This window comes from Caloenas nicobarica, chromosome Z (genome assembly GCF_036013445.1).
Source record: "Caloenas nicobarica isolate bCalNic1 chromosome Z, bCalNic1.hap1, whole genome shotgun sequence".
NCBI classification, from domain to species: domain Eukaryota; kingdom Metazoa; phylum Chordata; class Aves; order Columbiformes; family Columbidae; genus Caloenas; species Caloenas nicobarica.
Window position 1 is genome coordinate 66040436 of NC_088284.1, and position 144179 is coordinate 66184614.

General features: G+C 41.8%; 3 protein-coding genes across 3 annotated transcripts in view; 1 reads left to right on the forward strand and 2 right to left on the reverse strand.

The window, feature by feature from the left end:
- Positions 1-8457: 8457 nt before the first annotated feature.
- SH3GL2 (SH3 domain containing GRB2 like 2, endophilin A1) lies at positions 8458-112337 on the forward strand. The gene is made up of 9 exons (XM_065656599.1): positions 8458-8526; positions 91391-91459; positions 95849-95921; positions 100651-100794; positions 102615-102748; positions 104040-104198; positions 105712-105815; positions 109051-109181; positions 111196-112337. The coding sequence occupies exons 1-9, from the start codon at positions 8482-8484 to the stop codon at positions 111393-111395; spliced, it is 1059 nt and encodes a 352-aa protein (XP_065512671.1). The 5' UTR covers positions 8458-8481; the 3' UTR covers positions 111396-112337.
- Positions 112338-133993: 21656 nt separating this feature from the next.
- LOC136002099 (sperm-associated antigen 4 protein-like) lies at positions 133994-138390 on the reverse strand. Its single transcript, XM_065656929.1, has 10 exons — positions 138200-138390; positions 137533-137645; positions 137162-137223; positions 136921-136961; positions 136658-136754; positions 136384-136453; positions 135742-135842; positions 134957-135124; positions 134727-134816; positions 133994-134173 (listed from the first exon to the last, which is right to left on the reverse strand). The coding sequence occupies exons 1-10, from the start codon at positions 138388-138390 to the stop codon at positions 134018-134020; spliced, it is 1089 nt and encodes a 362-aa protein (XP_065513001.1). The 3' UTR covers positions 133994-134017.
- Positions 138391-142344: 3954 nt separating this feature from the next.
- The window catches only part of LOC136002282 (sperm-associated antigen 4 protein-like), a 2589-nt gene continuing 754 nt past the window's right edge, over positions 142345-144179 (reverse strand). The window contains exons 4-7 of the mRNA XM_065657185.1: positions 144116-144179; positions 143474-143574; positions 142684-142851; positions 142345-142543 (exon numbers count right to left, since the gene is read on the reverse strand). The exon at positions 144116-144179 is cut by the window's right edge and continues 6 nt beyond it. Coding sequence (XP_065513257.1) covers positions 142445-142543; positions 142684-142851; positions 143474-143574; positions 144116-144179 — 432 coding nt within the window. The 3' untranslated portion in view covers positions 142345-142444. The remainder of the gene's footprint in view (positions 142544-142683; positions 142852-143473; positions 143575-144115) is intronic.

The window sequence follows — 144179 nt, forward strand, 5'->3', positions numbered from 1 at the left end:
GATCTCTTATATGGTACAGTACATTGCATTCCTAGGTGATAATTACTGCAAAGTTTTTACTGGAGCTGGTAATCCTTACCTATCTAGTGGAAAGAAAAAAAAAAAAAAAGACTCAGAAAGCAGGGAGAAGGATCTGGGTGTTTCACTCACACTGTTAAATATCGAAAGCAGCGTGTCAAAATCAAGATATTACAGGACCATCTTATTTCAGTTGGAGACTTTGAGCACACCAATTGCTCTTTCTTTGCTTCTGTTGTCCCTTGTCTGGCCTATTTGATCCAGGCAAAAGCCTCAGAAACATTCTTTCTGCAATTAGACCAAACTAATGGTAATTTTCAAGCTTGTGGAGCCATATGCTTGCATAAATGTCTTAATATCATTCTTGCATTAAGGACCACTGGGAGTAGGTCATAACATCTGTGAACCTCATTACTAATCTATGTCAAGGGTGGCAGATAATTCTTAGCAGTACATCCAATAGGTACAGATGGAATAGCCTCTGAACCTGTGGACATCAATATGGACAATTGGACAAAGTATGATTTTAATGCTGTCTGATTACAGTTATTATTGGGCATTCACAGTACAGAAGGACGAGTCTGTGCCCAAAAACTCACACAGATTTGTAGTAATACTGTGAAACACAGATATGTGGGCAATAAATCGTGTGTTTTGTTCTGACAGAGGTTAAGAGCTAATGGCACATCACTGAATCTGAATCCACTGCTTTGGCTACTGCTGCAGACCTGGAAGAGCTAGCTGTTCTTTAAAGCCCATTACTTCATTGGAAGTGGAAAGTTGCTGCACGAAGTGCTACATGACGAGTTGCAGAAACCACTGAAAGACAAGGTGAATCAAGTCAGTTTGCAGAGGTGAGAGCCATCCATCTGGCTTTAGATACTGCTGAATGAGAAGAGTGGCCAGTATATCTGTACTGAGCCATGGATGGTGGCAAATGCCCTGTGGGGGTGGTTGCAGCAATGCAAGTGGAGCAACTGGCATTGTGGAGGCCAACCTGTCTAGGCTGCCATGTTATGGCAAGATATTACTGCTTGCTAGAGAACTTGACTGTAAAAGTACATCATGTGTATGCTCAAGAGCCTAAAAGTTAGGCCACTGGAGAACAGCAGGCAGATCAGGCTGCTAAGATTAAAGCAGCTCAGGTAGATTAAGACTGGCAACATAAAGGTGGACTATTTTTAGCTTACTGGATCCATGATACCTCAGGTCATCATGGAAGAGATGCAAAATGAGGATGGGCTCATGATTGAGGGGTGGACTTAACCATACACATCATTGCACAGGTTGTCCATGAGTATGAGACGTGTACTGCAATCGAACAAGCCAAATGGTTAAAGCCTGTATGGTATAGGGGGCGATGGCTAAAATATAAATATGGGTAGGCCTTGCAGGTTGACCATGTTACACTCTCAAAACCCTGCCAAGGCAAGCACTATGTGCTTACAATGGTGGAAGCAACCACCAGATGGCTGGAAACATACACCATTCCCCATGCCACTGCCTGGGACACTAACAACCTGGGCCTTGAAAAACAAGTCCTATGGCAACCTGGCATCTCAGAAAGAATTGAGTCAGACAATAGGACTAATTTCTGAAACAACCTCATAGACACCTGGGCCAAAGAGCATGTCATTGAGTGGGTATATCACATTCTCCATCATGCACCAGCTTCCAGGAAAATTGAATGATGCAATGGGCTGCTAAAAGTTACACTGAGAGCAATGGGTGGTGACACCTTTCAACATTGGGATACACATTTAGCAAAAGCCACCTGGTTAGTTAACACCAGGTGATCTACCTATTGAGCTGGCCCTGCTCAATCAAAACTTCCATGTACTGTAGAAGGGTAAAAAACCATGAAGAATATGTTAGGGAAGACAGTATGGGTTACTCCTGCCTCAGACAAAGGCAAATCCATCCCTGGGGGTGCTATTGCTCAAGGACCTTGGTGCACTTAGTGGGTAATACTGAAGGATGGAAAAGTCCAAGTTGTACCTCACGGGGATTTGATTCTGTGTGAGAATATGCAATGATTTGAAATGTGTGATGTTAATTGCTACTTAATACTATGTGTCATCATTAGTATGGTTACTATAAGGCATACTAATAGTATTCAGTAAGTACCTTTCAGATTAATGAAGAATGAACTTCAATAAAACTGAACAAAATGCAGTGGTGGTGGAACTAAAGCTGGCTTCAACAACTGGTGCCCAGCAACTTCCTCGAGATTGATGTCTTTAGCTCACAGATTGTGGGGACAATGTGCCAGATACACCAGCTACGAGTTCTGGATGCAGCATGCAACAATGCAACACTCCACCATCACACACCATCTTCCTTGACCTGGGAGACTGTTACGACAAATGGAACCCAAAGTCATGGACTAAATGAATTCCATGAACTTTTGAGAGGGATGGGATGATGCCATGGACTAATGGAATAGTATCTGTATGTATCTATGTATCTATGTGTATATATATACAGGAAAAGTGGTAGTAATTAACTGGAATATATTGGTAAGTGTGACATCTGAGCACAAAATAAATAGTATAGAATAAGGAGTGGAATGTGTTGGGTTGGCTGGGATAAGTTTGATTTTCACAGGAAACTGATAGTGTCCTGGGTTTGGGTAGGATAGAGTTGATTTTCACAGGAAGCTGGGAGGGGACACAGCCAGGACAGCTGACCCAAACTACCCAAAGGGGTATTTGATATCATATGCCATGCTCAGTATAAAACTGGAGGAAGCTGGCCGGGGGGAAGAACTCTGCTTGGGGAATCGGACTTTGCTCTCCAGGACGGGTGGTGCTCCACGAGCATGTTTAAGTGTGAGCTGTGGCCGGGTGTTTGCGACCGCTGCTTGAGGGATTGCTGCTCAGGAGTGGGCTGGGCATCAGTTTTCTGGGTTCGTGAGCAATCGCATTGTGTATCCTTTGCTTTCAATATTCTTTCATTGTTATTAGTTATTGTTTATCTTCTCCCTTTTGCTGTTCTGTAAAATTGTTTTTATCTCAATCCATGAGTTTTACCTTTTGTTTCTGGATTCTCCTCCCCACCCCACCAAGCAGGGGGAGGGGTGAGGAGTGGCATAAGGTCCTAGTTGCCTGTTGTTACTAAACCACGACAAGCACGTAAGTGCTAGGAACAACGCTGTTAATCCTGCTTTATGTTATTATTTTGTGTGAAGTGAAATTAAATGTCTCCTGTAATTCAAACAAGAGGATTTTCTGTCCCGTTTCTTTCTTTGATAGATGTTTCCTTCTTCCCTTGCTTCAAATTTATTGTCTATGTCTTGCGTACCTTCTTACCTTCAGAAGCTGCCAAGATATTTCCTAATCAATGGAGGAATTCTTTTTTAAGAGATAATGCAATAATGCTTTTTTTCATTTGTTTCCTTTATATCTCACACTTTCATGGCCAGCATGTTTCACCTGTTTTTAAATTAAGCATTGGTTTTATGTTCATGTGATTATTCAGTGCCTGCTAATTCACTCCTTGAACTCACCCATCTTCACTAGCTGACTTGCAGTAGAACAGATCTGAATAGGTTTGAAATGAGGAATCTGATACCTAAATTTTATTTTCTGGCTGAATTTCTGACTGAGCTACACAGTTCCTGAGCAACTGTGGGTAATTGACTAAACCTTCCCCAGAGCCTTGAATCCCCATTTGTAAGGTTGGTTTATGTTTTTCTGTCTTATACAAGCATTGTGAGGATAACATCAACAAAGATTTCATGTGAAGTCATTGACAGAGCACCATAAGTAACTTTAGAAATATCCCAATTCTTCCCCAGTGAAATGTGGCTAAACACTAACTACATTTCGGTATTTCTGTGTTCTTTTGAAAATCTTGTATTTGTAATGCTTGATGGTTTCTTTTTTGTTTGATTATATTGACCTTTGCTTTCTCAATGTGCTTTTATTACCTAAATGCTGACCAGAGTGATTTTCTTTCACTGCACATTCTGCAAGTATCTAGAATATGCGGCCACACCATATTGTCCTGCAATTAGTTTTTTGTATTCTCTGGGTCAAGTACTTTTTTCTAATGTTTGTATTGTATTTTTGGCATTTTATTTTATTTTATTTTGGTAGGCAACTTAGTGAGGGATTTTATTATGTCTTACATCTCATTTGCTGTTGAAATATCAGCTGAATTTTAAGAAAAAACAAAAAAACTTCTGAAAAGGAGCTTATATCAAAAACTATATGGATTATATTATTTGGGATCTACTGAAATGATTTTTTTCCGCTTATTTCACAAAATGAGTTTCATAATGAGAACAGCTGTACCGCCTTGCATAGTAGCAACACATAGTTTCTAAAAGAGATATTTGACTTGCTCAGAATTTGGATGTGAGGTTTACAAAGCAAACTCAGGAGACAATGTGCTGTTTTTCCTTTTGACGAAAGTTCTCCAGTATGAGTTAGTGAATGCTGCTGCAGATTCAGTTGCTATGGGCTTTAGAGGTCTGTTTTGTGCAGCAGAGTTGCTTCTCGAAACCATCTTATATATGAAAGGGGTTAAAACAGCATGGGGGCTATTTTGTCTCATACCACTGATAGAAATTTCCTAGAGTCCTACCTCTATCTCTGTTGCAAAGACCTCAGCAGGTACTGCATCTGTAGAAGCTGAAGTTGTCTGGAGCTCTGTGGTGCATCTTCATCTCCTGACAACGGAAAGCAGAACAACCCCCAAATCCCTACAGATGACCTAGTTGTGTTAGTTGTGTTGCGCCTTTACTGTGTCTCTGTAAAATAGGTTTAAGTTCCTGGGAGGAAAATATGAGAGAGAACTTCAGAATTAAAACATCACTGTAAAAGAATGAAATGAGGATTTTGAGAAACACTGGGCACTTTTAGTTTGTCTGTGCCCAAATGAAGTAACAGAAACATAAGACTGAAATCAAGGTACAAAGTGAATGGGAACAAGGCTCAGACTGTATATTAAAGAAAATCTTGATTACAGCCCTCATTCAAATGTTGCAAAAAAATAGTGGAACTGGAGTTCTGCCATTAGGCTTACCACTGTAGTGAGCTGCAAATTGGTACAATGACATTTGGAAGGAATTTATTTACTATCTAGATAGCTGTAAAAGATTTCTACACCATGTTTGCTGAACAACACAGTTTAGATGACTTACATTTTCAAAAATATTGTGGAACTTTGTGCATTCTGCTAGAGAAAGCCAAGGCACAGTTTTCAGAAATGTTCTGTCCCACTAACTCTGACAACGTTTACTTGTCAGAGGTTCTGAAAATCAGGCATCTTGAACCAGTAGCTTAAGATATGAGCTACTTCAAATTCATCGCTCTTCTCTTTTTTTTTTTTTTAATTTCTGTTTTCTTCATCTTCTTTAAAAGCCTGAGGAGATCGTAACTGGGAAACTGGCAGGACAGAGAAGAGTCTTGTTATTCTAAATTCTTTGGAATAATATTATGATGTTGGTTGATAAAAGCATTTCTTTTATGATCTTTACCACACTATCAGTACTTACAAGGTCACATTACAGCTCTTTGGTAATCAAAAATACCATTATTTCTGTGAGAAGTATTTCCTATGTATTAGTCCCTATTGTGCTGTCATGACAGGTTTAAGTTAGCGAAGATTTTTGCTCTTAAAGTGATCAGTTAATGCAAACAGACATTGCTAGAAGTAGCATGCAGTTCTAAATTTGCAGAATCAACTGTGTGTTATGCAAGAACAACAGTGATTAACAACCTAAAGACATAAGAATGTGCACAAAAGACAGTATTAGGTTTGCACCTACAAAAGCTTGGATATGCAAAAATGACATTTTCTTAATGTATTTTTTACTGTTAGAATTTAATTTTGCTGTATGGAATAAAAAGAAGTGCTTAGCCTATTACATTTATTAATGTATAAACGGAATTTGTAGTTGGAATATATATAGATACACACATATCCACACAGATCTCAAATATCCATATAAATATTTTTAAATGAGATATGATACATTGTAGTCAAACATAATTTGCTATTGTTAACTACAGTTTATTGAAAACAAAAGTCATCTCACTGAAGCTGATTTCAAAGCATTATTCACATAGACTGCTCCAGGAAACATCACAAATGACATGATACACTGAAGAGCAGACACTAAATGAAGTTCTTCTTGGCTGACAAATGTCACCATTCAATTTACTCAAAGTAGTTTTAAGTCCATTGACACTGACAAACATAAATTGTGTTTTAATAAAGATAATGCTTTCCAGTCTCAGAAATAAAGATGTTCCAGGAAAAAAAAGAAAAAGACATGTGAGCACAAGTAAAAGTGATGTATTCAGCCGTGAGAATATAAGTATGCAGAGCTGTGAGTCACAGCATTCAACTACTAGTTGGGGTGACTTATAGCCAGGCAGCATACCAGCAATTTCAGTCAACGGGGAGTGGGAGCTGCAGGGGCATAATACCCTTGAAAATGAGGGCTTATATCGCCAGCTAATCACCCAGAAACTGAATTTGGTGGACTTTTCTATGCCCACATTTTCTCTTATTTATTCTTTTATTTATAATTTTCACATAAAATTTGTAGCAGACAGGAATGTACTCTTTGAAATAGCCAGCAAATGCCAGATCGTGAAATGCAACCATTCAATTCCAGTTATTTAGTAACACAGAAATATATTCTTCATTTTATAGAAATAATTAAAATTATGACATTATTTTCTCAGGTCTACTTCGTATCTCTCACTGTGTTTGCAAACTATAGACCCCTTTCCCAAGTACTAGTTAAATGGGAGTTTTCTGACAAAAGCACAATGGTTAGCACAAGAAACTCCCACTCCTCGTCTGGAATCTCCATACGGTCTCATTTTTCATCCTTTAAAATAATACTAATACTAAAGTGAACCAAAGTGTTTCTGTGCAGACTTGCGACTAGGCCAGAAAGTGTTGTCCCCTACCATGCCCAGGACTGGGTTGTTATAATCTCCCACTCTACAGTGAGCAGAGGGATATTCTTGGTTTGCCATTCTTCTGGATGAGCAACTTTGGTAGTACTTTCAAAAGCAGTGACGTGACTCGCATTCAAGATCCTTTCCCTTATCGCGAGCCACTTCCATGAACTGCAGCAAGCCGGTAAAACGCAGTGATCTGCAATCATTTCTCTGCCTCTGGATGCCCAGGTATGTGGTATACTTGCTTCCCCCATAACTCCTAGAGCAGAGATGATATGTGGGTCTGGAGAGTGTGGAGAGTGCAGCTTGGCTGGGTGCACCAAGCCTGTGTGGTGCACCGTGGTGAGTCCACACGGAGTTTACAAACAGCTCTAGGTACTTCTGAAAATGCTGTCACCCCTCTAACCAGCTTGTGTTGAGTGCTTATTGTGATGGAATTACAAAGCCAACATAGCATGTGCGCTTTCAACCAGCTGATAAGAGCTTTGTGTGAATGTGCATCTTGCTCGTGCTAATTTGCAGCGCACATATGCAGTGACTAGTCCAGCCTGCAGAAAAGGATCATTATGTTTAGATCTTATTGCTCATGTTGTTTAGGGTTTTGTTGGCAGATTCTAATAATTGTTAATTACTGTTCTGCTTGTGTTTGTAACACTGAACTGCTAAAGTACATGGCTTTTTTTCTGAGTTCTAGGCTTTTACCGTCAAGCCAACAGCCACACCAGCAGGTTAGAATGGGCAGGCTTTAGATTTGCTTTTCTATACCTCACTGACATTGTGATGGAAGAAGAAAAAAGCACTTGTGGAGGGATCCCAAATTGCCACAGTTCGACTGCCATCTGCGGTCTGAGGCACATCAGACCCGAAGAAGCCACTATGGCTACAACTGTTTCTTCAGGCATCTGGACCAGGATGATCTTCCCTCTACTACTACTCTCCTGTTTCTCATGACCGCTCCGCCAATTTCTTCCCTTCGGGCTCATTTCTGCGGACGATGTCCTGTGGGCCAGGCGCACCCCTCTCTGCCAGGGATGCTGCGGAGGCGAGGCCGACGACGGGAGGGGAGTGCGGAGGAACCCCCGCCTGTGGCGCAGACCGGCGCGGGGGACCGCGGACGGCCGCCCCGGGGGACCCGCACAGGACGAGCGCGCACCCTGGTGCCGGCGGGACTCGCGGGTGCGGGGACAGACCGCCAGGACCGGCCGTCGGGACGCGCGTCTTGCGGCGCCACCCGCGACGTGAGGGGCCGGCGAGGGCGCAGGGCAGGGGTCTGCCGGCCCGGCCGTGCGGAGGCGGCGCTGCGGCAGCCCCCCTGCCCGCGGCGGGGCCGCTGCCGGGGCCAACGACACCGGGGGGCGGGGGGAGGCGGTGCGTCCCCCCCTGACGTCACAGCGCCCCCACTCCGCCGCCGCCGTCTGGCAGCCTCGGCGAGCGGCGCCGGTGCGGGCGGGCAGGCGGGCGCGCCGAACACCGCATCGCCCCTCGGCTCCGCTCGGCTCCGCTCCGCTCCGCTCGGCTGCAGCGCGCCGCCCTCGCCATGTCGGTGGCCGGGCTCAAAAAGCAGTTCCACAAAGCGACCCAGGTACTGTCCCCCCGCTACAAACCCCCCCCGCCCTGGCCGGCAAGAGCTGTGCGTGGGGCGCACGCGTGGGTGCGCGGTGCCCGGCTGCGCGCTGGGGTGCTCGGCGGTGCACTCAGCTGCGGGGTGCAGTCGGGTGCGCGGTGCAGGGCTGTGTCCGGCCGTGCGTCGTGCTCCCGTGCGCCTGGCCATGCACGAGTGGGTTTGCACGCACGGGCACGGGTGTGCACCCGTGTGCGCAGGTGTGTGTTGTGCATGAGCGCGCACGGGTTCTCACTCGTGCGCGCGGGTGTGCGAGGTGAGTGGCTTTGCGCGGGTGTTGTGCGTAAAATGTGAGTGTGCACGGAGGTGCGTGAGTGTGCACGGGTGTCCGTGATGCACGGGTGTGCGTGGTTCGTGAGCGGTTCACAGGTTTGCATGAACGCGCAGGAGTGTGCATGGTGCGTGAATGTGCGCGGGTGTGGGTGGGCCTGCACGGATGTCCACGGGTTTGTCAGCGTGCCTGGCTTTCCGTGGGTGTGTGGGCTGCACGGTGCATCGGGCCAGGGCTTTGCCGTCCGGCCGCATCTCTCCCCGGCCCCCCGGCTCCGGCCGCGCTGCGGGAGGCGGGCAGGGGCTCCCGGGGGGCGGGAGCGGGTCCTGGACAGCCCCCGCGGGGCCAGCACGGGCACAGAGAGGGCTTCGAGGCAGCGGGGGTGGCCCCTGGGGCTGATACCCGCCGTGCGTCTCGGTCCTTCTTTATAGAGGGCTGTGCCCTGTGTGTCCATCGGCGTTTCCTCAGCCTGACTTTTTACATCAGCAATAAACATGACCCTTTTTTTGGTTTCTGCCTCCTGAGTACAGCGGAAATCTGAATAATGAGGTTTGGTCCCGTTGCTTTAGGCATGGTGTGATGTTGAAGGAAGGTTAGGATTTACCAGGCTTCAACTTGCTTCACCAGGCTTCAACTTGTTTCATATCACAAAATCTCTGTTACAGTCCATGAGAGTACAATTTCTGAATCAGGTTCTAACTCAGCTTGCTTTGGGGATGAATCTAAAATGGTTTCATAGAAGTCTGGGGAATATATTTGTATTTAGAGATTTGAGATCAAGACCACTGTAATGTGCCTTTTGTTTTCTTTAATTTAATATAAAATCCCTGGTTATTTCCTGCTAATCAGCATTGCAGGCATCTTCAGGTAACAGTCTTGGTCACTGTAAGCAGTCTGTAGGTACTACCACGCAAGATGCAGCAGTGTTAATCTTTTCAACACCTGTGTTTTTCCCTTTCTCATCCATCTCATATCTTTCATCTCATCTCTTACTGCACTGTGGGGAAATATTATTGAAAGAATGATCCCTAATACAGGAATTTGTCCAAATTCTGATTCTCAACGCCTTGCAATTACACCAATACCTGTTATGAATGCAATGGGATATGTCAAGTCCTGCATGGGCCCATGCAAGCCTTGGGTGACATTGTGTCTCACCTTTCATACCACATTGTGCTGCATCACTGGTGAAAGAAGCTTCACAGAAACCTGCTGTACTCACGACAGATGTGGTAAGCAGCAGTTAAGGGTGACTGAGCCCATCCTACAGCGCCCATCTGCTGCTGCTAGTTTGTTATTTCTCCCCCTGCTACTTACATTGCTATCTGAAGCCCAGAAATCACCATTGCTGCACTGAGTTCTGGTACCGAAAATTATAATTACAGTGTCTGTGTCATCCACATTTAGGAAGTAGGCAAGACGAGGTTCACTTTTTAATAATAGAGGTCTCAGTTCTCTATTATTGTGAGTTAATGAGTATGCCTCCGTAGCAGCATAGGTAAACATCGTTTTTGGAGAGAGCATGGTGTGAAAGGTCTGTGTGTGCTGGTCTGTCCTTCAGATGACACTCTCACACTGATTGTCAGCAATACTGTAATTTAGAAGGAAGGGTTTTAGCTGGCTGGAACCAAAATATTAAGTTTCTGATGCCAGATTTAGCAGCCTGACATCAGATGACCCAGGGATTTTTGGGCCCAGCCTTGACTTCCGCAGATTGTATGTAGGCCATGAAGACACATTCATGCATGAGAATGACTCACAAATAGGTTGCAAGTCTGATCTGTTTATTGGCTTGTTTTCAGTATGAGTGAGAAATCCAGGATTTAGTCGTGCTGACCTTACTCTAGGGAGTAATCTGTTTGCCTAGGGATTAATCCCCAGGTGAAATATGGATTGACGTTGCCTGTGTGAATGAAGCTTCCCAGATAGGACCAAACAAATCAGAAGTTCTAACAATTCTGAATTTTTCCTTTGCTTCTTACTCACGTAGGAACTTGTGCATGATGCAGCGTCATAAGGGAGTCCTAAATGACACCAAGAACAATTTCAAGTTATTTCTCAGGTTATTGTGTCCTTTAACCCAGTTCAATATTGTAAAGTCTTGAAGTTTCTCATTTCATTTCTTTCTGTCTTTAATGCTGCTATTCTTGTTGTAACATAAGTACCCCTTATACACAGGGAGTTTATAATTATGAGCATACAATATTATTAATACAAAGTGCAGTTCCAGTTAGAAGTATAAAGATTTGTGGCACAATTTAAATGTTATAAAAAAGTTTCCTTTCATCTAGAAGTAGTCTGCTTTCCATAACACAACTTAAAATTACGCGACTTACATGTTTGGGTTGTTTTATACAATGTAAGCATTTTGTTTTCTTTCATCATTTTTTGACTTGTAAAGTATCAGACCAACCTGCGTGAAACAGTACCATTCTGTTTTTTACTAGAAGCCATGCTGAAGAACTTCATGCCTGTCAAATTTCATGCACCAACTGCAACAGTGGTGAGCCACTGGAAAGCAAGAGGAAGCTTTACTCATTTTAGAATTAATGCAGCATTCACTCTTTTACCTTTCAGAAGAACTTTAATGGTTTTACCTCTGTGCAGCTGAAGTTTAGAAGTAATATTCCTGAGTTTATAAAAGGAAGTTGTGACATTGGTGCAGAATTACAAGATGTTAGATTGACAAGTACAGAGCCAGTTAGATTATTCATTTACTCCTATTATCCCTAAGAAGGAGAAGTAGCCCCATTTGAATGTTAACTGTGCTGCTGCAAATCTGTCCAACGTCCTGGAGCTAAGCAGATTGCTCCAAAGAATGTTTTTCCAGAAATGAACAACTAAGTGTTGTGCCACCAAATGGTCCCTTTTTATTAAGGCATGCAGACTCCTCTGCCATTAGCGCTATGTCAGTGTGACCGAGAGACTATTGCTTCCTGCAGGTTTATGTACAGTTTTAAAACCACCAGAATAATTTTGGGTGATACAGATTTGACAGTCTGGGTTGTTTGAATGGTTGTTTTAAAATAGCACAAGCTTTTTTTCCACATGACTGCATTCATTCTGTAATATGAGTCTTGTGAGCCACAGTCAAAACTAAGCTTTCAGAAAGTAATAATTTCATAAGGAACGAAATGAACAAAAATGCTGGAAATGGCCACAGCTGAGGTTCCCCTGCGAACCGGTGAATACATGTGACTGCCCATAGCAGTCTGAATGTGGTGATTAGAACCAAAAGGCCTGTAAAACAATTTCTCTTCTACCACTATATTCTGCTTGTATGATACAACATGATTTAATTTGTCTTAGCACCAAGACAGAAGTCACCAGCTGATACAGTTTTATAGAGAAACACATTTATTACTGAAAGACTTCCACTCATAGTTGTCAGTAGCTTGTTACATGCCCTGACATTGAGGTGGAAAGTACCGTGCTTCTCTCACTAATAAAGCAGCCTTGTGAAGTGCACAGTAAGAGATTGACCCTCATGTTCAATGAGAAGCAAATGAGGTTCCTGCCTTGCTATTTTGTTACCCACATAGCACAAAATCCTGTGGGCTTCCCAGCGATTCTGCATTGATTGAAATCTGTCTATATATGTTCATTTGCAAAAAAGAGGACGTTATGGTTGAGGCAGAGTTTGAAAATGTTAATAATGTGTTTTGAAAGTGTCCTGGAAGAGTGTCTGCTTATTAGCATGGATCCAGCAAATGTTCTGAGTGTCTGAATCACCATAAACTTGTGACTGGTTCCATTGCAATGAGTGTGAATATGAGTATGGTGGAAATTCATCTCTTTGTCAAATGTTTTTATATTGTGATTCATCTAGCTGACTGTATTTTAAATTCCTTGGTCAGAAGCGTGTAAAATATTTTTCACTGGGATGGGGGAAGCAATCCTTTATGCACAATGTGTTTTCTACACTTGCTAAATTCTCAAACTGCAACTAGCCAATTGTTACCATTCCTTTCCTACTGATAGAGAATGTGGACAGTGATGTGTTGATATCAAAATTTTCCTAAATCCCCATCGAGCCCCCTATTAATAACGTGTTCCTGACTGTCCCACGGGGTTGAGTGTGACCTGTGTGTGCTTGCCACCTCGGCTTTTCCAGTGAAAGCACCTCATCTGTCTTCTCCAGCTGGCTGTGATTGAAGCCGGGATCACACTTGGGTCTGCCTGTCTCCTTCCATGTTTCCTCTAACCCTCACCCACCAAATTATGGTCAGTTCCCATGTATGTAAAGGTATGCATGTGAGCCGGTCTGGGAAGCTGGACAATTCTCTGTTTTTCTGAGTGTAGCTGCTGCGCTGTGTGTTGCTTATGTTGGACGTAAAGAGCTCCCTTCTTCTGTAGCGTGGAAACTTGTGAGCAGGTGGAGGATGGGAAGAAGAGCCATTTGCAGGGTGGTGTGGCTCTGAGGATTGTGTCCAACCGGCTGCTACAAACCTCTCTTCAAGAGCTGTGTACCTTCAGCAGCCTGTTGGTTTCCATCAGTGCACAGTGGTACATTTTGAGATCAAGGAAAGGGAGCAAATTTTTGATCTGGGAATAAAGACGATTTTTAGAAAAATTATTTACTTAGCTGTGGAGGGGATTATTTCCACAGCAGGTAGGAACATTTCTCCGGTTTGTGCACTTTGGCTTGATTGCCAGATACAGAATTCACATTTGGCACCATTCCCATGTGTCCTTTTATTGATATTACATAATTGAAAGGGTGAAAAATTGACCTTAATCTGAATTGCGGTTTAGTTGGATACTGCGTAACCCTTCTAAGTTGCTGATGACGTACCCACTCCGGTTTCTAACCCTGTTTCTAAATCTTATTGAAAGAGCTGCTGCTTTGTGTACAAAAAAGATAATGGTTTGCTTTTGGGGGAAGATTTCTCAGGCATCTGTTACTGCAGTATCCTTTCACCTGATATATCCAGTTCCCACTTTTATGTATGTAAGTATAAATAAAACCGGAGCACTGATTGACACTCATCTGCAGTTTTTCTCCCAGTGGTCTGTGGAGGCAAAGAATATGTGTGGATGCTATGCTCAAAACACACCCTGTGTCACATTTTTCTTTTATATCTCGACTTTCATCTTCACTGGAAGTATTACACAGCAAGGAAGAACTGGCTGTTCCTGGTCATTCATGCAAAACAGCGTTTTCGAGATTTAAATGTGCCCTTGTGACTAGCATACTAATTGACAGCATGCTTCATAAAAGTGCTGAAGCAGCATAAATCGGTTTAAGTGAAGCAGATTTTGCAGAGGTTACTGTGCAGAGGGTTCTGCAGTTCTACACAGCTGTCAAGTGCAAATGCAAGGAAGGTGCTGGGGTGGGCTTACTCATTTGTTGTGGAGGATGTGGGGTCGAGGAGCTTAAACAGTGACTGTCATGACCTAGTAGTGTGCCAGTGAAATCTTTGACTTTAAAAGCTCAAAAGGAAGGAAGGAAGGAGTTGAAAATCTGCTTTGCAGGCCGCAAGGCACTGTTGCAACTCTGTATGTACATCTGAAGTGAAATTGTGAATGGACAGTATGTGGTGGAAAGTGCCCTAATGAAACAGGCCAGTGGCTCTCAGTCAAAGTCTGGTACCTCAGCGGCAGCCAAAGCATCCTTCCAACACCCTTTTCTCCTGGAACTGAAAAGGCTTGCTTTGTGCTGCTTTCCAGCAAATTCTGTGACTCTGATCCTCATTTTCTTCTCAGTTAGTCGTCCCTGATGGACAATGGTGGTGCTGATCCTCTCTTAAATATAGGGAGGTATGCAGATGAAAGAAAACCGAGCTACAGCATGGTATTATTGTGATGATCTCTGCCACAACACAATTGCCTAGCCTTCAATGCTTATCTAATCTTGCACTTAATCTTGGAGACCAAATTGTAGCTTTTTTTTAAACTTGAGGTTATAGCACATGTCAACCTGCCACAGAATTGATAGGAATTAAAATAACGTTTTTGTTCCTCCCAAAGCAGAGAAAAAACATGGAAATTCATATTTACTGTGCATTAACATTATTCACAAGCTTTCTGTTTACGGGAAAGGAGAAAACAAACCAAACAAACCAACGAACCAACCAAAAAGAAGTAGCCGTTGGAGTTCAGCATAATTTCAATTTGTCTGTGGATGGAAACCAAACCACGGTGACAGACCTGGACAGAATGATTCATGGATATATAGTTGTAAATTATGTAATACTGATGATGCTCTTGTGCCCATGGTGGAAACCATATCTGTATAACTAAATAGCAGTTAAAAAAAAAAGTCCAATTTTGTAGACTGGAATTGGGCTGAAGTTGTTTTTGCAGCATCACATGGGTCACACTGACGGGCAGCAGTTTGCTCTCAGCTTCTTTCCTCATCACCATTCCCGCACCAAAGAGGGGGTGTTATTTGATCCCAGCAAAGGTGCTGCTGGGGCAGCAGCAGTGTAACCTTGCTCGTGGCAGCCTGTAAAGAAGACTTGGTGTGATGCCAGAGGGCCTCCTGAAATAACGAGACATTCAGCCACTGGTTCGGCTAACAGGCGTGTCACCAGGGAATAGCTGGTGAAGTGCATCCGCATCCGTTTCAGAATAGATAGGTGCCACTAGCTGGGTTCATTGTCGGTGAAACAGCAAGTGTCATATTGATGTAATTTCCATTGGGCTGTGTTTTGGTCATTTTTCGCTTGGGTTTGTTATCACTTTGTCAGACTGGGATGCTATACTGAATCCTTTGTAAGCAGAAGTTCTGAAATAGAGAAAAATGTTGGCTTCTCCCTTCCCTCACCTTTCCCCTTCTGTGATGGCAGAAAAGCACCTTACAGTGTTAAAATGTTTACATCCTCTTCTGCCTTCTTCATATTTTTGTGGATTTCCATTTGACTTTTTAATAATTTTTGTTATTTATTTTTTGATCAATTGTTATTTTTTTGATTGCCTAAATTCCAGCTATTACTGGCCGCAAAAGGTCTTAATATGTGAAAACAATTTATGTAAACATTTTGAAACAGGGCTTGTTTTTCACCTTTGTGTTAAGAAATTTGATTGGTTTTGTGCAGTTAACACTGAGATCACAATTTATTTTCCATTTTAAAGCATCCTTTAGCAGTGGACATCACTTCTGCTTCTATGGGGAAGAGTGGCACCACAACAAAATAGGGTGATAATAGAACATGTTCCAAAAGAATTGAAGTGTGTTTTATTTTTTTCCCCAGAAAAAAAATTCTCCTGAAAACTATTATTGATTTAATATTTTGTGACTTTCGGTAGACAAACAAGACTTGTTCTTTTAAGCCGCACTAGCCAATTATATATTTTTGCTGGCTTTTTTCAAGTGTTTACAATTTTCAACCTTCAAGGTATGTGCCAAAAATTCATTTTCATGCAAAATCATTTTGGATGCAGCAAACCAGTTAGTAATTCATAAGGTATAAATGTCAAAAATAGTGTTCGTCTTTCCAGATGAGTCACTTAGAGCTTGTCTGTCTTGGAAAGTTATGGCGCCATAGTCTAAGGACCGAATTTGAAGTGCTGCAATTTTACTCTACAATGGATGGATTTCTTTCTGCCAGTAGAAGAATAGCATTTCAATTTAATTGGCTTTGTTTGTAAAGGGATCTGAGGACAGCACACTTAACCCCTTCCTTCCATTGGAATGAGAGTGTTTGCATAGAACTGGCCAAGGCATTAGAGATGACCAGTTATTGTATTTTTCTCAACTAATGGAGATTTGTGTTTCTCTAGGAATGCTATCTTCAGTTAAACTTGGGTCTTGCTCCAGTTGAAGTGGAAGAAGGTTTCAGTGCTTAGGAGCTGGTCCTGGTTGAGTTTTCTGTTGGTCGCTTCATCCCATTTCTTGTGCTGGCCAGGGAGAGATGGAATTTCATTTTACTTTCTACTATTATGAAAAGAAATAAGAGCTTTTAGAACAGAGCTGAGGCATAAGGAAAATTCAACAATATGCAGACATTTTCAGGAGCCAAGACGTTTGAATGTGGAAGTGTGCCTTGACATGCAGAATAACCACACGTAAAAATGGTTTACTGATTAGATTCTCTCATCCAAGGAGCCTTCCACTAGCATTAACAAACGGAAGTTTTTCTCTCAGGAAGGATGGCTGGATCTTATGGTACCTCTGTTATTTGTGGTCTAAATCATTTTTCTCAAAATATGACCACATTACTCTGAGGCTGGTGAGGAAATCTTTTCCACAAAAGTGCTGAAAACCACCTTACCATATATGAGGCAAATCCACCACTGTTGGAAGTGGACATAACTGTTGCAGGCAGTAGGCGTAATATACCATATACATCTGGCCTGTCTTAAGTATAGGCAGGTAAAATGTGAGTTTCTGGATGAGACGAATACTTAACTGCCGACGGCAGAGGCAAGCTTACATAGTTCTGAAATGAATAATGTAGATCTTTAACTTTTTTATGCAGAAAAATATATTTTCCTCTGTTGGTTTTGTCTGGTTTGTTTCACCTGTGTAAGCTGCTTATGGTGGATTGACCTTGGCTGGATGCCTGGTGCCCATCAAAGCCGCTGTATCTCTCCCCTCCTCAACTGGGCGGGGGAGAGAAAATATAACAAAAGACTTGTGGGTCAAGATAAGGACAAGGACATCACTCAGGAATTACTGTTACCGGCAAACCACACTCAACTTGGGGAGATTGGTTGAATTTATTACAAATCAAATCAGAGTAGGGTAATGAGAAATAAAAATGAAATCTTAGAACACCTTCTCTCCACTCCTTCCTTCTTCCTCGGCTCGACTTCACTCCCGACTCTGCCCCCTGAGTGGTGCAAGTGGATGGGGAATGGGGCTTGGGGTCAGTTCATCACACGCTGTCTCTGCTTCTCCTTCCTCCTCACATTCCTCCCTGCTCCAGCATGGGGTCCCTCCCATGGGAGAGAGTCCTCCACAAACTTCACCCTTGTGGATCCTTCCCATGGGCTGAAGTTGTTCACGAACTGCTGCAGCGTGGGTCCTTTCCACAGGGTGTAGTCCTTCAGGAACAGACTGCTCCAGTATGACCCCATGAGGTCACAAGTCCTGCCAGAAAACGTGCTCCAGCGTGGGCTCCTCTCTCCACAGCTCCACAGGTCCTGCCAGGTGTCTGCTCCAGTGCAGGCTCTTCATGGGGCCACAGCCTTCTTTGGGAGCATCCACCTGCTCTGACATGGGGTCCTCCACAGGCTACAGGTGGGTCTCTGCTCCACCATGGACCTCCCTGGGCTGCAGGGGGCCAGCCGGCCCCACCATGGGCTGCACCGTGGGCTGCAGGGGAATTTCTGTTCCACCATCTGGAGCTCCTCCTGTCCCCCTTCTTCACTGACCTTGCAGTCTGCAGAGTTGTCTCTCTCACAGATTCTCACTCCTCTCTCTGGCTGCAGTTGCACCATTTTCCAACCTCCCTCCTTAAATATGTTATCCCAGAGGCGCTACCACCATCACTGAATGGCTCGGCCCTGGCCAGCAGTGGGTCCATCTTGGAGCCAGCTGCCACTGGCTCTGTCGGACACAGAGGAAACTTCTAGCAGCTTCTCACAGAAGCCACCCCTGTAGCCCTCCTGCTACCAAAACCTTGCCGCGCAAACCCAGTACACTGCTACAAAAAGGGCACATGGCAGCAAAACTTAAGCTTCGCGTGGTAGAAATGGGATTCTCTTACTAAAGTAAGAGCCACAAATACCTGATATCAAAAGATACGTATCTTGTTTTCCTTGCTTTGCAGTGTTGTAATTCAAAATAATTTAAGTCAGGGTGATTTGGGACCTGCCATTTTCACAGATGTCACATCCCTCCTGAAAGGTCTGTGTTGGCACATTTCAGAATGGCTGCATTTTGATGGCCAAGAACCTGTACTTCTTGAAATAGACTGTAGAGCTTTTGGTGTTCTCTGGAGAGTATTCTGGTTTTTATTTAACTGTAAAGATGGGTGGGAGTAAGATACCTGAAAGGAAGATGAATGAGTATGAAAGAGTGAGCATTCCTCAGCAGGAATCCTTGAAAACTGAGCAGAGGCAAGTTCTGTGTGCCAGTATGTACAGACAACTCTGACTAGAGGCAGAAAAATGTTTGGCATTAGTGAATGAAGCCAACGCTTGCTGTTTCCAGCTTGATAGCCTGCTGTAGCCAGGATCCTCAGTCCCTGATCTAGACACTGCGATACTGTGTATTGTTCCAGCCCAGGAGAAATGATGAGAACTGTTCCCAAAACACATACAGCCTAAATAATACCAGCGAGTCAAAGAGGTCAGCATGGATTTAATGGTGTCCGTCAGTGTATGTGGAATGAAATGTGATTAAGGAGGGGAAAGGATAACATTGTTTCTAAGATCAGGACTCCATCTGTTGCAGATTTCCTGTCTCACAGGGAGAAAGAATAAGGAAAAGGAAATACTTCCCTGCTGCTCTGGTTTGGGCATAGTCTTCTAACAAAAACTGCTGGACATTTGCTGGAAAATAAGCTGTCTATGACTCAGGTGCTTGTTCCTTCCCTAGGGAGAGTTTGCTGTCCCGAGCAGAGCGCTGGCTACCACAGCTGCTACTAGATTTTGGTCAGCAAGGTGCCCGTTTCAATCAAACCGTTCACTGAAGTGCAAAACTGTCCTGGGCAGAAGCTGAGCTCTGTGTTAGTGTATTCCTGGGGCTCCCACAACCTCGTGACGTCTGCGCTGGGGCCTGAAAGTGACTGAGAATACCTGGCTGGGTCACAAAGGCAAAACGCAGTAACAGATTTACTAGCTGTACAGATATGTGGCATTTCATGATTAAAGGCAAGATTGTTCCAGTTTGTCTTGCTTCTCCATAACCCTGATGCAGGGAGAAGACTTTGTTACCTTAATGAGAGAAAGCATTGCTGCAGACTCTAAGATAAGAATTTTAGTATATCTTTAGAAAAGGAGCTATCCTTTTGCTCTGTGCTGCTCAGTGCATAGCATAAGTGACTAAATTATATATCCTCCTTCCCCATATCACCGTTAATCTCTGGACACGTGTTTTTGTGACACAAAAGACCTAGAAAGCCTCAGCTCCGGTTTTATTCCTTGATGAACATTCCAGATGTAGTGACCAAGAAAGCAGCTGAGTATGCTTGGGTTGAGTTTCTGACTGGGGACTACTGGTACCACTGCAGAATCCAGTTTAATAATAAAATAAGTTCCTGAGATAACACCAAATTGGAATGTGGATGGACTTAAATTTGAACATAAAGGAGAAGATTCAATGATGTCCAAGGACTGGCCTTACTCTCATTTCTGTTGCTGTAATTTTGGCTCTATTAGGGTAATTGCTGATTTGCTCCTCTCATCTTAGGAACAAGACCACTTCCCAAGTCATACATTAAAATCAGCTATATGGGATTTCTAGCAACTTTTATGAAAAGCAGGCAGTCTTCCAGAGCAGATTTGGAAGGTTGTCTAGAGACATGCAGATATGATGCTGTTATATCTTGTTCACTTGCATTCCGTGAAGCACTTTTTCTCTCTCTTCTTACATAGCACATTGGAGCAAGGGAGATCTGAAAATTTAATGAAGCTGCAATAAACCAGACTATGTAGTTCCATATTTTTTTCATTTGTGTTTGCAGATTAGCTACACTTGTGTCCAGGGCAACTTCTTCAGCTACAAGAAGTCAAACAAATTATTCACTGCTGTAGACTTCTTTTTCCCGGATTTCCTCCTGATATTTCTTTCAAACCTTTGTAAAATATTATTACTGAGAACTGTATTTCCTTTAAATGCTATATTCATTTTCTTGCAATAAAAATAAATCTGGGAAGGTAAATCAAGTAGCTGGGAAAGAAGCCACACATACCAAACGAGCTTTTTGTTAAGGAATGAAGACTAAGTCAGGAGTATGTGTAACAACCCTGTGGTCAGCCAAGCTAGAGCCAGAACCTGCTTGACTCATAGGGCTTTTGAGAGCATGTGAAGGAGCAGGTAGCAGAGAGCCAGCAAGAGGGAAAAGTGGGACCAGGTGTTGACTTTGTATGCTGTGTTTTAGGAATTTTATTAGCACTACCCTGAGGACTGAACAGAAGAGCATGCGGGGAAGATTATAACTCTTTGTTTTTTCTTTGTGGGAATATAACGGAAGATTGTCAAGGAGAATTGTAAATACGCTCAAGCGACTGCAGCTGGGATGGAGAAAAACACATATATCACGCTAATTGTTGTTTAGCCTTGTGTGCTTGATGAAGTAGGATCTCTGTGTTTAGATAACACAGGCCTGTGGAAGACTTTGAGGCATTATTGAACATCCTTGAAATTCCTTTTCTACTGCAAGCAAAGATCAAAGCAGTGTGGTAAACTGTGCGTGTGTGAATCCCTGGTATACAGGTGAAACCAGCAGGCTCGGTGATCTCCTAGCAAGGACTGAGCTCTGCAGTGCCTGCATTCCCACTTGTGTATCTCTGCCTGGGTGCTTTTTTTGGGGATCCCCGAGTTAGCAAGGTGACAAAAATAAACTTACTCTTTGCATTTCATCCATGGGTTGTGATTGTTCCTGTGCCCTGCTTGTGTTGGCTCACACACTGCTCTGTAATGCAGCATCATGCGAGTGGTCATGGTAGGACGGCACATTGCAGACGTCGCTGTCAGAAGTCAGCAGCTGGTTGGGGTGTCTGTTTTCTGCCTTAAAATCTCCACTGTTGCCCTTGAGAGTGTCTGGGTTTGTGGTTATAGACTTAAGGTGTGCGATGTTGAAACTTAACAGTGTGAATAAGCTTGGATGAGCGAATGCCAACTTGCTCCTTAGCATTCCCAGGTGAGAGCTGAGAGTGCTTCGAAGTGTTGTTGCCCCATTTTTGCCTGCTTGGGCTTGCCTTGGAAGTTACCTTCTGTACACTGAGGAAGGAAGTAATAGCCATTTCTGGTTGCCCTATGCTAAGCTATGGGGAAGCCTCGAGGGAAAGGTATATTACAGAAACTCAGTCCTGTTGTATCATAGATAAACCTATCTCGCTGACAAAAATGCCCATGGATGAGTGAGAGGGCTGGGGGGGGAGGGGAAAAAAAAAGAGGAAAAAAACCAAATAAAAGCATAGTTACAACAACTTTGTTTCGTGCCACAACCCTTCCCAGCCTGTGCCAACAGGGAAATCTCTGCAGTGCATGGTTCTGCAACCACTTGTCTTCCCACATCTCTGCTGCAAAGTGACCTGAAGGGAGGAAAAAGTGACTTTTGTATCTTTTTTTCTGTGCCATCCTTTGACATCTGAGGAATTTCTGGCATGGTTGGGGGCCTAGTTTCCTCTGCATCATCTCAATGTCACCAAGGAGCTGGGACTTAATTAATTCATTGTGCCTGTAACAGTGACTCCTTGGCTTTACTGAAATAATGGGTTTCGTTTGCAGGCTGGAAAGGTTGGGGTTTGTCCTGATACTTTTTTTATCTTTAAACAACAAGGGTGCTGTCGTTAACGACTGCTGGAAATTATAAATCAGCAAACTATATCTCTTAATTCTTAAATATTTAAAAGGTAGATGAATAAGTTCACAAAAGCAGGAAGTGTTATTGTAATATCAAAGGTCTTTCAAGCAGGCAGTGCATAACTAAGACTTTCAAAATTATTCCCAGAATTTTGTCTCCTCTGGAGACTTGTTACAAGTGAACAATGGAGGTGACCTGGTTAGTAACAGGAGACATTCACTAATGTATGTGCTCTGTGCCTTTACTCAGCAGCAAAATAATGTTCTGCATAATAAATTCTGCTGTTTTGGAGTATTTTGCTTATTTATTTTATTTTAAGTGTTCAGAGGTCATTTTTAACACAGCCTTTTTTAAAGTATTTTTTAAGTCTGTAATCCTGAACATTAACAGCACATTACAGAATCAAGATGTTTTAAAAATTAATAATGCTGACTCCTTTTTCTTTTTTTTTTCTGAGTTGTCTTGACTTCAGGGTTTAAATTTTCAGTTCTTTTAAGTGTAAAAACTAATGTTTTCTTATAACCATATCATTAGAAGACTTAAGAGTTTTGAGGGGAAAACAACACGTAGCAGGAGAGAGATGACGGCCATTGCAAAGATCTGGCAATAGTTCTTCTGAACCATTTTGTCTCCTTACAACTTTCCTCCTTTGGGAGCTGTTCCAGTTTAAAATGTGTGCCAGATGTCTCACAGATGCATGGTTGTGCCCCTCCCTCGTGCCTTCTTTCAGATTGAGTGATGTAGCAGCTGACCTGAACTTCTGAGGCTATGTCTGTGTTGGACAGTCATACAGCACAAAAGACATGGGGCTGTAGGACAAAACAAGTGGTGCAGAGGACACAGCGGAGGTTTATGATTTCTTTTTAGTTTGATTTTGGACTAACTCTGGTCTGGTCCTATGGACTGTATGCCTGCTAGTGGTTGAAGCACATCAGGATTTCTGCTTCAGTTTCGTTCAAAAGGAATCCAGGTCACATGCTAGAACACTGCTGTGCAGTGTGGGTCAGATCTAGATCTAGATCATAGTGGAGTGTGGGGATGACCATGAGATTTATTTTAAAAAGTTAGCACCTAGTCTGTACTGAAATGCTAATGCACATGCAATCTGGAAAAGGTACTTGGTAGTTGCTAAGCATTTATCTTTTCAATTTATTTGCACTACTGAAAATACTTCCACAAGCCAAATGCATGGGAAAACTGCAGGAAACAATCCAAGTCCAGGAGGGCTTTTCTATGTCATGTGAATATTTAAAGTCTTGTTTTCACACAGCTGTGGAAAGCTCTCTGTTCAGCTCATGGGTTGACTTGAGTTTTAGATTTAGTATATTTCTCGGCTACTACAAACTTCCTTTGCAAACAAGCGTGTAGGTAGATAAAAGAAGAAAAGCAACATCATCCATGGGGAAAAGAAATCATGTAGATTTATGGACAGAGAGGGCTGTATTTTAAGAAATGGTGTAATAGTGAACAGATGTGGCAGAGCAGGTTTCTTTATCTTGAGTGCATTTTAAAGGACTATGTTGTATCTTCTGAGGCAGAGACCTTTATGGGGACTGTTACAGAGCTATGAAATACAAAGAGGCTATTGCCTTCTGAAAAGCAGTGTGTCTAACTGTGATCTCTGGTGCTTTGGGTAACGCTTGCCATCGATGAGTATCATCTTCAGCAGATCTGAGGGAATGGGTGCCACACTATACAACTGATTGTTCATGTCTCCAGGGTTTGGATCATGCAGACCTGGGAGGCTGGTGAGGCAGCTTCTCTGCTCTGTTGTGAGCTCTGATACCCAGCTTTAGTTGGCCTCAGAAGTAAAGGATCCTTCGCCACCCCTCTTCTGTGCACCCAGATAAAAGCAGGGCAATAGATATTCCTAGTGACTGAGGGATCCCCACTGGCAGTGGAAGCTTTGCTGTGAATTCCTCTCCCTGTTTTGCATCACTTTTATCTCACCAGTATGCCAAAGCTGTGACACTGAAAAAACAGCTGCAAACTAGAGAGGAGACTCTGTGAATTCTTGATGACTTGGTATGCCAAGAAGGGTGGCTATTGCAAATGTGGCCCTGAGGGCAAATGTCTATTTATCCTGGTTCTTATTTCTGTTACATATCTCTTTGTTTTCTCTGATGGGAGCCATTGCTCTTATGCAACCAGAGCCCAGTGAGTAGAGTGGAGCGTGATCCTGCTTTATGCTGGTCTTGCTGCAGAGGTATGCTGTGGAATTCCTGACTGGCTAAATGGCCTAAGTGTACAGTGCTGGTGAGTAATGGTACTGCATACCTGTCTCTTGTCAGTGACTTGAAATATGTTGTTTTTAAACTACACTTTTCAGCCAGAAATAGACTTACTATTTCTCCATGACATGCCAGCTGAGATTTTGCCATTGGTCAAGTATTCAGTGGGGCTGGAAGATTAATCTACACTCAAAAGGAAAAGCTCCTTATAGGAACTGGGACATCTTAGATGGGCATAGGAAGTCCCTGGACTCTGAAGAGTCAAGAGGATGATGTCTCCTAGCCTCTGGAGGCTTAATCTTTCTGGATACTTCCAGTCAAGCAATGCACTTCGCTAGAGACACATGGCGTGAATTTTAATTACCTTCCCATCTTTCATTTGCACTGCAGCTGATTTGTTGCCTGTAGTAGGAGAAAGATGGTGACATCCTGTACATTTATATTATTTTTAACTCCTTATATTTAGTTTCTTTGTAGAGTTGAAGGTTTAGATAAAGAGAGTTTATTTGGAGAGGTAGATTTTTAGCATTGAGAATGAGTTGATTGTAGTTCATAATATTTTTAAAATTTGGGCTACACTTCTCAAAGTTCTCACAAAGGCTTGACAAATTGTAATAAACACCACTTGTCATGAATACAACTTTAATCAAAGAATTTATAGTTTTGTTAATATACGTGGTGAGAACCTTTCTCTCTTTAAACAGATTGGGATACCTCCTATTTAATCATGGAGGTGAAGCTGTGGGAGGCCTATGGGATTTTTTTTTAATGTCTATGCTGGCCATAGCAGTCCAAGTGCAGAGGTCCTATTGCTAGTATGTAAGTGAAGCAGTGCCACTCTGCAATTTTAACCAGTGTACCTACCCACAAGTATATTGTTCTTGATCTCTGAACTGGAGTTGTGGACTTCAAAAGGTTTGAAAGACCACTGGTGAGAGAGCAGTTTGAACAAACTTAGTATTTTGTGTTTGACCGTGAAATTGTTGGGAGGCTTTTCTTTTTTCGTTATGAGTAGTGTTATGAATTTGAAGAAGATAAAATGATTTTTCATGTCAGAACTTCTAATGCATGCAAGGTCTGATTGGTGCGCTACAAATAATTTTGAGAACAAAAAGAAAAGCTGAAATTCAGGAGAAGAAACAATCATTACTTTTTCTTCTTTTTTAACACACCATCAGCATTGAACACTACAGAAGAAGTTACAGGAAGAAAAAAATTTAAAACCCAATAACAGTTTGCTACACCACCCTAAAAGGACTAAAAAGAGACACTTCTAGTGCCAATTCCCTGAATAGTGTTAGAGCCATGTTGTTTTGATCTATTATCTTTTATATCCGTGCTCCTTAGAGACAGATTTTATTAAGTTTTAATTGTGTGGCTTTCGTGCTTTAATTGAGGCGTGAGAATTGAATGGTATGGTCATGCCAATAAAATATGTAGGTAGCTAATACTTTCCTGTGGATCAGTTAGATATCTTGTGTTTGGTTTAGCTTGTATTTGCTGCTGATAATACTGACTCTCAGAGCTCAGCATACATTGAAACCTGAACATACTGATGGGTGAAGAAAGCATTAACAATGCTCTAATTCCTTTTCTTTATGTGATGGGACATTTGTACCCCAGCAATAAGATGATACCAGGTATAGAAGTAACTGCTGCAGATACGCTATTTTACTATGTATCTCATTATTTGTCTCTGCTTCTGTGGGGTCATTGTGGTCTCTGAAGTCTTGCTTGGTAGGGGCACGTGAATGTCAAAATTTTCAAGGCTGCATGGATCTTTGAAGTTTTCAGAAAGCTCTTTTTCATTACAGAGTGCATTCATGTAAAGTGGATAATTTTTTTTTTCTTTAAATCTTTTAAAATCGAATGTCAGCTCCGTTGTGTACTTTACCGGCATGCTGCAGAAAGGATACTTATCTGTACTTGTGCAAATAGCCTTCCTGAGAGCTCTGTTACTTCTGTTTACTTCTGTTTTCAAGGGCTATTACAGTTTTTTGCGCTTAAGACTTAGTGGCATCACTAAGCAGCATTACAAGTGATTTTGGTTCTTGAATATGAACTAAGCACTTGCAAGTAATTGTCAAAGCAGTGGACCTCAACCTGAATAATGTGTTGTATTTTTTCAGTGGAATTTTTGAGGGAGCTGCACACAGCAGAGGTGCAGGAGGTTGTTTTGCCCTCAGACTGCTATAGCTCATGCTGCAAATAACTGACGTATCCCAGTGACATCCTACATATACACCCAGTCCTCTGCCTGTGTCCTTGCTGCTGCGAGGACAAAACCAAACAAAAATAAGCATGTGACACATCGTCCTTTATAGACTTCCCCAGACACTTCCTTTATACAACATATGCACAGTTTTACAGCTCAGTTGCTTGAGTGACAGCATGAAAAGTAGCTGTGCCACTGAGGCTAACCGAGCTTTGGCTATTTTCAGATGCCTTGGCAGTTTTCTGCTTTTGGGAGGATGCTGTATGTGGCAATTACTCATCCTCTGTGCTGGTCCTGGTGCTCTCTCTGAAACTATGAAGCTCTTAGGAGCCCTATAAATACATTACTTGTACTTGCTTTTTCACGCTACAAATGTGTTTATTTTTATAGCAGTTCTTCTGCCCATAGAACCTTCATATTCCCTGCTAATTTCACCTCTGTATTCTCTGCAGAAAGGCCTGTGAGTCACTCTCTGCTTCTCTGCGTTTGGAGATGGATTTAAAATTCTTGAATCCAATTAGAGTCTCCCTGTAGACCTGCAAGCCTTTTTCGTTTCACGTTCCTCTACTTTACTTTTCCTTGTGGAACTAGCAGTGAAATTACTGCAGTGCATCCCCTATTCACAAACCTGTATACAATTGTGTATCAAGCACTCCCAGCCATGAGGTTGTGTACATTATACTTAGACAAAGGAGACAGGTGCTTTTGTGTATGTGTCCATTTTTTTCATGTGTCGGCATAGGAGATATTTAGATTTATACATTCTGTCTCTGGTAAGCCACAGTACCTCTTCAGGCAGAATTTAGAATGAAGTGGTAGGTCAGAAACAAGCTACTCCAACCATCTGACCAGTGCAAAATATCTCAAAAATGGTGCTTCCATTGTATACGTGTCTGCTGCAAACACAAACAAAAGGGCAAAATGTGGATACTAGCAGAAAATACTTCAGTAAGCTTTTTGGAGCAGACTTACGCAGAACATTATCCTGTTACAAATTGAAGGATGAAAGTGGCTTCTGAAGTGGTGATTAATATTTTATGTTGCAGATCCAAGTTGCAAATGATGGTAGTTTACTGAGACAAGCAGTGCTATTTTGATCTACAGCATAGTCAGCTGTGAACATTTAAAAATTATTATGTGGGCCATGATGATACTGAGAGGCTGGATTAAAAGCATGAGTTTAAAAACAATACATTTGGACTGGTTTTGTATTGTTCTTGATTTGAAGCTTTGGATGTTCATGTTTCCAAACCCTCCAACAAGTGCAGGGGCGAAATGCTTACTTTAAAACTCCATGAATCAGACATTTTCAAGTAGCCATTTTCCTCCAAGTTCTGGAGCTTTTAGGAAAATACTAAATAAGACTGCAAGATTTCAAAGTTATAAAAGCTCAGAACTTTCAAAATCAATAAAGTGAATTCCTCCATAGAGTAAGTACAGTATATGGCCTTTTCTTTGCATTGTTGGTGTTGGGATGATATTCTTCCCAGCAAGTGACCTCAGCCACTCCTCATAAATCTTGCCCTCGAGGCCTTTCGCGATCTTGGTTGCTCTCCTCTGGACACACTAATAGTTTGATGTCCTCCTTATACTGAGATGCCCAAAACTGCACGCAGTACTTGAGACGGGACTGCACCAGCGTAGAGCAGGACAATCACTTCCTTTACCGGTCAGTGATGCTGTCCTTGGTGCACCCCAGGATGCAGCTGGCCCTTTTGGCTGCCAGGGCACAGGGTTGACTCATGTTCAATTTGCTATCAACCCAAACCCCCAGATCTCTTTCTGCAGGGCTGCTCTCCAGCCTCTCATCCCGAAATTTATATGTATAACCAGGATTATCCTGTCCCAGGTGGAGAATCTGGTACGTGCCCATGTTAAAATTCATATGGCTGGTGATTGCGCAGCTCTCTAGTCTATCCAGATCTCTCTGTAAGGCCTCTCTGCCCTTGAGGGAGGCCACAGCTCCTCCTAATTTAGTATCGTCAGCAAACTTACTTAATGTATATTTGATTCCTGCATCCAGACCATTTGTGAAAACATTAAAGAGCACTGGCCATAAAACTGAGCCCTGAGGAACCACACTGGTGACTGGCTGCAGCCTGATGTAACCCCATTTGCTATAACTCTTTGAGCTTGACCCATCAGCGAATAGCTCACCCAGCGTATTATGGACCTGTGTAACTGTGCTGGACATTTTGTCCAGAGGATACTGTGAGAGATAATGTACGCTTTAATTAAGTACTGCACATCCTCTCCATTGCATAATATGTTTTTAACTATTTATGTTCACAACAGCAGACCGTGAAACTTCTTCAACCGATCTTTAAGACTGTAAGAAAATTATTCTTGAGTCCCCTATAAAGTTTGCTTTAAAACTCACCCCCTCCAGTTCTGCTTCATGGATTGTTTTCCCATACATAAAGCTGCAGAGGTGACTCACCTGTGCTGGGTGATATCTTGACCCTGGTGGAGTAGTTTTGTAAAAACAGCAGGACTGCAACTCAGTTCTTCTGCACTGAGCAGAGGGAGCCAGCTCCAGATAAATTTCACAAAATGAGCTCTGTGTGGTGCAGACTCTGCCTATAGGGTGGTGTTCCGTGGCAGTGGGAAAGGAAGTCTCTGCCTAAACAAGGATCACTGTACCAATATGGAAATATTAGTATACGACCCTGGCAAATTGCTGTGATTTCTTTATTAACAATGCCATTGTGATTAAAGCCACTATGAAGCCCCCATGCGTAAAACAAATCGTAGAAGAAAAAAGTGCTTTGCCACTCCTGTGCAAACGAGTTCTTTTGGCAGAGGTCTGGAGGTCAGGAGTAAAGTCAGTTCCCAGCCAACGCTTAGTTGTGTCAGGGCAAGTGTGCAGTGAAGATCTGCCGTAAGTGGTGGGTGTGAAGAAGGAAGGACAGGAGGATGGTCATGTAGTGTCACTCACGCTGGCCAAAGAGCCTGAAGCAGTGAGTTACACCAGGCTGCAGAAGGCTGCTCAGGGATACAGTGTCTGCGTGTATCTTGGGGATCAACTTAGATCTCCAGGTTCTTAGGGGATGCAGGGTCTGGTCTTCAGGCACTGTGCAGGTGATGAAAATGTCATGCTTCCTGAAACATTCAGTTGTGCTTTCAGACTTTTCATGTAGGCTCAAGTTTTTGATTTAAGGCTAGGAAGGCAGATTTTGATATGTTATAGTAAACAGGAGCTTGTGGGATATATATTTATACATAACATAAACATTTTTGTGTATGTATTTTCTGTAGCTTAATTCATTCCAACTACGGAAGATATATGGAATTTTTTAAACTCTTAAAATCCTAAAGTTTATTATTCCTCTATTGTAATATGTTGTAGACGTTTCATTCTGGATATTTTTGGAAGGAAAGTAAATTATTTTTCTACTTCAAATTCTGCACAGTGATTTTCTTTGAACTTGAATTCTCAAATAAGTTGTTGTTCTTTGAGCTACTTCTCACATGGTGAAGAATATTCAAAACACAAATACTTCAAAAGTTTGGTGAAGACATGAACAAGTATATCCAGTGATGAGGACAGCTACTGTCGTGGTAGTGGGAACAGCTGTCTTTGATTCTGAGCTAAGAGGTAAGTCAAACTGAGAGGGTTATGACATCGTCTTTCACTAGTAAATAATAACTGAACAATAGTTAAAGGCCAGTTAGGTTTGTGATATATTTAAAGAACAGATGTGTGCTTGGGAGTAAGCATTCTCTGTATGACTAAATGAAATATAAGTAGATATATGTGGATGTGTATCTTGCAAGACACTCCTCTCTTACTGATTTTTCTCCCTGATCTTCACTGCTAAGTTCCAAATCCAGCGTTTCTTCTTTTTGCTGGTTAGGCCACTGGCTCACTTGTCCTGCGGAAATGGTTCTTGGTAACAAGTAATCACGTGACGCAGGAGTAATGCTTTAGCACCCGCTATAAAATGGAGCAATTTTTGCTCAGAACTGCAAATTTTCACAAAATTTTTGTCAGGTGTTGATAGACTGCAACATTTATCCACGGGATGTAGAAATGCAGACAAGAAGTCCTTATAAGCATTTGGCTGCGGCACAGAAGTTTCAGTTGGCATTTGCAAGCATATTTTAAACCAGAATGTCATTGATTGTCTGCTATTCTTTCTTAAGCAGCTTCAGTTTCTTAGAGTAGGAGAAGTTATTTAGCAGGGAAAGGCACTGAAAGCAATAGAGACATCCAGTGACACTGCAAAGTGCAACCTACTTATGAGTAAGCAGGGTATAGCGTTACAAGAGCAAGGGAGTTTACCTGGTGAGAAATTCTGTCTCTTCTTTCACAACGGCAGAGAGGACCACATCCTCTGGGCCCTTCCCTGAAGCAGCCTCAGCCAGCAAAGTCACTTTTGATTGAGATGGCCAAGTGAGGGACCTCTCAGCATCACGGGTGCGAGTGCTAGCAGAATTACTGCTGGGGAAAAAAAGAGAAGGCGGCTCTGGTGGAGTATCACTCTGGAAAACACTGTGTTCAGGAGACAAAAACAGGTTGAAGACGAGCACAAAAGTGAGGATCACTGGGCAATACTGGTACATGCAGCCTCACTGGCATTTAAAACCAAGTAAGAGTATTTATTACCCTTTTTCTAAGGACCTCCAGTGTAAGCTCTCCAATTGTGCAAATATGAGAACTGGGAATTTAATTTTCCTGAAAAACGGATATTGAGTAAGTAATTTCCTATAAATAATGTCTTTTTTATAGGAACAGAAAGAAAGACCTCTTGAAAATTTAAGTTTTCATTGTAAGCTGTCTGAAAGGTGGAAACACAAACATTCAAAACACAAATGCTGGAGTTAAAACCCCCACATTTTTACACTTGGTCTAAACAAGGAAAAAGCTGATGCATTTTCAGGTGGGGATTCAGCCTTTATAGGAAAGACACACCACACACCACAAGTTAAACAAGTAACTTTAGGAAATGGCGGTAAACAAATAGTTAAGAAATGAGTCATGCATGGTAATGCACAAATCCTTTTCACTGTACAGTCCAAATTACACCAATGACAATTGGTCTTTCAGTCTTGTTTTTTTGTGACGAGAGTGTCTTTGTGACACTGAAGTTCTGACACTTGTGACACTGAAGTTCTGACACGTCCCAGGCTCTGACACAGTCAGTGCTGCTCTTTATCAAAGTACCACAGCACAGCTAAGCCATGGTAACTGTTGTATGGCATGCTTTTCGTCTGCAGCAAGCACAAATTCAACTTAATTTAGAAAGTAACTTTAAATTGCTTTTGAGCACAATACTCTGCAGAATCCAGCACTGTCAAAAGGATTATGCATTGTTCAGGGCTTTTAAGCTCATTGTCTTTTCTCTGCTTTTCTCCGTCCTGTACTATATGGAGGCCCACATAGGGAATCTGAAGAAAGTGGAAGATTCAAGATAACTATGTTTTGTAGGAACAGCGTCTCTGATTAAGACAGAAAGGGAAATGATTTGCAGGGTATTTTGGAAATTGAACAGCATAAATAAAATAATCACCTTGTAATTTAACTTTATATGGAAAAGTCCATGTGACATTTTTGTCATGTTCAAAATACATCTCAGCGTGTATGCATCAGATTTAGGTACTTGCTATGCCAAGGAGATGAATTATCAGTGATTTAAGGGTTAAATGAGTTCTAATTTATTGCAGTCCATAAGTAGAGGAAAAGAAAAAAAGGTTACTCCATTTGTCAAGGGAATTTTCAAATGAGACAGGAAAAATAAGTACATCAATTTATTTGCTTTATGGATCAGGCTACATAAATGTATTTATTTTGAGCTTTGGCAATTCGGGACTCACAGAAGAAAACATTCATCTGAAAAGCCAGTGGTGACCTGAAATTCACATCAGTATGTTAATGGTGCCGGTCTGTGGTACATTACAAGGTCACATTTCTTCTAGGCTTCCCCAGAACACTGCTGGTTTGAAAATTGAGTTTCCCACTGTTCTTTCCATTGTGCTTGCTTGGGGAGAGACCAGTGACATTGGAACAGTGCTCGGAGCACTTTCAGTCAGGTCTGTGGTTTGCAGTGTAGTGTGTGCTCTGTGTTGGTGCCCCAGAGCGTATTGCTCCCCCGTGACTGCTCCTTAAAGGGAAACCGCATTTACTCTCAGCTCTTGCTTTGGTTTTAATTCAGCATAAGAAAATGCTCTCTGTGGAGAAGCTTGACTGTAGTATACTTTTACCGTTCTTCCAGCAGAACACTATTTAGTTTACATCCCTTTCAATTCCAATATATCTTAAATGACCGCTACGAGAGAGACTGAAGGAAATTTTCTGTTGTATTTCACTGTTCCATTTTTCTTTTGAACATTCCTGATGCTGGCCTTGAATAGACATTGAAAAAATACTAATTTTCAGGAATTAACAATGCATGTTAAGAGAAGAAAAGAAGCTCAGACTTTTTGAGAAGTCCGTCTTTGCATAATCATATTGCAATAAGCAGGTGGAAGACAAATCTGATACTGTTCATGTATCTATCTGGCTTAGTGGCATGTAAAGACACAAGCACACAGTAAAATATGGAGCGTTCACAGAATTATCAGTATGGACTTTTCTCTAAAAATGTGTAATACTAACCTTGTTGAAATCCACTGGTCATGGTAATAGTATGTAATAGTAGTATTATAATTTAAGATTAGTTCTTGCCATGGTGGTGAAGTCCAATGGAATTTAACAGGAACTGCAATTCCTTCTATCAACATGGCATTCACTATTTGGTTCTTCAGTCTTTTTATAATACCTTCTGTAGAGCTAATTTTCATTTTTGATGGAATCATTAAATTTCTCATTAATGAGAACACAGAGGAATGGTTTGCTTATAACAACAAAACAGAACTTAGCAAATTTGTACTGTTCAACTAGTGGAAAATAGTCACCATTTTCAGCAGCAGATAAAAGGTTTATTTTTTTTTTCCCACTAAAATATTTTTTTAAAATAGTATCATCAGTTACCTACTAGATGAGCAAAATTATCTGTATTTCCAATGATGAGAAACACTTGTTTCAGTGGGGAAATCCAGAGCTTAAGCCAAGTACTTGTATTTTTTACTTTTGCAGACTAAAAGGGGAAAAATTGAAACAGAAATTTGCTTAATTGTTCATCCTCAGTTTTTTATTGTCTGGAACACAGCCCCAGGGAGATATGGCAGCTGGGAATAGCACTGCCGTAGCCAGACCAAAGGCCTGGCAGAGTTCTACTAACGGCAGTGTGGTTTAGCTTTTAGCAGCACCTCTCCCTAGGAAAGGGGTGAAACTGCTGAAATAGAAAAGGGGCTGTTCAGGGTACTGTGTTATACATACCATCCCTCTTCAATTGGTTGTCAGTGCAGACTGTTGCCAGTAGTTCAAAGGGAACTGAAGAGTTCACCACAGCCTGTTCTTTGCCTTGCCATGTTGTGGCAGCTGGCTTGTGGGTGAGCTGAAAGCAGTGGGGTGTTGGACGCATATCCCAGAGTTTCTTCGTTAAATGTCTACAGGGATGTTTAAGGCAAGTTGGCTCATCTCAGTGGTAAGAGTGCCCCTGTCATTCTAGATCCCACTAAACCTCTTCGATAGAGATATGTTGTCATTAGGGCTTAAAAAAATGCATAACCAAGGATGTTTTGCTGCCGAAATGAATTTTAAACTGCTGATGGGTTGCAGTGAAAAGAGACAGCAGTGAGAATTTCTCGTTTGTGGTAGTCATGTACTCATACACACTACACAAGGTACCAAATAGGTTTTTGTAGATGACACCTAGAAAAATGCTCACTTGGCTCAGCATGGTCACATATGGTATTTTAGGATAATTCAGGTTAAACCTTGGGCTGTGATTTTGAAAGACTTTGAGCTCTCAGTCATAAGGTCTTGATCAAAGTGTCAGCAGTATATCTGCTGTCTTTTCAGTATCTTCTTAGAACAAATCTGGGGTCATGAGCTGACTTCTTGCTTGTCACAAGAGCCAGAAAATGGAAAAGACTTTGTTACTGTCATCTAGGGCTGGATCCCTTCTTTAATTGAAGGCGGTAGGGAAAATTGCAGTTGTCTTCAGTGACAGGGAGGTCAGCATTAGACTGAGTGTGAGCTGGTTAGAAATGAAGGAATTTTTATTACATCACCAACCGGCCCAGGCATTTCATGCTATGGTTCGTGTCTGTTGTAACTTGAGAACCTGGTAGCATGGACACAGTGTGGGGAATCTCAATATCCACTGGTAGCTGGAAAATGGCTTACAGACAAAGTTATATAACTGGCATTTTATTACATTTAAAAATGTATCCTAATAGTCTGTGTTTTCTCTGTGTTGACTAGAAGAGTGTCTAGTGCTTTAAATAGTGATGTGAATTGAGACTGCCCAAGGGGAACAGCGATGTCGTCAATCTAAGTGTATTGTTCAATATTATTTTCCATTTAAACCTCAAACTCCTGTGAAGGAATAAAAAGCTAATAACACTTTGCTGTTTGGACATGGCATTTTCAGTGTAGAGAGAACACACACACAACTTCTTATGCTTGCTATTCCTTTACCTTCTCACTATTAATAGGTTGGGAATTTGCAGTCAGATAAATACTGGTTCCTGCAAGGATTCACCAAGGAAAAAGGAGATCTCTGCAATACTTTGCCTCTCATGCACTTCTGGCTATACATGAATGAACTTCACATTCAAGGCTAGATCTTGAAAGGAAAAGTTCACTTTATCAGTATAAAGTAATCAATTCATTTTTGTATGCACATGAACAGAGAAATAGTCGTTACAGTCTCAGACAGAGACCTTGGCTCCGACTCCTGGTTAAATAGTGATTGCTATTGTGGCTGACTGTTGGGTGCTAAATGAGGAACATCCATGACTAAAAGCACAAGGTAGGTCAGGTTAATCTTGGATCTGGAGGCTCCCTGGCTGGGGTTGTAGACAGTTTACATGCTGCAGAGATAGAGGATAGGAAGGAGCCATCAGTGGATCAGACCTGAATCCTTCTGTCCATCCTTCAAAAAAGTTGTACTCTTTTTAATCGGTGGTTGGCTCAAACAGGGATAAACCCTGGGACAGTGACAGTAGAAAAGATCTACTTTGTTTATCTAAGAGACACAAGTCATTCAATTCCTGATGAGCTGTACTTAGAATGTGTTTTTGCTCTAGAGGATTTGTCACTGTCCTCATCTCCAAGTAGTCAAATATGCTGTTGAGGCTGTGTCAGTAGCACTAATTAATACATTCCATCCTGCTGATACTTAAAGCAACTATCCTGAACTCTAATTTCTCCAAAGAACCACATTAGCTGTTTGCACGGGTCTGTTTTTAGGGAGTTTCAGCAGTTGTGAGCAAAATCTTGAAGACCACCTTTGATGCCTGTGCCTGTGTGCAGTTTCTCTCGTGTCTTGCAGCTGTGAGCATCGCCTCTGCCTGTGCTTGGTGTGATGTGGGATGGCTCGGGACAGGGGGCTGATGTTTGGGGAGCGGTGCCGCACGCCGTACCGGAGAACACTGCACCGCGGGAGCCGTCGCGGCCAGACCGCGAGCCCCAGGCGGGCGGCTGGGAGCTGCTGAGTGACCTCGGCACAGCGTTGGGTCAGGCCTTCGCTTAACGAATCTCAGTTACCATCAATTGTAAGTGCTGAGGGAGGCGGGGGGCAAGACAGCCACGCTTTACCCCGTGTCTGTCTGTTGCAGTGGATTTAAGAGCATTACGATGGTTACATAAGGCGGCGATGGCAGCGTCCCAGGAGGCGGGGGCAGAAGATCGGCTGCTGGAGGTCACCTGGTCGCAGAAATTATGGATTATGAGCCCTTGTTGGGCAGTCTTGCCCTCTGCACTCCTGAACTGATTTATTGGCAGCTCATAATGCAGTACAAGCTACTTTTTATTCTCTCGATTTGCCTGATAGGAATTAAGACTGTGTTGAGTCACGGGGTACGATAAGCTGTATGTGGCCCATGTGTCACTTATGTAACGTCCCACAGGCGGGGGCTCTGCTGGGCTGGGCTTGGCTGTGCCAGGCTTGAGCCCTAGCGCTGTTGTCATGGGCTATATTTATCCATTTGTTTAGAAACAGCTCTTCTGTTTTGTGTGGTCTTCTATAACAGATGTTAAGGACAACTCTTAAGAAGCCAAGACATCTAGAATAAAGTGCTTTTAAGAGTTGTCTTTTATTTACAGCGCTGCATACATGGAAAGTTTGCATTGCCTTGGATTTAGATATTGTGACTTTAGATGCCCTTAAATAATGGGCGTTGTCAATGCTTTACCATTTCTAAACTTTTATGTACCTTGGTGAGAACCGGATTTTTCCTGAAATATTCCGATTCTGTTTGCTTTAATACTAAATATTAATAATTTCTATTATAATTTTAAAATATTTAAGAGCATCGTTGTTCCCAAAAGGTGACATGATATTCCAATAATAAAGACTCTTGAGTTCTTGGGTGTTTGACTTGAAGGTCATCATTAAAATTTATCACTGAAAGGGTTTTTAAGCTACTTTCTTTTTGCCTTATTGGCACTGCTGTTTGATGTTTTAAAAGTTCCTTTAATAATAGTGAACTTAAACTGAGTAGTGCTGCAGGTATTTGTGAACTTCCTATCTCTTCTGCAGTTCCTGTCTCTTACTTCCTTTGTTAAGCACCATTTTTAAAGGCAACTTCAGTATATCTTTAAAGTACTCAAAGGCTGCTTACAAGACTTTTGCTTTTATTTAAAAAAAAAAAAAGAGAACAATAGGAATTGAAAGATTCTTACTGGGGGATATTATACTGCTTGGATGTTGTTTAAAGACAATTTTCCTGCAAGAAGCTTGATATGGAAACTTTTTATTCTATATATTTGGTTTTTCCAACTTGGTATACACTGGCTTATGATTGTAGACCTACTGGCAAAATACTGTGTTTCTGAAGTATGCTTCTTGCAACTACAGCATCTTATGACATAGCACTGCTGTAATGAAAATACAAACCAAGGAATTATGCTTATCGGCCTTGACAACGTCTCTTTAAATTTGTGGGCTCTTGCTGTTTCCTTGAGTCATTTCTCCTGGTTCCTAACCTACTAGAAAATGGTGCTTCATAGGCAGATCATAATACCAGTGTGAATACTGTGAAAGATCAAGGAATCAAGGAACCAATTAACCACTAGTCAGCAAGTTACCAGTGTACAGCAAACATTACTTTTTTCCAGGATTATTTCCATTGCAGTCATACACAAGGATAGAGCTGTGGCCATCCTGTAACTACTTATGGATGGTGAATAATGTTTCAAAAGCTTTCAGATCTTGAAGAAATTATTTTCATCATGTTTTGACAGGTGAACCTTTGATGGCTGTAAAACTAATGTGCATTGGGAAAGCACGACATTTAAATGGGTGTCGATTACTTACCTTGGAAGTCCTACGTGTGAGCTTTCACTGGTGTAAATTTAACTACTTATTTATATCATTAATATGCTCGCTTCTGTATGGAAGAGAATGTCCCTGTGTTGAAAAGCTTATTTTGTGCAGATGCTGTTCAACACATTGTGTTTCTAGGGAAATGCCACTAGAATTTAAACATTAAAAATAAGAACTTATGGTAAAAAATTATTATCATACTGTAATTTAACTGATTCTCAGATTCAGACCCAGAAATCAGTTAATGCTGGAAAGATTATTTGTTTGCATTTTTGAATATATGGAAACTTTGCAAGTCACAGGTGCACTGAAGTGATATTCTAGCTTCCTATATGTGGACTTACAGCACTTTGATTCTTAAGATATTGAGCTATCAGTTGATGCTTTGAATACAAGTCATCGGTGCACAAGCATGGCACTACGTGGTTTACAGATGAGATATTCCAGAAGTAACTATCATGAAAATATGAGTAAGTAACGAGGATGCAGAAACTGTTAGAGAAGCTCAAGTTGTCACAAAAAGTTCTGTGCGTATAGAGAAAGTAGCCATCCCTTAGGCTTTGATCCTGCAGGAAAATTTTACCAGGCGTGACTCAGGTTTCATTAAAAATATGTTAGGGTATAGATGTCCCATTTTTACGTGGAACTGGTTCTTTAGCCATAGAATAGTTTTAATCAGTGACTCAAAAATTGGTTAATATGTTCTACAAATAAATAAATCAAACTGCAATGAAGTAGTTGGATACTCTTGCAACAATATCAGTCATTTTCCTCTCTCTTCCTTGTCAGGAGTTTCTGAGGAGCCACCTTTGGTAGGGTGAAGCCTACATCCTAAAATAGATCCTTGATAAATTAAAGCCGTTAGTGAATTTATGTGTTAGTCATGTGGGAAATGCTTGGAGTCAAATGTGAGCAATCCATAAACAGATTTCAACATTATCTGTCTTTTATTTCAGCAGAATCTGGTATACCATATACTATATTCAGATGGAAAAACAAGCAAAAAAAAAATCACTGAAATCAGAAATTGGCAAGTGATTACTTTGTACTAAAAACTAGATGGAGATTTTGATTTTAAGCCTATATGGAATCATATCAAGCCCTAGGACTTGTAGTTTGAATAAAGACTTCTCTAAATATCCCATGGAAAATATGGCAGAGAATCTTTTAGTACCTTTTTGCAAGTTGATGTATAACCAATTGAGATTTCTGACAGGAGATGAGTAGATATAAATTGAAATTGAGACAGGTGGAGGATGAAAGTACACAGAATAAGATGCTACACTGACCCTCACATAACACTTCTATTTCCTACTGTAATTAATTTGTGAGCTAAATAAGAAAAAAAGTGTCCCTTCCCAAAGCCTTTCCTCCACATGCAAACATTTTAGGCAGAAAATGGCGAATCAGTTACAGAGTAAAATATAGGAGATGTGTGCAAAATGTTATCATGGAAGCTGAAAATATAAAATTCCTGTGCTTTTAATATCTTCGATTTTTTACTAATCTGGGTTTTAAGAATAGTAGTTATTGAGAAAGAATTGTCATTGTTTAGAAATTAATTTTGTGCCCTGTTTTGTTTTTCCTGGAAAATAGTAGTTTTTTTAGAAATATTTCCTTAATATCCTAAATAGAAAAAAGCTGGACATAGCAGCTGGGCTCAGTAACAGCAGCAGTACTGGCTCTCAGCAGCCTAACAGTGGTTATCTTTTTGAGTGAAGGAGTAATCCACAACCTAAATTGAACCCAGCTGTCTTAGCTTCTTATTTAACTGCTGCAGCTTCTGCAATAAGGATGTGTTCAGCAGAAGCTTCCTGGAGATTATCTGTGTCAGTGAATAGGAAATTGTAAAACTTTGATATGTTCCTAACAGTACTGGAAAAATTCATTTGCAATCTGATGATCTGGGCCAATATGACAAATTGATTCAACTGCCTTCTAATTTTCTTGTGTTTTAATTATGTTACCAATCTTGAGACTTTTGTTTACATGTCATCTTCATAGGCTTCATGACTCTGTATGGAGCAGATGGAAATTGGTAGAAATACTGGTCAGTATTTGTCAACCTTTAGCAAAGCAAATGCAAAGCTGTGCTTCAAAAATTGATGCTGATTTCTGAAAAAAAAGGAAGGATAAACTTTGAACTCTCTGTGGCAAGCTGAAAGCAGAATCACTGGAAAACTTCCATCTTAAAGATGCCACTACCTCTCTAGTTCTTTGTGTCAACTTGTATCAAAATGGAAAGACACTAATGTCTGATCCAAAGAATTTCTATGATTTGTTTTTAAATTGAAGAGTAGATTTTGAGGAACACAGGAAAGTGCATGTCTTTGGAATAATTTTACATGTTTTCTGGACTTAAAAAGGTATAAACACATTTTTTTTTTAATTTGTGGGTCTGTGAAACCTATTATATGTATACCCCAAACATTTCTACACCTATTGAAAGAAATATATGCAATTTTAAACAACTTTCATTTTGAATGGCTTTTGTAGTCTTCATGAGATCTTGAATGTTAATTTCCAGAAAGGATTATTCCCATTAGTCAATCTCCTTTCTAGATTTCTCAGTGTCTCTTCATATTGAAATTACGTTTTGTGGCAGAAACTGTGTGGATCTCATGTCAATGCCTTATCAGTTAGCGATGACTTAGCAATAAAGTCTTATTCTTGTATTCTCCTATTTACTTTCCAGCTTGCACATGAATCAGAGCCCCAAGAGGATGTTTCCTCTTCTTATTTTCTTGGGTTCTGAGTTGATTTTCATCTTAGTTAAAACCATAACCAAAGGAGAAGTTAGGAGAAGGAGAAGACCCATATGGGGTCGCTTCACACTAATAGTGTCCTCTGCTTTCTACTGTGATGGTAGTTGATATTGTTTACTTGATAAGAATACAAAATGATCATGGAGCTTGGTATGAGTCTCTTGTCCAGATAAAAACAACTCTATCCAAGAGAGATACATTAAACTTATTTTCAACCTTTGGGTAGGTGTTGTCGTTTGGGGTTTTTTTGGTGGGGTTGTGTTTTGTGGTTTTGTTGTTGTTGTTTGTTGTTGTTCCTAGTATGGGGTCAATGACTTTCACTGGAAATTAATTCACATCCATCTTCACTGGAGCTGGTACATGGGAGTAAACAAGCAGGGTTAAAATGTTTTCAATAAAGCTCTATTTCTGCTTATGTTTTTTATTTTTCGTAAAAATGAAACTTACAGGTAAACTTCACTTTCACGAGAACTGTCAACTCTTTAACTAAAATTTTAACTTCTTTTATTAAATTTTTAAAAATAAGACTAGGAAAATTTTCCTCTGTTTGTGAGATGTATTTCAGGTGTATTTTCCCCTTTATGGGCAAAACTCTCAAGCGGGACTACAGATGTGTGAAAAGAGATATGGTCTGGTATGCTATAAGTTACTTCACTTACAAAGCCCACCAGAGAAGGATGGGCAGTAGAAGGCTCTTAGGTTACAATTCTGAAGGACACCTTAATACCTTTTCTGAGTCATTTTTCCTACCTAGCAAAGTCTGGAGCATGGGTAAAGGTAATGATTTTGACTATATTTGATTTGACTTTATTTGATTTGACTATATTTGATTTGATGGTATTAAGAACATTTTAAGATGATTATCAGACAATAAAACTCTTCATTCAGCAAGTTCGCTAGTTCAGTTGAATGGAGGAGAGATTAAAATAATACCTTGAAAAATTAATGTGTAAATGTTACTTCCTAATGCAGTCCTTTGGGTTAAAGTACTAATGAAATGTTTTAATTTCTCTTTGTAGAGTAAGTCTTGATGCGTTTATCCAGTCTTTACACAAGAAATAAATCCGTTTGCTTCAGGAAGACCTTGCCTGACTAGTAACTGAGCAAAACTGTTGACATTTGGTTCAGTTGAGGCTAGGCAGCTCTGAGTTTGGATCGGCTGGTGAAGACACTATTTTTTGTGACATAATATTTTACCTGTATTTTATTTTTCTCGCTGATGATTTGTTTCTGAACACATGCGGTCAAGCAAGTAATGGTCCAATAACCTGTGCTTTCCTACAACATAATAGCTGCTAAAATGGTATGTCATGTAGATGTCTTTCAGTGGCTGCTGCCATCCTATTGTTATTGATATCATCAATATTTCTGCAGTTATCTTCACGCAGTTACCCTTTTTATTGCAGGGGGGGAGGGTAAACAAGAACAAACTGAAAAAATCATTAGCCCATTCTTTTCCATGCTGGTTTTGGTTTTACCAGAAGAGGTCACAAAGTCAATTTGTATTTTTGTCATCTCAGTGTCTCCATAACTAGGTCAACTGTATTCCAGTACTTGGAAATGTGTTTGATTGTTGGAGATTGGGTATTTTGAAGGAATGTGGTGTTAAATTTTGAGTATAGGATTATTTAAACTGCCCAAATTTCAGTGATTTGAAATCTGCTTGTACGCCACAAGCTACCTATCTCTGTTGGTCTATGCAGACATATATAACAAAGAAACCCAGGTAATGAGAAAAACTTTTGTTATGCCCAAGAGCAAACCAAGTCATCTGGATTTTCCCTCAGTTTCCCCACTTGCAAAATTGGTGGGATGTCAATCATTCATCTTGGAATCTGATTTGCACTGACACTTGTATGTCTTCCACCATGGCCCCAAAATGAGTCATACTACTTTCTGCAGAAAAAACATAGGCAGAAGAAATACTAATGAAATTCCTCACTACATAATGTAATGTGGTGGTACTGTGGAACTACCAGAGTGTATGCAGTAAGGAGTATCTGTTAGGTAAGTAATTTTAATTACCTGCTTATACAATCGGGTGTACCCATCCTGAGCTTCCTCATAGCTCCTGTGAACTACAGAAGACCCTTTTCGGTTTTTTATACAGAATTTTAAAGTTTGGTGATTTTTTTTTTTTCAAGAGCCTATCTATGAAGGCATGGGTTTTTTTCCACAGGCTTTTTATTCAAACATGAATCATAGTTGAAAATCAAAGCAGAAGTACACATTTTTATTGCAGTAAAGTTTACACATACATAGCATCCTGCCATTATCTTCTGATAGTCTTTTCTAGGCTTCTCTGAGGTCTGGTCTTCCTGCCATCTAAGGACTTGACGAAGTGTTTATTTTGAATTAAGGACAAGGAGGAGCAAGCTTAAAACATTATGGGATACCCCAGAACAGATCTCTATGCTCTAATTAAGAAACCTTTTGCCATAGCTACTCTCTTAACTGGTAACATAGCTTACCATATTTTTAAGTTATATCAGAGGATCCATCATTTGTTATGTAAGGATGGTGTTTTTTTTGTGGACTAAAACAAAGTGCATTTTTGAGACACTTAAAGTTTTATCAAGCAAAATAAAAATGCCAAACAGAGAAAGCGATATGGAGTTTGTTGCTTGGCTGATTGCAATATTTCAACAAATGCAAAGTAAATTTAGTAAAAAGCTGGAACACACAGTATAAATCATTGTCGTGGTACAAACTATACTTTTCTTGTTAGCTGCTAAATTAAGCAGGCAACAGCTGGTGCCTGAGATGCATATAGGTCTGCAGTCATGTGTTCTTAATGAGTCATTCTGGTAATGCTTACCTTTGTGTTACCTAAAATAACTATCTCACCTAGTCATTGGTATATATGACATTCGTGTGCTTGTTATACCATTTCCTCAGTCTGAATTTCTTGCTAGAAGATACATTATCATGTCCTCTTAGCACTGAATCTTCCTTAATTGTTATACTTGTCATTTCAAGGGGTAAATGCTTGTAACTCATTCTTGGATGGTAAAAATTGTGCTTCTGAACTGCTTAAAGGAGCACACCATCTGCTTAAGCATCAAGTTTGAGTGAAAACTGAGGATTTCTTAGAAATATGATAGTTACACAGTGCTTTATAAAGTAAATCCAATGTGACCTGAAATGGTAGATACACTGAAAGAGCATTAAGGAATAAGAGCAGAAAAAAGTGTGTCTCAATCCCTAGGCTGGTTTCCCTTCTGATTCCTCCTGGTCTGTTGGATGCAGTTGGCACTGGTCTTGGACAACAAGTCATCACTAATTTTGGATGGAATCATGTGACTTTTGTTTCCTTCAGACTGGAGAAGAGTCAGCCACAGTTCCCTGTCAGTTTACTTCTAAGTACTTCTGTGGGCCAGTTTTATTTTCTTTGAGTGAAGAGCTTTGTGCTGAAGCATTGATGGCAATCAAAATCACTAATGCAACAGCTGTCTGTTATTTTTTTATTTGGGGCACACCAGGGAAAACATCATTAACTTACAAGCCATTTTAATTCCTGCATACTTTTACCATTGTCTGAGTCTAGGTGAGGATCCTGAAATTCTGTGTATAATATGACTTCTTGACTAATAAAGTTTTATGAAGGTGATGCATTTTGATGTTAGGAGATACTTACCATGCAGTTCTTTAGTTTTATTTCAGAAGGTAGCTAAAATTGCATTTTATGGTTTCTTTTTTTTATTTTTTGGCACCCTAAATGCAATTATTTTTTTACTTAACATTGTCAGGCTTCAAACTTGGCTTGAGAAACAAAACTCAGGCAGATTCTGTTCTCCAGTACAAATGGTAACAATGTATGTTTCGCAGGCCATTTGTGCTTAGAGCTGGATCTGAAAGCAGATTTAGCTGAAATTCCAAACTTGAAATCCTGAAAAATCCTACTCAGCTTACCCCTAGGCCAAAATGCATACAAGTTTTTACTGGCTTTTAATATCTCACAGTGACTTTAGTTCTGTTTTTTTATGGATAACCAGCTGAATTCTAGCCTTTGGAAAATTTAGTAGCTGAGCATCTTGTTTATACTTCATCTGTCTGAAGCGATCAATGCTTCATGCCTTCCATGTGGTAAGAAAATTTAATTTCATACTCACTTTGGGATGGTTGTCTCTCTTTTTGTAGTGGATTCATCGTACCATTTTTCTTAACCAGGCCTCATAAAACACTCATTCAGAAAACAGGAGAATTCTTCTTGAGGCTTCCAAGATTCAATGTCCACATCTCCTACTTTTCTTGACAGTCTTTCAGTCACCAAAATGGGGATGTTACACCTTATTCCTGAAACAGATCTAACAAAAAGCAAGTGATGTTTTGAGTGACTGGGAACATGGCCGTGACATGTGATGTTCCCCTACCTGGTTTGACCATATCAGATTTGAAAGATTTCTGTCCAGGGACTGAGGGGATGGCAGGAAGTCAACATATGTAACACTTGCTTAAATTATTTTACTGCCATATCATTTTCATTACACCAAATTGTTATTTAATGCTTACCAAGACTCTCCAAAGAGCCCTAAATGTTAGTGTTGTAATAAAAGACTAACTGAAGCCATAGCAGTGCGCACTTACTGATTTTTCTCTACTCGCTTCCCTTAACCATTCTCTGAGGGCTTGGAAAGCTGCTAGTGGAACAGAACCCCAGCTGCAGATGGAAGGTGAAACATGGGAAGAATAACAATCAAGACCAGAAATTGAGCTCACTCTAGTGCATATCTGTGTTACTGGAACTTTAAATGGTCTCCAGATTAGTGGATTGGTACATTTGCCTTTTCAGCAAAACATCATGAACAATTTATTCCACAGGACAGCAGGGTCTGCTGGCATCTGTAGGAGCAAAGCAGGTTTTAGCTGTAACTACAGTAAGGAGTGGGAAAAAAAGGAAGTCTGATGTTTTGGCTTCCTCACAAGGTATTTAAATGCCTACTGCGTTCTGGGCCAGCTGGTTACAATTAACCTTGTCCAGCTAGAGCAATTGGTTCAAACCAGTTTTGGAGGTGTATTAGAAGGAGACAAGAGAGACTAGGAGGGAAATCAGTTTACAGAGTATTCATCAATGCGTCCAGATATTGTGACCAAAAAGGTACCCTGTCTGTCAAATACCGTCAAGCATGAAGTTTATGTATCTGTTCCTGTGCTCTTTATCATGCTGGTGTAGCTAGGCTCCACAAAGCAGAGCTCAACAGCTGTTAGTCTTTTTCTGTGAGGAATGTATGTAGCATAGCATCTGTTGAGTCTAACTGCACCCACGTTTTGCTTTACATTAAGAACTTGTCTGTAATTGCCACTGCTTCCATGAATATTTGTGCGTGCAAAGTTCTTCTAGAAATCACATGTAGTCGTTTTTGTAAAAGCTGCTTTCAAAAAGGAGAGAAGCATGTAGAGAAAGCAGCATCATAGGAGGCTGGGAGATCTAGCTGAACAAACCGCCTTTCATACAGCAATAGCACTTTTCATTTACAGTGCCTCCTATGGCAGCATCTCGAAGATTTTTGCTGTTTTTCACATATGAGGAAACTGAGGTAATGGGATAGGCCACTTACTTGGGTCAAATTGTAAAACAGCTCTACTGTGCCAGTATCATTTTTATTGGATGCACATTTTACATTAGTAAAACCAAAGACTGTTTTGTTATTGCTTTCAGTGGGAGAACGGATCATGCAGAGGTCTCTCAGGATTTTGGATCCAGCATTACTCAGATCCATTTATATGCAAATAGAAAAAAATAAACCCCCATAAGCCGAGTTTGATAGCAAAGGTATATCATTGCTACTGATGTGCAGACAGAGAAAATCCTTCTTACACAGTTATTGCTCTTACAGCTTCATCTGTAGAGTTAAAAAGCAGAACAAGTCCATGACATACAGATTGCTTGCACATTATTTTTACCCTCTTGGACTTGTGAAGCCCTTAACAGAGAAAAAGATGTAACTACTAATATTTCAGCCTTCAGTTTTAAGATATTATATGCTGAGAAAGAGATGGAAGGGAAGTATGCTTTCTAATTCCTGGTTTTGTTAAAAAGTTGAGCTTTTCCATTTTGAGACAGTTTTCATGATCACATAGACACCTGCACATTTATCACTGTTTCAGTTAAGCTGCATAAATATAACACCAGGCAGGTTCACTCTAACAGAAGTTTTATTTAGAGACTGTTGTGGGCATGATAAAATCTATTTCCAGAAGAATGTGGAAGACATAAGGATAAAAGTGGAGGTGTGATTATCTCACAGCTACTTACACCTATATTAGTAAAAACCCCTGGTAAACTATCCAAATGCACTTGTTCCCTTCCCAATAAACAGACACTGCATATAAGCGAACAGCTTGTGTTAAAAATGTCAATCTGCTAATTAAACTCTGTGTTAGTTTTCACATTTATTTCATTTAATCACTTGATGAATATAATTCTCAGAAATATCTTGCAAGAAGGAAGTATACTTTGTGAAATTCCAAATCCATGACAGACCCAGAACAGTGAATGGTTATTGACATCCAGTTATCTCCTTGTCTGTTTTCAAAAAATGAAGTCTGCAAGTACTTGACCTTTTATTTGATTATTCATTTATCATCCATAACAAACAGAAGCAATAAATCATCTCCAACTCTGATGATCTTTTATAGTACTTACAGCTTAAGATGCAGGCTCCTATCTTAAAACTTTCTAAAAATAACCATTCAACAAGTGACAGAAAGATCTCTGTCTCTCTTCATCAACTTTATCAGTGACTTCAAAATTAGTTACTAGGTGGCACTGAGAACTCATTAAGGGTGTTGATTGACAGCTGGCTGAACATGAGCCAGCGGTGTGCCCAGGTGGCCAAAAAGGCCAACAGCATCCTGGCTTGTACCAGGAATAGCGTGGCCAGCAGGACTAGAGAAGGGATTGTCCCCCTGTACCTGGCACTGGTGAGGCGACAGCTTGAATCCTGCGTTTAGTTTTGGGCCCCTCATCATAAGAAAGACATTGAGGTGCTGGAGGGAGTGCAGAGAAGCACAATGAAGCTGGTGAGGGGCCTGGAGCACAAGTCTGATGAGGAGCGGCTGAGGGAACTGGGGCTGTTTGGCCTGGAGAAAAGGAGGCTGAGGGGAGACCTTGTGGCTGTCTGCAACTACCTGAAAGGAGGTCGTAGCATGGAGGGGGTTGGTCTCTTCTCCCAAGTACCAAGTGACAGGACAAGAGGAAATGGCCTCAAGTTGTGTGAGGGGAGGTTTAGATTGGATATTAGGAAAAAATTCTTCATGGAAAGGGTTGTCAGGTGTTGGAAGAGGCTGCTGAGCGAAGTGGTGGAGTCACCATCCCTGGAGGTGTTTAAAAGGCATTTAGATGAGGTTCTTAGGGACATAATTTAGTGCTAGAGTTAGGTTAGGTTATGGCTGGACTTGATGATCCTGAGGGTCTCTTCCAACTGAAATGATTCTATGAAATCAGCCTCTTGGAAACTGAACATGAGTAATATTCCCCCCTTAAGAGATTGCTTTGTACCAGCTGAACATGGCAATGACAGACCATGATCACAGGAGTTAACCTCATGATGGAGACACAATGCCATGTAATTAAAGACTGTGTCTAGGTTTCTTCAGATGACTGAACAGTGTCAGCATTCATTAGCAGCAACTAACTTAATTTTACTTGATTTTTAAGGAGACTAAATATTCCAAAACAAGTCTGTCAAGTAACTTTGGCACATGGAATATCACAGGAGAGCATGGTGTGTAGCTAATGTTATGCAAACAGGCCGCCTTGAAAAGTATTCAATTTCTTTTGGAGCTGTCTTTAGGGGAAAGACTGGATCTTTTTAATTTCAAGGAAAAATAAAAATACATGTCTTCTGAAAAACATTGGGGACTAGTATGTGGTGCTTTTTTATCTCCTGCTTTCATGCTGTGTGTCCTCAGAAGTGCTCATTTTTATTCCAGTACACTTTCTTTTGATAGTGTTTCTCCAGAAGAAAGAAAATTTGAACATTTATGTGGGAAATTTTAAAAGTGTGCTTCACCTTCTCCTTTAAATGCAAGCGAACAGATACGGAAGAAGCATCTGCTATTGTGTAGTGTGCAGAGCTTTGTTTGTATGTGTCATATGAGTATTTCATTTTTATTCTGTTGAATTTTTTGATGATTATAAAACAGAGGAGTGCACTACTTTGTACATTATTTTGTAAGTGTATTATATTTGAGGTTCCAGCACTGATTTCCATTACTGCTGGCTACTGTGGTGGATGGCATATTTCCATATGGAGCCACTAAAGGAGTAAGTCACTTCATATTTGGTCATTAATCCTCCAGGGAGGAGGTGCTGACCTTAGATTTCCTTTTCTTAGCACTGAGCGAGGCATCCTTGGAGCTAAATCACACCCATGTAAGTATAAGGTTCCTCTGCAGCTGCAGAGATCCATGGCCTGTGCCTTCAGGCTGCAGATGGCTTACGTGGTTGGCCGGGAAACATTTTAATATGTATTTCAAACGTCTGAGTATGTAACAATTTGGCTGAATGGTAGTCGGCATCCTTGAAGCTGACTTGGCATTTAAATGTGGAGGACAGTAGTTTGTCTGGGCTGCAGGTAGCTCAGCCCTGACTGGCGACCTCCCTGGTCCTGGCAGTGAGTACCGGCTGCTGCTTCGCTTTGCTTTAGGGTGGCGTTTTTCCTTTAGTGAGGAAAGCGACCATGGCCAAAACTAGCTATTTGTTCATCTTCACAGTGGTAGTATGCTGAGAATCCAAATTTCTCTATGTTGATATGTTCTTACCAGCTTTAAAATGCTGCAGTAGGACATTTGGGATAAGACCTAGAACCTGATACAGCACCTTAACAGTAGCACCGGGCCAGAAGTCTAGCAGGGCTTTGTAATGCACGTAGTCTCACTAGAACCTGGTGAACACATATAATAGGTATATACTAATATATAATCTTTGCTGCAAATTACATATATATATTTAATTTTATTTTAAAACTGTTTTCATAGAACCACAATGTTTCTGGAACACATTCACGTTTAAGCAAGGCGTGTTTCAGTTTCGTTTAAATAATCATAGCTAAGTTGGTTTAAAATCATGTTACATGTTATAAATAGTGCAGCTGCTTATGGTAGACAGATTCTTCTTACAGCTAGATAATCCATTTGATGTTAGTTTGGAAAGCTCACTGCAAACAGGGAAGAAAAGAAGAAAGGTCTTGACCTTTCCTTTCATACTCAAAGAAAATCCCCATAAACTCACAGAGATACTTGCGCGCAGCCCTTAGTTCTTGTTCTGCAGGCCACATCTTCAGCAGGTAGGGAGAGGGGTAGCTTCAGCAAGGAACAAGAACAAATGCCACACAAATAGTAACTGTCCTAATCAAAAAGTGGGTTCTCTCCAGCTGCTGGATTTCCACCGATGTGGAAATGTTATAGCTTAATTGATTTAACTAGAGATACATTCTCACTGAACTTCAGCTGGGAATCGACTCTCAGATTCTAAAACCTCTCTACTGACTGTGTATGCCCTGTTAATAGCATCTAGAGGAAGAAATATGTATTGACAAAAGTGTTGAAGGTAAGTTAGGGTCAGATCCTAGGGTGGAGTAATGTACCTCATTGCTGCAGTGAGTATCAAGCCTTTACGTACATCATTAAAAAGTAATAAAGGCTCTGAAGTCGGCAGTTTCAGCAGTGAGAAATCCCCTTGACTGGTCTTACGTAAGTAAAGCTGAGTCCTTATACCCAAATAGAAGAAAATACTTGCATTCCTCAAAATGAAAGCAACATAGTTGTAGAAAAATTATCTGTCTCTTTTTTTAACTATTGTTCTTTAGTTTTATTTCAGTCGTGATTTTGTGGCTCTTAATTAAACAAGACTTTCACAAACTCATAAAGTGCCCCCAAGGCATTAAAGAAAAAAAACAACTAAGTGCACTTGCATGTGTAACATTGTTACTAGAACCAGATCATACAGTCAAAACTCTTCTAAGTGTGATAATTTTTCTCTTTTTTTGGTGTATTTTATTAAAAATGGACTTAACTATGTATTTCCTCATGCTTTTAGAAAAGGTGTCTTTTTAAAGACATCGAGTGCTTTTGCCAGATGTATGGAAAAGCGATCCGAGTAAGGTTTTTTCTTTTATATAGTGTTGTAATTGGTCTATAGAAAGAAAAAAAAAAAAAAAAAGGCCCGTCTTTTTACTGAGTTTGCATAGCACCATGCCCTGAGATGTCTTTTTTGTCTCTTATATTTTGTCATAAAACTAGTTTTAAACATAAAATACGAGTCATAAAAAGTCAAGACTTTTGAAGTTGCAGTAGCCATGACAACCTTCACTCTTGAGGGTGGAGTACAAGGTCTTTCACAGTGTGAATGGACAGCATATGCTGCAGGTGGCTGGATGGAATGTTACTGTATATAGTAAAAATAATTATGACTTCATTAAAAGCTACTTTTTCCAGGTTATGCAAAAAATTAGCAGCAAACTGCAATTCAGGAAATTAGTTGTAAGTGCCATGCTTCTTCCATCAAAGTAGGTAAAGAGACTGCTCTGCAAGCAAGGACTATTAAAAGGGGCATGTTTTGTGGTTTCCCTCCTTCCTTCCTTCCTTCCTTCCTTCCTTCCTTCCTTCCTTCCTTCCTTCCTTCCTTCCTTCCTTCCTTCCTTCCTTCCTTCCTTCCTTCCTTCCTTCCTTCCTTCCTTCCTTCCTTCCTTCCTTCCTTCCTTCCTTCCTTCCTTCCTTCCCTCCTTCCCTCCTTCCTTCCTTCCCTCCTTCCCTCCTTCCTTCCTTCCCTCCTTCCTCCCTGCCTCTCCCTCTCTCTCGATGGCTTAAGTCAAGTAGGCAATTTTGTGTGTATTGACTTAGGTCTTGGGGAGAGAGGAATGAATCACCTGAGGTGATGTTTCTGTTGCTGGCCTCTTGAGGCTGCAACTAATTGAGAATAACATGAAGTCATAAATTGATAAATTTGCCGTAGTTACAATTTGAAAATGTAATAAATAACTGCTTTCATATATATAGTACTGCATAAGGTTAATATTAAAGATGTATGATTTTCAGGTGAATGCCTATAATGGTAGGTCTTGTAGTTAAAATTAAGCAGGGGTTAAGCTTTGTGTGTAACCTCGAGGGTGTTTGTGATCGTGTATTCTTGTCAATCGATAAATACTAGATTAAAAGAATATCAGGAATGGTAGTTAGCAAACATTAAAAATTAAGGTTTTCCACAATCTCATGGAGTTGTTATTAAAATAAATTAATCGATGGTTTTGTAGCACTCAGTTTAGGTATTAACTAATCTGGTTGGGAAATGACATTATGAAGAATTCAATCTTTATGCAGGATACAGTTTTGTCGTAGGACAATTGTCCACACATTGTACAGTATAGCTAAAACAAAGTACGCAACCAGGTTTTTCTCAAATTAATACTGCCCATTCTGTACTGTGAATGAGAAAATTATAATGAAGCTGCAACCGGCTTAAAAATAGCAAAAGTTTGTATGTCATAATGCATAAAGACAGAGAGCCAAATTAAAGTTACATAGTCATTTTAGTTGTGTCATTTCTTGTATTTTTGCATATATCTCTATAAAGCTTTCATTATCTTTAAAAAAATTTATTAATTCAATTTAGTTTATCTCTTTTTATATCTGTAAAATACAGAGTCATGTAGACAGTGTTTTAGAAATAAATATATAGACAGTATTTTAGAAATGATTGTAAATAACTGATAAGAAATAAAATTTACTCTTATAGATAGAATTAATTATGGTTAGATTATATTTTAATCTGTTTATAAATATTAATTAAATTTAACATTTTATCTATATCAAGTCACACTATGAATATTTTCAATTTAAACCAATTGCTTGATTACTTCTCTGAAGTTTAAGGAATTTTTACTTTCAAGTTCAAGAAGAAGAACAAAGCTGATCTGGAATTTGGAAATGAAATAGGAAAAAATTGTATCCAGGCAACAGCACTTTAATAATTTAATGGCTTCTTAGGTCCACTTTCTCAATCTGAAACCATTTTCTGAGTGAAAAAGACCATCTGATATAAACAACTTGTTTTGTACACTCTTCACGTATTTGCATTTCTGCTAGAGGGGAGAGTTCTGCCTCATTAATACACAGCTAACAATTAACAGATTAACAATTAACAGTTAGTTAACTTGTGCCTGTATCCTTAGAAGCAAACACATCAAGCTTCCCTGACAGCAGTGTGAAGTGCGATGATGGATTGACAGGCAGTAGCCTGTGTACTTGAATGTAAGTATTAGTCACTGGCTTTCAATTGCTGGAGGAGATTAGTGTATTATGAAAAACATCCTTCCTTTTCTAAGGGTCTAGTGGAATTTGCTTCTAGAGGAAACCAGTGCAAGAACCTGCTCTTCTTGTGTTGTTGGGGTAGCAAAGACCTGGGGACTCCCTTCCCTGAGCCCGTGTGTGGTCACCCTGTCTCCTGGGTGGGAGGACGTGGGGACATCTGCCCTCATTCCCCAGAAACAGGCTTGGAGGGCAGGGGACAGGGTGAAACGCCTGGGAAATTCCAGGGAGGGAGGAAGGAAGAACTTGGGGAAGAGCAAGGTTCACTGGAGCATTTCAGGTTATCAGGTGTGGGGACAGACTGGGCCTGGCAGCCCTTCCCCAGGGAGAGTCAGGTACACCCTGGTGCTCACAGCGCTGCTTGCCAAGAGCTGTCAGTACCAGTTTCTCTGTCACCCAGGTCAAACCGGTCTCCATCGGAAAAACCCACAGAGGTAACTATCCTGCTTGTCATCCAGCATCTTCAAGCAGAGTTTGCTTTTCCTTTTTGTTCGTTGTACAAAGTAAGAGATAAATCTGGCCCTGGGAGAGCAACTTGTGATCAGCATAGAACAGACTGATAACAGTGCGCAGACCAGTTACTGCTGCATGTTTGCATCTCACATGTCACTGTGAGCAAGCTGACTAATCAGATGATTTCAGTGGTACAGTTCATATATTAGTTATGTAACAACCCTTATTTCTTTGCTGAACTTGGACCTAGTCATGTTTTCCTGTACATTTGGCATCACACCTGCATGACGGATGAGTAACTTCTGTATTTGAAGACAATCTTCTCTAAGGTGTTTTAGTATATAGTATGTGATCATGTGAAAGGTGAGCATGGACTGCATTACATTTACTTTAAAGGGTGATATATGTCTCTGATTTAGCTTTTGAGCTGTGGCAGATGTGACTATGTTTCTTTTCTTTGGCATTGGTACCTAGATGCAAGGCCATGACGCTTTTGTCTAGATCTATCTCTGACAGAGCTATCACTTCCAATATTGTGTTTTGTCAGGACCACTAGCTTCTGCTGTGCCTTTCTTCTGATAAAGTTCTGATTTTTTTTTTTTTTTCCAAGACCGTTCATACATCTGAAGGGCAAAAATGAGAAAAGGATAAGTACAGGAGTGTATTGAGATCCTATGCTTCATGGTGCTAAAAGTTTCATTATTCCTTGAAAGCAATAGCCCGGTCTTTTAGGAACTATTGTTCTCAGCTAATTTATTGAAATAAAATGCACTGTAGTTTTTCTAAGTATTTCAGAATGGCTCAGGAAGCTCATTAAACAGCCTATAGCCCATGCTAGGGTACAACAGTGGGAAAAAAACTGCTTATAATTTAGTCATATTTACTGGCAGGAAGTCAGCATACTTCCCTGCTAATGATTCTAACATGATAGTGTAAAATATCCTGTAGTTCTTAAAGGAGAGTGGAATTTCTGTTTTTTCTTATGTTTCATAGCTGCTTGGGAGCACATTACTTTGTATCTTTGGAATAATTTACCTGTATTTTAACTCTTGTCTGAAATAATTTTTCAGCTTCTGCCTCATTTAATGCTTAGTGGCAAAGCCACACAGTGAATGTAAAACACGGATGATTTATTAATGATCAAGTAATGACCTCTATTTATAAGCTGCTAAACTTTTTTCATGGCAAAAGCGATAGTGTTGAAGTTGCATGTCTATAAATGTATGCAGTGTGCTGCACAGAGCAATTCACATGTTATCTATTCTGAAACATTCAGGCAAAATTGCGTGTGAAAATGATTTCTTTTTAGTTATTATTTACCTGGTGGAGAATTCTCAGTGGAGAATTGTTGATAAAATGAGACTAGCAGAAACTGGAAACTGACTTCTGGTTGTCCATGCCTGCTTGCTCACAGTTTTGAAGGTATGAAGCATCTGTCCTTGGGCAGTATTTGCTTCAGAGACTCCTGGTGCCCACCTGCCCCCTTTACTTCATAACTGTGTGTGCAGGACTGCACTGCATAGGAGACACGTCGTAGGCTCAGGCCTGGGCTATTAATTGTCAACCTTGGTGTGCCAGGTTCCATTTTTACAATGTACAGAGTTCTAGAGCAAGAGCTGTCATAGCTTACTGGGCTCTGTATGTTTCTTCAGATAAACTATTTTCTTGAGACGTGTATGGCTCCTATGAACCATGGAAAGTTGTGAGGGAGATCTGGGACCTCCATCACTGATAATCTCACCAGACAATAATTTAGTCTTAAAGCTAATTCAAAAGTTCAGCAGAAGAGGGAGAACAGAACTGACGTGCTGCTAAGGAACTGATGAGCTGTATTCTGTATAGTTGGTGCTTATTGATGAATTGCAATAGTGAAGCTGAGAAATAGCAAACTCTTAAATCACCATCTCCAGACATTCCTGCCAAAGTCACCTCAGCTTGAAAGCACTCAGCAATTGATTAAAGTGTTTTGTTCCAGAAAACAAAGCAGAATTTAAAGCCTCTTCAGGGTTGAGAAACCAGTGCCACCATCAGCTAAGTCAGGAAGTTTTATAAGGTGAGAACAAGGACTGATAGCTTCCTGAAGCAAAATTCTGTTTGGTTATAAAGAACACGGCTAAAAGTCTATACTATAAAGAAACAAACAAAAGGACTTTTTGGCTCTGTCTAGGCTTTTATGTTATCAGCTGTCACAGTGGGTCTCTGTAGGCAGAGGGCTTTCTGCATACAATGTGATTACAAAGTTATTTCTCTTTTTACAGATAGTGGTAGAAACAAATTTGAGTTGTGTTTTTGATTTCCCGCTTTAAGAAAGCACAGTGGTTCTAACTGCTGCAAAACCAATGTGAAATAATATAAACTATGTACAAGAAAATAATGGAAAATCAGGCCTCGAAGTTGAACTGATGCTTACATATTTGAAGAAATTGCTTCACGAAAGCGGTGTTAAAAGGGTGATCTTGGATTCTATGGAGCAAAAGGTGGACAAATAACGAATCAGTTAATGTAACTTAGGACAACGTGTGAACATGTTTTTACATTATTTATTAAGGTCATTAAGTGACCTGTCTGAAGGTAGTTAAATAACTGAGCCCTGGTACTGAGGTTAACAGAGTTTGATCTTTAAGTCAACAGCTTGTATAAAGAAAAATTGTGTAGGTGGACCTAAAAGTAATTATGCTGTTGGTCTGCTGCAGAGCATTCTGCTACCCTGCTTATCCTTACTCAGCGAAATGATAAAACAAAACCGACCACATATAGGGAATTAATTAGTTTTTTAACTTCCAGGGGTGTTGCTGTGAACACTAAGATTGCAGCTTATAAAAAAGCTTCTGCTGTTAGAAGTCTGGATGTGTCTAGGCTGCTGTAGGGATTTGTCCCCCCTCCAAAAAGCAGACTCTGTGACAGTTTATCTGAGCATTTCATTAAAAAAGAACAAAGTGTTATTTCTAATGGGCCTGTTTGATAGCATCCTTGGGATTGTGTGTTCTGGTGTGTCAAAAGTGTTAGAATTCAGTGCAAGGTTTTGCCTGTGCTGTGTTAGAAATGGAATCTCATAAAGTAATATAATTTCCTGGCCCATTTGCTATTTGTGACATGGATTTGTTTATGTGATGTATTAGTGTACAGTTACAGCAATACCTTGATTCAACACCTACAGAACAAGAGCACTGTTTTTCAAGTTAAGTTCCCTGTGGGCCAGTTTCGTAAGTTGAAATTGCTTGCTAATGAACTTGTCTTTTTTTTTTTTTCCAACAATATTGTTAATAGATGCAGGGTTTCTTGGATATCCAGCTGGATTGGTATTGGTAGGGAACATATTCTAATGTTTTGCTTACACTGCAGGATTCAGAATATATTGTTCTCTTTTGCATTTTCCGCATATACCTGCTGGTGTTCCTGCCTGTTGATAGAATTGACCCTGGCTGAATTAATTGGTATGTGAGCCAGCATTTGCTAGACTTTCTCAGGGAAATGTAAAGAACTGCACTTTTTTTTCAGTATCCTGATAACACAGGACAATTAGTTTCACATTCCTTTTATTCCATTAAGGTATACTATTTTAACTTTTGGAGAAGAATCCTGAACTGTGCATTAATCTGTAAAGTTTTTAGGTTTTTTTTCATAGGAATAGCAGATTGGGACATCAAAAATCCCAATTTAATGTTTTCAATTATATAGGAAGTATTCCTTCAGCTAGACAATTTCCATTAAAGCTAATATAATTTAGGAAAATTCATCCAACCTGGATGTTTAGTTACCTAAATACTCAAATAAGTTTTAACCTTGATATCTAGGAAAGTTCATGGAGTTCAATACCCGTGAAATGGATGCTATTCAGCTTTGAGTAAGGAGATGCTGTTAGAGACTTGCTAAATAGTAAAGAATTGGTACTGAATGGTAAGATGAGAAAACTGTGAGCGGTGACCTCCTGGTGACATTGGTAGATGTGATGTGTGGAGGCACTGCATCATTTTGTTACAAAGGCGTCTTTTTACCTGTCAGGAGGTAGAGGGAGTGTTTATTGTGACCCTCACGTTCCCATCAATCTTTTGCATTTGTGTAGCAAAGTAGAACTGCAGTGTTCCTTTCAGAACTGAAATCCAGTGGATTTACAAACTGGCCCAGAGGTTGCAGGTGTTTTCCGCAGCACCTGTTGTGCAACATGTCCTGCATGTGGGCTGTGGAGCGTGGTAAAGCTTATTGTGTATGTGATGTTTCAGAGTTATTTAGCGGGTTGGCAGTCAGCTGTTTTGGGACGCTGGCATTATCTAAAGGTACTTTCTAACGTGCTCTGGGATTGAAAATACTTCAAAAACTATAGTGGAGTTGTGAGATTTCAAGTATATTATGGAGAAAAATGTGGGGAAGGTCTTTTGGACTAGTAACTTTGGGCTGTCATTTTTTCAGCTTTACTTACAAGCCGTGTGCTACTGTCTTCATTTGGGAGGAAGTACGTGTGTTCTGATGAGCAGCTATTGAACTGGTGTGTTAGTCTACCTGGTTAATTGCTCATCACAATAAACACAAAACCCCACTAAGGATCAGGGAAAGATCAGAGGAATGATGATGGCAGAAGATCCCCTGTAACCCAGTGTGATGTACACTGAATCAGGGACTTGGCATCAACAACCACCAAATAAAATCAAGGACCATCAGAGATGAAGCATTGGACCATTTCACTTAGTGCAAAAGCTAAGAGGATTTAATGGAAAAAAACTTTCACCCTACTAACTGAGGGAGGTCCTCCTTATGGTTTGAACTAACATCTGATAAATCCTGTACTCTTGGGGGGGAACTCTTGCACAGCCTAGGCCATTATCAGTCTATGTCCCTTCAAAATATATAGTTGTTTCTTTGACCCAGAGGCTCCCCATCCACTCCATGCAAGATAACAAGTGTGAGCAAAATTTCTCCTCTTACAGGAAGTCTGTGAAACAAAACCAATCATAACGTGTGCTAAAACCATTGCCAAGTGCTTAGCTGAAGGTGAGACTGCAGATGCTGAAATGCTTTTCCAGTTCAAGGTCTTGCAAAAACTTAGCTTTCATTTTCTTGCCAGAAAAATCTCTTCCACTGTAAAAGTAAATGCAGCAAACATTTTAGATAGTGCAGATGAGCTAAATGGATTGTGTAAAAAAACCCAGTTCATACTAATTAAGATTTCAAGGGTTAGTGTAAATTCCATTTCATACTAAAAGGAAAAATGTCTTATCTAATGGTTTATTTGAATTTACTTCCTGTGCAACTACAGGAAGTACTTTGCTATTTTGTTTTCACGGAAGTCCTAACATTAGTACTGCAGAATGACAGTGTTATAATCATGCATATCTTTTCTTGCTGTTACACAGCCAGCCAATGCACAGAAGGATTAATGTTAAACAGAAACAAGTGTTGAATCCATTCAGGATATTGAATATTTACTTGGGATGTAGTCCTTGTCCAGTAGCTTTAGATACTGCTCGGATTAAAGAAATGTTTTGGTTCTGTGTGAGACTGAGGCAAAAAAAACCCTTTGAACTTGTTTTAGGTGGTTATTAAAGAGAGGGAAAGAGTTCAGTTAAGGGCATGATAAAGTGTTTTAACAGAGTATTTACTGCTTTTACGTCAAAGTTAAAAATAAATGATTGCTATATCACAACAAATGCTCTCTTGTATGTGACTGTTGTAATAGAAAAAAGATACTGATCCTTGTCTAGAGCCCTAGGGATTTTTTGTAATAAAAATCCTTATTCCTTGGTCCGTGGCAATGCATCCTTTTCATTTCTACTTAAGAGAATTATTTTAATTCAGCTGGTGCCTATCTAGAAACCTTAACTCAGTCACAAAATTAAAACTAGAGTGTGGAGCACATGAAGGATTCAACTCTGCAGAAGACCCTCTTATAGCTCTCAAAGTGCTGTGTCAGCATTATTAATCCCAAATATCCTTCTGAAAGTACGAGCAGCCCATCCTTCTGTTGGCAGGTGTGACTGGGTCATGTCTTTGGTGCTGCAAGTCTCCAGGCAGGTTGCTTAGAGCTGTGTTGTCTTTCAGCTAGCCAGATTCAAACCAAGCCTTTCTCACTACCCAAGGCATTTTGATACCTGTTGCCGAGGTGGATTCAGCTCTATATTCAGCTGTAAGTGATGTATAGACCTTCAGTTTATAAAGAGAGGTAAAATTCACCCCAAGAAGAGATTTTTCCAGTCTTTTTCAAATAAAAGTACTAGAAATTTTCCCTCCTGTCCAGCTTAGCTTAAGTGTAGACCACAGAATAACATAATTGTGCCTATTGTCTTAATCTATTAGAGATTTTGCTCGTATTGCCTCCTTACCTGAAAACCACCTATTGGTTGTCATTTTCTACCCTCTGTGGGACCTTCCTCCTTCATGTTCAAACCGCCTGGGACGGTATTTTTTTATGCTGATGAATATGAGCTGCACAGCTCCATGCTTACAATTCTGTTTCAGGTATCCTTTTCCATTTTAGATTGTGTAGCTGAAAAATCTCTGCATGCATTGGCATTTCTTCTGCTCCATTTAAGTGGTTTCATTGTTGCTTCTAGCAGTTTCTCTTCAGTTTTCTGTTTCTGCAGTGTTCAGTTTTTATCATCATTCATTTAGTACTAGTTGTGCAGCTTTGAATATTGTTTTTATTGCCTTACAGTTATTTGTCATTTTCACTTGTGTTTTTCAGTAGATATCTCTTTCATTTCAGAAGGCAGAAAAAGTAAAATTTTAACTTGTGTTTCTTGGAAATTATATTATTGTCAACTTTACTGACAGTTTGAGATTTGTAAGATGACATTATAGGTTTGAGAAGTCCTTGAACCTAGTTTGGGATATTGCTTAGGGAACTGACAAAGACAATGCTTAACTTTAGTATTTCAGCATCTGAAGAGAGAGGGGATGTTATCGTGAACTTCTTTGAACTGCTTGTTTTCTCCAGAAGTGGGACTAAAGTGGAGAAAAAAAATGAGAAAGGGAGGAAATAGCAATCAATCCTACACAAAGGAATACGTGCTTTGTTTCATTCTGCATCAAAGAATCTGACCTGTCTCATTTCCCGATCCTTTCTAGCTCCCTGGGTGGTTTGCACCTCCTGTACCTTCAAGATGACTTCCTGCTTTTCTCTCCCTCTTTTTCTCTTTCTCTCTCTTTTTTTTTTTTCCTTTCTTTTTCTCCTTTTTAAAGGTCTTCCATGTAGGAAAAGAGTAGCAATGTCTGGCAGGTCAGCTATTGTGTTAGTTACAATGACCTGAAAATCTCTAAGCCTTTGGGCTTTCAGATCACATCACCTCCGCTATGTCAAGGGCACTGAGAGTATTAATCAGCACCTGTGAAGACTGTGCAATGTCATGTGGTTGGTAGTGCTAAATCATGCCCAGCAGCAATCTCTCCATCTAAGCTAATGCACCTCAGCCGTTCTGGGACCTTTCCTAGACAGAGATCATTAACCCTGCATAAAGGCTTCATTATATTAACAAGTGGTGTCTAAAAGTAAGCTTGAAACCAAACACATTTTTCTTTGTAGGTTTAAACAGGATGTGAAATTAAGCACTGAAGTGACAGTGTAGTGTATGTACATCAACTCTGCAAAAGGTGAACCCTGGGAGAATTATTTTCATGCACAAAGTCTGCAGATGCTCTTTAACTGTCTATTACAGAATGACATTTAAGCATCTACTGCTGTTTTCAATTTTTGTTTTATAGCTACTCTCTGAAAAGTCTTTATATAAAAGCCCTTATCCCTTACAAAGTTCTAAAAAAACTTCCAGTTTAGTAGTGTTAAATGTTACCAGCCTGATGAACTTGCTTGAAATCATCGATGTGTCCAGGAAGAAAAAAACCCACCACTGTCTGTAAGGGGAGAGAGCTGCATCCTTGTTATGAAACACAGCTCCAAGATGTTACAGCACTGAGTCATAGCTCTACCACGGTTCATATAGCTGATGTAGGTGGAACTAAACTGCATACACAGATACATCTTACAGTTTTCCAAATGAAGGATTAGCTCAGCTCAGGTACAAATACAGCACCTTGCAAAATGATGCTGGAGCAGGGTTCATCCTAAACAATCTTCAAAGTACACTTTCAACATGTCTCTAATAGCCACGGCAGACAATAGCATAGTATGTTCTGTATCTTTACAATAATCAATGTAGAGCTTCACATAATGGTGGTATTCACCAAGAAAATAAGATCTTCTGTATCATCATCTTGAATATCAAAGGACACTTATGAGATACCCCTGTTGTTGATAGTAGCTGGCTAAACTGACAACAGCAATTACAGGCTGCGTACCCTTATGTGATTTGAAGTTTAATCAACACAGGGTTATTTTAAGGAACTCTCTAGCACAGTTTCCTGGTAATGGTGCCCCTATAAAGAAGGAAGGAAAATATCTAATCCCAATGTAAAAAGAAGAGAAAGCATTCTACTGGAAACCCTTTTAAAAAATCATTAAGAATTTGTGTTATGAATATACTTGGAGATATTTTTCATCTCAAAGGGTAAACAGGGATCCTGAATAAAGGAAGAAACCCACTATAAATACTTAAATGTTTTATGAAGGAGAGTATTATTCCTCTCTCTTTGAGAAACTGATATACTGACAGGTGAAACAGTGTGCCCAGAGCAATTCAGAACTGGTGACTGGCTGAGACTTGAGACAGGTATTCAGATTTGTCACTGTCACGTTACAGTAGCTTTCCTGAATTTCCTGTATTTGCACTTTATATATGTAAAGCAAACAACTGTAGTGACATAATATTGTTAACTAAGGTTGCTGGTTACAATATATGTTTGCTTCCCTGTGTACATGTAAAGGTTTCAGACATAACATTTTATATATATGTTTGCATGTCAGTTTATCATTTCCTTTCTGTGGAGGTTCTCAATTGAGTTCTGATTTGGTAAAAAGCATTCTCTCATGTGTCTTTGCAACTCTTTATTTGACACAGGTAATTTATAAATATGATCGAACTGTGCAGCCAAACAATCTGAGGCTTTCAGTGCATCTTTTCCTTTAGTCTCATCAGAATAGCAAATTGCATATTTTATGGGCAGGAACTTCAGTGTTTGTGATTTCTGTTTCTTTAGCATTACTCTTGCTGCACACACATTGTTCACCAGAGGTGTAGTTAGTAAAATATTTCAATAGCTGGGATCACTGGCAGGTAGTTAATCTTTTTTTTTTTTTTTTACAGATATTTAAGGGAGAGAGACCTGTGAGAGGGTGGGCAAGATGTGCCTGCAATACAGAGAAGCTAGGATTTGAAGAATAAAAATGCAAGCACGTGTAATGGCTGAGAAGAGCACAGGCTAACCTGTGGACAGTAAAAAAGCTGCAGGGTAAACTCAGGGGGAAGAATAGATTTCAACAGTCATTGGACCTTGGATTATTTTTTTTCCATAGGCCAGTGGTAGAGTATGGCCAGATAAGGGAGCTGCCTATAGCTGAAAATGTTTAGGCCTGGATAGGGCTGAACATCAAATACTCTTATAGTACCTGCTATCTTGCATCTTTTATAGAGACACCTTTAAAAAATATCCTGTGCCTCCTAGCTGGAGTAAGAAGAGGTCAGCAGCAATTACTTCAACAGTAGGGAAGTTTGTGCACAAAAAACATGTCAGGATCCGTTTTGTATCAAGGCTGGGACTATTCCAAGATTCAAAATTTATCCAGAGTCTGAGCCATTGTTCTTCCTTTCTTCTTGCACCCTGTTATTTTTGTTCATGGCTTTGTATAAAGTCTCTCTTGTGACTCGTGGCTTATCTGACATCTTCCTAAACAAAACTCAAGCAGTCGTGGCTGACTTGATAACAAATTGGACAAGCTAGTAATCCATGTGGGAAGTGAGAGCAAGATTATTCATGTAAGGCTGAGTTATGATACCTCAGAGAATGTCCCTCAGATCCAAACACTGGGCAGAAGGCCATGTCATGATGGATATATGGCTGACAGCATACCTCGGACTTCTCTGCTCTTTGGCTTCCATTGAGAGTGCTTGCAGAAAACCAGAACAAGTTGTGGCGTGGATAGTGGTTTTAAACCTTTCTACTCCTATATTTGTAGAGTATTTCTTTTCTGAGAGAGAATTTTTTATAAAGCCTAAAATTGTACTGTTGTAATAAAAATGTGAAGCGACTTTTGAATGAAGACACATTTTACTTCTGGTTTGTTGCAGTAAACCTGTATCTCTGCTGATATGTGTGCACTAATGGTTATTAAAGACATTGTACAAATCTCTGTACGATGAATACTGTTTCCTCTCTGTGCAATCCTAATTTAAGTCTAACACAGGAGTGGTGGTTTTTTGTATATGAAACTGGTGACAGATTTTTAAAATAACGTCTATGTCCCCTGCTTTGCTTGAATAAGTGTGTTTGCATGACTACCTTTCCTGGTGTGAATTCACTATTTCTCCAAATAATTAGGACTTTTTAAGAAAAACAACAGCAAAGTTCACTCTTCACTGATTTGAGGGAATTGTCTTATTTTGAGGGAACTGTCTTATCTCCCAGTGTTTACAACAGGCATCGTTATTGGAGAGTACAACTTTTAAAAAGGTGATTTTTTTTCTTTGCATGTGTGTAATTTTGGATCCTAGCACTCTCTTTTCGATTTTTTTTCAATGCATATTCACAGTTTACAAATCAGTACAAGATGATGTACTGTGCTTCTGAAACTTAATATTATCCAGTGGTGCTCAGTGATTATCAGCCTTGAAGCCAGCAGATTTCTTTTTGTGCAGGTATTTTGAGATAACAGTTCTGTAGCTCTGCACCATAGTTATGGCATAGTGGTGCCTTGCTGCCTTAAAAGCTTTTCTTCCCTAATTATTTAATTTGAGCCAAGCTAATTTAGGAAACCTGTGCCACTGGCATTGCTACTGAAATTGGCCTAATCTGGAATTCAGCTTAATAAGCCTGAAGACAAGAAGTTAGGTCTGTTTTTACATGTGTTACGTGAATGCAACAGCTGCTGCCTGTCAGGAAATACCTTTTATTCAAATCAGTGACACCTGCCAGTTGCATTGTAGCAGAAGGCAATTAAAAATTAGTTTAGCAGTGACCCACACAGTGAAAATATTATCCTTTGTCTCTTTAACAATAATTTTTTTAATAGAGATGACACGCAGATATAAACCAAAGGAGAGTCCTGAGTGTTGCTACAGCAATAAGTAGTAATTCTTCCTCATATTGTAGAAAATGTTTTATGATTTGTTATGCTGCATTTCTGTGCATGCTGTTCAGCTGGACTCTGGGAACAGAGTTTGAGCTTGAATACAAGTTTGTGTAGTAGTTTTGCACTAATGATCACTTTAAGTTCAGATCTTTCCAATTTACTTTCTCTACCAAAAGATTCTTAAACTTCCCTGAGCTGTCTTCTGATGCTGATGCATCCCATTCTTGTTTTAGGCAGAGATCATCTAATACATCCAGTCTGGTAGGATGTTTAAAATTGGTACCTTACCATATCTACTTTATATATACTGACATTTCCACAGTTTGGTTAGTCAAACAGTTCCTAATTACAGAATTCAGTATTCCTAACAAGAGGATCGTAATCCATAAACACAACTACACACAGAGAAAAGGGACATGAGATGGTCATTATGGCTTGGATGGGTATACCCTCCAGTTGGCGGCCGATCATCAGTGGTGTTCCCCAGGGCTCAGTAGTGGGGCCAGTTCTCTTTAATCTCTTTATCGGTTATCTGGATGAGGGATTGCGTGCACCCTCAGTAAGTTCGCAGACAACACCAAGTTGGGTGGGAGTGTTGATCTGCTGGAGGGTAGGAAGGCCATACAGAGGGATCTGGACCGGCTGGATCGTTGGGCTGAGGCCAATTGTATGAGGTTCAACAAGGCCAAGTGCCGGGTCCTGCACTTGGGTCACAACAACCCCAGGCAGCGCCACAGGCTCAGGGAAGAGTGGCTGGAAACTGCCTGGAGGAAAAGGGTCTGGGGGTGTTGGTTGACAGCAGCTGAACATGAGCCAGCGGTGTGCCCAGGTGGCCAGAAAGGCCAACAGCATCCTGGCTTGCATCAGGAATAGTGTGGCCAGCAGGACTAGAGAAGTGATCATCCCACTGTACTTGACATGGGTGATGCTGCACCTCGAATCCTGCGTTCAGTTTTGGGCCCCTCATCATAAGAAAGACATTGAGGTGCTGGAGGGAGTTCAGAGAAGCACAATGAAGCTGGTGAGGGGCCTGGAGCACAAGTCTGATGAGGAGCGGCTGAGGGAGCTGGGGCTGTTTGGCCTGGAGAAAAGGAGGCTGAGGGGAGACCTTGTCGCTGTCTGCAACTACCTGAAAGGAGCTTGTAGCATGGAGGGGGTTGGTCTCTTCTCCCAAGTAGCAAGTGATAGAATGTGAGGAAATGGCCTTAAGTTGAGACAGGGGAGCTTGAGACTGCATATTAGGAAATTTTTTCCACTGGAAGAGTTACCAAGCATTGGAAGAGGCTGCCCAGGGAAGTGGTTGAGTCACCACCTCTGGAAGTGTTTAAAATATGTATAGATGCGGTGCTTAGGGACATAGTTTAGTGATGGACTTGGCAGTGCTAGGTTAACAATTGGACTCAATGATCTTAAAGATCTTTTCCAACATAAATGATTCTGTGAGTCCATGATTATGGCACAAGATTTGATGAACAGATTTCAGTAGAATTTAGGCACAGTTACACTCACTGTAGTAAAGCCTGTTTGATAATGAGAATGAAGATCTTAGCTCCATAAATTACTTCAGCACAAGTACCAGGAGAACTCAGACTTTTGAAGTCTTGAGTTTAAGCAATTCCTGCTCAAAAGGACCATTGTCTCTGTCACATTGGTGAAATTGTTATACTGCTTCACGCTCCAGCTCTAGCCCATGACAGATGCACGTCGAGGGGTCTCTGCTATAGGTCCCTGCCCCAGCTCCACTGCTGGGCTGTCTTCTGGGGAAAAAGCTTCCCCTTATTTCCAGCCGAAGCCTTTCGTGTTTCAGCTTGTGCCACTGTGCTCACAGGGCCATGCCATGCTCACACTACCCTTGGTGCTGCTGATCCCTGTTTTTGCCCAGGCACGTGTCTGGCCCTGGCTCAGCTCAGTACCTGCCAGCACTCAGGGCTGTCCCCTAGAGCTGCTTCCCCAGGCAGCCAGATGCCTGATAAAGGTGGTGAACATTGGTAAGATTCTAGGGCAGACCCTTGAGGAGCTCCAGTTGTTACCAGCCTACAGGCAAAGTATGAACCATTAGCCATGACCCTGTGAAACTGATGATCCAGCTATTTTTTCACTCATCAACAATGCAGACTGTCACATCTCAGCCTGGTTACTGGGATGCTCTCAAAAGCCTTGGTAAAAATTACTGTAGGTGACATCTACTGTACTTTCTTCATGCCAAGATTTAGTAATTCTGCCACAGAAGGCAGTCAGATCGGTTTGCCTTTGATAAATCCACACTGTTTCCAGTCCCTTCTTCTCCTTCATGTGTCCAGAAATGGCTACTGAGAGGACTTACTGTATGATTTTCTAAAGGACAAAAATGAGGCCATGGTTCTCTGCATCTGTCTTTCTGTCCTGTTTGGAGATGGGTGCAATATTTGTACTTCTTCTTCACCAAGGGGTTCTTCCCCAGTCTCCGTGACCTTTCCAAAAGGGACAGTGCACCCTTGCTAAGACGTTGGCCAGCTTGCTCAGCAGCCATGCATGCAGCCCATCTGGCCACGTGGATTCATAGTCATCACGTTTTCTCGAGACAGCCCTGACTTATTCCATTCCCAGTAGCTCCTCTCCTCTTTGGACTGTGGCAAAAAGGATGAAAGACTTATGTCTTTGGTGAACACCAAGGCAATGAATGCACCAAGTATGTTTGCCTTATCTGCACCCTTTGCAGTAATTCCTACCCCATTCAGCAAGGGGCCTCCATTTGGCTCATTTATTCTTTTAATACAGTGATAGAAGCTCTTCCTGCTTCTCTGGGTGTCCCTTGCCAGTTCTGGCTCCAGCTGAGCTTTCAAGATTACCGACATAGGCCCCTGCACACCCAGGCAAAGTTCCTATACTCCTTCTTTGTAGCCTCTCATTGCTGCCATCTCCTGTGTACAGCACTGAAGCACAACTGTGAGTGCCGTGCTTAGCCAAGCCGATTTCCTGATGCGTTTGCCTGTTCTCCTGAGTATGGAGACCATACTTGTGCTCAGGGGTGGCTGGCCTTCAGGGCCTGCCAGGCTTACTGCACTCCTTTGCCTTCCTTTACCGCCTCCTGTGGGACCACATCTACCATTTCCCTGGACACCTGAGGTCACTTGCTCTCCACAGCACTATGCTGTGCTCTTGTTGATAAGCCAGCTTTGCCAGGGTTAGCTGGGTATCTTTGGTGTGGGGCTGCATTATGCAGTACAGACATGCACATGTGCCTCAGCCGTGTCAAACAAGACACGTTTGATACTGATGACGATTTTGCAGCTTTGTCAACATCCTTAACATCAGCAAGTTTTGTTGCCTCTCCTGGTCAAAGTAATTCCGTGAGGTAATTAGGCATATAGAAATGAAGATAAAGCATGAGAGTGGGATGTCTAGACACCAAGGTTTCACTTGTTGACTTAGTCCTTAAAAAATTTTACACATACCACCTGGGGTAAAACCTAGCAATCCTATGCACCGCACTGGGGCATTTGTCAAAAATCTCCACAAAGCAGCAAAGCCTGTCTGAAAACTCTTACCAATTTCCCCATTGGAAAGACTCACAGAAGTTGGAAAATTATTCTGCTGCGAAAAATTGTCACTTATTTTATCCTTTGTAACAGCTGATGATTTAGAAGTAAAACCTTTTATTAGGCTACCATGAAGTAAATAAAAAATCTCATTACAGTGCAATTGAAATATGTAGTTTATAAGTTGTGGTAATGTACAAAAGAAAGGAAGATTTGCTTTATCTTAGCAGCAGCAAATTCTGTAATGAGTGCCAGAATGCCTTTGCCTTGCACAGTTGATCCTTTAACTTCTCAAGAGCTGTAGATGAATGGATTTTTAATGGGTAATTACATTAAGAAATGTTAAATAATTAAGATCATGGATAATGAAGAATTTTCCTTGATATTTTTGCTATTACAAACAAATTGTTTTTCTCTTGTGTAGTTACTGTAGCTCTTTCTGGTACCTTTTTAAGCGGGAGTCACCCAATGAAACCTCATTGATACCATGGTAAGGCAAACCAGGCCTGGTGGTTTTTGATTTACACATATGAAGGGATTCACACATTGTGCATGTGTAATGTTAGCTTCTGCCCTTCTTACCTTACTTCATAACCTGCACATATTAATTGCTGCCATAGTTCTCAGCACAGTCAATTTTGTGATAGAAAAGGGGTTGGCAAACCAACTTGTCAACACCTCCAGAGCAAGGTATCTTCCATAACGTCTGTTAAAAACAAAACGTACTTATAAACTCTGTAAGGTACACATTCATCAAATGAAGAAGAGCATGATTTTCTCATCCTGTGCAGCTTTTCAAGACTACAGAAAATTTCCTTACCTGCACGACACTGAAAACATGCAAGTTCTGAGGTAGCAGGAATTTTTGTGCAAAAAGCTGAGAGCAGCCTACTTAAATATACACTATTCTGTTCACACAATCTCTCATTTTGAACCTCCTCCACTTTGTGCAACTTCCTTCTTCTCCCCTTCCCTCACCTCCAAATGCTAATTCAGCCAAGCATAACTTTTTTACTGAACGGCTAAGGCTGTGAGATGTCAGAGACCCACATTTTAAAAGAGACTTCCTGGGTGAGCTTACAGAGTCACTTGTTATGTCTGGTTTTGAACAGAATTTCTATCCTGGCATGAAGAAAACAGTTCTTAGGTCATAGTGAAACTGGTAGAATCCTGTCAAAAAAAAAAAAAGTATTTTTTTGCCAATTTGCATTATCTGTCAAACTGTTTGAGAAATTCCTAAACATCTCTAAATTTACTCTCTAGTATACTGGCAGTTACTGTGTCTGGTTATCATTCACATGCCCTAAACTATAACAATCTTCCTGCAGTTATTAAAGGCATTGATCTTGTGTGTTCCCAACTGTCTTTACAAAGGGCATTTCACTGATCGTAAGCTATTATGTAGAAGAGATCCCAGGAAGGAACAAGACATTGTCATGCTGTGTCATTTGAGCTGTTTAAACAGAGCTTGGATCAGTCATCTCCTTGATAGTCTTACACGAGATGCTCAATGTCATAATAGCTTCAGTTTTACTGCTTTTGTCTGCAGTTTGCAGGAAGCTGTGAAGCTCATGTGTAATGAGGAATGTGGGAGGTTTTTAGACGTATCCTTGGGCAGTTTGATGCTGGAAAAATTTCGCTGCATTTTCCTGTCAAAATGAAGGTATACGTTTCCTCAGCACTACTGCCTAGGGAGTGTCAAGCTTATAGCCTTGATAGATTGAATTAGTATGATGATGTATACTCCGCAGAAAAATAGTTTCGGCTTTACCCAGGCAGACATACAGCTCAAATACACATGAGAGAGGAAAGTTGAGGAAAAAGTAGGTATTAGTCTTCACACAAAGAATAGCAACACAAAAACATTGGCAGCCTCCTTTCAAGAAATGTCTAGCTGAGTTAGCTTGTATGGTTAGTACATCTGGTCCCAATCCTGCAGTCTTTTAGAGGTAAAATTTCTCTGAATTTTAAATAGGTTTTTTTACTGTATCAGGCCAGCAGAATTGGAACTTTTAGTTGTTCGGGGTTGATTTCTTTTTCCAGCTTCAAATTTTATGATCATAGTAATATTTATTGTTGATAAGCTATTCAGGGCATAATGTCCTTATTCTAAACTGTTTGGTTTGTTGCTTTTTTTTTTCCCCACTGATATTCCTACAGTATAAGAGAAGGAAACACTCATTTGCAATTCTAACCATTCATTTTGCTCTTTGCTGTGTTTGACAGAAGCAAATTCATATGTTAAAGGAAAAGTGAGCTGGAAAAAAAACCAGCTTCACAAAATAATGTTATGCAGCAAGTAAGACTTAGAAATTTATCAGTTACTTCTAAAGATAAGTACAGTGTTTGTTACAACAGCAAATTACATGCTCTTTGTCATTAAGCACAATAATTATTTCTTCAGTTTCCTCGGTAATTTAAAGTAGCATTATCCCTTAGAGTGGCTGTGCTGTGGTAAGATAAGCTTGAGAATGAAATGGAAATTGTAGAGCAGCAAAGGCTTTTCAACCCCCCACTTCGTGCTAAATAAAATAGGTCGTCAGTCATGAGAGCAGAGTGTACTGCCAGGTTATCTCAGCAAAGGACTCCACTTGTAGTGATGCTACAACCATGAAAATACAAAGTCAGAATGACTTGTGGCGAAACAGATGCATGAACAGATTCTAGTGTGGTATGTGGTGATCGGAAATAAAAGCAAATGGTTGGGTGGTCACCAGGTCATGAGAGCTTGTAACGATTTTTCTGACAGCTCTACCACTAGACACGGCTATGTTTGTTGTGAAGAGCAGGAGATAGTGTATAGCTCGGGGTACCCTTTCTGCCCTTAGAAAGCAGACTTTGGCCTGTGCATTTTGCTTTCTTTAAAAGGAGATGCTGTTGGCCTTGATTTTCCTATTCCCGTTCCCCAACTTGCTGTCCACTTTCAGAAGTGTAGTGGCAGTACTAGTTGTCTTTTTGAACATGTCTGTGCTGCTGGACAGCAGTCTTCTCCAGGCTCCTGTTCCCCCATCACTGCCAAGGCCACAGCTTGCTTTCCTATGTGGCTCTTTTGAAAGTTCCTAACACAGAGAGGATTCAGTGGGCCACCTTGTCACAGCCCATGTATTGGGAATGGAGAACCTAAGGCTTGATGAGTAAGAAGTGAAGTCTTGAGAGTACCACTAGTACGTGTACCCATACAATTTTTTTAATCTGCCCTGGTTTGTCATATTTCTTATACCAAGCTTATTTTTAGAGTGTCGCTTATGTGTGGCATTCTTTTGGCTTGTGAGAAGTGCTGCTATATCTGTATGTCAAGAATCTTGTCTTTTTATAGCTCTTGTTTAGCGTTTGTTCATGCTTATATTGGCATAGGGCGGCTGCTATATGAGATTATCAGGTCATAATCAGAACACAGAACGTGATTGATTTGTAGATTCCATCCCAGCTCATGCATACTTTAAGGAGAAGATATAAAAATGGTTTATTCTTCTGGGTATTGTCATTTCACGCACTAGCTAACGAACTAGGACACAGAGAACATATTATTCACAGGATCATGCATATTCACAACGTGGCTTATTTATTGTCCACCAGTTTACAGAGCTTCAGAGTGAGTGACATATTTAGCATAAATGAAGTATGAAAAATGAGATATTGCAAAAGCCGGTATGACTTCTCTGTCTCCATACTCCTTAGCTTCAGTACTAGGCACTTGTCAACCACCAAAATCCCTGGGTTTGTGTTGCCGTTAGCTAATGGTGGAAGAGAGAAACACTACAACTTACATGTCTATATGTATACTTTGTATATTTATATGGAAAAAAAAGAAAAACAAACCCACACCAAAAAAACAACACCAAAGAAACCCACCAAACTTTGCTTGTACTCGTGTATTGTAATGTCTGCATTAGGATGTGACTACATGGTGAGCAACTATACCACAAATTTCACACCAAATTATTCTTGGGAATATAAAAGCTCAAGACACAAATAGTTCTTATTCTTAAGAAGAAGGAACAAATTTTCTTTTTTTGGATACTGTAATGCCATTATCCTGTAGAGGATACACCTAGGAAACAGGTGGCATACTGTCATGGTGCTTGCTAGCATTGGATTTTGTGTGTATACTTTCTGACCTTTCACATTTGTATTAAACTTAGAAGATCAAAATGCTTTCATGTGCATATTTAGGATGTTCATAGCTAACCTGTATCTATATTTGCACTCATTCCTTCTTTACCATCTTCCATGTGCAATGGTAAGTGTAATTCAGCATGCCACTATGCTACTGCTTTTAAAAATTCTGGCAGCCATCTTCAGGTCTAAGTTGTCCTTACTATATCTTATCAAACAAAAGAGAAGTGTTAAACTGGTTGAGTTCTGCCTTTGCTGATTGTATTGTGAGTCCAGGTGTAGGTAGGTCACCTGGTTTTGCACAGTGAAAACTTCTGAGCAGAGCTGGAAGCAGCTTTGTTCCAACTGGCGACAGCACACTGCAGTATTTGAAGGCTTGCTGGAGCCAGGGGTAATTCTAGCCATAAAGGAGACGTTTTTGCAAAGGACTCCCTAGAGTAGTCAAAGCTTTTACTTGTTCTTATTAATAAACTAAAATAGTGCTTAAAGTGAAGATATTAATGGGTTTCAACTGTGGACTACTGCATTATAGTTGTTAATAACCAATCGTATTACATTGTATGAAACAAGAGCAGGTAGATACTAGTGAAACACCTGAGGTATGGACAGGACAGCAATGCTGCACACAAGTCCCAGCTTAGCCTTGTGGCCAGTGATGTTATCATGTCGTATGTCGATGTTACCCAAGACAGCAATATGGTGATCCTGGTCCTTCTCCCAGAGGTGATAAACAGCACCACAGGGAATACATAGGCCATGTAAGAATTTACATAACACAGCGATGTGGGCAAACAAAATATTGTGACCAGTGACTACTTAACTAATATATTAAATTTTGGTTTAACACTCTCTGGTCAGATCTTTTGTTATCCCAAGCCTTCCTGCCATTGGGCACCAAAAAGGACTGTCGTGCTTTAACCTCAGCCAGCAACCTGAACCATGGCCTCTCACTCAGTGGTAACTGATACACAGTAGTGAAAGGAGGAAAAGGATCATCTACACATTTAAATATTAATCCCCTAGGGCTGTGGCTATGCATTCATTATGGTAGGAAGGGCCTGGTCCCCCTCTCTGCCAGGGCCTCTGACAGAATTCCCTTGCTGACCTTGCCGCTGCAGAAGCAAAGCTGCATCTGCTACTGGCCATGGTACTGTGCAGGATGCTCCTACACAGTACAGCGTAAGGCTGAGTGGTGCCATCCGTGATTTTTTTAATATATCTGGATATGTTTCATCCAGTCCTAACTCATCCAGTCCCTTTTCTCTTCTCCTTTTTAATTTATGTGCATCTCAGAGGCACAAAAAGGCACACCACCATTTCCATCAACCAAGAGCATCATCCCAGAAATACCCAGAGCTTGTGTGCGCGTTCCTGTTGTACTGTAGTGCTTTCCTGCCCCTGAAAACAGGCCAGTGCTTTGGCACATATTCCTGTTACACAGTGAGTGTGAGACACAGGATGTGAATTTAAGGAAAGGGCATTCAGCTGAATTTATGTAGTGCTCATGTAAAAACGTTAGACCTTGAAACAGATCTCGGCAATTTCTAAATGTGCTGCTATTAAACTGAAAGTGGTGGATGGCTTTGGTTTGCTCACATGTAGTTAATAAATTATCAACACTGCCAACAACATAAGAAAACATACTAATAGTTTGGACTGGCACTTTGTTTTACTGTACAGACTGCAGCCTTTTAGACATGGCAATAGGAACACGAGAAATAAAATGTACATCACAGAATCACAGAATCACAGAATCACAGAATGTTAGGGATTGGAAGGGACCTCGAAAGATCATCTAGTCCAATCCCCCTGCCAGAGCAGGAACACCTAGGTGAGGTTACACAGGAAGGCGTCCAGGCGGGTTTTGAATGTCTCCAGAGAAGGAGAATCCACAACCCCCCTGGGCAGCCTGCTCCAGTGTTCTGTCACCCTCACTGAGAAGAAGTTTCTTCTCACATTTAAGTGGAACCTCTTGTGTTCCAGCTTGAACCCATTACCCCTTGTCTTACTGTTGGTTGTCACCGAGAAGAGCCTGGCTCCATCCTCGTGACACCCACCCTTTATATATTTATAAACATTGATGAGGTCACCCCTCAGTCTCCTCTTCTCCAAGCTAAAGAGACCCAGCTCCCTCAGCCTTTCCTCATAAGGGAGATGCTCCACTCCCTTAATCATCTTTGTGGCCCTGTGCTGGACTCTCTCCAGCAGTTCCCTGTCCTTCTTGAACTGAGGGGCCCAGAACTGGACACAATATTCCAGATGAGGTCTCACCAGGGCAGAGTAGAGGGGAAGGAGAACCTCTCTGGACCTACTAACCACCCCCCTTCTAATACACCCCAGGATGCCATTGGCCTTCTTGGCCACAAGGGCACAGTGCTGGCTCATGGTCATCCTGCTGTCCACCAGGACCCCCAGGTCCCTTTCCCCTACACTGCTCTCTAATAGGTCATTCCCCAACCTGTACTGGAACCTGGGGTTGTTCCTGCCCAGATGCAAGACTCTACATTTCCCCTTGTTATATTTAATTAAATTTTTCCCCGCCCAACTCTCTAGCCTGTCCAGATCTCGCTGGATGGCAGCACAGCCCTCTGGCGTGTCAGCCACTCCTCCCAGCTTGGTGTCATCAGCAAACTTACTGATAGTACACTCAATTCCCTCATCCAAGTCATTGATGAATATATTGAACAGTATTGGTCCCAGAACTGACCCTTGAGGCACTCCACTAGATACAGGCCTCCAACCAGACTCCGCCCCATTGACCACGACTCTCTGGCTTCTCTCCTTCAGCCAGTTTGCAGTCCACCTCACTACCCGATCATCCAGTCCACACTTCCTCAGTTTTGCCGTGAGGATGCTGTGGGAGACGGTATCAAATGCTTTGCTGAAGTCAAGGTAGACCACATCCACTGCTCTGCCATCGTCAATCCACCTTGTTACGTCTTCATAAAAGGCTATGAGGTTGGTCAAACACGACTTCCCCTTGGTGAAGCCATGCTGACTGTCCCTGATGACCCTCTTATCCTTGATATGTCTTAAGATGACACCAAGGATAAGGTGTTCCATCACTTTCCCAGGGATGGAGGTGAGGCTGACCGGTCTATAGTTGCCCGGGTCCTCCTTCTTGCCCTTTTTGAAGACCGGAGTGACATTTGCTTTCCTCCAGTCCTCAGGCACCTCTCCCGTTTCCCAAGACTTGGCAAAGATGATGGAGAGCGGTCCAGCAATGACTTCAGCCAGCTCCCTCAGCACCCACGGGTGCATCCCATCTGGACCCATGGATTTATGGATGTCCATATTGCTTAATTGCTCCCTAACCCAGTCCTCATCAACTGAGGCAAACTCCTCCATTGCCCTGCCTTCCTCTGGGGCCTCAGGGGTACGGGGCTCCTCAGGACAGCCTCTGGCAGAGTAGACAGAGACAAAGAAGGCATTCGGTAATTCTGCCTTCTCTGTATCTTCTGCCACCAGGGCACCCACCCCGTTCATCAGTGGGCCTACATGGGCCTCCCAGCTGGCAGCTTAAACCGCTGCTGCAGGAAACACAGTTTTGTGCTGAAAGGGAGTAGGTGAGCTCCATCAGTACCAGCAACAGCTTATAGACATGCTTTCCCTCGCAAACTCCCTTTAACATCTTGCCTTTGGCAGATAACAATTAATTCACTAGCAGATTTCAGCAAATGCGCTTTGAAATGTAGAAGGGATGAGTTCACAGTAGTGCAGTTTGTCCAGCTGTTAAAGAGGTGAATCATATTTAAGCCATGTCTTGTTCTCTTGGCCTCTAGCGGCTTCTGAATGTTCCTGGCATTCTCACATTTCCAGATGTTAAGTTCTAGGCTGACTTTCACCCGGCAGAAGGCATGTAGACCTGTTTACATTATGTAGAGGTATAAAATATGCCTTAAATGGGCTTTAATTGCTGTAAATTGCTAATGATGTTATTTTGCCATTTTTTATTGGCCTAAGCATGTCCTGCTTATTTTTGCTAAACTTTAATTCATTCCTGTACTGAGAGAAAGAAATTGCAACACCCCCCCTTTTTTTTTTAATAAATGTAAAAATGAGTAGCTGGTTTGCCTGACAACCTCATGTATACTAGAGTCTGCTTTACCGATCAACAGGACATGATTGCATGACTGCTCGCGTAATGCTGATCAGGTATTTGCACTCCATGTATCGTGGAGATCTTAGGAAGGTGTAGGCCGTGCCTCAGCAATCTTCACCTGAGATGCCTGTATGTGAAATACTCTGCTGTTTTGCAAAGTGGACATTTAGTGCATGCAAGTTATCTGAATCAGTAGCCAAGGCTAAATGTTATTCTTCATGAGGAGTGAACGTAAACTCTGCCTCCCAGCTGGCAGCTTAAACCGCTGCTGCAGGAAACACAGTTTTGTGCTGAAAGGGAGTAGGTGAGCTACATCAGTCCAGTGATGTCATTTAAGAAACCATGGGACAGCTTAAGCCACCTGTCACCTCTACCTAGATCTGGTCTGCTATGTGGCAAGGTGTGCAAGTGCCAAGTGCAGCAATGCAAAGGAAAAGATCTTTGTTTCTGACAAACTTAGAAGTTATGTGGATGGAGCAAGTATGTGCTGATGTATGTAGTTGATACAAGACGGATCATCAGCATGCTATACCTGGGTGTCGGAGTGGATCCTTGGGACGAGCCTCGTTGGACAGAAAGAGTCGGCCAGAGTAACGACAGCATCCCAATATGAGTTAAGTTGTTCTCCTTTATTATGCGTAACAACAGAGTATATATAAAATTTTGTCCTAAGCACGCGCTAAACATACGATAATGATTGGTTACAAAGCACTGATCACGCATCCCACCCCCATTTGCTATTGGCGACCAGCTGCTGTCCACGCGCCGTGACGTTCCGTATCTCCTCCTTGTGCCTCCGTTTAAGTTCCGCATTTCTGCCGGTAGAGGACAACAAGCGGCAGGTCCAAGCCTAAACCGTGGTTATGTCAAGCCCTGGATTGTTCATCGCATATACGTTATGCCCTCTCTCTTCTAAAAAGCTATCCACAATTCCCCCTTTTTCTTTTTGAACAATCCAGGTGTGATGAACTATGCGTTCTAAACCCCTCTTAATACAGCTTAGTACTATGCAAAAACAAATCACAATTAAAATCAAAATAATCAGAAAGCCCATACCTTCAACTAACAAGCCCTTTAGCCATCCTGTAATTCCCACAAAAACCCATATGTGCAGATTGAGGGCTGAAAACCAAGTTTTTTTAGTCTAATCGTTTTATGCTATTAGATAATGTTAACCATTATATCTTTCAGTGCTAATTGTTAAATTATGCACTTGTTTTTCAGGGCACTGGCTAAAACCTAAATCAGGCCTTGTATATTAGCTGAGACTGTTCTTTGGAAGTGTTGTTTTACTTGATTTTGCTCATAAGCACTATAATTCAATTTCAATGGTATTACATATATTTAGCACTCTGATAACATAAAATACAGGTTTAGGTATCAGTTAAGGAGATTATTTGAATACAATAACATAAGAATAATGAGGATCCACAACGTGCATGTAGTCACTCACAAGAAGCAAAACTAGAGGCCTCTCACTTCAGGGTACTCACAATAGACAATCACTTGCCTAAATTAGGCAATGGCTCATTCAAGGATATATCTAGTAAATAATCGCTCACCCAAATGAGGCGGTGAGGCGCTCTCAATCCCAGGAAGTCTCCTTAGACGGTGTTCCTGTCTAAGGGAAGGACTCTAGTTTACAGACCCGCAGCTCCAAGAAGATCACTCAAGGGGCGTCTTCGGCAGGAACCCCGTTTTCTAGTCTAGTCAGATGTGGCTGTGGGCATTACAACATAGCTCTGGGCACGTCTTGTTGAGGACCCTGTCAACTGACCGAGGGTCCCACCCCTTCTGTCCCACCAGCTGGTAGAGGTGAAGTCACCCTGCCCCGAGACCGGGGAGGATGTGACCTGGGGACAGGTAATAAAAAGCCATCAATGGCCCCATTGAAGGCTCTAAATCTTAGGGGAATGTGCAACTGCCACACAATCCACCCTGCGACCACAATCATGATCTGACAGGCTACTTTGGAGTGGTGGTGCAGTCACCTCTTGCCCCCAAAGTCAAAAGGGGGCACTCTGTTGGTGAGTTTGAATGTCCATTGCGGATCATCATACCCTATGTGCCATTTTCCTGTTGTAAATTATCATTACAAATCGACTTACAATAAAATAGAATAATACAAATTACAACAATTAAGGAAAACAAATGCACTGAAAGTTGTTTTTTGTCTTGTTTTTGTTGTTGTTGTTGTTGTTGGTTTTGGGTTTTTTTCACCAGTTAATTCCTAATCCAAATAATTTAAATCTGTATCATTCTGATATGATAGTGCCTCTAATTTACAGGGGGTCCAGTACAAATTCAAAACATCATCTGTGGTTATTTTAGATACCTTATATGTTAAGACCCAGAATGGAAACAAAATCTAAATTACTCTGAACCACTCCTCCATTCCTCATCACTGATAAAACAGGTGAAACTTCCCTGACAAACAATTGCCAATTAATTTCTTATAAATACATACAGGAGTCCATGCACCATCTACCCAAAGCATGTCATTGTTACTGCACTGTTGCAAGAGGTATTACCCGAATAGGCTAAGAAAATATTAATTGGAGTGAGGGGCCTGCTGCTGCCATCATAGTACTTGCATTTTGCTGTAACTTCTTTAGCTGGCCCAAGATAACATCATTGGCCTCTTCCTTTGGTCTCTTCTATTTCTTTGTTGCTTTCTGCTGCAGGGACAGACATTGCATCTCTGGCATTGGGTTCTTGCACTGTTTTTCCAGCTCATAGTGAGATTTAACATATTTCGCAAGAAGTCAGTTTGGTCCTGTTGGAATAAGAACACACACACATCCCCTTCCCCAGGTGATTAATTCTACAGGCCCTTGCTATTGACGGTTGTGCAGGGGATCCTGATACAAAACCTTTGATCTCTGAGACAGTGAATCTGAAACAAGGATAGAAGAGGGACGCACAGCACGGTTCAAAAAATTTAAAGTGTATATTGTGTTGTCTAATTGTTCCTGAGGTATCATATTCCTCCTTTTTTGTTTTAATAACGTTTGTTTCAGTGTAGAATGCGCCTGTTCAATAATAGCCTATCCAGTGGGAGAATGTGGAATACCTGTGACAAGTAAAACACCTCATTGCTATAAAAAATGTAGCTTGACATCAAAGACATGCAGATTCTACAGCAATTTACATTTAGGCGTGCCAAAAACTATGCCGTTAAGAAAATCAGCTAATTTAATTTAAAAGGACATAAGTTGCAAATAATAAAAAAGATCGAAATTAGATTTCACAAATGGTACATATATGACAAAAGGATCATGGTTCATTAAGACTTAAATTAATTCCCTGCATTTTGGATTAGTAACAATCAGTCTGTTAGCATTCTCATCATACTGTTGTACAATAGCCACAGGTTGGTTTTTGTTGTAACTATAAATAGACAAATATGCAAGTCCAATCGAATGCAGTTAGCTTGTAAGGTTGTCATAAATTTGTTCATCAAAATCTCTAACTCCATTTTGGCTTTCATATTTATTGGATATTGTTTTTCCTTACCAGGTTGAAGTCCTGTTTAAGTTTTATCCGTGTAGTGTTGGCTTTACCGATACTTCGGCTGTGGATACTAGTGGAAATACAGCATCTAGAATTTCCTTGGAGATTTCTCACTTGCAGCAAGCAGATCTGCACCATCCAAACATCTTCTTATGGGACATGCAGCTGAACAGAATTCTCAGAAAACATTATTTGAGTTTACAATTCACTTAACAAATCTTGACCCAAGAAAGGTATAGGGCTTTCTGGCAAATACGGGAATTCAGTTGTTAAAACTTTTTTCCAAATTTGGCATTCTGTTGGTTTCAAAAAATGGCCTTTCTTTCTTTCTCACAATTTCAAAAATTATCACGGTGAATTTAATAAGAAGTCTCTTACAACTAGTTACCACAGAGGAAGTCTATTAAAAAGGTTTTTGGTTTAATTTCCCAGCTTCATTAGAACTACGGATCTGCTGGAGATGCTTTTAAATTTCACCCTCAGACTGCTTCATTCAGTATTACAGTTCTCAAACAGTAACATTCTGATCCCCCAAAGCTGAGCAGTGTGAAAAGACTGACTCCAGCAAGGAGGTAAAATGATGAGCTCTTTCCCCAGATGTGCCAGAACCTAAGAAACAAGACAGAAGCAAAAAAGAAACAGCACTGACAACCCCTGATTCAGAGCCGAAAAGCAACGCAGTGCCACAACAAGGAGGGGGAAGAAAGCCCCCCTTTCTCTGCTTAGCAGCGTAGTCAAGGCCACGTAGGTTGTGTAATCGCTGATGCTAAGGAGGTGTTGCCGGACTGGTGGGTTACAATGAACTGAGTTTATCTTGCAGCTTGACACAGGCCTGAAATTTATGTTCAAGCTGTACAGCACAGACCTGGGATATTTTGCTTTATTTACTTATTTCTTAAAGTTATGTAGAACAACATTAACTGCCATATAGTACTAAAACCCAGAATTCCACATACAAACTACATTTTCCCTTTATCAGAGTATTTCCCCAAAAAGTTACTCTGATGTGTAAGGATGCATCCTAAGGGGGATCAAGGTTGTATTTTAGTAGCGGAACCGGTTCCCATTTTGTAATTACCTCCTCAAGCAAAATTATTTTGGTACCAAATATATATGTATATATATATAAACTAAAATACTGAGCTCAGATATGAAAAGCAAACACTAAGTTCAAATACGTGGATGGATCACAGTTACACTTATTCAAGACAATATCTCAATTTTAGCATTGCACCTTTGGGCTGCTTGCAGCTCAGCCAGGTGGAGGTTGCCGCTGGATCTCCCTGACAAAACAGGTCAGTGCACGCTGGAGCCCAAGCGGCACCTGCCCCCTTGCTGCCCTAGCAAGCTGGACTGGGCAAGGCTTTTGTATGCGTCTCATCTGAGGTGCTACAGCTGTTATCCCAAAACAGGATTCTTTACTTGGTGTGCATACAAAAGAGCCAAATTTAGTACACTGAGATGAGACACAGCCTATCTCAGAGTTGCGCAAGTCTGGATGTTGGAATAAAGCTAGCATGGTAGAAAGAAAAGTAACAACTGTTACACACAAAATCTTATTATCACATTCACACAGTAAAAAACCGAATTACTCACAGTCTTCTGTATAATCAGAAAATGCATATTTTGAGTCAACGGAGTCTCATGATTCTGTGAACTTGCTATATTATACAACAGGCAAAGACTTATTAACTGTAATATGCTTAAACAGATACCTACAAAGAAAACAGGTTAATAAGGAAAACATCTTGCAGACCTCAGTAAGTGTTCTATGACTTGTGTGTTATCAGTTAATTCTCAGATTGTTGAAGTTCAAAGCATTCCACCTGTAAAACTGTCTGAAATGATTTAATGATCTCTTATAGAGTTTTATTTTTGTCCTGCTCTTCTTGGTTTAAAAACAACATTATTTGCAACAAAGTGTTATACTTCAAGGTTCTATTCTCTGGCCACTTTTCCCATTCATCTAACTTACACAGCAACCACCACTGATTATAGTAATTCACAAGATCTTAAAACACCTTCCACCTTTTCCCAAGTCTGTATCTGAACTCATTGTCACGGCACCAAATTAATCTTTTGAGTCCTTTTCTACAACAGAAGCAACCTTTGCCTCTGGTGCGGCTGCAGCAGGCAAGTCTTTTCTTTCAACAGATTCAACATTCTCCCCCCACCGCCACCCCAGCCTCTGTCTCCGACGCAGAGGGTATCACCGTTTCAGGCGGCGGGCATCTCTCACCTCCTTGCGAATCACCCTCCTTTTTAACTTTCGGTAGAGGAACGGGTGCGATCGGAGGGAGATTTAAATCAGTTCAAAAAATTGATGTGGCGATGGGGTATGCTACGGGAGGTTTTGACTTGGGTTTGAGAGCAGCACACAGAGCTAAAGCAGCTTTCTGTTCCTCTTCCATAGTTTTTAAAGTCTCTAATATCGACCGCCACAACGTTCTTACTGTCTTAATCTCTTTCTCCTCCTCTCCTTCAATTGTCTTTTCCCACATAGTATCCCCCACCGCTCTCCATTCCGTGGGTGAGAAAAGCAAAGAAATATCCTTAAAATGTCCCCATTTTTCAGCCAAAGTAATCAATTTGATTAACTGTTTCTGCGACGACTCGATTCCTCTCTTAGAGAGTATACTCGTCAGCAGTGCCGCTGCTGCCTCAAGCTCCATGATAGCAAGCGCGGTCTTCCCTTTTCTGTGGAAGGCAAGGAGCGACCTTGACCGGTGTCTGCCCTGGGCTATTACCGCTCTCCAGCAGCACGCTCTTCCACCCCCGACTCAGTCCCAGCCTCTCGCTGCTTACCGCAGTCTCGGCTCACAATGTCCCCAGAGTTACTTGGTCCCGTGAAACCATCCTCTGCTACCAGATGTCGGAGTGGATCCTTTGGACGAGCCTCGTTGGACGGAAAGAGTTGGCCAGAGTAACGGCAGCATCCCAATATGAGTTAAATCGTTCTCCTTTATTATGCGTAACAACAGAATATGTATAAAACTTTGTCCTAAGCACGCGCTAAACATACGATAATGATTGGTTACAATGCACTGATCACGCATCCCACCCCCATTTGCTATTGGCGACCAGCTGCTGTCCACGCGCCGTGACGTTCCGTATCTCCTTCTTTTGCCTCCGTTTAAGTTCCGCATTTCTGCCGGTAGAGGACAAGAAGCAGCAGGTCCAAGCCTAAACCGTGGTTATGTCAAGCCCTGGATTGTTCATCGCATATACGTTATGCCCTCTCTCTTCTAAAAAGCTATCCACACCTGGGCTCCAGATTAGGATGCTAGCTGGATACATACATGGAGGTTTGTTCTCTTCCCTTCTTTTTTGCTCTGTGCACTGCTATACACTGTCATACACCACTGTATATGGTTTTAAGATCCACAGCTCACCTGCCTGAAAGTGCAGCAAGATGTAAAGCTACAATTCTGTCTACCCAGAGGAAATATCTTCACCTTAAAGGTTCATAAAAATTGCTTTGAAGGCGTGAGAGAAGTATGAAAGTTTGAATGAATGTGTAATTTCATGGTTTACACTCTCCTTCTAAAATACAAAACCATTATTTTTTCATAGTAACAGAGCATGATAGGTCAGGAGTTGGCAACCAGTACTGTTCCAGATGAGATAGCTGGTCCCGTGCACCCCTCTAGGCAAGAAATCTGAGAACCCCCAAAACTGTTAGTGTACTTGTATTAGTTTTGCTTCTCCCTCTGAGTTTCCTCTTCACCATCCAGCTGAGTGAGCCACTTATACTCAAGCAGCTACCAAAATTTTTGGCACTCTGGGAAACAAAGCGCAGATGTCTTCCTTCACTGCGGCAGTGCAGTGAGGGGCAGGGCTCCCACTACTGCTGTGTGGAGAACTCTTCAGGATTGTGGGTCTGAATCCAGATCCCTTTGCACACAAATAACCGTGAGCATTTTATTGTCCACAGGTCCACTAAAGGGACTGGGTCATGGTGCTGTTGCCATCTGAAGTAGAAATACTATGTGGGAAAAACGCGGGAATAGATCCTTTTCTCTTTTTCTGTACTGCAAAAAAAAAAAAAAAAACACAGAGATTGGCACATCTTCTACCTAAAACAGCCACCTTTTCAATGCCAATTTCTTCTCTGTTTCTCATATTAGTAGCCTGCTGGGGACAGAGACTGTTAAAAAAGCACACAGTGTTCTGACTGTCCTCAGCTCTCTACAGCTTTTGAGCTCTTGCCAGCTTCTCTTTGCCAACTCCTGAGGCCACTCTAAACTGCAAAGGTGCTGGGGTTGTGACTAGCCTTCTGGCTGAACTTAAACTGTGCAGAGAACTGACCTCCTAAAGTGTGTTTGGTAAACATGAGAAAATTTGGTAATAGGTTTAAAAGCGTGAAATGGATTCTCTTGGGTTTTGGGGATGCACTGCAGTGTCTCAGCTGTCAGCACACCTCTGTCACTGCAATGCATAGTATTGGTTTGCATTTTTGTCTGCCCGAGGATAGTACTAACCTCATTGATCATGGTGGGTGCCTCTCTGCAGGGACTTTCCATACAGAGGTACAGCTCAGAGCACTGCTACACCAGCACTTCTTCAGCAGTTCTTCCCCTGCTCCCACCTGCTTTATTTCCCTTACCAGTGGACAGCCTCCAATGTGATGCAGTGGCATTGCAGCAGAGGCTCTGCAGTAACTCCTGTCAATGCAGAAGCTTGCGGCACGCTTCCATATTGTGCGCTAGTGCTGAATGTGAATGACTCCCCCTGTGATGCTGGAGTTGCAGGAATTCTGCAGTGTGGTCCTTGTTAGCAGTCAGAAAGCAAAGTGCTAGATCAGATTGTTCAAATAAAGGATTGATTCAGACACCTTCTTCCCTCCTATTTGACAGCTTTAGCTGAGGAAAAAAAAAAGGCAAATTAGGGATTGATTCTAAATGAGGAGATAAGAACACAACACAGGTTCACAATGCATATTTCTTACATTGCAACAATGCTGGAGTTTGGGATCCTGACCATTTTTTACCATTCTTGGGGAGAAATAGTTCCACTGAGCCATTTTCCTTTTGCTCCAGGCTGTCACTGGTGTTACTGGAGATCCTACCCCACAAAGAATTTCCGTCGCGACTGGACAAGCTTTAGCAATGGCTTGTCTTTAGCACTGCCCGTTCCTACGTCTTATGTATGTCACATCTATAGCCAATTTCCCTAGCTTCTGACCTGCCTTCAGACTGCTAGTGGAGCTCTTCACAGGGCTATGGGCCCTGCTACTTGCAGCCATAAGGACTAGCAAGGCCAAGCTGTTTATGTATATAAAAGGTACTTCACTGCTGACATTCTGCATCCAACAGCAGAGTCAAGGGAACTTCTAAGGGAGGATAAAACCCACCCACCTTGTGGCTGGCATAGTGTTGTGGTGGAACAGGCTAGTGAACAAAGATTTATAGCAGGGAGAAAGTGATTTCAGTGCAATCAGGGGAGGGAGTATGTTATTTCCTGATTAGATATAGCTGCTGAGTGACAGGAGAGAAAAGGACAAGATAATCTCAGGCTTGTCTGGCAGATGCTTTAACTACATCATGAACATTTCTGTTAGAGATGCTCCTGATGGCAAGCAGTTACAGGTGCAAGTTAATGCTTGCAATTTTCCGATGTGGTAGACAAGTATATTTCTTCATTTTGCCATGGAGAAAGCAAAACTTCATTGGCATAATCAAAGTCTGAGTGCAAATAGGAGATAAACAATGAAGTCCTGTGGAGATTCTTGGATCTCTCATTTTTTTTTCCCTTTCTCCTTTCACACTGTCTTCATGACCTCTTACAGCTTATGTGATAGCAGTGGAGTCACTGTGCTTGTCAGTTCTGCAAGGAAAGGATCTTCTGCTGATGAGCTCTAGCTGGCATTGTGGACTGCCCTTGCAGCCATCCCAGCTGAAGAAGAGAAATTTACTAATGAAATGTAAATGGACATTACTGTATCTTAAATGTATGATAAGTTGGGATCCTATTTCCGTTTCACCACTGAAGTGGCTTGTCCTACATTGTCATGCCATGTCCTGTTGACAGTCCCTGCTTTGCACAAGGTGTTTACAAATTAAAAGAAAAATAAAATAAAGATTTCCAAATGCAGGGGAGAGGGTGATAAGCTTTCTTGTCTTGGGAAATGTTTTGTGTTTAATGAAAGTATGGGTTTTGCTCAGTTTCTCTAAAAAAATGTGTGCAATATAAGTATAATGCTAATCAGACACTTCTGGCTTCTGGTGAGATTTGTCACATCTGTTGAGTTTCCTGAAGCTTTCCATGAGTACTGATATTGGATCACTTGGCTTGTAAATGAGGACTTCCTTCATCGAGATGGCTGTTCTGGAAAAGCTTCAGCAAGATCACTCTACCTCAGTTGAAATCGGATGTTAATTTCCTTTCTAGTACAGAATAAGGTATTGTGAACCAACACCGATATTTTCTACGGCTTCTTAATGTTTCTGAAGATAAGCTATCTCCAGACTAATCTGGTAAAGGTCCTTCTTTCATATTCTGATGTAAATTGGAGAAGGACAAGAAATCTGAAATACAGCTTATGTATATACTTTTCAGGTTGTGAGTTTTGTTTGTTTGTAATTTTTCTTTTAGTCCAGATTCTAATGTATCTAAAATCACCAGAAAATCTCCTGTGTGGCTTACTGTTATTTCTGAGAGTGTGATTTGCCACTGGGAAGTATGCTTCATTATTTGCAGATAACCAGGGCCATGACCATAAGTTTGAATTGCAGGTGTCACATATTTTCTATGGTAACAAATTCTGATAACATAAATGCCAAACTCTGCAGATCAAACAGACAGAAAAATTAGCCTGCAAGTGGCAGTTTTGTCTTACTCTAGCATGTGAAGTGACAGAGAGAACCCAAACCAGAACATATCTCGATTAGAGACTGTGCTTTTTATATATTTTCTGTTTCAAATATTTTCTCTTTCTGAAAAGCCTACAGCGTTGGCAAACCTTCACCATGTGTACACAGACTTCTTCCCATTAAAATGACAGACTTCTTCCCACTAAAATGTATATTTCTCACTAATTTCTTTTGCAAGTCAGCTATGTCTTCCTTGTGTTTGCAAAACTAACAATGCCTCACGGCATTTTAGAGCCCGTTTGAAAAGCTTTAGCAAACCTGAAGTTACTCCTGTCACTGTGCTTTCAGAACATGAACACTTACAGTGACAGGAAAAAGTCAAAAAGGCAAAAACTGCATGGAAGGACTATAGAAACCTGTGGAACATAGTGTGACATCTGGAACAAGTGTTCATCAGTATGTTCTACAAAAGGCAACTGAATTTTTCAGCATATTCATAGTGACCACACAAGCATTTTTTTGTCCTGTGTGACATGCTGCATCATGACAAAATAATAAAAAAAAAGGTCAGTCGCACAACTATATGAAAAATGGAACAAATGGCTCCGTAACTAAGACCTAATAAGTCTTGTTGTTTCATATGAAATCTGTCTATGGAACCACACTTCTGTCACTATGGCTTATATTCCAGATCCTGTCAGCATTTACCAAAACCCTGCCTTTTTAGTATTATCTGCTAGGGAAAAAACAAGTTTATTTTTTTCCCCTAAATGTAGGATTCATGCCACTTTTATCATCCCCACTGAAATAATTCTGACCAGCAGATGTCAATATTCTGCCTGAGTGGAAATGGGAACTTTATAAAATTGGAATTTGCTCTCAGGCACATAGTATTTGTTTTCAGTCATATAAAATACAGAGATACCAACTGTAAAACACGACATTGTTAGGTGTAGAAAAGGTATGTGTATTTTTGATGCACAAAAATATTTTAATGACATTTTTCGCCCACACAGAAAATGTTTGTATGTTTAATCTGTTATTTTTCATGAAAATATATTGATATTTTAGTGATAATTTTATTGTAAAGGCTTTTTGGAGGAAAAGTGGAATAGGCAATCAACATTAGAAAGAGAAGGCACAATCACAAAATAACTAAATAATGTTTGTTGAAGAGTCATATTAGGTCTTGATTCTTCCACATGCCTGAACTAGGAGGAGATGTAATATTTCTGTTTTTAAAGACAGCTTAGAGGGCCTAGTTTTCATTCTGTTGTAAAGCAAGAACAAAAATGGTGAAACCTTGACTCAAATGACGTGGCAAAGGAGACTTTATTATCTGGCTAGCTGTAGGTGTTAGCTGGCAACGTTTCTGACTGCTGCTGAATCTTCAGCACGAGAGCAGATCCTCAGCTGATGTAATCTGGCATAGCTTTGTGCCGAATGATAATTAGAGATGACAGTCTTAGAGAATGGTGGAGCAGTAGCCTTAATGAAATGCTTTAACAGTTGGTTTGGAGGATGGGTATCAATGGGCTGAAAAGTATCTCTGAATTTAGTCAATACAATGATGACATTGATGTGGACTCTTCTGCAACTGCTTAGGCTGCCTTTCTTGGGCCCAGTGCTCCCACCCAACCACTTTAAAATATGGCCTTACAAAGAGGGCTTAATATCGTCTTCTGGGTCGATTTCCCCGTTCTGTCCTAAGGGGCAAGAACTTCTGAGAGTTTAGGTTTTTTTCTTAAATTTTCTTTTTTTTTCTTAAATTTTCTGAAGTCCTTAATTTGAGTTCTCATCTCTGACTGCTGAGTGGCTGTGGCCTTCAAGAAAAAGAACCCAGTATTTAAATTTCCTAGTGGGATTTTGGTTCAGCCGTTCTTTTCTTGTGGTTTGTCTGTGCTTTTCCACACCAGATCTTTCTTCTGGATAATGGAGTTTAAGTTGATAATGGAGTTGAAGATATTTCCTTGAGGAAACTACCCTGAAAGAAAAGTCACCCAGCTCCAGAAGGGCTGAAGACTTTACAGCTCTCCTCTCTCTTTTGACTCACCTCTGTTGTCTGTAACAGTACTTCACCCATAGCTTTTCAAATTAATTTTCTGCTTGGTAAATAGTTTTGTTAGGCACTTTAAATGGGTGACTCATGATGGCAGTTGTGAGGCTAATATTGACAAAGTGACCAAAACCAGGAAGCATGTTTGGAAGAGGAGGATGACCTGCCTTTTTGAGTTAGCAGTGACCACTCCAGCAGACTACAGAGCTGCACTATTAAGAGTGTCTTGCATTCCTCAGCTAGAGTAAAGATGAATATGAAGGGAAGGAGCAATTGCTGTGGTTTGTAGATGTGAGATGGGATCTTTAGGGCATCTCTGGAGATGATAAGCCATGTCTTTGAAAATCCTTGTCAACTATGAAAATATCTCAAAGTGGTGAAGAGTAAAATTACAGCTAAAAAGGGCTGGAACATTAATTACCTTTGTGTACTTTGTATTTTTAGAGTTCAATTTCAATTATTCAGAACCTGTTTTGAATATTTAAGTAGCAGCATATTTGCGTACTGTTGTTTCAGGGACCTGAAATCTTTGTGGTAGAAAGCTCCTGTGCAGATTTTGCCACATCATCTGTAAGGGGTGGTCCATTTGCAGAAGATTCATCCATGGATTGGTGAAGAAAGCTTCTGGTATTTTTGCTTCCTTCATTACCATTTTTCACAGAAATTGCAAATGAATAGCACCTTTTAGGACAGTTAATCTGTCCACTGCAGAATTGTTCCTAACAGCACTGAGTTTGAAATCCGTGATTTTTTGTGGCACTTCACTGATCTCTGTAAGGCACAAATTCAGTAATACAGACCACAGAAACTCGTCTGCATTCAGATTAATGACAAGAGAGTATCTGCATGGATTTGCACATCTATTCTGTATAGGAAAGAAGGGATAAGTAGATAGTAAAGTTATTTGTTTTTTTTCAGGATGGTTCGTAGTATTGATGTCTCATTAATATACTGTTTTGGCTACTAATTTGCAAGGAGCTGACAGAAAACAAACAGAGCTGATAGCCATTTCCTATTGTACAGATAATTATAGCCTGCATTAGTAAGTGCTTGGCCATGCTGCAGTTGCAGCTTTGTTGGAGAGAACTGGAGTGAATTTGAAATTATTCAAATGTCTGGATATTATTAATGGCATGTGAGTGATTTACTGTGGGTGTTATACTAAAAGAAAGTTATAGAAGATTTAACACAGTGGTTGAAACCAAGAGGAAAAAAGTACAATTTTTCTTCTGTTCCTCCTCGTTTACTGCAGGAGTCACTTCACTGAAATCAGTAGTTACACTTAGTTAAAAGAGTCTAAAAATTATTCCGAGACACCTAGGAATGTTTCTAAAATTAAATGGTGTTTGGTACAAAGAACTAAAAATGGACAGAAAACAGCAAGTCATATGTCTGATTAATTTCTTATGACAAATACCAGCCCAGTGAAAGGCTAGTACATTCACTGGATCATATGCACCTGACTTAGTTGAGGAATTACACCACTAAAACAGTTTGTGACAGACAATGCAATTGCTGAAATCCATTTTGAATGGTGCTGCATGGTAGTTACTGCTCAAATCTGTTACTGTCACTTTCACTGACAGTAAATGGAAACTCAGTTCAATGTGTTCCACTGAATCAGGGAGATGAAATGGTAGAACAAAATAATTTTCCAATTAGTTTTCTAACTGATTAATTTATTAAAAAAACCAAAGTATTTGCTGAAGACATGACCCGAAAGTTCCCTTTTGTTTTCTCCAATATTAGTAGATCTGTCAACTGGGTATTTTATATATAACTCATGTGAACCTCAAGCTCTTGCACGGTGTGAATGTATGTTTTTTTGTATCTATCAATTTTATTTATAAACTTGATTTCTAATAGTGAAGGCCTAGTTGTGGCTTGAGTCAGTATGCTTCTGAGAGTCCTTAGGCATGAGTGCCTGTTACCTTCCGGTTGGCTGGGGTCAGGCCTTGGGACCTGCTTCTTGCTCTGTGCTTAGCCATGATTATTACCCTTAGCGTTGCATTGGTACACACTGGATGAAGCAGTTGTGGCCATTTTTCAGCTGTGACAATTTTTTTAGTACCTTGATTCCTTTCACAGTTCATTCTATGAAATCACCTCTTTTTTCATCAGCACACATGACCACGGATATTTCTGTCTACTGAATACAAATCTGTCATTCTTGATTAATCACTTGATAAGTTCCAAGAAACAGACATTAATTCAACAGCGAAACAGAGGTTTGTTCTTGCAAAGACATGATAGTATAATATGTACCTCTGACACCAGCAGAAGATTTGGTTTCTGAGACTTAAGCAGTAATAGGTTTTCTGATTGTATAACTTAAGTTAAAGTGTGTTTGAGATAAGTTTTTCAGAAAGAATATTATGTCTGAATGTTCTAACCACTTACAGAAAAAAAATCGCAAAACATTTCTGCAGGAAAACATGATGGCTAGATTTTTCAGTTATAGCTGAATCTGTTTGGTTTTGTTTTTTTAACTGCAGAAAGTGAGTGAAAAAGTAGGAGGTGCAGAAGGAACCAAGCTAGACGATGACTTCAAAGAAATGGAAAGGGTAAGTCTAAACATAGATGTATATTTTCATTATTACCATTCATTTTTCCTTTCTAGGACAGGAATTTCAAAGCTTTTGTCCCTGAATCACTCAAATAATTTTGAAAGACTTAACTTTTATTCAGCAGGACTGATCTTTCAGCTACTTATTTCTTTTTGTTTTCTAACCAAGGCATACATAATATATGGCACTCTCTATAATGCTAATATTTCGTTCAGAGATTGAGACTGATGTCGACTACAAATTAGTTTCAGTTAAACCATTATACAGGATCTCTGAAAACAATCATAGAATCATAGAATATCAGGTTGGAAGGGACCTTGAGGATCATCTGGTCCAGCCTTTCTTGACAAAAGCACAGTCTAGACAAGATGGCCCAGCACCGGGTCCAGCCAAATGTTGAACGTGTCCAATGTTGGAGAATCCACCACTTCTCTGGGGAGATTATTCCGATGGCTGATTGTTCTCATTGTGAAACATTTCCCTCTTGTGTTCAATTGGAATCTACCCAGAAGTAACTTGTACGCATCACCCCTCACCTTCCCAGTGTGACTCCTTGTAAATAGGGAGTCTCCATCTTTTTTGTAGCCACCCTTTAAATACTGGAACATGGTGATGAGGTCTCCTCTAAGCCTTCTTTTCTCAAGGCTGAACAAGCCCAGTTCTCTCAGCCTTCCTCCTATGACAGGCTTCCCAGTCCTCTGGTCACCTTTGTGGCCCTTCACTGGACCCTCTCCAGCCTGTCCACAGCTTTTTTGCATAGCGGGGACCAAAACTGAACACAGTATTTCAAGTGTTGCCTGACAAGCACAGAGTAGAGTGGGATAATGACTTCTTCATCTCTGCTGGTGATGCCCTTGTTGATGCAGCCCAGCGTCCTGTTGGCTTTCTTAGCTGCAGCAGCACACTGTTCACTTGTATTGAGCCTGTTGTCCAATGGGACCCCCAGGTCCCTTTCCACAGAGCTGCTCCCCAGTTGGGTAGATCCCAGCTTGTGCTGCACTCCTGGATTATGTTTTCCCAGGTGCAAGACCTGACATTTGTGTTTGTTGAACTTCATAAGGTTTTTGTTAGCCCACTCTTCCAGCATATCCAGGCCACTCTGCAGGGTGGCTCTCCCCTCTGAAATGTCTGCTTCCCTACTCAGTTTGGTGTCATCGGCAGACTTCATCAGGGTACACCTGATGCCAGCATCCAGATCACTTATGAAGAAGTTAAACAGCATTGGGCCCAAAATCAATACCTGGGGGACCCCACTCATGACAGGTTGCCAATTTGAAAAGAAGCCATTTACCACCACTCCCTGGGTATGGTCTGTCAGCCAGTTCCTCACCCACCACAGAAAATGTTTGTCTAGACCACAACGCATCAATGTCCCTAGGAGGAGGCTGTGAGAAACTGTATTGAAAGCCTTGGAGAAAGCCAATGTCCACTGCTCATCCCATATCAACCGAGCGGGTTGCTTTGTCGTAGAAGGTGATCAAGTTTGTGAGGTATGACTTGCTTTTGGTGAATCTGTACTGGCTTTTTCGCAGTCACACATTTCATCTGACTTGTGACAGCCCCCAGGAGGGGGGCATTCATTCCATAACCTTCCCAGGGACTGAAGTAAGACTGATGGGCCTATAATTTCCTGGATCCTCCTTTAGGCCCTTCTTGCAGACTGGGGTGACATTAGCCTTCTTTCAGTCTTCTGGGATGTCCCCTGATCTCCACAGTTTCTCCAAGGTTATGGAGAGCAACCTCACAACGATGTTAGCCAGCTCTCTTAACACCCTTGGGTGGATATTGTAAAGGCCTATCAATTTGTAGGAGTCAAGCTCCTGTACTAGTTCCCATACCAACTCTTCCTTCACTAACAGCGGGTCTGTGTTAGCGTGAACCTGGATGTCTATTCCTAAGGCCTGGGGGCCAACAGTGCTTCTAAAGACCAAGGTAAAGAAAGTGTTGAGAACCTTTGCCTTTTCAGCATTTTTGGTGACTAAGTCACCTCTCCTGTTTAACAGCAGGCTCGTACTTTCTTTCTGTTTCTGCTTGTTTGCATACCTGAAGAACACTTCTGTGTAGTTTTCGACATTTCTGGCTGATTTCAATTTGAGCTGAGCTTTTGCTTTTTGAACGGCATCTCTGCACACCCTGGCAATGCCCCTGTAGTTCTCAATGGGTATCCATCCACTATTCCATCTCTGGTTTGCTTCTCTTTTGGTTTTGAGCAGATTCAGAAGCTCTCAGTTAAGCCAAAGGGGACTCCTGCTTTGCCTACTTCCCGTGCCTCTAAAGGGAATGAACTGTTTTTGTCCTTCCAGGAGGGCATTCTTGAAAAAAACCCAGCACTTGCTCTAGCTCCTTTATCCTCCATGGAAGCTTCCCATAGAATTCCTCCCAGCTGAGCTCTGGGTGAGCTCAAGTTTGATCTTCTGAAATCTAAAACTTATGTCTTAGTACTAACGTTCAGCACACTCAGCAGGGTTCCAAACTCCATAATATTGTGATCACTGCAGCCAAGGCTGTCACTAACTGACGTAAAATCTGGTAATTTCAATGGAAAAGGGTGCCTGTAATTCTCAGCTCCGTGAGCGTCAGTCAAGAGGAGTAAGAGCTGTCTGCCGAAGGGAGTTGACAGTGCACTGGAATATTCATTGATAGGTTCAGAGATCCTGTTATGCAGCCCCCACTGGCAGAATGTCTTGCATAGATGGGGCTAACCCTCACAACAGACTGCTTGGTGAGGCTGGCAGTGATAGCACCGAGTGTTTCTATGGAGGGACAGGAAAAAAAAAGGCACAGCTGTGTGTGGTGGTGATAATATTTCATTTGGAAAGATCAGTATAGGCAGGTTTTTTTCTGGCTTTGACTTTGAAAGGTACTATCAAATCTTGTAACACAAGCTACTGCTAGGTGATTCGTAGGGTACGTATGTGATACATAATTCTGACTGAGAGATACAGAAGCTATTTATCTGTACATTTGTATAGTGAGATGGGAAAAAACCTTGAATGGAGAAGGGCATATCTTTTGTACTTCTTATGGCAAAAGTACTGCAGAATTGGTTTCTCCCCTTCTGCCTAGCTTCCCTTTGAATGTGCCGCAAGTATAGGCACTGCCCTCGAAACTGGAAGATGTTAACGAAGATTCAGAAAACTGATGCAAGGTTTAGAGTGGAAAATAGGACATTGCAACAGCCAGGGGTGAGTCCCACATAGTGCTCATGGGCAGCGTGGGGTTGTCAGCTGAGGAGATAAGAGCACTGAGAGTTGAGAAGAGAATGGAGTAAACTCATCAGTTGCCTCCATGCTCCCCACCTGGCCCTGTGTCCCTTGATGGCTTTTCTGCAGGCAGTGGACATGCCCCTTTTGCCTATCCCTGGCCTTCTGTTCCCTCGCTTGCACTCTCCTTTGCCAGGGCTGGCAGACTTCTTCAGCTTCTTCATGTAAAGCATTGAGCAAGCACTGGCAGATGGCAGTGCCAACAGGAAACAGGAAAGAGGTCGGTCACAGCATGCTGCAACCAACCTATCTCAGGTGTTCTTTTTTAAAATAGGAACTTGTCATTATGGTAAAGGAGTTCACTCCGTGGGACACAAGCTACCCTGCAGAGAAATGCAATGTGTCTTCATAAATGCAGAGCACAGGACAGATTACAGGGATCCCCAAATCTGCCCAAGCATTTTTGTGTTTGATGCCTGATTCTGAGTAGTTGCATACTTTGCTGTATGCAGCTTAGGAAGCTGATGTGGAGTACTTTTTAAGAAAGTAAGAATTCCTGTTACAGTAGAAGAAAGTAACGCTATTCAGTGCTAAGCTTTTTAAATTTCTGAGTCAGCCAGGGAAACAAATGATCAGTGCATCCATGCTGATAGGTTTCTTCAAATTGGAAACCGAGTGATACTGAGTCTTCTGTACCCCGGTTCTACCAGAACTCACTCTGAAAGAGGTAGACAGCCCATTTTATCATTGATGGTTGGTTTTGATTGACATTTGCTTTAATCTCATTTTTCCAGCTATTAGAGTATCAAAGATGGTTAATTCTTCAAGCAGTTTTCAGTGACCATTCTATCAAAAATCTTTACCTATTGTGAACTCTTCCCAGGGTTATGTAAAATATATCAGCATGTTACAATGAGTCGTATCAAATTCTTAACAGATCCTGAGGTACTCTGTACTAATGTCCTCACTTGAGAATGGATCCACTATAAACTGAAATCATGCTTTGGAAGTTTTCCAGATATTATGACCATTCTGGTACCAGGGCTGTTCTCAGGGACACAAAAATAAAATTATAGGAAGAGTTTAAGAGAGTTTATAAGAAAAAAATGGAAGAATGAGAAACATCTTCCTTTTGTCTAACATTTTTTTCCTGTTTCTTTTTGTTCAACTCTCTGTCTTTTAGAAAGTGGATGTTACCAGCAGGGCAGTTATGGAGATAATGGCAAAGACGATAGAGTATCTGCAGCCCAATCCAGGTAACGTAATTTCTCAGTCTCACAGTACTTGCAGCACTTTTTGAAAATACTCTTTCTCTCCGATAGTAGTCTGACAGATCTCATCCTCACTGGTGCAGTTAACACAAAATTGGTGCAGTTACCGTGAAGTAAAAGAGATGTGTACAAGCTTCTGTGTTAGGCTGTCAGGGGAAATGGAGACTGGCTTTGGGAGGCTTGTTTTCCTCTTGTGTGTTCTTGCTTTAGGTAAGAGGGCAGCATATGCCTAGAAACAAGGTGTATTTACTTGCAGGCATCTGAATGTCAGCCCTGTGATCATGGGGAGCTGGAGGTGGCCGTGGACTCCCCAGGAGTGGCCAGGCAGGGCCTGGCAGCCAAGGCCCGTCCCAGTGCTCCAGGCAGGAGCAGGGCAGGCGGGGGGCACTGGGGCAGCAGCAGCCCTGGGCGTCAGGCACCTCCCGGGGTGTGGGGATGGACCGAGGCCAGGCAGTCAGCCCACGGGTGGGCATCAGGATCAGGCATGATAACAACACCTTTCACCTTGTCCTCTAGACATTTCCCATCCTCATTAGAGTTACTACAAAAGGGAGGGTGCGAAAGAGCTGTTGATGCCAAACTAGAGAAAAGGGCAGGTAAATGGACATAATCAGAGATGACTAAATTGAACCTTCAAAATAGAAATAAACGATTGATTTCCCTGGGGAGATGAAAGAAAAGTTTTTTATTGGGCTGATGGACAGCTGTATGCTCCTCTCTTGCTGAAGGATCCTCACAAGGGGTGATCTGGAGCTGTTATAATCAAGTAAACCATTAAATTCAAGAAGTTGAAGATTTATGTAGTGATCTGGGAACATAAGTGTTTTGATACTACCGTAAGTCAATGCCATCTGCACTGATGGGGCCAACAAGCTTATGCTTGTGCAAAATTAGTATGAAGATAAAATGAGACCGTCTGCCTAACACAAGTGCCTCAGAGTTTCGTGGAAGTACAGACCTAATTCACTTTTTCACTGTGAGGAATTTATTTCCTAATAGCTGGAAACAAATTTGAACCAGTGTGAAATATTTCAGTTCCAGTGTGGTAGGATAAAGGACTGTTGCTGGTATAGCTTAATTGGAGATATTTTTATGTTAGACCACAGAGGCAAGGAAGATAATTTGATGATGCTGCCAGTGGATTGAAAAAAGGAGGAAAAATATTTACAACTTCTTCACTGCTAGAAAGAAAATAATGATGCCTAGGATGGTTTCTGTGTCAACAGATGAAATACTGTTTGTCACTTGAGTCCACAGCTTCATTGCTCATCGTCAAGAAGTACTCTTCAGGAAAAGCAGTAGGATTGACAAACATTATGGGACTAGTGATAAAGTTGTTAACTACTGTCAAGCTGCTGTTGTGCAACATCATATAGACTGAGTAATAAGCTTTGGCTGTTTAGTGCTTCTCTGGCTTCCTTCCTGACGCATCTGAGTGATTGTGATTGCTGTGAGTCATGAAAGAGGCTCATAGCAATGGCAGAGAGCAAAATTTCTGCAAGTAGCTGAGAGTGTGATTTCAGGCACCTCAGGCTGACACAAGTTTGCTGTGCTGCAGGAAAGAGCAGTCTCCATGCTCTATCTACACATCCCTTCATCTGCTCGTGGCATGTGCAAGTAGGATCAGAAAATTAAAGTTGTAATAGGCAAGAAGAAAATTTACTGTCTTGCATATCAAATGAGATCATGTTATTCATTCCACAGCTGGGCAATGGCAGTAGATGGAGTAAGAGGAAAAGAGGACAGACTTTTTTCAGCTTTCACCTGAGCTTAGATTGGTTTATGCCAATTGAAAAAAGGCTCCCTATAGTGAGAGGAATTGCATGGAAAATTACTTATTTTTTCAATAAAATAAAAATTCTTTAAAATTCTCCCTACAACTATATTACTATTTACCTAGGGCACAAAAAATGCCGATTTCCAGTATTTCCTGTTTGCTTTCTCATTTTCGTAAGAAGTAGAAACATTACATTGGGAAGAGGGGGGAAATTTAATGAAAAAAAATCTTTAACAGCAATATTTAACAAAATATTTTCTTTAAAGTTTACCTGGGTTTAATAGGGAGAAGAAGGCTTGGGATGTAGCACACATTCCTTGATAAGTATGATGTGCCCTGAAAACATCAATATGCTTTGATAGCATAGCAGTGCAGTGCTAGCAATCAATTTGCTTTGTGGTGTTTTGAAGGATCAATAAATGAAGTATGCAACGTTGTATAACTTCACTAAACAGTTAATTAACTAATGTGGGAAAGAAAAAATAAGAGGAAAAGGAACGAGGAAAGGGGCAATGGAAGGGAAAGGAAGAAGGGAAGGGAAAAGAAAAGAAGGGAAGAGAGGGAAAAGGATAGTAAAGACAAAGATGGATTTGTTGAACAAGTTGTTGAGCTGAGGTTAGCATGAATGATGAAGACAGACTTTTAGACTTCCCAAGCTTGGGAAAAAAAAAAAAAAAAAGGGCAGCTGCAAATAGCTAAAATTGAAATGATGAAGGCTCCAAGGCTTTCCATGCAGATGTACATAGCTATAATTTCAAGAAAAATATGCAGGATGAACAAGATTGAAAGTAGGAAGAAGGAGCAATTGAATCCACTGCTGAAGTTTCTTTCGATCTCTTTGGCAGTAATCTTATGATTTGCCATGGCCCTGTTAACACTTAAGGCAACACATTGGTGACACCATGAAAGTCAATGTAAAGGAGAGGGAGCGCAACTGGGAAAAGAATCAATCATTCAGGTCACTTCCATGTGGTATTTTGTACATCTCTGCCTGTCTTCACTCAGGTTGAAACATAAGAGAAGAAAGCGTGTGGCACTAGCACACATAGAAATGAAAGGGCTCAGGATGGGATTTTCCACAAACTTACTTCTGCTCTCATAAAAGTTACTGTAATAATCTTTAGAAGAAGAAAAGTGGAATGCGACCACTGGCGGCTGTATTCTAACATTTCCTACTAAATCAGTATTCTAATGTAATAATTATTGAATGATTAGATGAATCATTGAAGTAGGAATTTCTTCTCTTTATGAATTATTTTTGCCCTTCCCTTATTGTCCTTTAATATTTTTCATTCCTCCCTGTGTCTTTTGCTTTCTGCTCTTACCTGCCTGCCCAGAATGTAGCCACTTCATTTTTCACATTTCCTCTTACATTTTTTTTTCTTTTATTTCTGAAAATACTCCCATTAATTCCTATTTTAATTCAGCTTGCTGCCTCCATTCCCTTGACTGATTTTGCTTTTGCCATAGTTCCTTTTGTGCCTCTGTATTTCCTCATTGCCACCATGATTTTGATGCCATTTTTAAAGGCCAGACACTTCATTAAAATGCTGCTTATTATACTGAGCAGTCAGCCAGTCTGCTGACTGTAGTTTTGTAGTGGGCAGAAACAGGAGGCATCAAGAAATTCATATGCTAAAAAGTGTGATCTGGTGGCACTCAAGGGTAGTGAAAAAGCTTACAAAAACACAATTACTGTATGTTAAAAGTATGTCATCCTTTTATAGTTGCTTCTCAGGCAAAATAAGTACGACACTGATTTTCCTGTGTCTGTTTCTGTGTCTGTGCATACATTTGTATGCCACAAAGTGAAACATTCAGCAACAAGACCCATCTGCTGACATGGACTTTCAACAGTAAGTTAAGAGCAAAACACTTGTTGACTCTAGTCTGCTCATGTTTTGTTTTGTTGCAGAAGTGTGTGCAAGGTTGAGTTTTAAGTAATGAAATCAGCACACAAGAGTGTGAGCTACTAATGTTTGGTAAACAGAAATACTAACTCATAAGAGCAACTAACAAAGTCAAGCCTTTGCGAGGAGGAAGGTAGAGACATTCATAGCTGCCCTCCTGTAGCACACACAATAATGTAGATAGAAACACCCACTGAGTCCGATTTGCTGGTAACAGGATTCAGCTGGCAAAATTTGTAGTGCCGTTAATTAATTCACTTTCTGCAGGCCATTCACATTCTGTAGCTGCAAAAATTCACTAAAGCACGTTATCAAACAAATTAATTATTTTTTTTTGTTTGCTGTCTTTGTTTTCATCAATTACGATAATTGTGTCCTTTCTTCTGATCTGCAGTTTTGTTTCTGAAATAATATACAAGGCTAAAGTACAGTTGAAAACCAAATTGAAGTAGGAGTTTCCCCAAATTCCCATAATAAGCAGGAAATGTTTCAAGGGTTGTTGGACATCATGTTTAGGGACATAGGTTTTATTTAATATTCTACAACAGAAAAACTTTCAAACATTTAAAAAATGTGGGGCACCACAGTTTAATCTTGAGTGTACCTAATCTGGACTTTTCCTTGAGAGGAAGCCTAGCTCAACCTGCTCTCCATCTGGTACCTAAGGATTTTAAGATTAAGAATTTGGAGGTATCTTAAAGATTTTTTTGCCTGAGTTGTAGCACATATGTTATCTTGAGGGTATTTCTTGGCTTTCTTCTGTCGAAGTCATTTCAAGGGAAGCTTTGTCTTGAAGTTCAGGACAAAGCCTCCTCTCTGGCCTACCAGGAGAAGAAACAAGTCAGTGACCAGCAACATTTCATTGCTTTGCTCTAAAAATAATTAATGAAAACCAGAGCTTAATCCTAAACTTAGATAATGTCCTTCATATGCGTTGTAGGTAGTTCAGATAAATTAAAAGAGTGCATTCCTGTCTGTATTCTCAAATTATTGCATATTTGTAACCTCTGTCAATTGCCTGCTTCAGCTTCCAGAGCTAAACTCAGCATGATCAACACTATGTCAAAAATTCGAGGCCAGGAAAAGGGACCAGGTTACCCTCAGGCTGAAGCCTTGCTGGCAGATGCGATGCTGAAATTTGGCCGAGAACTTGGAGAAGAATGCAACTTTGGTAACTTGATTACTTCCCTTTGTGTTGTAATGTAATAAAAATGGTAGTAAAATTTAATATAATTTTCATTGTTAAAGTGTTGTGCTCTTATAAAGGAAGAACTTCTGCAAGGGTCATCAGAGTTCTGCATCACCAGACTTCTTCTTTAGGTTCATTCTAGGCCTGTTGAGTATCTTTTGTGGGTTTGGACTAAAGATTTTTTTATCGAGGATGAAAGTCAAATTGTTTCCATTTGGACCCGTGGCATATAGAGTTTAGGAGATATGTTAGGATGAAAGATGTACATGTTCAGAAACTGTATTATTGTCTACGCATGTGTACAATAAAACCTTTTTGTCCTCAGAATCCTTATAATAAATGTTATTGTCTTCATTACAGGCAAGGAATAAAGAATAATAGATTTTTAGTAGACTTAGACCTTTTTTTTGACCAGATTCCACGTTTTAAGGCACTAGTGAATATTCCCATCTTATCCGTCAACGACTCTTCCCTCCACAGTCCAAATGAGTTTACAGATGCCTGAGTTAGAAATGTTAAAATGAGAATTAAAATTGTGTTCTTCAACAATAGAGTTCTAACCAAAAGGGATCCTTTGTCTTCCTGTCCTCTTTGTGTGGGCTTCTCTGGTGCCATTTTTATATGGCAACGCACAGGACCCTCAAATAGGACTGTGAAAAATGTATTTCCTATCTGAATCTTCATAAAATGTTGTTCCTGGCAGGAAGACATCTGCAATGGGAATGGTACTTTCTCGTTTGTTTTATATAATTTACTAATTAACGTGGCAGATGTAAGTTGATTTGTGCTAAAGACTACTGAATTGTTTTTTAATTGTTTGCTTCTCATTTGCTAAATTTCAAACACATTTTTAAAGGGAAAATGAAGAACTAATAGAATTTAGTTTGTGCAAATTGCTGTATATTCCCTGATGATTGCAGTAGCACGCAGCAGAATAGATACGGCAATTATTTTCACATTCTTTACTAATAGCAGCTATTATGGCTGTTTGTCTCTCTTCATCCGTGTCTGCCAGGCTCTCTAGTTTTGCACATCATTGCTGGCATCCCCTGCTTGGGAGTCACAGCTCCTTCTGATTTCTCATATTTTTAGGTTTTCAGACCCCTTGTATTCCTTGAAATTGTGTTTAGTTTGCTTTGGTTTGGTTTTCCAACAACCTACACCTCAAGCCAGGAGTGTATTTTTGAGCTTCTTGCTTTTGTTTTCATGCAGGTGAGGTAAACCAGAGTGGTAACTTTTGAGGCCCTCAAGTTAATCTTGGAGGAAATCTCAGAAGGCAGATAATTCTTATTGAAGTTTATGGACTTGAGTAGGTGTATGCAGTCCATAGTTTCATTAAGAAAATCTTTCATTGGATAAAAAAGTCTGTGAAATTTTAAAGAATTTTTACATTTGTTACTGTCATCAGTCTCAGAGATAAAAACAGGGAGACCTAGACTTGCATTAGAGCTATTTTTGTATTCAGTCTAGAGTCTCTTGACAGCAGCACTGCAGCAAATACAGATAATTATTTTCTAGTGTGTTTGTTTCGCCAGAGTGAGTAATGAATGGACAGCAAGGGCTGTGGAAGAGGGTGTCTTGACACAGCATAGATCCTCAAGTTCAGCTGTGTTACAAGGCATAAACTCTGGGGCTGCAGAAGTGTAAAATCCTTGTTGCCCTTTCACACAGTGTGTCATGTTCTGTTTCTTTCCTAAACTTGAGACTTAAAATGTTAACTGAAATTTCCATGACTCAGTTTCATTCTACAGTGATTTGGAACGAAGTGATTTTTGGGATAAACTGGACATCTTTTCTTTCAGGACCAGCACTTGCAGATGTGGGAGAAGCCATGAAGGAGCTTTCTGAGGTCAAGGATTCTTTAGACATGGAAGTGAAACAAAACTTCATTGACCCACTTCAGAATCTCCATGACAAAGATCTGAGAGAAATACAGGTATTGCCTTCACTGTGGCATTTTAATAATGCCCAATCTGCAGACTCTGTATATGTTAAAAATTCATGTTAGTTGTTTAGTTTTAAATGTTCTTTGAGATTCACAAATGAACTGATCTTAGGCTCTTTTGGCTTGAGTTTTGCTTTTCAGTTCTGTCTCTCTTGATGATTTAGAATGGGACGGATCAAAATTCTAACGTTTTTTGATGGTAGTATGTCAAGCTCATGCAAGCATGAACACAGCACTCTAACCTTACCATATGAAAGCTCATTTCACTAAATAAATAAACAGATGTTTAAATTTAGTTTTCTACTGTATGACATGTCAGTTGCCTATAGACTGGCATTACTCTTTTGTCTGTATGAAGACTGTGTCTGAAATATTCCCAGGGATTTAGGACACAAACACTGTTTGCTTGCATAATTACGTAATTAGTAATCCAAGAACCAGACAGCATTGACAGAGAAAAATCTGTTTGCCCACATACTGTGGACGTGACCTAACTTTATAATCGTGGAAGTAAATGTGCCTCCCAAATTCAGCAAATGCTTGTCTGTATATGTAACTGTTCTGAGCTCAGTAAGCCTTTCATATTGTTAAATTTATGTGGAAGAAAGATGTCTTAGGCAGTTGGATATAATTTGCAAAGTTGACAAAGTTATGTATGTTAGAATAGATGACAAATTGATGCTTCTGAGGGAAACTAAACACCTAAAGTATTCATGCTTGTGCTGGTAGCATTAACTTTTTTCCAGCTTGATGTAGCACCTGCTAAACAGACTGACGTCAATGTTACATCAGGTAACAAACTAGAAAATCTGTAATAAAAGATAAATTAAGATCCTTTGGTGATCTGAAGGAAATGATAAAAATATTTTCTGTGTTGTTTTGTTTATGAGAACTGTTACACAGGCAAAAATGTACTAGCTTGTGCTTTTAGTAGAGTTCTCTTAAACATCTAGGGAAAAGTGGTAGTGTTCAGGTAATTCTGCATCAGAGTTAAAAAGCTAGAAACTCGCTTGTCATCTATACAGGTGGCAATTGCAGTTATCCATTCCGGTTTTCAGTGTTGAAGGTCTGCCATTTAGACAGCAGCACATCATGGCTTCTTAAATGACATGTAAAACCACCTACCTCGTTCTTCTGTATTTCTCCTCTCTGGGGAAAGGTTGATATACAGGAAACAGCACATGCTTGCAAATATACAGGGACTACCAGATTGCAATGCGATATAAGGACAGTTGGGGAACATCCTTTATTCTGTGCTTGAGTTCGCATTTTTCGTTTTTAGCATCACCTAAAGAAAATGGAGGGTCGACGCCTGGATTTTGATTACAAAAAGAAAAGACAGGGCAAGCTCCCCGATGAAGAACTTCGCCAAGCTCTGGAGAAATTTGATGAATCAAAAGAAATTGCTGAGTCAAGCATGTTCAACCTTCTGGAGATGGATGTGAGTTATCCCTTCTTAATCTTGGAGCAGAATCTTAAAAATGGAAAGATACTGGTTCAGCAGTGAAGGCAGTCTAAGGTAGTCTAAAACTTGAAAGCCCCATTAACTCCATGACACCACAGACTCCTGTCACTGTACAATGGGCAAGCACTTGCCTCATTGGTGGTCTCAGTGAGTCTCAGAATCTGTTGGAATGTACAGCATACACACATAGGACTAATTTTATAGGTATTTTATAGGTAACTAAGCTAAAGAACATAAATTCTTTGTAACATCGTTGTGCTTACTAATTGTATAGTGTTACTTACAAAACAAAATATCTTCCTTCTTAGAATTATGTAAAAGTAATCATGACGTCTACTTAGCTGTCGTATTAGGGTTTGAGCTGAGGCTTTTGCTCAAGCGTGTGGGCTGCTGAGAGGATTGATGAAGATCAGAGATGATGAACTCATAACCCCGTGGTGTCTGCTGTAGACAGATGCAATAGTGAATAGGAAAGCCAAAGTTAATGTGACTGCTCAAATCTGACTCTGCATCATATTTGTTGTTCACAGACTGGTTTAGGATTGAACATCTGTATTTTTTTAATATTCTATTTACAATTAATGTTGAAACTGTAAAATTAAGAGAAAAGAAAAAATTATCTCTTTTGGAGGGAAAAAAACATTTTAGCTGACGTCTCTCTTATAGATTTTGTGGTCAAAGAAAACTCGGTTTAAATATTCCTGTTGAAGTAAATTACTAGATTTGTCCAAAGTTTAAATACACACCTAATTTAATTCTTCGTTTTGTTACCAGATTGCTGTAGAGGGGCCATAACAATCCGGAAAATATTTGCATGTTAGAAATTAAATATAGCTGTGCTGAAATTGAAGAAGTATAACAAGTTTGTAAATTCAGTCCTTGTAGTAACATCCAATGCCATGTGGCTATAGAGTGCTGGCCTGCATTACACCGTTGCAGCATTGTCTGTTACGGGAACTGCTAGCAATTGCATTGCCCACACAAGAGTTCTGAATATTTATTCCCTCATGAAGTAGAATGCTATCTGCCTTCAATACAAATATTTTGCGTCCAGGAGTATGTAGTATCTTCCTGTTTTGGTCTGCCTCACAGGACAGAGTACAACAGAAGCATGACCATAGTGCCTCTTGTTTTGTGCCTCCCAAAGGCAGGATGGGAGAAGGTGTATTGTGCTCTCATTACAGTCTCGTTGTTACTTTCATAGTGTTTGCTGGACGAGGTAGGTCTGTAGGCTGCTGTTCATGCAAATCAGCCATGGAGATGATCAACGGAGAAGAGTTGCTGTTACCATTCCAGATCAGGTCATAACCATACATGGTAATGAATAAAGACTGATATGTAACTTATTTACGAACTACAAAGATGAATCAAGTTTTTAGAGAGATAAGTAAAACTGCCTTTGCAGTGTCAGAGTGGCAGTGGTCTTTACTCGCTATTGCTGAGCTGTTAGTACTTGCCTACGATCTGATGTTTTAATGTCAATCCTCAGATTGAACAAGTGAGCCAGCTTTCTGCTCTTGTGCAAGCCCAGCTGGAGTACCACAAGCAGGCCACACAGATCCTACAGCGAGTTACTTCTAAGCTGGAAGATAGGTAACACACTTTTTCTAAGTTTGTTGAATTGGTTTTTTGTTGTTTTTTTTTATTTGGTTGGTTTTTGTTTTACAGAGGCAGAAAACCTAAGAGTGGAATAATGCAATGCTGTTATCTTTTGCAACATGGTAGTTGTATTTTTATGAAAACAAGGTCCCTTTCATGAGGCAATTGCGAGTTGAGTTTTATGTGTTTTGGAGGCACTTCTGAGTATGGCTGAATGAGAACTGAGTTCAGGAATGCATCTCAGCTCAGTAAAGCTGTTAAATGTGATTTAATTGCAAGCATTTATAAATATTGGAAGTCAGTGGGACTTAGAACTTCGGATTCCTTACCATTCCTGTATGTATTCACAAAGTAGTCTTTCTGAGATACAATGTTAATGGTTGCTAATGAAAAACAGTATCTTGTTACATTCTTATCTACCTGACGATCTTAATGAGCCAGGTAGTGAGACCCCCATCATTTGCCACCTTATTAATACTCCTTTTTTCCAGCTTATTATCAGATCAAACTTGATACAAGACTTAACTGAATTTACCTCTTCCATTCATTTTTCTGTAACTGTGAATTCTCTCTTGGAATTGATACAATATATCTTTAATAGAATTTTAGAATTTTTAGTTTAGAATTTTTGTTTCTATCAACACAAAACAGATTGTACCTCCTTGAAATGTGTGAAATAATGTTTGTAAAAGTTTATCAGCTTCCCACACACACATCCTTCTTCAAGAAAACTTAACATACAGGAAAGATTTCTTCAGTCCACATGGTTCTGGAGTAATACCCAAGAACAGATAATGCTCACATACTGTGTAAAGGCAGCTTTTTAAATTGTGCTTGATTCTTTGCTCTTTTTTGATGTCATTAGGATAGATCTAGTTTCTGGTTCTGCTGGGTCTGTTTATTTTCTTAGAGCACACAGTCTGTAAGCTTCATTCAGTTCTATCTTAAAATTTTTCTGCGATTAGGAGCAGCACTTATTTTGATAGTATGCTGCACAGCGGGCTGTTTCTGGATACAGTTTGCAGTACTGTCTAAACAGCTAACGGAATGATTTTCAGACCTTCAAAATGAATACTTCAATTCAGTTACTTTACAGAAGTATTAAAAAAACCTCAGGAGCAGGTGGATTTTTCTGTAGTCCATAAGTTACACCATAGAGTGAACATACCTCTCTCTGCAACAGATTTCTTGTATCTGTTCAGATAATCCTTTGTCCCTTTGAAACTTCTGCTAAATGGTCCATATCTTTGCTTTAAGTTTCAGCTCTGAATGGTTTCAGCTTTTCAAGAACCTTGCTTCAGACTGCTCTTATAGATCTGCTGAAGTAAATCTTTTCATATACTGACTGTGCATCCCTAATTGTAAAAAGTCTGCTGGCTATATCATCCTTTGTCCAAACAACTGGACACAAATTCAAGTACCATGATATGCTCCTTCTAGGGATTAAGCAGGGACATAGAGCTATTACTATTTGAACTACATGTCTTTTGCCACTGTTGAAATGCAGGTGGCAAAGAATGCATGGCCCTGGATTTTGGGGTTTGTTTTTTTGACCATATGGACGAGAAAATAAATAATGCTTTACTTTTAGGATGAGCAAATTTGTTACTGTTCACTCTCAGTGGTGTCTACAGAACACACTGCCTGTTTTCTAGATGGTTTTTAAAAGATGTGAATGTAACTTGATCTTGCTGTTGTTTGGCATGGACAATGTCACCTAACTGCTAAGACTGTCCTATTTAAAACATTGCCCAAATATTTTTTTTAAAAAGATGAATTAGATTGCAAACCCCATGAAAAATTTAAAAATGCACTCAATTCTTATTTCTGGTCCCTTTAGATTAGTCTTCAAAACTTTCTTCAGGGACTGCAAGTGCAAGAATTTTCATTTTTCTTCTACACATTAACAGAAGGCATAAACTTTCTTAAAATACCGTGGTTCCAGGAACTGGGACTTTAGAAACTTAGCAAACATTGACAGACTTGCAATAAAATTAATAAAAACTGGAAGGTCAACAAAGGCTTTTCCTTTTAAACTCTCTTTTTCATCAAGCAAAAGGAGGCTGCAGTTTTCAAGACAGGGTATCGTGACAGAGCAGCTGGGAAGCAGGAAGGGTTTCCTTGGAGATGTTTCTTTTCTTAAGAAACATGGCTCATGCTGGGCTTTTGGGTAATTTATAGCAAGTCACTAGAACTGTCACCTTCTAGTTCATCATCTATAAAAAATGGTGTTTGTTTGATGGAAGTATCAAGTGTAATAGAACTTGCTTAAGTGTTTATTGCTTCAAAACTTTCCTGTTTTGAAAAAGTAACTTCTGTTAATGAAACACAGCAAAGCCTTTTTATTTAAGTTTATTTTTACAGGTTAATTGATTTATGTTTTTAGTAGGCTTATGGTTTTGTTTATGAAGAAGAAAAGCAGTCTCTGGGGACTAATATTGATAATATTTTGGATAGTGAGGAAAACCCATGTTATCAGGACCAAAACTGGTTAAGTTAGAATGAGATCTTATCAACAGATAAATCAAAATGTTCTATTAACAGCAAGTGTATGCAGTTGTTTTGCATATGCTCCTCTGATTCTGTCATCATCCCTTCCCTGGATTTTACCCTGGAATCTGAAAACGCACCCTTTCCTGGAAATTCTAGATTGCTCAATTAGAAGAATAAGTTGAAATGAATGGTGGATAGTATTTTTGTTTTAAGAGTCAGGAAAACTGGAGTTGTGTACCTTTGTGAAACAAGTATTACAAATTAAAAATGAGTTAAGTCTGCAACTGAAGTCAGTACATTCCCACACAGTCTCCTCACAAAATGACAAGAGTTGGCATCAACCAATTGAACAGTTAAGGCTTGCCAGGGATGGAAGCAAAAATCTTGCTAAAAATGGGGGTAGAGACATTTGCAGAGCCCTTCTGTAAGCATTGCTAATCATGTAACAAGTTTTTCTCTGTTAGAAGCTCTTTGTTACTGTTAGACGAAAGGAAGCCAGACAAAATGCTAGGTTCATAGAGGGAAAGAAAATTAACAACCACATGGTGTAGTCACATCAGGTGGATCTTGGTAATTTAAACTAGCGTTGTAAACAAAAAATTACTCCAAATGCCAAAACTTGTTTAGTCTGGATGATTGGTGGATGGGAACTTCAGCTATGAAAATAAAGATGTTTGGTGCATCTCATCTGTTAACAAGAAGCTAACTCTTGACATTTAACTTCGTGTTTTGGCAGAATAAAAGAGGCTTCATCTCAGCCCAGGAGAGAATACCAGCCCAAGCCCCGTATGAGCCTGGATTTCACAACTGGTGACAATACTCAGCACAATGGAGGAATATCCCATGCCACCACACCCAAACCATCAGGTAATGGCAGTAGCAAAGTGAGAAGAAAAGCCGACTCTGTCTGAAGTTTTGCTACACTGCAGAGGTTCTGTGCTTGCTTCTGGGGATTAGTTCTTCCATAATGAGGGGAAATGAGAATGAGGATAATATAGGGGAGAACTGTTTGAACTGTTGTTTCTTTGTCAAGTGTTCACATCCCCAGACAGACGAACAGGGATGGATCATCCGTTGCTTTAAATGTGTCTTTGGGTCAAAAATTTCCTTAATCCCAATCAGGGTTTCTTTTCTTCCCATCACATCCTGATGTAAGTCTTTTGTGATCTTCCAGATACAGTCAGCAGCATCTCCATTTGGTACTTGAATCTGGGAATTGTCTTGCATAACCTTGCAAACTGCTACTAGTCTCACTATGCTAGTGAGGAGGGGGATACAATGGAGCAGGAGTGTGGCTTGAGTCTTGTATGCTAAATTTTCCCTCATGCCACCAGTAATTTTCTTCTTCACCTCTTTTTTGTAGCGTCATGAAAACTTGTCTGTGCTAAGGCAGTGCAGAGTGGTATTTCTCTGTCTCTTCAGCATTCGTGTTTTCCTCTTCAGAGAGCAGTATTTAGTATTTTGGGTTCTTTCTTTTGAAGTGTTAATAAGTTTGAGAGAAACACCTTCTTCTTTGACAATTAATAAATTTATGTTTGGCTTGCTTCATTCAAAGCTCCAATCTTCTGCGTTCACTAGAGTTTATTTGCTAAGTCTCCTAAATTTCAGCTGATAGCAATAAAGATACCAAACATGCATTGTAAGGCTTGCTTGTGCCAGCAAAACAGTCTTCATGACAAATAAAGCAAAATACATTGTGAGTGATATGTACAGAAATGGAATAAGATTTCACTACAGAACTTAATAAATTTAATCTGGTATTTGAAAAAATTGCTCTTTTGACATCTATAGAAATAGAATATTTTTGTCCTAAAATAGCTTAAGCATGGGCCTTCTAGCTATACTGAGTTGTTGAAATGAATATGCAAAAAGTTTGAATCTGAACCTTATTCATCGTGAAGCCAGTACATGTGAAAAAGCTGAAATATGCGTGCTTAGAAGTGCCATTATGGTGCAGTGACATGTGTTGCTTCATTCTGACCACTGAAAGTGCATGAACTTTTACTATGGAAAGTCAGGTAACAATATAAGATTCCTTACAATTTAGTGCTGCTAAATCCTAAATATTTTGACCAGTAATAATTTTGGTTTAGGTAGGCTTGAAGCTATAGAGACTTCAGGGCAAGGGGGTGCAAATTATGGGGGATGGCAGGAACATTTGTTAATTTCATATAATGTATGAAAATCAAATGTAACTAATGACTTATAATAATATGCATTAGCTATTGTAAAAGGTTTATGGTCAGATATTTGTGAACTAGCATACTAGAAAGCTTTCAATTTCAAATTTGTTCTGAGTCTATCCTGGTGGCCCTGCAATCAAGTGTTTTATGGTAATGGGGAGAAAATGTCTTTGGAAACCTCATATTAAAATTCAGAGGATTAGGAGCATATACAGTGGTTTATAGTGTAGCTGTGCCAGTGCAGTTTCCAAATAAAGGACAAAAATACAGCTAGATCTTCACTGTTGTTTTAAGCTACCTCACACTACCTATGTGAAGTAAATAGATAAAGCATCTCTGTGCCAGTAAAGCTGGAAATACATTGGGGATGTTGCTTAATTTTTCGTGTTTTGTAGACTGACAAAAATTAGATTCCGAACTGATCATAGCCATGCTTTTAGGTGTGGGCTTGGCTGTAGCTTTGTTCTTTTAGGATTCTCAGACATTTAGTAGTAGTCACATACAAAAACCGAAGGCTGCCAAAAGCCGATAGCTGTCTTCTGATGAAGTTTAGCAGTCCAAATTCAAATGTTCTCAAAGAACTGTCATCAGCATATGAGTGATACCAGAAACAGCAAAATCTGTAGTAGGTACAATGGTAAAAAGGATGCTGTAACTGTTGAGATTTTTAAGCACTTGTTTCTTTGTGTTCTTCATAGGTGTTCACATGGATCAGCCGTGCTGCCGAGCTCTATATGACTTTGAACCAGAAAATGAAGGAGAGCTGGGATTTAAAGAGGGTGATATCATTACCCTTACTAACCAGATTGATGAAAACTGGTATGAGGGAATGCTTCATGGCCAGTCAGGTTTCTTCCCCATCAATTATGTCGATATTCTAGTTCCATTACCCAATTAGGATGGCTGATCCACCACCTCTGAGCCAGATAGTTGTGTCAGTACCACTGCTTTCAAAATGCTGCTTCTTACACCTTACAAGTGCAAACTGCAGTGGTTAGAGTAATTGATTCCCACTGAGCATCTTTGGTTTACCTGTTTTCATACTGCGTGGTGGTGATATGTGGTATCTTCTGAGCCAGCATAGTGTGGGTTAGTTTGTTGGCCATGCTGGTGGTAGCCAGAGCCATTACTGAGATGAAGATGGGAAGATGATCGCAAGCAAAGCAGGTAACTCAATGAAGTAGCAGGAAGTGAAGGTGATATTAGGAAGATAATGCCTATCACCACTGTATTACTTTTCAGTCTTAGTTCTTTATAAAAAGAGGGAAAAGTTCTTGCCATTCCATCTTTCACTTCCTAATGATACAGTTCATACAGGTCTAACATTGACTAACCAGAATTGTATCTTCCAACCGAACTGGCTTGCTCTCATAGAGACAACGTAAATGTAGACCCTCTGGTTTCTCAGAAAGCAAACAACTGTATTGTGTGTCCTGCTGCTCTCTGCTCATTTTTATATCTTAGTTATTGTTAAAAAGGCTTATTTCCATCCAGAGGTAAACTGTAAACCATAAAATGGGGATTGCTATAGTAAAAAGCTTGGACCACAATGACCTGAATTTGCCCTTCAGGAACTTTGAGCATGCTCAACAAAATGCCAGTAAGAGGGCAAGATGGGGAATAAAACTGGCATTTGTTAACTGTTTCTTGTCAAGTCTTTGCACAAAATCATGCTGCTTAAGCACCAGATATCCTTTGTAAACTCATTCACCGAGGAATACAATAACCAACCAAACACAACCCTCACTTCATTTGTTTCTGTCTACCATGTGTTCTTCAAACATTTGTGCATATTCTGCCCTCAATGAGGACTAAATAAAACTTATCTTTTTGTGTTGAGCAATTAAAAGACATGTGGCTGTATATGCAAAAACATTTCCCATATGTTTAGTTGGTTCTCTTGTGTTCCTCCTTCCTGCACTTTGTGTGTACAGTGCTGTGCCTAGCTTCTTGGCATTCTTTTGGTAACAGTTGCAGAAGTTCTGTTAGTTTAGTTATCCAGAGTTCTATTTATCTAAATTGTACAGACTCTTTCAGAGATTTAATGTGCTGCTTCGAATGTGCCACTTCCAGTACTGGATGATGTGAAATGAAGACAATTCCCTACTGCTTAATGTATAAACTATATCATGGAAAGTATTGATATTTCAAATAAATGCTGAGACAATAACTACAAAAATCTTGTGGATTATTACTTTGTTGCTTTCAAATCTGTTATGCTAAGTTCACCTAAGAAGAATTTTATTTCAGAAAGCATATTCCTCTTTTCCTGCAAATGTGAAAAATACTTTTTTGTCATTATCATATTGCTTCAGCCAGTTAAACCTCATACATATAAATGGCCCACATAAACAGGATGAACTGAACACTGAGCACATTAAATTAATGTCATGATGACCAGCATGCAATCTTGTGGATACAAGTTGTTTCTCATTAAGGAATGCTGGAGTTGACGAACCCCCTAGTAAAGCTTAAAGACATGGTAACATCACAGAATCACAGAATCACAGAATGTTAGGGATTGGAAGGGACCTTGAAAGATCATCCAGTCCAGTCGCCCCGCCAGAGCAGGAACACCTAGGTGAGGCTACACAGGAATGTGTCCGGGTGGGTTTTGAATGTCTCCAGAGAAGGAGACTCTATAATTTTCTTATAATTTTCTTTCATATGACACAGCGTTTTATTTAATTTTATATTCTTTGTTGTACACATATGGTGGTGGGTTAGCCTTGGCAAAGAGCCGAACACCCACCCAGCTGCTCACTCACTGTTTCTCCTTAGTTGGAGGATAAGAAAGCTCATGGATCGAGATGAAGGCAAGGAAATTGCTTACTGGTCACTGTCACAAGCAGAACAGACTTGATTTGGAGAAAAGTAGTTTATTGCCAATTAAAGCAGATTTGTGTAGTGAGAACCAAAAAAAACCATTGAAACAGCACTTTTCCTGCTCCATTCAACCCGATCTAGTTGAAGATGTCCCTGCTCATTGCAGGGAGTTGGACTAGGAGACTTTTAAAGGTCCCTTCCAATCCAAACTGTTTAAAACAAAAGCCAACCATATATATATATAAAAATATAATTAAAATCTGGCCTAAATCTCATGACTGGACTCTTACGTAAGATATTGTCAGTGACTGGAAGTAATTTGTTTCAAACCCGATGGCCCTGAAGCTTTAAACAGATGCAGTAATGGTGACGTGCTACAGGTAACAACTATGCTACAGTTAATTAACTATGTTAATTATCAAGACTTGGCAGTCACAGGTAGTGCCACTGGATCTGGGAAACACGTTTCTGGCTGTGGCGCACCCCTATTTTATCAGATTGTTATTTTGTAGTGTTGGTGGAGGACATGCAAACAGAGGGCAACTATCTTAGAGATAATTTTATGTGATTTAGAGCAAAAGGATTACTTGTGTGCAGAGCTGTCCTGCCCTGCTGGTAGTGCCTCTTCTTTAAGATGTAGGAAAATGTTATGTCTTTCAACAAATGGGGCCAGAAGGAATGCACAGAATAGTAACAAAATCTGTTAGACGCCTTGACATGTTACACAATTCTTGGCAGTTCTGTATTGCTCTTTTCTCTGTCTCGTACAGGTAATCCCTGAAGAACATTTTATTCCTTGGGTAGTAAAATGAAAATCTGACTTGGCCAAGACAGAGATTGCCAGGGCTGACAAAAGTTCGTGTGTGAGCCGGAAGAGGTTGCAGGAGCAATAACAAATCACAGTTGAAGTGCAAAGAGTAAATTTATTTTCGTTACCTCGCTATCTGGGGGATCTCTGAAAATGCACCTAAGCACCTGGGCAGAGGTACACAAGTGGGAACACAGGCACTGCAGAGCTCAGTCCTTGCCAAGTGATCAGCAAGCCTGCTGGTTTCACCTGTGTTTCAGGGATTCAAGCAAGCTTAGTTTTCTGCTGTGCTTTGATCTTTCTCACAGCAAAGCAGGAATCTCAAGCATATTTGATAAGGTCCCTTTGAGTTTCTCACAGGACTATGTTATCTAAACACAGAGGTTCTACTTGTCAAGCACGCAAAGCCAAAAAACAATTAGTGTGATACATGTGTTTTTCTAGACATAAAATGCAGTTGCTTGAGCATATTTACAATTCTCCTCTCTGTTCTGTTCCCACAGTTTGCATCTAAAGCTTCGGTATTAGGAAAAATGGTGTGGTCCAGGAATTGGAAGAAAGCAGGAGGCACTTTGCCGTTACATCTCAGCTAGTTCAAAGCTTTGCCTATGGAGCCCTGTGACTATTCCCTTCTAGAAGCGCCTAAGACATGTTGATGGAGGCAATGGCCTTTCCCTTTCAGGTGCTGCTGGGGCAGATAGTTCATGAGCTGAGGTCTCTGTTTTAAGAGCCCTCTCCTGCACCCTGACTGATTTGGTGGGGCAGTGGCAGCCAGCCTCATGCTACTTGCACTCACTTGCACAGTGCTCAGGGCTTGTGCCTTTCATTCTCATCTTCGCCTTTCATGAAAAGAAACACTAACAAAGCAGGGAAAGAAAAGGGGGCTCAAGCTCCTGTGTCTCTACTCATCTATGAGTTGGGAGGCTCCAGGAGGGGCTGGGCAGCTCCCTGACAAGATCTGCTTTCCCAGTACTTGCAGAAACACACTGGTGCTTCCTTGGGTCACTGCCTGAAACTGGAGAATTCAGCGATTTACCCAACCACCATCAACAGTGCTCATCTATGGGACTTTCCTGTCCCTCAACAGTCACTGACCTGTGCCATGTCCTTTGCTCAGAGCATCCACATGGGCAGTGAGGTCCTGAAGTAGACACCAGTTGTAATTGATGCCACCAGGAGAGTTATTTTACTAGATTTTCTAATGATCCCCGTAGTCATTCTGTCTCCTCCCACACCAGAGTGGCAAGAGGCTCACTGAAGACAAAGAGAACTGGTGCAGAGAGAACGCATGGCTTCAAATGGGGACCCTTTCCCCATGCCTGGGGAAGCCTGCGTATCCCTGGGCTATGGGCATGCTTGATATCCCACAGCTACTTCCCGTTTCTTCTCTCTGCTGCAGTGAGCACCAACACCAGGCTTCATGGGCTGTGAGAGAGTCCTCTCATAGGCCCCTGTTAGTGGTACTCTAGATGCTGTCCTCCCATCACATGGAGACCACATACTTTGGTCTGAAACCATCTAATGCCTACACACAAATTCAGTGTACTGCATGAACTCTCTTGTCCCATTTACAGGACTCTATTGTGACACGTAACCTTCACACTGTCTAACATGTCTCCTCAGGGTAGGACTTGGCATTTCCCTTTGCTGAAGTTCATGAAGTTCCTGTTAGCCCATTTCTCCAGCCCATCCAAGTCCCTCTGGATGCTAGCACAATCCTCTGTATCAGCTACTCCTCCATGTTTTGTATCATCTGCAAAGTTACGGAGGAGGTACTCAGCCTAATCTTCCAGACCATGAATCATAGAATCATAGTGTCATAGAACGATTTGTTTTGGAAGGAACCTTTGAAGATCATCTAGTTCCAGCCCCACACCCCATCATGGACAGGGAAATATTTCACTATATCGGGTTGCCCAAAGCCCTGTCCAACCTAAGTTTGAACAATTCCAATGATGAGGCATACGTAACTTCTCCGGGCCACTTCTTCCAGTGTCTCACCACCCTTATCGTAAAACCATTTATTTCTTATGCTCAACCTATGTCTACCCTCTTCCAGTTTAAAACAGTTGCCCCTTGGCCTGTCACTACAGGCCCTGCTAAAAGTCTCTCTCCATATTTCTTATAAGCCCCTTTTATATATTGAAAGACTGCAATGAGGTCTCCCTAGAGGCTTCTCTTTTCCAAGCTGAACAAACCCAATTCTCTTAGCCTCTCTTCATAGGAAAGGTGTTGCAGCCCTATGACCATTTTAGTGGCCCTCCTCTGGACCCACTTTAATGAAGATGCTGGATGACATTGGACCCACTATTGATGGCTGAGGTACACCATTCATGGCTGGCCTTCAGCTGCTCGTTGTGCTGCCAAACATAATCCTCTGGGCTCAGTCATTCAGTAAGTTTTCAATCAATCTGTGTCCACTGATCTCACTCATACTTTATCAGCTGGTCTAGTCAGATGTTAAACCACAGAAAATGTTATACCACAGGAGTCTCAAATTAATAAATTGACTTGAACATATCCAAGTGGAAGCTGAAGTTTTTTGGTTTTTGTTTTTTGGGTTTTTTTGCAAAGAGGTGGAACATACTTAGTTTCCACTGAAAATAGTGAAGTCACAGCCCTGTAAAAGTTAGCTAGTACATGCTACACATCAGAATATTTTGATATCTACAGGCTTTCAGTGCTTGCTGTAGTGGCTGCCTTCAAAGCTTGTACGTTATGTGTAGTAAGAAGGAGATTAGTTACGACTCTGTGTAGCAGTTATGGCTGTAATGGCCAACAATATGAAATACCTGTGGGGTACAGAGGCATCTAATGGTGGAAGTGACAACACATTTCTTACATAATTATACTGAGTTAACTGCATAAGGAGAATTCCACAAATACCTTGGCTAGGTTTCAAATATTTAACATGCATTCCAAGGGCCTATATCTAAGGTTTGGTTTCTTAAAGTGTCTATTGAGTTGCCACTTAGCCCAGTGATCATTAAAGACTTTGTTTATAAAGTTCTTCAAGTGTTTGCATTTCTTACCCAGAAGTACTGAACCCTGGGCAAAACTCATCTGTGACCCTTTGCCACTAATGAGCTACATAATCCTCTGCCAATACTGCAAGCAGAACCCAGTATATAGTCATATTTTCTTAATTTATTCCAAAACAGAAAGCAGCACTGCAGAGAAGGACTTGGGAGTTCTGGTGGACAACAGGTTGACCATGAGTCAGCAACATGTCCTTGCGGCTAAGAACAACAATGGTACCTGGAGTGCATTAATAAGAGTTCGATGAGCAGGTTGAGGGAGGTTATCCTCCCCCTCTGCTCTGCCCCATCTTGGGTACTGCATCCAGTTCTGGGCTCCTGAGTTTAAGAAGGACAAGGAATTACTGGAGGGAGTCCAGTGGAGAGCTAGATGATTAGGATGGTTAGGGGTCTGGAGCATCTTTCTTATGAGAAATTTTGGGAGCTGGGTCTGTTCAGCCCAGAGAAGAGAAGCTGAGAGGGGATCTTTTCAATGTCTATAAATATCTCAAGGGTGGATGTCAAGGGGATGGGACCAGACTCCTTTCAGTGGTACCCATTGATAGGATAGGGGGCAACGGCCACAGACTGAAGCACAGGAGGTTCCATCTGAACATGAAGATAAACTTCTTTACTGTGAGGGTGCCAGAGCACTGGGATAGGCTGCCCAGAGAGGCTGTGGAGTCTCTTTCTCTGGAGACATTCAAACCCACCTGGACACATTCCTGTGCCATCTGCTCTGGGTGAACCTGCTTTAGCAGGTGGGTTGGACTACATGATCTCCAGAGGTCCCTTCCAACCCCAACCATTCTGTGATTCTGTAAAATATGCTGGGTGATTCGATTTTTAAAACCTGCCAGCAAAAATTGTAGCACTAACTTTAGCTGGACAGTCCCAGTCAAACATTTTATATCTCCATCTGGCTGGACTTCCCAGAGATGACAAGAATAGGAAGAAACCCAGAAGCTCCTGTCGTAATGAGGAAAGTATGTATCTGAAGTTTCAGCCTAAGTACGGGGTTGCATAATGAAAAAGGCAACTTTAGAAGAGGCAGAAAGGATGTTTAGCCTGCTAGTAGGAAGGTTCAGAATTAGAACTATCCTTTCTTTTTGCTGACTTTTCAGGCAGTGCTGGGAAATGAATACTTCCTATATCATGAGGGAACAGCAGAGTACTCAGTAAGAAAAAGAGGAAGGAATATTATTAATCTTCTCCTATTCTTCTAGAGATTTTGTTTGCCTGGAATTTACCTGATTTTAGCCTTTAAGTGGCATGTGAGTAGAGCTCCTTCTAAAACAAATACTGACAGGAAGAGGAAAAAAGAGACTTTAATAGAAAACCATGCAAGCATACTGTTACTTCTGCAGCATGAGAGAAGGAGGTGGCCTCTGACAGTCCTTTTGCAATAAACCAAAGTAGTTTGTTAGCAGATCACAGTTACCATAATGCAAACTTGAACCATCAGAAAAATATACATTATGATGATAGACGCCAGTACACACCAGTGGTGATGTCCAAAGGAAGATGCAGATGCATCAGCTGCATATGTCCTACAGTGATCTTCTGATCCAATGTTGTACCCAGTTCCTGTGTGATGAGTGGGGCGGAGGGAACAGTCATGCTAAGGCACCTGATCAGCTCCCACAAGCCCTGAAAACAGGTGCTTTAAAGCTTGCTCTTCAATGAGCAGAATGAATTGCAGATATAAAGTAAATGGAAGGCAGCTGGACTGTTTATGCCATCATTTTAACACTTCTGAGCAGGAGGATAAAAAGCCTGGTATACTATGTGAAAATAACTTAGATTCACAATGTCCGCTACAGAAGAGCAGCAGCTGCTATGGTCAGCTGTGTGTAAAGCTGAGAGAGCTGTTTAAAATGAGGAAGCTTCCAGAGGCATGGGACATTATAGATCATTTCACCATGTCCTTAGCATTCCTTCTTTCAGAAACTGCTCCTTGCTTTCACTGTAGAGCATCCTGAAGTTGCTGTTCGCTTTGGTCTGGAAGTCCAACAGGGTCTCACAGAGTTCCCAAAGTCACCAAGATCACATCATACCTGTTTCTATATCTGTCTAAAGTCCTAGGATGTGACTTAGTGTAGATTTGATTTCTAGTGCTGGCAGAGAATTGTTGCCGGAAACTGGGCAGTGAATTTAGTTTTAATTCTCCAACCGTACAATAAGACTGATAATAATTCCATGTTTCACAGAGCTGTCGAGAAACAAGTCTGCTGATTTGGCTTGTAGCACTGCATGTACACTTCAAGAGATTACTGGGGGATGAAACCGGCAGCACAGACAGGTGTTAAAACGTTCCTGCTGTGTAGGATGCTGCTTGCTGAAGGTCAACCATCGCCTGCTGCCACCTCTGAGTGACCACTTCCAATTCGCACAAGAAGTTTCTTACTTGATGTCTGAGGTGAAGAGCTCCCTCTTGGTAGTGTGCAATTATCAGTCTTGTTTCTAAGCTTAACACAGGCCAGCAGCCCACTTTTGTGATCGCTCCTGTGGAGAGCTAGAGCCGGGAAGGACCATGCAACAGCAGGAATTTCACAATCCCCGCTGAACTCGTAGGGTCTGATGAGCTGTAGAAAATGTCATAGGGCATGCTTTGTTTCTATTTTCATACCCTGGAGAGCATTTTTTCAACTGATGATGCATAACATTGCAGCCTCGTTGCTGCAGCGTGAATGTGGTTTGTTCTACCATGCAGCCGTCAGCCACTGGAGAAGCCAGTGAGTTTCTTCAAGCCACATACAGTGTATGCTGCCACCACCTTTTCAAGACGTGGGAGGGACCTAAATCTGCTTTTAACAAGTACAGCGTGTTTTAAATTAAATGCAGCTGGCAATCTTCTCTAAGATTTTGGATGATGGTTCCTGCTGAGTTACAAATATTTTATTTTTGTTACTGTTTCATGTTAATACTGTGAGCCAGCAGAGGGCACACTGACATCTAATTTTAGTATTATTAACTTCTAAATAGATTTGTTTTCATTCTGAAATCTAAGTTTTAAAGGATACTGTAAGAAAATATAGAGATTCCTATAGATAATGGCCATCGTACAAAGCTTATTGTGAAAACCTGCTTTTTCAATAGCATCCAAACACTAAATTTTTTTTAAAACCCATGAAAACTCAAAAGACCTAGCTGTGGAAATTGCTAAAGCTCACCCTATCTACTTTCATCTGTCATATTTTCATAGTGTAAGCATTTTTTTCCAGCCAGATCTTCAGAATGGGTTAATAAAACATATCTAAGGGTTGAAAAGGCCAATAAAACAGTTGAACAGCACCCATATACTCACATCACCCATCTGTCCTGAATAAAGTTATTTTTAGCTGTCTCCTAGCTACAGATCCTTCCAGCACAAAGCTTTATAATTTCAATCAGGCACACACATGCTTGTATGTAGCTTTTTCTCTCCTCTTCCACATATAATAATCAAATTGCAGATGCTCACCTTCGGAAAACAGAAAAAAAAATCAGAATAGCTTCTGAAATTGTTCATTCAAGCATAAACTCTTCATCAGGAATTACATCTGTCAGCCTTTAGCTGGAAGGAGAGTTATGCTTACTTTGGCCCAAACTGTCTCAAGAAATATATTAGAATATGAATGTTTTGACAGTTCATAGCACCTTTCATCTGAAGTTCTCCAAATTCTTCACGTATATTGTAAGAATTGAGGTTCCTTCTTGTAGCAAATTCTTTGTATTATACCCAGCTAGCTTACAGGCCCTTGAGGCATGAGTGATTAAGACCCACTTCTTCCAAAGTGTGTCTTCAAGTAGTTGTTTCAGTGCCTGGTTGCTCTTCACTATAAACTTACGGTAAATTCAAGTGTGTTTTGTTTTGTTCCTCTAAAAGTGTATTAGGAATAAGAGGACATGTGGGAACTAATAAAGTCTAAGAATTTAATTAATCTGTAACTTGACTGTAAGAGATAAGTATGAGCATAAGGATAAAAGTGTTTTCAGGAGTACAGATAGGTTCTCCAGAGACATTCCAAAAGTTATTCATTACAGTGAACAGCTAAGCTGAAAGTGCCTGTTGAAAGTGCTGAAACAAGTTCTCTTGTGCAATCTTAAAACCAACCTTAAAAACAGCCTGTAAGGATATCAACCTCATGCACATGTGCGAAAGGAGACAGTGTGTGGGACAAGAGGATAACAACCTGAGGCAGTACAGGTGTGGTATAGGCGAGGCAAAGAGGACTCAGGATGTCAAAGGTACAGGAGCAATGATGGCAAGTGATTGCCACGTGTGCCCTGCGTGGCACCACCAGAGAGCTGGGCTGGTGCCATCAGCAATCCCAGTGCTTTGCAAAATGTGGTTTTGGCAGCGGCACACACACACCCCCCCCTTCCCTGAGGCTTTCACCATCCCTAGCTATCATTGGACCCTTTAGAATGAGTTTAAAAGAAAACAAAAAAGCCTGACAAAAAGAAACCAGGCCTTTTTTGGCCTCATTGGAATAGAAAAATAGGTAAGGAACACAAGCATGGGGATAGAGCTCCACGGAAACAGGCTTCTGCTTCCACCTGTGCACCACTGTTGTAGGAAAGGCTTACAAGGTGTGCTGCAGGCACAACAGTGTCAGCACAGTCCCTGCAAGTATCTTGAGTGTGTGATGCGGAAGTATTTTGTTGATGAGCTCTGTAAAATCACTTCCAGCAACTAATCTTTGCTGTCTTTATTCCTGGGTCCTTTCAAAGCTTTATCAGTGGCAGCACTTGCTTCAGCTACTACTTTATTCCTAAAGACCTAAGGGAATTCTTTACAGTTAAACCCATCAGGATTACGAAACACAGTGTTTCCAAGGACTAGGCAGCCCCAGCCCCAAGTTATTTGGATATTCTGTGTTCTGATAGATTTTCAGAATTTCTGGACAGTACAGACAGCAAAATACCTTGTGATGGCTGAAAGCAAATCCTTTTCATAGGATGTTTAAAATTCTACTCTTTTCCAAATATTTAATTTCTAATTTTTGTCTGCGGGAGAACACCACCTGAAACTGCTGGGAAGGCCTAGTGTGATATCATCGTGTATCAATTTGAGACAGTATGTGGCTATAAGCCCCTCCAGCAACAGAATTTGGGAAAGATGGCACATGGATATCTTGCACCATGTAGAAGGAGAGCACCAGAGATGCAACTGTTAAAGCGTTGCCTGCCAAGCCCTCAGGCAGAGCCCTCCATGGAGACCGTCGCTTTTTCTGCAGCCTTGACTTTCTGGCATGGGAATGGTGGGCGAATTGTGCACTTAACTATACATGTTAGCTCTCCGTGTGTGTATCTGTGTGTGCAGGTGCAAGTGGGTGCATGTGCACAATCCTTTACCTGACACAGCCTCTCTCACTTTTTTGGCCCATTTGATAAAGTCATCTCACCCATGTCACGTCATCTGTTGTTCATTGTCCCCCATGACATTATGTTATTATCAAAGAATAGAAGCTGTCTTTCTTTAAAATATTTTCTCCTTTTTTTTTTTTCTCTGATGGACTACAACTACCTCTTGCATTTAAAATATTTCCTGTAAATGTCTCAGCAGTGGAAATCTTTTTTTGTAATGTCTTGCTTTTGACCCAATATAGAGAGTGAAAATGTTGAATATTCTGCTCTCAGTTTTCAAGTGATACACTTTGAAGTAAAATGACTGCTATTTTCTCTCTCATATACATTTTATAAGCAATGTTTTACACAGATTTCAGCAGAAAAGAATGCACGAAACAAAATTTTTTTTTAAATAATGTAATATTTCTAGCTTTGAAAAAAGTTACTGAAAACTTTTACGCTCTTCTACTATGAGTTGGTATTCTAAGAAAGATGCCACTGGAAACAATTAATAATTAAAAAGTTGTAACATTTTTTTCTGACAAAAAAAAGTTTTGGCAAACAATTCTTGTTCAGTTTTTGAGTATCTCCGTAATTCAGAGATGTTACCTAGCTACAAGAAGACTTCATTGGCCAAGATGAAGATATACTAGGTGTTATGTAAGGTGGCATTTATACATGCTTTGATATGCAAAATTACGGACAACATGCAACACATCTTTGCTCCTATACTAGTTTTGCAGTTTAAAGATTGAAGCAACAGTGTCTTATTTTGTATTTTTTTCACATTTATATGGAGGTTAACTTTTGTTTCTGTAGAGGATGCACACCTGCTTTTTAAAGAGTTTGTCCTGAAGGAGATAATTGTGATGAAGACAATACCAACTTCTGAATCTGTTACCAAGATTATTCTTCTTAATTTCATTTTTTCCTGTCACCACATGTCTCCTCTGTATTCACTATGAACTCTGAGAATCTGCTGATGTTCCAGCAGAGCCTGAAAATTGTTAACTCCTTTTCACATCTTCTGACTATGTTTCGGAGTAGCTTCTGCAACTCTTCTGCATTTGGCCTTTGTCCACATCTACTTAAAATTCTGTAAAACTTCATGGAGCTCTTTTTGATTTCTGTGTTGGGTGCTCAGACAACAGGGATCTAGCTGAAAAGGACTTTTTAAAATCCCCTAAATTTGTAACTCCTGCCTACACTTAGTGGTGCGTGGTCACAGGCTCTGTGCACCTCTCCTGTATTTCGACTATTTTGGTCCTGTGCCTAGGAAATGAGTTACTTGACTTTATTTCTACAGCACTTGGTATAGAAAAAGGAAAAAAATTATCTGTATTGTCTTTTTAACACTATGCCTGGCATGGTGCAAGTTCTCTTCCCAACATATCTTAATCTTGGCCTAAGCGGGTTTTCTGTGTATTTTTTATGATAGTATGTTATTCAGACTTGCTTTTAAAGATCTCCAGTACTAAGTCCTGTAAAGACAATCTAGACTGTAAGGACAACCTTCAGATGCTGCTGCTCAAGTGCACTTATAGAGAAAACAAGAGGTGAAGTGCTGTGCAGGAACAACATTTAGGAACAGCTAGGCCTGTTCATTTGGTGTCCTCAGGGTTAGCACTCCTGCAAACTGGAAACAGCTAGTGGGGCTCTCTTCATACAGAGGGAGATAGAAAAGGATGCTGAAGGCTAGGAGTCTGGTGGATAACTCTGGTGTTAGGAAACGGTAATTAGAAATTCCTGGCAGGTTGGTATCAAGCAAGATGCCATCTACAGTTCCTGCTCATCTTGACACAAAGGAAATATAAGAAGCAAGAAACTTCTCGCTGAATGCTCTTCTCTCAGAATAATAAAAGGAAAAGCATTGGGATACATTCTTATCTTAGCATTAGGTCTGAAGACATTTTCTGGTGTGAGCATCTCATAGTTTCTACTTTTATTATTTCCAGTTAAGAGCAAGAAAGCTAAACCTTCCCACAAAATATGTTTCCGAAGTGTTGATTTACCAGTAAAAATATTTTGTGTAAGCTTCTGTATGACTATTCTTAACATAGTTTCTGACATCTTGAAAATAACTAAAGAATCAATAACCACATTGACAAGATATCACAGGTGGTTTACTTTGTAAAACTTTGTCTTTGAAAAAGAATGGTGATATTTTCTGACCAGCTTCTCTTGTAGCTGCATAAATCCAGAAATCTTTCCCAATATTTCTGTGCAGGTGATCTGACATCTAGAGAAATTAATTGTGACAATCTATGATTGTTCTTTAAGAAGTGATCAAAATTCCATTACTTATACCTGCTTAGGCTATCAGAAAGGTCTGAAGATTTGTGAGGTTTTTCTTCCCCCATCTTTTAATGTCTATGCTCTTCCTTTACCTCTGCAATCTGTTTGTGCATGAACAGAGTTGAGGATTTTTCCCCACTCACAATTGTTTTTCATTCCCGGTTGCTGCTAGAGGCTGATAAATAGACACCATGAAAATCAGTGTCAGGTGACAACATGGGTATCAGTACTGAGATATGGGCATAAAAGCAGAGGTCACAAACTTTCACCCAAGATGACATGGTGAGAAGCAGAATAGGTGTCAGATGCAATATCCTCGTTAAGCATCGCTGGGGAGAAGTGTTCAAAGTAAAGCCTGGGCTGTAAATATTAGTTTCTGATAGCAGACATACTGAATTTTTTCACCTATTTTCTGTGAATTTACTACACTTACAACTGATTCCAGGAATTAAAAATAAATACTACACTTCCATCTTAACAACTTTCTGAAATATGTAAACAGGGTAGTAATCAGGAGACGTAGAGAGAGGCAACTTTTGTGAAACTGTTGCCAGGAGACTACATACAGGTCTAACATCAACATTTACAAAGAACTGAAAAAAGGAAATGTGGGAAAATATTTGCTAATTGTTTGAAGGCTATGGAAACACCCTGCCAAGACCCAATCCTTGTTTAGCATAATAAGAAACGATGATAATTTTGGTAGAAAAATATATTTATTGGGATAAAATAGAAAATATACTGGGTCTACTAAAGCTCATAAACATAGTAAAGAAGGGCTGTTGGCCAAAATATGAAGAGATGCATCCACAGTCTGTTAGTGACTGAGTCCTTACCAAAATGCAGCATATAAAGTGGCACAGTTTATAGATGTAGTTACTAAGTGGCAATTGAATGAAATTCTGTGGCTTGAAAAAAGTTGCCTGTGTGTTTAATAGCTACAAGACAAGAAATTCATACTGGAGAAACCAGGGGAACTGGAGGGTAGAGGAAGACATGAACATGCCATCAAAGAAGAGGAGGCAGATAACAGGAAGGTAAATCAGCATCACAGTAATGACTTCCGCTTGATTAAGTGAACGCCACTGATATTAATAAGAAGCTTTTTTGGAATATGTGAGGAATGTTTGAAGTGACACATTATCAAGGCTTCCTCTCTAAATTCCTCTCACTTTTCAGAAGAAGGATGCTGAACAGGTCGCTATCCCTGGCTGCCAACAAGTGGGACCAACAGTGTAGCCTCAGTTGAATGAGTTAATAGGATCTGAAAACCTCATGTTTTATCTCTCCGATATGCTGTCAAGAAGCAGCTAAATATTGTAATATTTCATTGTGGTAGCTAGTTTTTAATGGCAATGAAGTCCAGAGAAAATATGGTACATGGGAAGAATTCACTGTAGAACTCACAAAAATGTGACAATATTTAATGTGTTAGTGTAAATTGCAATTCTGGATCAAAAAAAAAAGTCAGAAAAAATAGACATGTAGTGGAGTTTTTAACTACATAGTTTATAAGTATGATTTAGTATGACACAATTGCCTATGACCAGCAGTTTTTAGTCAATGTTTCAAAGAAGAGAAGAGCTTTGGAGAATGACCAGGATGTTGTTAATGTTTAAACCACATTTTCCTGTGTCTGCAGTTCACACTAATTATGCAACAATCATGATCTGAGGGAGCTTTGTTGTGATTGAAATAATTTTTTTTAAAAAAAGAAGAAAAATAAAAGCTAACTTTCACGTAAGATAAAACAGTAATATTCGTCTTTTGTAGTGGTCTTCAAAGCTGAAGACTCACACTTGTGTATTTTAAAAAGAGAATATAACACAAGGATCTTTCTAACACGGACAGCTATGAAAATAATTTTGTTTGGAATTGTAGAGCCAAAATCTTCATATGTATGTTTCTATAGCACATAAAGAACACGGCAATTTATATAAATGATAGGGGATTTTAAAATTTTTAATGGATGCTTTAGCCCCAGAAGGACCTGAAGAATATTCTTCTATTGTATTTGGGTAATTGTAACTACCTGCTAGATCTGCCCAGTGTAATAGTATAGTTATCACATTTAAAATCTCCACCTATCTAGCATAGAAGTTCTTTTCCTTTTCTATTTTCTGCTATAGAAAACATTCCTTATGTCAAGCATTTTTAGCACACCTCTGGATTCCCTGCATATTTTCATTTTACAAAAGAAACTGTATTGTCTTAGTTCTTTTTTGATGCAACTAGGGAAAAAATTAATTCCTTGTACAGTAAAATATATAATAATAATTGAGTAACCTTTGAAGTATGTCAAACAACTTCTTCAGACAGCATAAGCAGGTAAAGTATATCGTGTAAGGCTAATACAGGCTAAGCTTATAGGTGACAAAACCAGATCTTTTAACAAGTGGTCTGTGGGCTCTTTTCATACAAAACTAGGAAGGCTTTGGCTTACTTACAGCTCTTCAGCAACTTCGAGTTATCGACACCGAGCCAAGACAGAAAGAAACTGATACCTGCGAGTACCTTTAATGCAGAGAGAAAGGGTTGCATACCACCCAGGCAAACTGAGAAGAATCTTAATGATGAAGAGGGAAACACTTTGCATTTCCAAGTGTTCAACAGGGTGCTTCATTTTTTCGTTTGCTCTCAGAAAGCACCTATTATGGAGTTTTGTTTACTTGATCATTAATACATTGAACTCATTGCTTCTCTTCCAAGTCTCTCAAAAGTGGCCCATGGAAAGGAAAAATTGAGTCATAAATGTTGGAGGTAGAGAGCCACTAATAGGTGGAAAATAAAGCCCAAAATATTTTGTCTGATTTAATGGCTGCACCAAACTCTCTGTTAGATCCTACATTAGACTATCTGGCATCTAATTATTCAAACCTACTTTATTGTCTATCTTTGAAAGACTTTTAAGTTTTCTCATGTATGCTATGCACCTTAAAATCAGAATTATTCAACTGCCTGGATAGTAAACACAAAAAATCCAAACTTTATGGCATTTTTATGTTTTAAGTTTCTTTTAAAGTAAAATCACTGTCTTCTTTATCTCAAAGATGCTAACACAGCTGACTGCTGAAAATTAATTAACACCTGCATTTCTACTTGGCCCAATTATTTGATAATTTATGAAATAAAATATTTGTGTTTTCTACTCAGATTTGTTGTGGTTCACTCTGTGCACCTGAGCAAAATGTATGCTCTCTGCATACACCAGTAGCACTTGCTAATCAAATATCACTAATATTATCCAACCTGGTAAAAAATTGCTGCCTATGTGATAGTTACCATAGCATTTATTGACTAAGTACTAGTTTGCTGTGCTGTGAATAAAGTTGTTTTCAGTGGCTGCAAAACCACAGAATCTGTTATGGTGTGCACTGATTTATTCATTTGGATAATAAGGAGTGAATTTGCACTATTTAATGAAAAAAAAAAAAATTATACTAGCATCACCTAAACTGAAACCTAGTGTAGTGTTCCAGTTTGTTCCATAGGCTTCGCATCAGGACCCAAATCCTGTAGTGACTGAACTGATGACCTCTTCCATCTCCAGATGCCTTAACAATAAGAATAGTATACTGGTAGTGAAGTACTTGAAACACACTTTAAAAACCTTAAAAATAATGTCCCAGAATTTGCCAGTTGAAATCCTGTTTAATCTTGTTACAGTTTTTCATTCGGGTTAGACACAAACACAAATAAGTCAAGTAAAATGCCACATGTTTCAGCCAACAGAATGAGGGAAAAACTTTTTACTTTCTGTGTTTCTGACGTGGCCTGATAGAAAAATTCTTCCCAGTTGTTGTATTTCAGTAGATGACAGGTTATGAAGTTCTTTCAATATTTATTTCTGCTGCTCATCTTCAGCCTTAGATTTTGCAACCTTCTGCAAATAGTTTAGCTTGAAGATACTCTTAACTTCATTTTTTGGTAAATTTGTCCTATTGTGTATTGGGTTAAAGATCTTGCAGGAGCACATGTGCCAGATAGAGAGACAGGAGCAAAACTAGACAATTTTAGCCAATGTGAGAACTATAGGCTAGAAATGTATCTGATTATATAGTCATTCGCTATGTGAGAATGCCTTGAAATACTGCAAAAAGGAATCCTGGATTCTTGCAGTTCTTATCAAGGAAACAGTATTATTCTCCTATTTTCCCCTCTCTCATTATTTCAGACTGCCTTGTTGTACAATAGTAGATAAATACATGGGTTGAGAGTCTTTTTTTTTTTCTACATTTTCCTTTGGTCTGGAAGGTACCTATGCAAAGATGACTGGTTTTCAACTTTAGCACAAAATTAGTGATAAAATTACTCATACATAAAATGCTTTGAGATCTAAGGATGGAAAGTGTCACTTCACCAGCCTCAGCAAATGTGCTTGTTCCTAGGCAATAATCAATGTGTACTATACCTAATGAATGGGCTCACTTACTAATAATCCCTTTTTTGTGTGTGTTTTCCATGTCGCTACTGATATAAATGCAAATATCACATGAGAAATTATTATTTTTGGAGGGTTGTAGGTGTATAGGAAGGTTTGAAAAAAACTAGGCAGGAACTGTACTTCAGACATTGCCCTGTGAAAGAAACTTAATTTGCAAGGCTTTTCTGGAGTGAGAAGCAGCAAGGTAAGTGCAAGAAAGATGTGACCAACTAGACTGGTACTAACAGTCTCAGTGCTTTGGTATGCTACTTCATATGGGGAGAAACAAACAAAAAAAAGGCCAGTTCATTCCAATGACTTTCAAAAAAGATCAATGGGGAGTGTTTCATCGAGGAGTATTGCATCCAGTGACGCAATGCATTGCAAAACACTTAAGGCAGATCTCACACTTGTGTTGGTACTTCCCAGGCTTTGTGTCTGTGTGTGTGAAAATATGCCTGGTGTATTTGTTTTTCACAAGTCATTAGGATATAAATGAGTATTGGTTGGTTTGACTTTGCACACTTCACTAATGTTAATATGATATTTCAGATTTTTTTAATCCACACCTAACATCAGGTCATCACCAAGTAAGAATTAGTGCATTTCAAATTAACACACATTTTGGCAAACAGGTAATGCTCTTTGTATGAAATCCTAGATGTAAACACCTTTCTCTAACCCTGGCTAGTAACAGTTAGAAAAATATTTAAACATGCTATAATATTTTCAAAAGTTATTATGGACTACACAGCACATGATAGGATCCAACTTTCTTTCAGAAATTTGGTAGCATGTTTACCAGACATTTTGTTAGCAATGGGATATAGATCTTAATACAGGGTTCAATGAAAAGGTCTCCTCAGTTGTTCCATACTATAGTACCACAAGCAAAACATATGCAGCTTTTATTTTCTTCATAGAAAACTGTGTTGCTTAGAGTCATGCTGAAAATGCCCTATCTTGCAAATTTTCTTGCAGATTTGGTTAGAATCATTCAGAAACTAATATGCCACTTAATAACTGTAAAGACAGCAAAGTTCAGTCCATAATAAGCTCTACTTCTAGTTTCTCTTTATATACCCTGCAAATGAAGTGTTTTATTCTGCCCCTCTCTTTTTTAGTTCCTATGTTCTTCCTTCAAATCTAGCAAAATGTAAATGTTTTCAGCTCTAGCACTCTTTCAGTCTGGCTATTTTACATTTTCCACTTTGGACTTCTTTAATTCACCTAACAGCTGCACAGTCATGTTATCTCCTTAGGAGTCCCACATTCATTCAGGTGCACACCCGCTTTTTCACCAGACCATACATGCCCAAATGTGATAGGATTTCTGGATCCCTGGGCTCCAAGAACCCACTGGTGGAGGCTAACTGCTCAAAAAGCTTCAGATTTCATAATATGTCCATTTCTGTTTTTTCAGGGCACATTTGATTTTAACTCCTGGAAGGGCAGGAATATGAAATTTACTGCAAAGTAATACTCCTTACAATTCACTATCATTTCAGTCTGCAAACAAGTGAGAAAGCCAGCAAGGCTTCTTGCCAAGCTTCTGCCTCCTAGGTATTAGCTTCTGAGTTCATTCACGAAGGATGCATGAGAGATATCTGGGTCATTTTCAACAAGGATGCACTGCCAAGCTAACTGCTTCTGAATAAACAGATCAATTTCTAATAAAAGGTCTTGTTTAAAGAGCTGCCAGTGGATATTCTACTGTTTGCCTCCTTTCCAAATATTTTTTCATTTTAGGTTTTAAACTTTTCTTCTGCTTGATATGGATTCTCCCTTTTAAAAATCATTAGGAGTTTGTGCCATGGGATGAAGCCTGTAAAACATGAGGAATAGGACCTAACTTACAAATTTTTAAAGTTCAAAGACAAATATATGTACAACCTCACCAATCATTTCTTGAGAGAGGTCTTGCCCTATTCACCTATTACTAGACATAAAAAGCGTTGTTCTTTTCCATTTTATACCATCCTCCAATTTTATCCAGCACTGTAAGTCATAACAATGCTAGATTTGTGACACTGTGTTCATTTTTACAGCAATGAAATGCTAAATCACAAATACAGGGTTACAGCTGCCTACAAAATTATTCTTGTCCAAACACGAATATGTCAGATAATAAATAGCAAAGAAAACACAGAAAATGGTGGGCCAACTAAGTTGTTTTGCATAGAAATATGAAAGAATCAGTCTTAATATACTACTCAAGAGATACTAAAAAATGGTTGCCTAGAATTGGTTGTTTTAATTAGAGGTCAAATAAAAATCGAATTAGAAAATTTAGGGATGTTTTTAAGTCTCACTAAAGGCAGGAAGTTTCCCGCTGGAAATGGGATAGTTGGTACAAACATTATTATAGTCCATTAAGGGATCTCAGTGTAGAAAAAGGCTTTAATAGGAAGATGTCCAGTGGGACATTTCTGATTATTCTTGACAAGAAATTTATGTCATGATCAAATCATAGAATGGATTGAATTGGAAGGGACCTTTAAAGGTCATCTAGTCCAACCCCCCTGCAACAAGCAGGGACACCCTCAGTTAGATCAGGTTGCTCAGAGCACCGTCCAGCCTGGCCCTGAATGTTTCCAGAGATGGAACATCTACCACTTCTCTGGGCAACCTGTTCAGTGTTTCACCAACCTCATCATAAAAAATTTCTTCCTTGTATCTAGTCTGAACCTACCTTTAGTTTAAAACCATTAGCCCTTGTCCTATTGTAACAGGCCCTGCTAAAATTTCTGTCCCCATCTTTCTTATAAGCTCCTTTTAACTACTGAAAGACCAAAGCCCTCTCTACTCCAGGCTGAACAAAACCAACTTTCTCAGCATTTCCTCATAGAAGAGGTGTTCCATCCCTCTGATCATTTTTGTGGCTTCCTCTCGACCCGCTCCAACAGGTCCATGTCTTTCCTGTACTGAGGGCTCCAGAGCTGGATGCAGGACTCCAGGTGGGTTCTCACCAGAGCAGAGCAGAGGGGCAGAATCACCTCCCTCAACCTGTTGGCCACACTCCTTTTGATGCAGCCCAAGACATGATCGGCTTTCTGGGCTGCGAGTGCACACTGACAAATTGTATTAAGTTTTGCATCCACTGGTAGCCCCAAGTCCTGCTCCACAGGGCTGCTCTTGATCCCTTCATCCGCCAGCTTGTATTGATACCAAGGGTTGCCCCGACCAAGGTGCAAGACCTTGCACTTGGCCTTGTTGGACCTTGTGAGGTTCACATGGGTTCACTTCTGAAGCTTGTCCAAGTCCCTCTGAATGGCATCCCATCCCTCAGGCATGTCGACCACACCACTCAACTTGGTGTCATCTGCAAATTTACTGAGGGTGCACTTGATCCTACTATGTCACTGATGAAGATATTAAACAGTACTGGTCCCAATATGGACTCCTGAAGGAAACTGCTCTTTCACTGATCTCCATCTGGACATTGAGTCATTGACCACCATCAAGCCAAGTCCTTATTCACTGAATAATCCATCCATCAAATCCATATCTCTCCAGTTTAGAGAAAAGGATGTTGTGGGGGACCGTGTCAAAAGCTTTACGGAAGTCCAGATAGAAAACATCCATAGGTCTTCCCTTGTCCACTGGTATAGTCAAATCATAAAAGGAGGCCACATGCTTGGTCAGGAAAGACTTGCCCTTGGTGAAGCCATGGTGTCTATCTCAAATCACATCCTTGTCCTCCATGCGCCAAGTCTATTTGGAGGCCAGTAACTAGAAGTTTACTAGTTTTACATTTTTAAGAGATGCTTTTCTTCCAAGCATTTCTGATAGAGTTTCCGTGGAAAACGAAGCTTCCAACAATTTGGTCTTATTTTCCTGTCAATAGAGGGCAGTAGCAGCGTAATTCTTGGGCAGCAGCAAACTGAAGCTCCCACCTTGAACCACTAAATAAGCTTGATGACTATGTAATCATCCACCTGAATATGCCTATTGCCATATTAAATTGAAAGGCAAATGAGGAGAGCAGAGGTGCCAAAGCTTTCTCCACAAAGCTGCACCCGCTGAAGTGAGAAGAAGATCACACTGCTTTCCAGGCCTCCCGTACTTAGCAGAGTAGCAGGGCTGGCAGTGCAACTGTTGGCTTTAGCTTTTGAAGTTTACATGAGTCTGAGACGAATGTGTGTAGGTCCATAGCCTTGCGTACTTGCTGTTGAAGATGCAGGGCTGAACTGGGCAAATCTCCCCTTGAAAAAGACGAATGTTTGTGTGTTCAGTGTTGAGCTGGGACCTGACTGTGTTTTGGCATTTCAGGCAGGGGGAACGGTGTCTCTCTTAGAGACACGCAGAAGGCAGAAGCGGAGGGTTGTGCCTGGGAGCGCACATGGGCACAGGGAGCTGGGCCAGCGTCCCCTCTCTGCAGCAGTTGGGCCGCTCAGACCTCCTTACACACCCCAGACACTCCTCAGGGGTCCCAGACACGGCTGCACCCCGTGTGGACCCCTACCAGACCCTGTCCCCAGGGCCAAGGTGCCATCTGAATGAAATGGGCCAGTGCTTTTGGGGATCATGACCCTCAAATGCTGCCAGGCTCTCCGAGGACTCCTTCTTGGGATGAGATGGGGGGGTGCCCCTCAGGCTGCAGGAATTTGTCAAGGAAAGGCTAGAGGAGCGTCGTCTCCTTTTGCTTAGTTAAGAAACATCCCTGAAGTGGAGAGCAAGTGGAAAGCCTGAGGAAGGCCTCAGCCTGCAAAAGGCAGAGCTTGGCAGCTTGGAGAGGGCCTCTGATATGACATTGCTCTGCAGCAGACTAACAGCCACATCCCTCTGGCCTGTTTCTCCATTTAACTCTTTAATAACTATTGAGGTAAGGTCTCCACATGTGTGTGGCGGACGGCATTTGTTTCCACAATCTCCCCATGCACCTGCACTCGATAAATGCAGGTGTATCCTCGTTTTCCCCAGTTGCTCCGTATGGCGAGCTTCAAAAGCTGGAAGGCTCTGGGCTTCCCATTCTGCAAGAAAAGCACGGCAAAATGCAGCGTCACTCCTGGGGTGTAAAGAGGGAGAGCAGGGTTGCGCGCATCTTCTCTGCCGGCCCCTGCCCTGCTCCAGGACCAGCTCCCATCGTGGCTGAGGCGGCAGCTTCTCCCTCCTTCCCTTCTCCCACCCAGGTGGCAAAGGACCCCGTGCCCCTGCAGACCAAACACCCGCCGCAGGGATCATGCAGGGCGGCTGTGGAAAGCAGAGGCTCGCTGGCTGCGGGAAACGGAGTGTGGGGAAAGTCCTGAGCCGGGATGAGGTGCTGGGTGTCCTTCCTGCCACCACCTGCCCATCGGGTGCAGCCAGGTACCCCTGGGGACCCGCGCAGCTCTGGGGGCAAGGGGGCCCTTGTTCTGCATTTGCTGCCCTGCTGGATGACACTCTCCCCCGCAAGCACATTAATGTTTCTCTTGGCCAGTGTCGAGCCCCTGCCCCGGCAAGGACCATCCGCACTCCTTCTGCAAGAGACTTGCTGGTAAACCAGCGTTTGGGCCCTGGCCTCTTGCCCACACACACTCACTGCACCTGCAGAGTGAAGGTCTGGGTCGGTTCTTTCTGCACGTTGTAGGTGAAGGTCCCCAGCAGAGTTTCTTCCTTGCCTTCCTCAGCCAGTCCCTTGGAGATAGTGCAAGAGGAGCAGGTCAGGCTGAAGGCGTCCATGAGGAAAGGTTCGTGCCAGATCTGGGCCCGTGATCCCCACTCAGCCCCTTCAGCTCCAGCCCAGTCCCAGCCCCCAGTGCCCGGCAGAGACTTACAGAGACAGTGAAATCTCGGGGGGCACTGCTGACGGTGCCCAGCGGAGAGGCTGCCTTTGAGGTGTGTTGTATGGTGACGGTCGTCGGCTGTATTAGCATGGGCAACCGGATTAGCACCTCGCTCTGAGACCCTCGGAAAGGCCAGCAGTATCCCGGGGACGTATCCGGCTGAAAGCAGAGGCCAAGAGCCATGAACGCGAGGCCACGATGGGCCCTGCTGGGCTCCTGTGCAGCCAGAAGCACAGACGGCACTGCGCCTGTGGGCTGGGTTTGTGCTCGAAATGAGTGGTGCGCTGGGAAGTGTACAGAAGTGCCCGGCTCTCTTCCCGGTGTGGGACAGAGGAAAAAAGCCAGCCAGTGGCAAATGGGGATGGCCTGCACTGGAGTCAGCGTTTCAGAGAAACCCCTCTCTTTGACCCACAGCTCTGCAGCCTCCCCCCACTCTGTGCCATCAGGAGAGGGACAGTTAGAGTTGTGGCAGAGAAGTGGGATGCCAAAGCAAAAGCCCCTTCAGCCACTAGTGACCAGGGATGATGGGCAGGAAGCTCAGCTCAGCTCAGCTCAGCTCAGCTCGGCTCAGCTCAGCTCAGCTCGGCTCAGCCCCATTTTGAGGACAACTGCCCTGTTTTTGCAAGCAAAGTACCATGTGACACCTCATGTGTCAGGCATCAGACCAGTGCCGTGGTCTTGTGGAACACCACCGGCCTGAGGGGAGATGCCCCAGGGCTTGTCCCCAACTTGATTAGGGGCAAGAGAAGCAGTACTGACCGTTTCTGCTACTCTACCTGCACAAAGGTATCCAGCTGTGGTGGAGCACACAGGAACCAAAACACACTGCTGAAGCCTGTACAGCTGCTGGACGATCTCTGCAGGTCAATGGCAGCCCCTAAGGGGAGAATGGAGCAGCCTCAGGCTTGGAGAACCTGGGGGCTGCAGGCTATTTCTAAGGCTGCCTGCCAGCCCTGCACAAAGCCTCACACCCTCGCCGGGGATGCAGCAAACAGAAGGGGATCCCCATGCTTGGTGACGACAGCATTTGTCTCCCAGCCACACACAGAGAAGGGCTGCGGGTGCTGGAAGGCTGTGAGCTCCAATGGGAAGGGCAGCAGACCCCAGGCAAGGCCCCGCTGTGTGCACAGCAAAGGATGACCCGGCCACTGATTTTCGTTCCCCAGGAAGGCTCAGCGGATGGGGAGAGGGAGAAACGCTGTCTAGGGCACGGCCAGTGCTCCAGTGAGGGCTCTGACGGCAGGGCTGGTGCGAGCCCAAGGAGCCACTCAGCCGCAGTCGTGCTCTTGGGCCCTGCGGTTTTGTGCCACCTCCCTCTGCCCCAGAGAGCAGAGTCTGCAGCGCAGCCTGCTTTATGGAGCGCTAAGCACGATGAGCCCAGTGCGATGACAGCCCTACCCCTGTCCGTTCGTCTGTACCTGCACTTCTCAGAGACCAGTCAGACAACTGCGTGGTTGCAGACATTGTGTCTCTCATTTGCTGAACTTCCTGGGAAGGAGAGAAAGGAACAGGGGAAGCGACCCCATCAGAGCTGGGCAGGAGAAAGAGCTTTATAGTGGAGAAGCTCAAGCAGCAGCCCCTGGCAAGGGCTGGATGTGTGGGCTGTGCAGAAAAAGCCCATCAAGTGGCCCAGGAAGGCCCTTGTGCAGGGCACTACTGGACCCAGCCCTCTTTCCCAAAGCGCACGATTACCTCCATCATAGTGCTGATCTCTGCAGCCAGGCGCACCAGCTCATCTCTCAGCTGTTTCACTTCTTGGGATTGTTCCCCCCACACAGACAGCGTGTTCCTGCAGTCATCGGGAAAGCAGATCTTGTCAGAAAGTGGCTCAGCTCTTCCCAGAGCATCCAAGCTCATGAGGAGCAGAGACAAAGGTGCTCAAGCCCCCTTCATTTTTTTCGCAGGCCTGCAAATGCTTCCCATGCAAATGCGTCAAGAGAGGAGAGGGCTCTTACCGCAGGTCAAGCAGGTCAGCTGCAGGCTGCCCCAGCAGCACCTGAAAGGGAAAGGTTCTCCATATGAGTCCCAGAGCTGCTGGAGCTTTCCAGAGCTGGTGGCTCTAGGAAGGCCAGCCACAAGCTGCTGCTGATCCTCTGGGTCACTGCCTAGAACTGGAGGGACTGGGCAATTTACCCGCCCACCATCTAGCAAGGTTCCTCTGTGGGGCCTGCCTGTCCCACAACGACAGTCACTGACCTGCGGCGCATCCTGTGTCCACAGCCTCAACGTCAGCAGCAAGCTCCCGCAGCAAACACCAGCTGTAATTCACATCACCAAGAGAGTTATTTCCTCAGGCTGTCCAATGATCTCTGCAGTCCCACAGTCTCCTCCCACATCAGGGTAGCAAGAGGCTGGCTGAGGACACGGGGGAAAGGGCGCCGAGCTTGCAGTTCCAAGCAAGCGGGGACCCTCTCCCTGGTTTCAGGGCACACTTGGAGTCTCAAAGCTGCACCCCATTTTCCCTCCCTTCTCTGCATGTAGTGGGCATCTTGGGAGCTCCCTGAGCTGCAGACACGGGAGGCTGGAAGGGCCCCACCAGCACCTCTCTGTCACACTGCAGCTCACACTCTGCGCCTCTGCGAGTCCGCTGACGACGGGCGAACGCTCACCTAGAGCACCTAGGATCATCAAGATGAGGATCGTGCAGAGCCTCTTCTTTTTCAAGGTGATGATCTCTTTCCTGAAAAAAAGAGGGAGTCCCGGTGTTAGCAGTGCTCAAGAGCAGTGCCCTGCACATGGGGGATTTTCCCTCACCAGCTGAGGAGCAGCAATGTGGGAGGAGCCAGGGTCTCCTGGTGGGGAGCACTGCCAGCCTCCCCTTGCTGGCCTTGACCCACTGACACCCGTCGCCTGTGTGTCCGTACCGGACAAGTATTGTACTCACACGGTGGAGACTCCCGGGCTGAGGCGTCTCTGGAGGGAGACCACAGCCATTACCAGACTGAGGACCAGGCCTGGGCAAAGAAACCAGAGAAAACTCTGAGGGCTCTTCTTGAGGACACTGGTTCAGCACAAGCCAGATCCCTGCAGGGAGGTGGGCGCTGGTGCCATGGCCTCGCTCCCTGGGGCAGGGCCAGGGCCAGGGCCAGGGCCAGGGCCGTGGTTATGCCCTATGGAGCGGGGCAGCTGGGCGCCCCCTGGCCCTGGGCGGGTGGAGGGCCGGGCAGGGTCGCCCCGCAGGCAGGGCACTGACGGTGGGCCTGGGGAAGGAGGATGGCGCGAGTCCGGGGTTACTGCACAGTTTCTAGAGTGTCCCACAAAGACGGAGACGTGATGGCCAGCTCTGTCACCGTCACACAGCCGAGGTGGCCCCAGGCCTCCTTTGGGGCAGCAGGACGCTGGCTCTGCAGGGCTGTCAGGCCCGGCCGAGCCAGGCAGGCTTGGTGCAAAGATGGGGTGAAAGGCAGCACTGAACTTGCCTTCATGTTCCGCAGCCCTGTGGCGTGCGGACCCTCGCCATCTGGTGCCCGGGCTGCTCCTGCCTCCTCGCCTCGCCAGGGCAGCCCGTTGTGCTCCCTGAGGAGCCTTTCTCTTCCCCATCCTGGGCAGAAAGGAAACTCTCCGGCAAGCTTCTGCGCCTGTCCGCTCAGAACTCCTCCTGGAGACAGCTGGCAGAGCGCCTGCCACAGGCACACAGCCACCAGCACACTGCGAGCTCCTCACAGGCCCACAGCTGCTGGCCCACAGTGCCCCACCTCAGAGAGGCTTGGCCCTGCATGGCGTGACGTCATGGCTGCGACGTCACAGACAGAGCTGCAGGGGGTGGGGGAAGGGGGTCAGGGAGAGACCCCGCAGCCCGCGTGGTGCTGTGTTTGGCATTTGTGAGCAGGCAGTGCTGGAAACACCCCAGCGTTCTAGCTGGTGCTGAGCAGCGCTTGCAGAGCACCGAGGCTTCTCCTGTTTCTCTCTGTGTCCCCAAGCGAGTAGGCCGAGGCTGGGTGAGAGGCTGGGAGGGGACACAGCTGGGATGGCCAGCCCAAACTGACCAAAGGGGCACTGCATGCCACGAAACGTCATGCTGCACAATAGAGCCTGGCCCTTTGGTCTTTCCAAAGGAGCCATTGCATGGGGACTGGCTGGGCATCGCTCTGCTGGGGTCGACCCAGCACAGCCAGTTGAGAGAAAGGAGGGGTTTGCTGAGAGCTTCAGAGGCGCCCAGTAGGCCGGGAAGGTTCCTGTGTGGGGGCACAAGGTGCCCCGAGGGCACTGGGCGTCTGGTCGGGCAGCATGGGGCCACAGGCTGTCCTAAGCATGGCCTCTGTGTCAGGGTCCACATTTTAAGTCGTCTCCAAGGTGCTTGCTCCCACCTCCACCGCAAGCGACGGCATCACTCTCCAGGAGCCCGCCAGTGACAGCCGCGGAGCCCGTGAGCCTGCCCGGCCACGAGAACTTTGCCTGGCTACAGGGGGCTGGCTCTGCAGGGATCCTGACCGGCGACAGGCAATGAGAGACTTGCATGGCCAAGGACAAATCGCCTGTCCCCGCCAAAGCATGTGCGCTGCTGCAAATGGAGGAGGGATAAGCTAGAAATGCCTCCTCACTGTTTCTGTCCCCTAGTCAAGACCAGGTACCAATAGGAGCATGGTGAATACGAATCCCCTCAAATTCTTACCAAGGAGTTTCCATCCTCTGCAACTGAACTAGCCCAACTGAAAAAGGATTTTAGTCGTTCACCAAAAGATTCTGAGATGGAATAGTTTTGGAGGGTGTCATTGTCTGGGGAGGATCAGATATTATTAAGGGAACAGGAAGCCGAGGGCTACTGGGGGCCAGGAGTGTTCCCTACCACCGGTGACCACTGTGCGCCCTGGTCCCTAACTCAAAGAGCAGCCTCTTGGGCTGGAGGCCTCAACCCTTTCTAAAGGGGGGACCCCCTTGCCATTGTGGGGTCGGGCAACCAGGTAGTGGAAAATGGACAGAAGGCAGCATGTCTGCAAGGGATGTGCGACCGGGAGCTCAAATTTAAACAAGGATCCCCCATGATGACACCCGTTGACTCACAGCAAGTGATACCTCTCATACAGGGCCTCCCGGACTCCCTGAAAACTTTTGGCATTCAGCTGCGAGGGAAAATACAAGTGATGTCCCAGAGCAAAAGGGAATAATGCTGCCGCATTAGAAGGAAAAGCGACCCCCAATTGCAGATTCCCTGAAAGGAAAGTTTGGACTTGGGGAGAGGTGGCGCAAGAGTTAATTAATTACGACCGAAAGAATTGTCCGGTGCCCTCTGTGGAAGGTGACTCTAAAGCTATCAGATGAGCAGAGTGGCACCCCCCTTCTGCAAAAACAAAACCCCTAGGGAATAACAACGGTAGGGGACACCCGGCACATGAGGATCCCCGGGCCCCAAGGGAGAAATGTTATGCCCTCTGGAAGAAGGGTGTTTTAAAGGTGATCCCTCGGGAGGTGATTGACGCGTTACCCACTCCCAACCTGGAAAGCCTGGTGGAAGGCTGAGCCAAAATACTGCCGGGGTGGAAAAAAACACAATCCAAGGTGTACCTTAGGAGGGCAAAAGAAAATGGGCGGATAAAAGCTACACCCTTGCGTAATCCCGGCCCCTCCCCAGTGTGGCCAACGCAACCTCCTGATAATAAAAGGTCTACAAAATGGACAGGGGTATTTTAAAACCCATACCTCTCTTTGGCGTGGTGATGGGTTCAATTTGCAGGCCCCGATCGTTGTGTAGACACCATGTTTTCTGAAACTTCATGCTTAGCTGTACATAGACTTTTTACAGTAATGTGCTTTGCACAGTCAGCCTTCTAACAGTGATTTAATTCTGGTGTATAATATCTTGTATAATAGTGGTAGCTATAACCTTCTTAATATTTTTTGGATGCGAATAAGGATATGAATTAGCTTGAGGACCATGCAATTGTCCACCCGAATATGCCTATTGCCATATTAAATGGAAAGGCAAATGAGGAAAGCAATGTGGAAGGAGAGCAGAGGTGCCAAAGCTTTCTCCACAAAGCTGCACCCGCTGAAGTGAGAAGAAGATCACACTGCTTTCCAGGCCTCCCGTACTTAGCAGAGTAGCAGGGCTGGCAGTGCAACTGTTGGCTTTAGCTTTTGAAGTTTACATGAGTCTGAGACGAATGTGTGTAGGTCCATAGCCTTGCGTACTTGCTGTTGAAGATGCGGGGCTGAACTGGGCAAATCTCCCCTTGAAAAAGACGGATGTTTGTGTGTTCAGTGTTGAGCTGGGACCTGACTGTGTTTTGGCATTTCAGGCAGGGGGAACGGTGTCTCTCTTAGAGACACGCAGAAGGCAGAAGCGGAGGGTTGTGCCTGGGAGCGCACATGGGCACAGGGAGCTGGGCCAGCGTCCCCTCTCTGCAGCAGTTGGGCCGCTCAGACCTCCTTACACACCCCAGACACTCCTCAGGGGTCCCAGACACGGCTGCACCCCGTGTGGACCCCTACCAGACCCTGTCCCCAGGGCCAAGGTGCCATCTGAATGAAATGGGCCAGTGCTTTGGGGATCATGACCCTCAAATGCTGCCAGGCTCTCCGATGACTCCTTCTTGGGATGAGATGGGGGGGTGCCCCTCAGGCTGCAGGAATTTGTCAAGGAAAGGCTAGAGGAGCGTCGTCTCCTTTTGCTTAGTTAGGAAACATCCCTGAAGTGGAGAGCAAGTGGAAAGCCTGAGGAAGGCCTCAGCCTGCAAAAGGCAGAGCTTGGCAGCTTGGAGAGGGCCTCTGATATGACATTGCTCTGCAGCAGACTAACAGCCACATCCCTCTGGCCTGTTTCTCCATTTAACTCTTTAATAACTATTGAGGTAAGGTCTCCACATGTGTGTGGCGGACGGCATTTGTTTCCACAATCTCCCCATGCACCTGCACTCGATAAATGCAGGTGTATCCTCGTTTTCCCCAGTTGCTCCGTATGGCGAGCTTCAAAAGCTGGAAGGCTCTGGGCTTCCCGTTCTGCAAGAAAAGCACGGCAAAATGCAGCGTCACTCCTGGGGTGTAAAGAGGGAGAGCGGGCTGCGCGCATCTTCTCTGCCGGCCCCTGCCCTGCTCCAGGACCAGCTCCCATCGTGGCTGAGGCGGCAGCTTCTCCCTCCTTCCCTTCTCCCACCCAGGTGGCAAAGGACCCCGTGCCCCTGCAGACCAAACACCCGCCGCAGGGATCATGCAGGGCGGCTGTGGAAAGCAGAGGCTCGCTGGCTGCGGGAAACGGAGTGTGGGGAAAGTCCTGAGCCGGGACGAGGTGCTGGGCGTCCTTCCTGCCACCACCTGCCCATCGGGTGCAGCCAGGTACCCCTGGGGACCCGCGCAGCTCTGGGGGCAAGGGGGCCCTTGTTCTGCATTTGCTGCCCTGCTGGATGACACTCTCCCCCGCAAGCACATTAATGTTTCTCTTGGCCAGTGTCGAGCCCCTGCCCCGGCAAGGACCATCCCCACTCCTTCTGCAAGAGACTTGCTGGTAAACCAGCGTTTGGGCCCTGGCCTCTTGCCCACACACACTCACTGCACCTGCAGAGTGAAGGTCTGGGTCGGTTCTTTCTGCACGTTGTAGGTGAAGGTCCCCAGCAGAGTTTCTTCCTTGCCTTCCTCAGCCAGTCCCTTGGAGATAGTGCAAGAGGAGCAGGTCAGGCTGAAGGCGTCCATGAGGAAAGGTTCGTGCCAGATCTGGGCCCGTGATCCCCGCTCAGCCCCTTCAGCTCCAGCCCAGTCCCAGCCCCCAGTGCCCGGCAGAGACTTACAGAGACAGTGAAATCTCGGGGGGCACTGCTGACGGTGCCCAGCGGAGAGGCTGCCTTTGAGGTGTGTTGTATGGTGACGGTCGTCGGCTGTATTAGCATGGGCAACCGGATTAGCACCTCGCTCTGAGACCCTCGGAAAGGCCAGCAGTATCCCGGGGACGTATCCGGCTGAAAGCAGAGGCCAAGAGCCATGAACGCGAGGCCACGATGGGCCCCGCTGGGCTCCTGTGCAGCCAGAAGCACAGACGGCACTGCGCCTGTGGGCTGGGTTTGTGCTCGAAATGAGTGGTGCGCTGGGAAGTGTGCAGAAGTGCCCGGCTCTCTTCCCGGTGTGGGACAGAGGAAAAAAGCCAGCCAGTGGCAAACGGCGATGGCCTGCACTGGAGTCAGCGTTTCAGAGAAACCCCTCTCTTTGACCCACAGCTCTGCAGCCTCCCCCCACTCTGTGCCATCAGGAGAGGGACAGTTAGAGTTGTGGCAGAGAAATGGGATGCCCAAGCAGAAGCTCCTTCAGCCACTAGTGACCAGCGATGATGGGCAGGAAGCTCAGCTCAGCTCAGCTCAGCTCAGCTCGGCTCAGCTCAGCTCAGCTCAGCTCGGCTCAGCCCCATTTTGAGGACAACTGCCCTGTTTTTGCAAGCCAAGTCCCATGTGACACCTCATGTGTCAGGCATCAGACCAGTGCCGTGGTCTTGTGGAACACCACCGGCCTGAGGGGAGATGCCCCAGGGCTTGTCCCCAACTTGATTAGGGGCAAGAGAAGCAGTACTGACCGTTTCTGCTACTCTACCTGCACAAAGGTATCCAGCTGTGGTGGAGCACACAGGAACCAAAACACACTGCTGAAGCCTGTACAGCTGCTGGACGATCTCTGCAGGTCAATGGCAGCCCCTAAGGGGAGAATGGAGCAGCCTCAGGCTTGGAGAACCTGGGGGCTGCAGGCTATTTCTAAGGCTGCCTGCCAGCCCTGCACAAAGCCTCACACCCTCGCCGGGGATGCAGCAAACAGAAGGGGATCCCCATGCTTGGTGACGACAGCATTTGTCTCCCAGCCACACACAGAGAAGGGCTGCGGGTGCTGGAAGGCTGTGAGCTCCAATGGGAAGGGCAGCAGACCTAAGGCAAGGCCCCGCTGTGTGCACAGCAAAAGATGACCCGGCCACTGATTTTCGTTCCCCAGGAAGGCTCAGCGGATGGGGAGAGGGAGAAACGCTGTCTAGGGCACGGCCGGTGCTCCAGTGAGGGCTCTGACGGCAGGGCTGGTGCGAGCCCAAGGAGCCACTCAGCCGCAGTCGTGCTCTTGGGCCCTGCGGTTTTGTGCCACCTCCCTCTGCCCCAGAGAGCAGAGTCTGCAGCGCAGCCTGCTTTATGGAGCGCTAAGCACGATGAGCCCAGTGCGATGACAGCCCTACCCCTGTCCGTTCGTCTGTACCTGCACTTCTCAGAGACCAGTCAGACAACTGCGTGGTTGCAGACATTGTGTCTCTCATTTGCTG

What these genes read in the sequence shown, in the direction of transcription:
- LOC136002099 (XM_065656929.1), bottom strand. Translation starts at nt 138,390, where the DNA reads ATGAAGGCAAGTTCAGTGCTGCCTTTCACCCCATCTTTGCACCAAGCC. An exon ending in GACACTCTAGAAACTGTGCA is followed by an intron (nt 137,646 to 138,199) that starts GTAACCCCGGAC and finishes TCTTTTTTTCAG; the next exon opens with GAAAGAGATCATCACCTTGA. An exon ending in CGGACTCGCAGAGGCGCAGA is followed by an intron (nt 137,224 to 137,532) that starts GTGTGAGCTGCA and finishes TGTGAATTACAG; the next exon opens with CTGGTGTTTGCTGCGGGAGC.
- SH3GL2 (XM_065656599.1), top strand. Translation starts at nt 8,482, where the DNA reads ATGTCGGTGGCCGGGCTCAAAAAGCAGTTCCACAAAGCGACCCAG. An exon ending in AGTTCCACAAAGCGACCCAG is followed by an intron (nt 8,527 to 91,390) that starts GTACTGTCCCCC and finishes TTTTAACTGCAG; the next exon opens with AAAGTGAGTGAAAAAGTAGG. An exon ending in AAGATCTGAGAGAAATACAG is followed by an intron (nt 102,749 to 104,039) that starts GTATTGCCTTCA and finishes TTTCGTTTTTAG; the next exon opens with CATCACCTAAAGAAAATGGA.